The sequence below is a fragment of the Chelon labrosus genome, assembly GCF_963514085.1.
Source record: "Chelon labrosus genome assembly, chromosome: 4".
NCBI lineage: Eukaryota > Metazoa > Chordata > Actinopteri > Mugiliformes > Mugilidae > Chelon > Chelon labrosus.
In genome coordinates, this window is record NC_140340.1 from 30,146,148 (window position 1) to 30,253,787 (window position 107,640).

At 41.4% G+C, this 107,640-nt stretch overlaps 1 protein-coding gene across 2 annotated transcripts; it reads right to left on the bottom strand.

The window, feature by feature from the left end:
• Window positions 1-25,169: 25,169 nt before the first annotated feature.
• fbln2 (fibulin 2) lies at window positions 25,170-89,468 on the bottom strand. Of its 2 annotated transcripts, XM_084543787.1 has the most exons (18): window positions 89,404-89,468; window positions 88,699-88,752; window positions 85,464-87,396; window positions 58,754-58,877; window positions 57,898-58,027; window positions 56,489-56,675; window positions 51,242-51,451; window positions 49,984-50,103; window positions 49,032-49,133; window positions 40,811-40,945; window positions 39,099-39,236; window positions 34,647-34,790; window positions 33,442-33,570; window positions 32,647-32,772; window positions 31,481-31,597; window positions 29,287-29,415; window positions 28,293-28,416; window positions 25,170-26,812 (listed from the first exon to the last, which is right to left on the bottom strand). In XM_084543787.1, exons 3-18 carry the CDS (start codon window positions 87,295-87,297, stop codon window positions 26,452-26,454), a joined length of 4,110 nt encoding a protein of 1,369 aa, XP_084399913.1. In that variant the 5' UTR covers window positions 87,298-87,396; window positions 88,699-88,752; window positions 89,404-89,468; the 3' UTR covers window positions 25,170-26,451. The 2 variants fall into 2 exon arrangements, with proteins under 2 accessions (XP_084399913.1, XP_084399914.1); XM_084543788.1 differs by lacking the exons at window positions 88,699-88,752; window positions 89,404-89,468 and having other exon boundaries at window positions 85,464-87,609.
• Between the last annotated feature and the right edge of the window lie 18,172 nt (window positions 89,469-107,640).

The window sequence follows — 107,640 nt, forward strand, 5'->3', positions numbered from 1 at the left end:
AGGGAAAAACACGCTCTGACTTGTTTGTATTTATTTAAACCAAAAACAGACTTCGGTTGCCACGTTAAGTCCAAGATGTTGTCCAACAGCTGTCCCCTTCTTTCTTGGACTTTGTCAGTTTGTTTTTGTTATTAAAATTTGTATTTTTTTCTCCACATTATTATTGACTTTGCACACTTAATGGTAGCTTCATGACACATTGCTGTTATAACCAACAGGTAGCTTAAACATTTCTTTTAGTATTTTTAGAGAAGAAATTACATTTTGTGAGTCTGATTTGTCAAAATTGCAGCACTAATCTGGTCTATATCTAGGCTAAGAATGTCATCCTTCAGATTGTATCTGCAGGCCCAACTATAGGCTATAGTTTTACCCTTATGCCTGTCAAGTGGATGAAATATTAACTAAAACATCTTCTGGATAATAAATCTCGAAATCAAATCAAATTACATTTTGATAAATACTAATAACTAATAATTATACCAAACTGTTCCAACTCCTACAGTTAATATTTGCATATTAACACCAGCAAGAACAAGCAAGAGCATAAGCCTACAAAAAAACAACCTTTCATCTTTTCCGTTCTTCGATAGTGATCTACCGCATTTACTGTGTGCTTCGCATCAACGCAACAATGAGCGTGGGGAATGCCCAGACGCTTCAACGCAGCACCAGTCTTCCTATGAGAATCAATAGGAAGCAGAGTCGCTCTATGGTCTGCAGCTCAACAGCCTACCTGTTTATCGCCCATCTCACAGCAGAGTTCCTTTCATGATGGGACCCCTACCCTTGTGTCACGTAACAACTCAAGCAAACTCCTTACTTAAAAAAGTATTTCACTACCACTTAAGAAAACAGAATGATAACAAATCAGTCACTCGGACAGATCTGATTAATCACCATTTAAATAGCTTGAACTCTTATCTAAAATGAATGCTTCACTTGAAAGAAACAGCATTTCTCTGTCATTGACTTCTTAGAGGTACAATGAGCAGCTGTAGAAAAAACACCCAATAAGTCATTCCTTACATAGCAACGGCAAAGAGAATGCGTGAAATACTGCCTGGAAAGAAAACAAGTTTCGTCTAGAAGTTCTCGTGCATCTCTTACAACACTGCTAACGTCTAAGGTGGCAGATAATGTCCACACACTCATGCCTGCTACATACAGTAGATCTACTTCAGATGAAGTGAAACAGAGATGAGATAAACTCAGTCCATTGGGATATGTATGAGTGCACAACAAAAGCCAGAGGTGTAATGTCTGGTTGCACTGTGTACATTCCATGGATTTCTGAAGCATGATGAGTCAGCAATGTTAATATACTTTGAAACAGGAATGTAATGGGAAAAAAGACAAAGAAATGAATGTTGAAAGGACTTAAGCAAGTCAGAATTATCTGAATTATCTATCTTGGTCACCCACGCTTTCTATGAGCTTGATTGAGAAGGTCCTCAGTGGGCGTTACCCCCACATTCAGTGGGTATGTCAAACAACAGCAGGTTTTGCAAGAAAAATAATTTCCACTTTTGTTCTGTGGTTCTTCAGAGCTTTTCTTCCAAAACAGCTGAAAGACCAAAACAGCTGAAAGAAGTGCATATTGAACATATTCCTGGTGGACATAAGGACAGCTCTGTGTTTGCTGGAAAGCAAATATATTATCGACCCTTTGCTATTCTCTATGGTGCTGAATTAATACTGCTTTAAATGCTTTGAGGTGTGCAAACAAAAGCAAAAATGTAAATTTTGCTTCAGTTGCCATAGTGGATATTGAAGGGAAAACACGTAAAATATTCTGATAGTAATGTCTACGTTAAATTTATGGCACATGTGTAGTTGCCATTGATTGCTGTGCAAACTTTTAGGCTTCACAAGGACATCCCCAAAGCGGTGGCTTATATTCTAAGGATACCAGCAAACAGGCAAAAGTATGTTCAGGTAAATTAACATTTTAATTTAATAATTATGATTCATGTGCTTGAAATATGCGCAGAGCAATCTCAGTCAACTAAGAGATAATGGTCACTACAATATCAGAATCAGAATCAGAATCAGCTTTATTGGCCAAGTATGTGTGCACATACAGGGAATCTGACTTCGGTGACTTTTGCTCTCTTGTACAGATACACACAAGTGTAAAAAATAAATATCAAACTGTACACATAAAATAAAAATAGAATAAAAAAATAAAGTACATAGTATAGTACATTATTGGTGGGCCAATCATTATACCCAAAGCAGAAAACACATATTTGCATCCAGTCGTGCTGTCATTGCAGGGTAGATTAGAGTAAACAAGTTTCTCACAACAATATATCAAGTGATCATGCCTGATAACAGAAAAACTCAAGGTCACACGATGGTACTTTTGAGCACTTGCAAGTTGCATTTGTGTTCTCTATCCTATGACAGTCCATTATCAAATCAGCTGATTAAGCCAATTTGGAGCCACGAATGATGAAATGGAATATCTATGAAATCACCTGAGAAATGTCCTTCAAAAAACTCTACTCAGATGAAATGCTGGAACCTGGGCAGGTTGATGGTATTGAGAGGAACAAAACTGTACTAGTCATCACTCTTCATGTGTACGTCCTGTAAACGCTTTTGGAAAAAAAAGAGCCAAAAGAGCTTTTGGAAGAAGGAGCAGAGGGAATAACCACAGTGCCCCAGGGGGTAAGGTAGAGCTGATAATAGCTCCACTGCACTCACCATGGCATGCAGCAAGTAATTAAAACGCAACCTGTAGTTTCTTGCTGCCTGACAAAAAATGTGACCAGCTCTGAAGTTCACTGTTTCTTTCATAAAATTATATGATCAGTTCAGGCTATGGAATCAATGTAAACATGGGATGATTTTAGAGCTGCTAATAAATATTCTTACATTAAAGCTGCAATGTGGGACTTATAACTGAACATATACACACAAAAAAGTGAACTCTGTGAGTTGTTGAATTAAATAAATGATCCTATTTTACATTTAATTAACATTTATGTGTTTGGTTTTAAAACCAAGTCCACTTTAACAAGTGTAACTTAAAATGAAAACTTTACTTGCTAAGTAAATTCAACATAACACTGTTGAGTGAATTGCACAATCACACCGAGAATGTTCTAGATGGGTTTCTGAGCATGCTCAGAAGCTGATTCCACAAACTCCACTGTTGCTGTGTGAAAACTGACGGGTGGATGTCTTCGGTCAAGAGCCTGATTTCATCAAATTGGCATGTATCTTTGTCTAAGTATATTTTTTGATGTTGGAACATTCGTGAATGGTTAGAGAGAGGTATTGCCGGTGCTACTACTTGTCTTGAGAAGATCTAGCATATATGAACACATGTTAGCTCACGCTAGCTGTTTGTTTGTTTTGTTTGTGTTTGTGGGCCCTGCGATGGACTGGCGACCTGTCCAGGGTGTACCCGCCTCTCGCCCGATGACAGCTGGGATAGGCTCCAGCAGACCCCCGCGACCCTTAACAGGACTTAGCGGGTACAGAAGAAGAAGATGAATGAATGTTTTGTTTGTTAATAAATAATATTTTTCACAGAACTAAGGTGTTGTAATTTGAATTTACTTACCTACATTGTGTGGAAATAACTAGGTTTAGTAAGTCCAACATTAATCACCAACTTGATGATAAAGAAAACTATGTAAGTACTAATTATTCAAGTCCGTTAAGTTGGAACTACAAGGAGTTGTTCAGTTAGTGTTACTCAGTGCAGCCGAGTTACATTTACATTAGTGAGTTAGGTCAGTGTAATGAATGCTTGTTAAGTTAGCTGAACACTGCCTGATCAATTAAGGCTAACTTGACCAAATAATATTGAAATTACTTAATACAGTCTTGTTGGTTTCTCATAAGTTTATTATTTACTCTGTAATAGTAGTATTAAATTAGTTTGAACACAACACAGTTATGTGGAAATTGTTGACATAACTATATTAAGTAACTTGAACAACTTATTTTTTTGAGTGTACACCGATCAGGTATAGCATTATGACCACCTTCCTAATGTTGTGTGGGTCTCCCTTGTGCCTCCAAAACAGTTGTGACTCATCAGAGAATGTGGCTTGAGGGGAGGGGCCTCTGCGAATCAGGCTTGTTCCAGTACATCCCACTGGTCTAGGTGGGTGCTACATGTCTAAGTAACATCCACACGAATGCCAAGTCCAAAAAGTTTCCCAGTAGAGCATCGGATTGTCACAAGATGGTCAATGCTGTTTACTTCTCCTGTCAGTGGTTTTAATGTTGTGGCTTCCTGATGCTACTGCTCAAGGAAGCTCATTCAGTGAAAGTTTTACAGTGATAAAACAAGATAATCCATGGTGAGGATGAAAACAGATTGACCATGCTAGGACTTTTTCTTGCTGGAGAACAAAATGAAGATACTGAGGGACTGTAGATTGCAGGCATATTTGATATACGCATGTCAATGTGAGTCAGTAAGTTTGAGTAATTACTTTGACTGCAAGAGGAGGGTGACAAAAGTTCCTTAGTTTAGGATCCAACAGCTGTGCTATGTGAAATGTACAGCTCTGGAAAAAAATAAGAGACCACTGCAAAATGATCAGTTTTGCTGGTTTTGCTATGTATTTATTAAAATGAACATTTTTGTTTCATTCTACAAAGTGCTGACAACATTTCTCTCAAATCTGAAATTAAAATATTGCCATTTAGATCATTTATTGGCAGAAAATGACAACTGGTCAAAATAACAAAAAAGATGCAGTGTTTTCAAACCTCGAATAATGCAAAGAAAACATTTCTTAAACAACACAACACTAATATTTTAACTTAGGAAGAGTTTAGAAAGAGTCATTATTGGTGGGATAATCTCAATCTTTAATCACAGCAGTGTTTTTTTTATAATCTTCCTCATAAAATAAGATTTGGTTCAGGTGAACACCTGATCAGTGTCTCAGTAGGTAGAATGAGGAGGCTTGTGTTGGAATCGAACAAACACTGGAATGGACTGGCTGCCATAGATGTAGAGATGCTGATTTACAGTTTTTTACAGTCGCTAACAAGCGTTTGTCCAATCAGTGGTCACATTTTCAAAACTCTAAACACAATTAGCACAGCATCGGACTTTTGTGGCCATACCATTCACACATTTCATGTTGTTTTCACACAATATGCAGTCAATGAACACATTTTCACAATGCTTACATTTTCTTAACAGACCAGCTGTACCTCCCAACAAAATTGTGGATTGTTTTTGTATTATTTACGAATGTTACAGTTTTTCTCAATTGCTAAAACACAATTTCTGAAACCTTGCTCCATTTTCTCAAAACCTGAAACACAAAACCTCAGCTTCAAGCACGATTTACAAAACCTCTGACTCCTCTTGCAAAATGAAACTTTCGCCTCAAAACAGTTTTACATGCGCCCAAAATGAAACTTTCGCCTCAAAACAGTTTTACATGTGCCCAAAATGAAACTTTCGCCTCAAAACAGTTTTACCTGTGCTCAAAATCAAACACTGCTCTCAAATAATAAACAAATTGCTCAAAATGACATACACTATCAAGCAGTCAGTAAACAATGCACCAAAAAATAGAAAACACATTGTTCAAAACATATAGTTCTCAGGGAGAAGTACATTTTTAATCTCAAAACAAATTTCATATGTTTCTGTCATTATACAAAAAGCTCAAAATTGATCAGAAATTACTGTTTTGCTCTTTGCATTTTTTGTTCTTCCTCCTTCTTGTACCCCTTTACAGTGCTGTACCCTGCATCTCAAAAACTTCATCTCTGTGATACTGTAATTCTTGTTCTTTGATGATATGAACCTGTAACCAGTCGAAATCTATTGACAAACAAATGGAAAGCACAATGTTCAGGGCCATACAATTTGTTTATTGTACCATATACAGCCAACAACATGGTCTATGATTGTTGCTCGAATTTCATCGGATATTTCCACTCTTTGTCTTCCTCTTCCTCTTCCTCTTTGTCCTCCTCTTTCTCTTTCTTGCCCTCCTCCTCTTTCTCCTCGTCCCCCACCTCGCATACGCACTCGTCCTCGTCCTCTCACATAAATTCTTCTGTCCATTCTCACACTTTCTCATTCCCACCTTCAACAACCTGTTTGCTCTCTGAACTGGCTTATATTGGTTGTCACACCATTTGAAAGAAGTGAAATCAATTTTGACTGATTGTGTTCAATCAATGACATTTCTGCTCTCTTTATATGTAATTGTTGCCACTTGTGTTTACCAGTATGGATGACATGTGCATTAGAGTGCAGAATGTGTTTTAAGAATGAGAATGTGTTTAGAGTTTTGCTAAACCATGTGAAATGGTTTAAGGTATTGACAACAGACTGAACAGTTAGCTTAATGAGTTCAAGCAACTGAGAACTTTCTTCAGCCAATGGAGTTTAGTGTTTTAGCAACTGAGAAAAACTGTAACACACAACATCCAACAATAGCAAAAACAATATTCCAAACCTTAGATACAGTATAAAAACCTCTTCTTCTGCAATGATATCAGTTCAAAAACAACATATCTCAGCTGATAATAAATTTTTTTTCAATCGCTAACAACATGGTTTGAAGTCCACTGTTGAAGAAAAAAAACATCCAAGTCTAGTTTGCTGAAGTGGTGCAAGTTTATTGGAGTTCCAGGTCATGGTGAGCCTACCGACACAGAGTGGGTCTGAGACCGGAGACTGACCCTGAATGTAGGGACAGAGCACAGACATACCCTGTCCCCAGGTGTGGTTGCATATTGGTCAGTCGAGGGCAACTTTACACAGGAGGGTAAACTCAGCGGAGGGGCAGAGGTGGCTCCCAGACGTGGTCAGAACAAAAGGACAAAAGGACAAAGGAGTGACACTATAGTCACAGGTAGTATGATCAGGAAACTCTGATCAGCAGGGGAGCAGAGGCAGGAGAAATCAGCATATGGCTGGAATTGCCCCAGACGTGTCAATTTCAATGTCCCTTCAAAGTTTATTTCTTCACCACCCAAGACTGGTACGTCTCTTCCTTCCACCCTATTCACCGTTCCTCAACCCCATAGAGGAGTTGTTTTCTGCATGGAGGTGGAAGGTTTATGACCGTCAGCCACATGACCAGATGTCCCTCCTTGAAGCCATGGATGCTGGCTGCAGGGACATCACAGTTGATGATTGCCAAGGGTGGATCCGACATACCAAGCGGTTTTATCCCAGGTGCATCACCTTGGATAATATCAGATGCGATGTTGATGAAAACATGTGGCCTAACCGTGAAGATCGCAAAGATTAGATACAGTAATTTTGTGCTTTTTTTAGTCCCCCCCCCCCCCCCTTTTTTTTTTTATCTGGGCTTTTTCCTGTTGTATTTTTTGTTCAGAATGCTCTTGTGTGTTTCATGGATATTTTGTTGCTGTACTGTAAGCAATACTGTAAAACTTTTTCTGTTCTATCATACTGTAAACAGTATTTCTACTGTGCCTCCTGTAGTAAACAGTAAAGGAAAAAAAAATGATTTGCTTTTTACTGGAATGCTTCTGAATGTGAACCATACATGTGGACATACAGTTCCCAACCAAGAAATTTAGTGTAAAAAACAGTGGATTGCATGTTTTGCATGCAAATACCTGTAAAACTGAAGCATAAAAGTCTATGCAGTTTTTGTAATGTCAACAATAGCCAGTATTTTGAAACCTGGTGTACTTTGATTCACTGCATGTACCTTGTGAAGTGAAAACAAGTGTTATTCTTTGACAGAATAATTTCATTTTGAGTCATATTTCCAGTGTTTTGGTATAAAGTTGGTGTGTGCAGAGAAAGATGTGTTCTATTTTGAAATGAAGAGTTAGTATATATTTAACAAAATGTGTTTTTGACAAGAAAATTATCCATTTGGCCAATTGTGTTTTGTAGGCGTGAATTTGTGTTAAGAGTTTAGAAAAAATATCTTTAGTATGGGTAAGCGCTTGTTAGCGATTGAAAAAAACTGTAAGAAACATTTGTGGGAGTGGTCTCTTATTTTTTTCCAGAGCTGTATAGTTTCATGACAAACCCACCAATACTTTTCATACAACCCTTTCACCCCATGTCGCTTATTTATCTTTTTCAGTTCATTGCTAGGGTCGCACCACTCATCACCCCTGTTTTCGGGAAGGCCACAAAGTTGTTAGTGGTAGGGTTTAGTAAAACATTTAGTAAAAAGTTAAGTAGGGAAAGGTCTAAAAAAAATATAGCAGACGAAAGTTGAGGTCAGACCAATCTAGAAATGATAACAGAGCAGACTGGAAAATTTCTCTCTTTCCTTTATTAACCTCATTCACTGCAACAAAAAGCTCTACTTTTTAACAAAGCAAAACCCCTCCCCAGAAACGCATAAAATACAACTGTGCATTGTGCAACTGTGTACATCAAACTATCGTTTATGGTGGATCATGTTTTTAGTTTTCACTAGTAGTATTTTTCTTAGGATAATTCAGTTGTATTTTCTATTTTTAAGTTTCATTAACATGAATGCCTGATAATTTATTGCTTAATATAAAGTCAAATTTAAGCCAATTTAGCTTTTTTTTTTTTTTTTTTTTGCATGGAATTAGCAAAGAATTTCACACATAATAGAACGTTGTGTATTCTTTTTTGTCTAGGAGAGCTTTTCTCTTCAAATAAAGATGAACACTAGAATTGTGCTAAAAATCAAAAAGGACAACATATTTGGAAATGTTGATTCTTTTCTCCCTGACACTCAGACATATCATCCTGAGTGCAGCTTTGAGCTTCATAATCACAGCTCTGGGGTGACCTGCGGGTGATTCAGCTGACCCGAGGATCAAAGAAGCTCAGTACCTGTGCGAGCATCACTTGTTGAGTACAAAGGCCTACGCTGTCAGGCCGACCCTCAGTGTAGCTGACCTGCAGCACCCGAACTAACTCAGAGGTGAACCCACCCAGCCTCAACAAACACACTGCTGGACAACTTCAAACACAGCACTCAGCTCTGAATTCATTACCTCACATGAAAGACAAAGATTCATCTTTCCTTTGAGGCGGATTTTTCGTTTGATGCAATGCACTGACCTACATGGACATGGGCAGTGCAGGTTTCCTTCTTGACTTTAACGTTACATCCCCACAATGCATGTACAGTATGTCACAGTCCCAGTAAGTTCAGCATTTGGTTCTCTTTCCACTGAGAGCTCTTCGGCTCCTTAGTTTATTACAGTTTTTTTCAATCGCTAACAAGCGCTTACCCATACTTCAGATATTTTTTCTAAACACTTAACACAGACTCACGCCTACAAAACACAATTGGCCAAATGGATAATTTTCTTCTCAAAAACACATTTTGTTAAATACACACTAACTCTTCATTTCAAAATTGAACACATCTTTCTCTGCACACACTAACTTTATACCAAAACACTGGAAATATGACTCAAAATGAAATTATTCTGTCAAAGAATAAGACTAGTTTTCACTTTACAAGGTACATGCAGTAAATCAAAGTACACCAGGTTTCAAAATACTGGCTATTGTTGAGATTACAAAAACTGCATAGACTTTAATGTTTCAGTTTTACAGGTATTTGCATGAAAAACATGCAATCCACTGTTTTTACACTAAATTTCTTGGTTGGGAACTGTATGTCCACATGTATTGTTCACATTCAAAAGCATTCCAGTAAAAAGCAAATAATTTTTTTTTTCTTTTACTGTTTACTACAGGAGGTACAGTAGACATACTATGACATTCTATCATATCACAGTATGATAGAACAGAAAAAGTTTTACAGTATTGCTTACAGTGAACAAAATATCCATGATACACACAAGAGCATTCAGAACAAAAAATACAACAGCAAAAAACCCAGATAAAAAGGGGGGGAACTAAAAAAGTGACTGTATCTAATCTCTGCGATCTTCAGGGTTAGGCCACATGTTTTCATCAACATCGAAAATCTGATATTATCCAAGGCGATGCACCTGGGATAAAACCGCTTGGTATGTCGGATCCACCCTTGGCAATCATCATCTGTGATGTCCCTGCAGCCAGCATCCATGGCTTCAAGGAGGGACATCTGGTCATGTGGCTGATGGTCATAAACCTTCCACCTCCATGCAGAAAAGAACTCCTCTATGGGGTTGAGGAACGGTGAATAGGGTGGAAGGAAGAGACGTACCAGTCTTGGGTGGTGAAGAAGTAAACTTTGAAGGGACATTGAAATTGACACGTCTGGGGCAATTCCAGCCATATGTTACAGTTTTTCACAACCGCTATGACCCGTTGTTCAATACTTTTAACGCTTTTTCAAAACTCTTCACACAGTTACCACAACATCAGCCTGTGTGGGCTATACAATTAACACAATTCTTATTCTTTTGACACAAAATACACACATTTTGCACGTTTAAAATTAGTTCTTTTTCTAACTTCGCTCGGTGTTTCACTATGGGAATCGCCTTGGGCGTGACCAACTACGGAAGCTCCAATGACACCACGTCTGTCTTTGACAGACAGGTTGACCCGTGAAATGGGGCCCGCCCCCTCATACTATCACGGTCAACCTACCCCTCCTACTCATTCTCGCTTTCTTCCCGTGAGAAACTACATTAAGCTCCCTCAGCGCGTCTAAGATAGCTCGGATATCTGTTTAACAGTTCTCAGGCGTCCCGTAAAGGAGAACGTCGCCGAACGCAGTTTTCCCGGCTTCGTTGGATTGTGCTGAGTAAGTTTTTCGGAAGTAGTTACACAGTTGTTACAGGTCAGTGTCCGCGTAACGGCGAACTGTCACTCGGTTACTCGGTGTCATTACTTGGTAGCTTGGGTCTGTGTAACTTGAGCTAACGTGTAAAGACGAGCTCATTTGGTATTGGTTTGGCTAGCATTAGCTTGTTGTCTGAACCTAATCGAGTTAAACTAACGTGTCGGGGCGAGTTAACTCGGTCAAGTCCGGCTAGTGTGGCATTAACCCCGTGCTAGCTCTAGCGACAGTCAGGCTAACGTGTTGTGACGAGCCCGCTGTACTCACCTCACCTCTCCACCTCACCATGTCTACGGACACTACCCTCACCAAAGGGCCGGTGCCGAAGACAAAAGAGGCTGCATCCCGTCCGTGCCCCGCGTCGTGCGGTGCGTCAATTTCGGGCAGGGACCCTCACCCAATGTGTATAGCTTGCATGGGCCCTAAACACGCCCAGGCTTCGCTAGCTGACCCGCAAGGGTGCTCTCATTGTGCTTCGATGCCTGAGAAAATTCTGGAGAGGAGGTTGAGAGTAGCGGTAGCCAACAGTCAGGATCCCTGTCTGGCGGCTACCGCTACCAGAGACTCCGACGCACATCAGCCGCGAGCCACAACGAGCTGGGCGGACATGATGGAAGCGGAGTCCCCGGTTATGCCCCCGCTGTTCGAAGGGATCGACGAGGGCTTAGCGGGAGACGAGGACGTAGAGTGCGATGCTAACTCTGACCTCCTCGATATGGACGACATGGAGGAAGAGGAGGAAGACTCCGGCTTCCCTCCGCCGTCCAGGCCACCGAGTGGGGCCGATGCGATACCACCGGTGGATAGCGACTTGTATGAAGTCTGCAAGCGGGCTGCGGCTAAGCTAGCTATCCCATGGCCAGCGACGCAGGGCCCTGAAGGGACTGAGCGGGACCTGTATGATGGTAAGAGGCTTCCACCAGCTCTGCCCTCATCTAAACAGCTTTTACCAGCAGTCCCTGCATGTATAAAGGAAATGAGTCGTTATTGGTCTGCCCCGTTTAAGAGCAAGCTTCCCACCAAGGGCTTCTCTAAACTGGAAATCCAGGGGATGAGTGAGCTGGGGCTGACCGAACCCCCAGCAGTGGAGCCTTCAGTGGCTTATCACCTTCACCCTAACCGCAGATCAATTTCTGCTTCCTCAAGCATCTCTCTGCCCAATAAAATGGACCGCCTCACTGCGTCCATTTATCAGAGGATGTACAAATATGCTGCACAGTCAGTGTGCTCCCTTAACGCTGTCACACTGTTGTCTGCTTATCAGGCTGAGGTCCTGGAGGAGATGGGACGGCAGCTGGATTCAGGGACACCTAACCCTGCCCTCTGGGATGAAATATGTGTTGTAAATGATTTAATCCTGCGCTCCTCTAGAGGAGCAGTCCAGGGCTGTGGTCGGGTGATGGGGCTTGCAGTCTCAGGTGAGAGAGCGTTATGGCTGAACCTGTCAGGCTTAGGAGACTCTCAGAAGGCCGAGGTCATGGATGCACCCTATGACCCCACCAAGGGACTCTTTGGCCCAGCTTTGGAGAAAATGAGAGAGACAAGCACCCGTAGGAAGCAGGAGGGAGAAGCCTTTGACCTCTGCTTACCTCGAAAACCCAATCCTCACCCACCCCAGACATCTAGAACTGGCTTTGCAGCGAGAGCTGCAGCAGTGAGAGGGAAACCAGGGGGTGTCAGGACACAGAGGCACACAGCAGGACAACTCCCCAACCAAGAGGCCAAGGCTGACAACCCGAGGCCGTGGGGTAAACATTCCTTTGCAGCTGTGGCTGCCAGGAACCGTCCGTCTCGCCCCGGAGAGGGGAAGAAGAAGCGGACATCCTAGCACAGTCTTCTCCCTCACTTTCTCCTCCCCTAAAGACAAGAAAGTCAGTAAAGGAGGAGATCAGCCCCTTTGTTCAGTGTTCAGAGGCTCCTATGGTTCCCAGTTTTCCAGGAGTCCTCTCTCAGTCTCCCTCCCTACAGGTTCAGGGAAGGCAGACTCAGGGGCAGGCTTCACAGTGTCACCAAGCACTTCCACAAGTGTTCCACAAGTCACTGCCAGTGTCACCAAACACTTTTCAGTGCCACCTACCACAGTGTTCTGTTTTGGGGAAAACAAAATTAAAAATTGCATTCCTGCAGCCAGGCAATTTGCCGAGGGCAGAATGCTCCCCCACATCAAAAAACATAAAAAAGAGAAAACACTTTCATGTCGATCTGTCCGCAGACAGAGCCGGCTCTTTTCGAGTCGAGGGGGTGACGTCACTTTCGTGCGACACCATTCCACTCGGTCCACTCTCGGTTCGGAGCGAAAGGTGGCGCGCATGCGCAGTTCATCCCTGGGTATTTACAACGATTCGTCAGGGGTACAGGCTGCAGTTCGCTGTGAAGCCGCCGAAATTCAACGGTGTGTTAACTTCAGTGGCCAGCGGAGATTCAGCACGGGTCCTGGAGGGCGAGATTGCGTCTTTGTTAAACAAACAAGCAATCAGAAAAGTGCCGAACGAGGAAACTCAGCAGGGTTTTTACTCCCGTTACTTCCTCATTCCCAAGAAAGGGAGCACATCTCTTCGCCCCATATTAGACCTGCGTGTATTAAACAAGCACTTGCGAAAATACACGTTCAGAATGTTAACACACAAAGTACTTTGTCGCTCGATACGGCAAAACGACTGGTTTGTGACGATCGATCTGTCGGATGCATATTTTCACATTGCCATTTATCCCGCACACAGAAAGTTTCTCAGGTTTGCGTATCAAGACGCAATCTACGAGTTTCAGAAAATCCCATTCGGTCTATCACTAGCTCCGAGGGTATTCAGCAAGTGTGTGGAAGCAGCGCTCTCCCCATTGAGAGACAGCGGCATCAGAATATTCTCATATATAGACGACTATTTAATATGCTCCCGATCACGAGAGCAAGCGATCAAAGATTCAAATACGGTGTTAAGTCATCTGAGGGATCTCGGCTTCAATATAAACTGGGCAAAGAGTCGTCTGGAGCCTGCTCAATGCACGGAGTATTTAGGGCTCAACATAAACTCCCTCTCTTACCGCGTAACGCTATCGGCAGAGAGAATAGCGTCCTTCACGCGGTGTCTCGCACTTTTTCGACGAGGAAAAGTAGTGACTTTCAGACTGTGCCTTCGCCTTCTCGGGCTTATGGCTTCAGTGATATCGGTGGTGCAATTAGGACTTCTCATGATGAGAGATTTTCAGCGTTGGGTCGCATCCCTACGCTTATGTTCGCGCCGTCATCTTTCCCGCAGGGTGAAAGTAACGCCGTCTTGCATCACGGCTCTCCGTCAATGGAGAGATCCAGCCGTTCTCACGTCGGGAGTACCACTCGGGGCGGTGACGTCCCGGGTAACCATGACAACGGACGCATCCCTCGGGGGATGGGGCGCGACGTTGATGGGCAGAACAGTAAACGGTGTTTGGTCCAAGGAAATGGCTCAAGCTCACATAAATATGTTAGAGCTACAAGCAGTGTTCTTAGCCTTGAGATATTTCCTGCCCTATCTCACCAGGCGTCATGTTTTAGTGAAAACGGACAATTCTACTGTAGTAGCTTACATCAACCGCCAGGGCGGCACACGTTCTCTGCAACTGCACAGGTTGGCTCAGAAATTGATTGTGTGGAGCAGCTCAAGGCTCATGTCCCTACGAGCAACTCATGTGCCAGGGATTTTGAACCGGGGGGCGGATTTGCTGTCCAGAGGGAACCCACTGTACGGAGAATGGAGACTTCATCCGCAGGTGGTGGAGCAGATATGGCAAAGATTCGGCCAGGCTGCCGTAGATCTCTTCGCCTCGCAAGAAAACAGCCAGTGCCCTCTGTTCTTCTCCCTGTCAGACCCGAGTGCTCCACTGGGGATAGATGCTCTGGCCCATCCGTGGCCAAACGTCCTGCTTTACGCTTTCCCACCCCTCAGCTTGATCTCCCCCACTCTAACCAGAGTGAGAGAGCAGAGTTTGTCGCTGATTTTGATAGCTCCACGTTGGCCGTCCAAACATTGGGTGGCAGAGATAATTCAGCTGCTGGTGGACGACCCTTGGCCTCTCCCCATTCGCAGAGATCTTCTATCCCAAGCGCAAGGGGAGATCTACCACCCACATCCAGACAACATGGCTCTCTGGGCCTGGCCCGTGAAAGGTGGAATTTGAATGCTGCAGGTCTTCCGCCAGAGGTCATCGAGACCATTCAGAATGCCAGAGCCTCTTCCACCCGCTCTCTTTACAGCAGTAAATGGCGGATTTTTGAAGAGTGGTGCAATGATAGACACAATGTTCCTTTTCAGTGTTCATTGGTGGATGTGTTGTGTTTCCTGCAGGAGCTGATAGATAAAGGGAGAGCCTTTTCCACAATTAAAGTCTACTTAGCAGCAATTTCAGCTTGCCATGTGGGCTTTGGGGACAAGCCAGTTGGCCAGCACCCTCTGGTTTGTCGTTTCATGAGGGGTGCTCGCCGTAAGCTCCCAGTTTCCAGGCCCCTGGTCCCGTTGTGGGATTTGTCTTTGGTGTTGGATGCTCTTTCTCACCACCCATTTGAGCCTCTTGAGGCAGTGGGCATGAGATTTCTCTCAATTAAGACTGCATTGCTTTTGGCGTTAACCACAGCTAAGCGGGTGAGTGATTTACAGGCTCTGTCTATCCATCCTTCATGTTTACAACTGGCCCCTGGGCTCACTAAAGTGTGCCTACAACCTAATCCAGCATTTGTGCCTAAGGTGTTGGAGTCATCATACAGATGTCCCACCGTGGAGCTCTTGGCTTTTCACCCTCCCCCATTCTCCTCAGAGGAGGACAAGCGGCTTAACAGTTTGTGCCCAGTGCGGGCGCTGGGGATGTACATGGAGAGAACAGCTGAATTCAGAAGGTCTGATCAGTTGTTTGTTTCTTGGGCTGCTCCTCATAGGGGCAGGCCATTGTCACGCCAGAGACTTTCGCACTGGATTGTGGAAGCCATTTCTGTGGCTTATAGGTGTAAGGGCTCTCAACCTCCTTTGGGAGTGAGAGCCCATTCCACTAGGGGCATGGCCTCATCGTGGGCCTTGTTCAGAGGAGTGTCAATTCAGGACATTTGTACGGCAGCAAGTTGGGCTACACCGCTCACTTTTGTGCGCTTTTACAGGCTGGATGTTGCTCAGACGTCACTGTCTCATGCAGTCTTGGAGGCAAGAGCTTCCGGCTCTGTCTTATAGCTTCACTGCAGTGTGGTTCAGTTCTCAGCTGTGGGGAGCTGATGCAATACGGGAGTGGGCTATATCTCCCATAGTGAAACACCGAGCGAAGTTAGAAAAAGAACTTTGGGTTACATTACGTAATCCCTGGTTCTTTGATAACAGAGTGAGGTGTTTCACCAACACTTCCCTCCTTGCATTGCCACGGAAAGAAACCGGTCTAGAATGAGTAGGAGGGGTAGGTTGACCGTGATAGTATGAGGGGGCGGGCCCCATTTCACGGGTCAACCTGTCTGTCAAAGACAGACGTGGTGTCATTGGAGCTTCCGTAGTTGGTCACGCCCAAGGCGATTCCCATAGTGAAACACCTCACTCTGTTATCAAAGAACCAGGGATTACGTAATGTAACCCAAAGTTTTAACTCCTTTTACACACAAGCTCAATCAAGACCAAAACAGTAGATGTTAACTGGTGAATTTTCAATTGCTTTCACACGGTTTGTCAAAACAGAAAACCTCATGTTCAAAACTAATGGATTGAAGATTACATTGATCACAGCTGACGACTGCCAGGGCTGGATAAGGCATGCAAAAAGATACTTCCCAAGATGCCTGGCCAGAGAAGACATCAGGTGTGATGTCGATGAAAATATGTGGCCCAATGCTGACGACCGAGCAGATTAGCTTTTTTTCTTCCTCTTTTACAGTGATTTCTTCTGCTCCTTTTTCTTTTTGTGTATTTGACAATACAGTAATGAATGACAGCTAAATGCTGATTTTTTTCCCCTCTTTAAGTCATTTTCATTTGCAATACAGTAAAGTGTTTACCGCAAATCCTGTCATTTACTGTCTTCTTCTTTCATAAACATTCTGCAAAGCTGCTCGGACATGGGTCGTTCACTTTTTGTACTGAGTGTTGTACAAAAAAAGGAACAAAATTCATGCCCAACAAATGAAAAATGAAGAACATAATCACAAACATTAATTTACATGTATGATCAATACAATAATCTGTTGATTGTAAAATAAAAAGGAAAAAAGTAGATTTGACCCATGCAAAGTGATTCAGTTTGTGTTATTCCATCAGTTGTCAGTGTTTTTTATGACACTGTGCTGTGACTGACTAAATGTTTCTGTTGGAAGACAACGTGTGTCAATGCTTTGGTAGATTTGGTGAATTGTGTTAGTGTATTATTGTATTTTGGAAGTATGTGTCTGTGTTTAGTTACACTGCGTGATTTTGAGCATGAAATTAACTGTTTGGGGAATTGTGTGTTTCAGGTGTGATGTGCGTTAACAGTTTTGAAAAAGTGTTTAAGGTTCTGACAAACGGGTCATAGCGGTTGTAAAAAACTGTAATCTCTCCTGCCTCTGCTCCCCTGCTGATCAGAGTTTCCTGATCATACTTCTTTGTCTACCCTCCCCGTCTCCTCTCCCCTGCTGATTAGAGCCTTGATCATACTACCTGAGTGTCACTCCTTTGTCCTTTTGTCCTTTTGTCCTTTTGTTCTGACCACGTATGGGAGCCATCTCTGCCCCTCTACTGAGTTCACCCTCCTGTGTAAAGTTGCCCTCGACTGACCATTATGCAACCACACCTGGGGACAGGGTATATCTGTGCTCTGGCCCTACATTCAGGGTCAGTCTCCGGTCTCGGACCCACTCTGTGTCAGTAGGCTCACCATAATCTGGAACTCCAATAAACTTGCACCACTTCAGCAAACTTGGAACTAGACTTGGATTGTTTTTTTTTCTTCAACAGTGGACTTCAAACCATGTCGTTAGCGATTGAAAAAAACTGTATTATCAGCTGAGATATGTTGTTTTTGAACTGATATCATTGCAGAAGAAGAGGTTTTTATACTGTATCTAAGGTTTGGAATATTGCTTTTGCTATTGTGGGATGTTGTGTGTTAACATTCGTAAATAATAATACAAAAACAATCCATAATTTTGTTGGGAGGTATAGCTGGTCTGTTAAGAAAATGTAAGCATTGTGGAATTGTGTTCACTGACTGCATATTGTGTGGAAACGACATGAAATGTGTGAATGGTATGGCCACAAAAGACCGATGCTGTGCTAATTGTGTTTAGAGTTTTGAAAATGTGACCACTGATTGGACAAACGCTTGAGTCGTGTACGGTGAAGTCTTCATCACAAACCATTGTGGAAAGAAATGTGACAGCTATGTTTTTGTTGTGGTAACACTTACGAAGCAATTTCTTTTGAGTGAACCTGTGAGTGAATTCACTGTTTTGAGTGAATCATCCCACAGTAAAGGTTCTGGTGGAATATTCTGTTCTGGTATATATATATCTGGTATATATATATATATATATATACTGTGTATCTATTTTTGTATTGTTTGTATTTTATATATAGTTTCTATATTTTATTTTATTTTATTTTATTTTATGCGTACCAACACCAAAGCAAATTCCTTGTATGTACAAACAAGCAATAAAGTCTTTTCTGATTCTGATTCTGATTCTGATAGCACAGACAAAGCACCAAACATCGAGAGTGGCAAATGAGCAAAGAATACACAGTGTAGATCTGTTTGATACTTCCTGTTCTCTCCTGTCAGCTATCTGTCTAACATAAGAATACTACAGAACATATAACATATACCTCAGTAAACTTATAGGTCAAAGCAGCTTCTAAACAATGTGTATAGATTGTGTGAAAAATGTCCATTCCAGCTCCGCAAATGTCTCTCTGCTCTGCTCCACTAATTTCTGATGCAGAAAGGAAGTAAGTCCAGTTCATTTTCAAAATGAAACAACCTGCCCTCGGCAACTGGAGTAGAACAGTTGTAAATACTTACAAATGATCAAAACTGGACAGGCAAAATGATAATTGAATACTCAAATAAAAGGTTGTTGGTATAATTGCAATGCAAACACACATTTCAGATAATTGTCCTAGCTGTGTTTTTTTCTAGAGGTCCCTGGAACAATCCCGTTCATGTAAAAAGCTGAACCAAAAAATGAAAAGCTACACATCCAGAGCCAGGTTCCCTGAAGGCCAGAAACAAGTATGTTAAGGCATGATGGAGTGGGGTTCAGGTCTTTTGCCCTCTTTTTACTGTCAGTGCCGTAGGGAAAGTCAGTTGGTATGTCAGGGAGAGTCACACCCTTCCTCTGGTGAAACATCCCTGAACATGATGTATTTTTTTGTCATTCCTCTTGGTTCTAAAGATAAAAATAGCTCGTTAGTTAACATAGAGGGCTTTATATGTGCGGCTTGTGGGATGTTCATCAAGCACAAAGCCTTTAGTATTGAGTAAAAACATTTAATTGGCTGCTTGCACACGACAACCACACTTTGCCAGTGTTGCTGATAGTGATACATGCTCTGTTTCCTTGATTTCTGCCATGATTTTAATTTTAATTCCAGTAAGACATTGCTGAGAATCACTTGGCCAGGTATTGTGTTTTTACTGGGAGTGCTCCAGTCTCCTAGGATCTATTGCGCACTACATCCAACAAACAGAGTGGATGGGCACCATAATAAACCTAGGGACATCTGAAGTCCATTCCTCATAACACATCCGTTAGTTAAACGTCTAATCACGAAACTAAGAGTTGTCTTGAAGACGTTTTACCCCTCATCAAAGTGGTTTCTTTAGTTCTAAAGAACTGGTGGGGAGTTTCATTTTACTTTTACTGGGTTAAAATAAAAGTACTGATTAGAGAATGTGTTGTTCAGAATAACCTGAATGGTACTGTTTTATTTTACTATTAGTGAAACTTGGCACTTGGTGAAAGTACAGTCCAGTACAGAAGCTTGATGTTCAGATATACCATGACGTGGATAACTGAGAATCTTCACAAACATTTGTTAGGCAGATAAGCATCCTTTCAACATAATTGAATGTTATTTACCCCAAATAAGGCTATGCAAAACAGAGCAGTGCCTAAACAGTATCGACTACTATTTTGAAACAGGAAACAAAGGGTGGCCTCGGATGTCCAATGTTTTGTTGGTCCATCCATCGACCCCAACCTCCTCCCTATACTCCTCTGTGATTTTGTGTACCATTGTGTTTATCTTTTATGTTTATACATTTGGCAGTATATATGTATGTATGTATGTACATTTTCAAAATGTGTACTTTTCCACACATATTGTACGATTAAGGGAGCAATGGGAGCTCTTAACAGGCCTCTCCAAGAAAAATACAATATCACCTGATACAGCATGTCATCATGATTGCAGTAGCATGACAAATATGAATTAATCAAAATGAGGTGCAGCCTGTAACACCAAATAATATTTCAAAACACATAAAAACTTGCAAGACGCGAATAAGTATGACAAATCATGAATGTGACATCAGTTGCAATAGATGATTTATAGTTGATCTTACACAACATAAAGCTCTTTCCCGGTGGGTTTTGTCATACATGCACAGGCCTCACACATTCATACACCTGTATTGGTATGGGGGGAGGGAGTTTACCACAGACAGAGTTCTCTGCTTTGGAAGAAATGCATCACCTCCCTCCATGGAAAAGCTGGCTGATGATTTCACACATGATAACCACCCACTAATACCTTGCACTGACACATTATTATAGCGGGAATGTGACTGAACACAGCAGTGAAATGGAATCAGTGGCGTGGTTCTGCAGCGTGGAAGCCCTGTGAGAAGAATGGGAATGTGTTTGTTCTCACATGTGCTGGAATGGAAAATGTAGGCATTCATTTGATGTGCTGATGCTCAGACAAGTTACGCAAGTGTATTGTGCAAACAACATTCTTTCAGCAGTGTGCTATGGCTGGCCAACTGATGCAGTCTGCTGCCCTCTGTTGTCAACCTGCAACTTGCTGAGTATAACACGGGCAAACCATGAGACGTCCTTAGACACTCCTAAAATTCCTCTAACTGTAACTGACTTTTTTTACATATAAAAATGCAATACAATATAATTCAGTTTCAGATTTCAGTAAGACTACAATACCTGAAATACATATACAATTTTGTTTATAAATGAATATTCAGACAAAATCAAACAGAAAATGTCACAAAAATACATACTGTATATATAACTTCCTCTTTGTTTTTCCCTCTAAGCCATTTTAATCATCCGTGTCTTAAAGTGCGAATTCATTCATTCATTCATCTTCTGTAACCGCTTATTCCTGTTAAGGGTCGCGGGGTCTGCTGGAGCCTATCCCAGCTGTCATCGGGCGAGAGGCGGGGTACACCCTGGACAGGTCTCCAGTCTATCACAGGGCTAACACAGAGACAGACAACCATTCACACTCACAATCACACCTACGGCCAATTTTAGAATCACCAATGAACCTAATGAGCATGTCTTTGGACGGTGGGAGGAAGCTGGAGTACCTGGAGAGAACCCACGCAGACACAGGGAGAACATGCAAACTCCACACAGAAAGGAACCAGTCGCCATGGATTCGAACCCGGGACCTTCTCGCTGTGAGGCATCAGTGCTAACCACCTCAGAATAATATGCTTTTGGTTCTGACAATGAACTTTAAGCATCACACAAAATTAACAACATCTGGACAAAACAGTACCAGTCACCAGTCAGTGAAGTAAACTAAACCTTTTACCTGCATAATTTGTACTAGATTCTATAAAAGGTTTATGATTTCCGTTTTGTCCTAGAAGATACATTCTATTACACTCTGGTTTGCATGTTATATGATAATTTTAAGTTGCTCCAACAGCTTTAACAGCACACTTAAGATAATATACTATTTCTATACTATAACTTTTTTAGCCAGGCAGTGTGTGATGGTAAAACTTCTGCATGGTTTGCAGTTTGCAGTGTATCCTCTTGTATTTGCTCTTGTGAAGTCTTCTTTTCATGGCAAACTTGGATTGTTATATGCCTACATTTTGGAGAGTGTCCTTCATCTGGCTATATGTCGTGATGTTTTTTTGTGTCGTCATCAACCAGTGTCTTAAATCCATGTCCATGCTTTTTCATGTGGCCAAGCTCACCAGTGTGTCTTCTTTTCCTAGAGTGTACCTACATGTTGCATGATTTACCAGTGAAGGTTCATAGTCATCCAGGTCATGGTACATCCAAAAAGTGTTAAAGAAAGGCAACTTGTGTTTTTTTTTTTTTTTTTTTTGAGCACTGAGCTGCTGCACCACTTTACAAGTCCAGATGCCTTTCTTTAACACTTATTGGATACATGTTGATTTGTCCACTCCACATATATTCCTGCTATTACTCCTACGCATTTGTTTCATTTGCATTGAGAGCTCCTTTGAACACATCTTCGGGGTTCACAGCAATAGATTTCAAATGGTAATGCTGCACTAGGTTCTTGAACAGAGATTTCACCTTCTTGATCACTGAGAAAAGAATCGAGAAATACGCCAAAACTGTCCATATTAAGGCAAAGCATCCAGAGAGACATCAGAGCTTGAAGAAGGATGCAGAGGTTGGCTTGTTTTTTCGGTTTGATGGGTAGGTAACACAATTTTATTTTTTGCAAAACCGAAGATTATGATCTTGCGTGACAGTTGTGAGTAGTGTGGTCGCTGGTGTGCTGGCTCTTTGAAACCACCTCTTCCACTTTGGTGTTTCTGCTAACCACTACATAGCTAAAAACCAATTATAATGCTAGCTATGTCATTAATTCTCTATTTGTCACACTCTTTACTTCATGTACCCCATGCCTGGAACCTTTTTCCCTCTCACTGTGTCTCTATCTGTGTTGTGCTTGATTGCAGGAGTGGAGCCAGGCATGTGGGAGTCAGTCTGCCACCTCCCAAACATTTCCAATCATTTCTGCTTCAAAAGCTGGGCTTCAACTCCTGATTCTCTTATTTACCATTAAGATGGCAAAGGGGAATAGATTTCATTAACTTTTCAAAGAGAGTTCATCAGTTGGAGAAGGATAGCTGGAGCTGCAGTCGCATAGATTGCTCTACTGGCTGGTGTTTCAGATGGAACAGTGACTTAAGTGATACCTGCAATAACATCTAAGTGAATGACTTCAGTATATAGGGTTGGAAATTGTGCTTGACAGTGCAGATTTAATGACTTTGATGTTTGTGCATTAGTCCAATTTATACTGACAAACGTACGGGAAACTCTCCCTCGGGCTATCGAAAATGTCACTGCAGATGCGATCAGACTGTGGCAGCAAGAACAGACAATTACATAGAGAGGGATCTTGCAGCTGGGCTGCAAAAATCCTCATTACAAATACAAATCCACATTTGCAAAAACCACAGACACTGCACTACAGGGACGTGAATAAAATTGATGTGGTGAGATGTGCACCTTTCACTATATTCTGGACAGAACTGTACAAAAAAGTTGGAACGCTGAAAAAAGTAAAACTTGATTAGATGTGTCACTCGAGTCAGCAGTCAGTTTGTAGTTCCATATCACTTTCAAGACACTGACTTATAGCCATTTTGTTGTTGTTTTAAATTTAGGTAGTAATTTGCTGGAAGTAGTTAAAAGATACTAGCAAAAAATAGTTTAACATTGCATAAGGTCGTTTTTTTAAACAACCAATTTGCTGTTTCAAAATTATGTTGAAAGATTGTTGTAGATTCTTCTGGGAAAGTCCATTTTGTCTTATCTGACTTGCTAATAGGTACCAGCAAAAGCAAGCAAACATGAATGCCTCGTGCATTTTTAATGGTAAATAAAACACTGACACTTAACAGATCCCCTGGTATATTTAATAAATGACTTGTGACACAGGATGACTTCTTTGAAGAAATTTACCAATTTTGAAGTCACCATTTCCAGGCATCTACGCTAATTGTGATTTACAAACCATGAACTGGGGACCTGCTGAAAGTCTGGTATCTGGTGCCTGATATTACAGGACATCCTTAAAGGTCCAGACTTCAAGAGTTTTAAGCATTTATGAAACAATGTGAAGGATCAGCATATTAATGAGGGGTGATTGTAACATTTCTGTTGATTTTCTTTTCCTTTTTACAACTGTTTACCCTACTGTCTACTGTATTGTGAAAGCAGCGCAACTGCACGTGCTGAACTGAATAGTTTTCCATTTAGGCGTTAGCTGAATGACGTTACTGGAGGCCTGGTTGTTCTCATGGTGCAGTGAGAAGGTGGGTCCTTACCACATATTTTTAGTTGTCTTGATAACCCTTTGAAGCTGAGACAGATAATCAGAGGTCACACCTCATGAGTAGGATGCCACCTCAATAGCCGGAAGCTCCAGCAGACAGGAAAAAGGCCACCCAGTGGGTGAGACCACAGTGTCACTGTTATAGTGGCTGAATGGTCTCCTGAACAAACTTACCATTGAGTCACATAAAATGCTAGTGACGCACTATTGATTCTGGTGATAAAGAACCAGAACTAGGCTTTCATCCTTTAGCAACCCAAAAAATTAATTTGGTAAATTAAGTCTGTAATGTTGCAATCTGGTAGGATTTTTTTTTTTTTGGTGAAGTTGACAGGAAGTCTGGCATTTGTGGTTTACATTAAATCTGAAAAACTGGACACATCAGCAACAGAAACTCATGGTTGAAGTATCATTGTAGAGGACATCTTGACTTGAGTAAAAACCACGACAGTACTGCCGGATTAGTACCTAAGATGGAAACTAAACATTGCAGTAGCCTACATTGGATCGCAAACCAACTGATCAGATTTTGGATTGATGTGTTTGACACACCACCACCGTTTGCTCTCCACCATCACCAAATGAGAAAGATAACAGCTGAAAGAACCATCACTCCAGTGGAAGAAGTTACCAAGAATCACTATGAAGCTTTTCGGACTTTGGGTGTCATCAAATAAAATGTTGGCTGGTTTATCACAAAGTAGGTTCAACCTAAAAAAATATCAGTATTATTATCTTCTGAAACTGTGGTGTTTATTTATACGGTGGCCTGTGAGAAATCCCCACCCTCATTTCCAGTTGAAAGGCCATCTATTGGGAAGTATTAATAGCCAGAGGTAGCAAAGCACACACACTTTCCGGGTGGGAATGCCACAGGGTGTAACACACACTAAATGTTCCTGGTGGAGCAGTGGAGTAGGTGATGAAAACAGTCAAGGATAAGAAGCGCAAGTTAGTGTGAAGCACTTTATTTTCTACATAGCACTTACATTAAAGCGTGGCTACATTAGAACACTGTGTGTGAGTATTCATTGACTTTATTAGAGAAGTGTGATACGTGGTGAATCACCAGTCTGCTGACACCAGTAGATGGGGATATAGGCTTGCTGTTGACTAGTGTAGATGATGTGGAGAGACTGAGCCGGACACTGCGGACTTTTATTAAGAAAATGACAACAGTTCTATCTTCATTTATTGGTTGGTTTATACATACAAATATTATGTGGCAGCTGAAACTGTACATGCTTTGTGGGGCCAGAAAGCAGTTACACTAGCAGACCGATTCATTCCTGTGAACCACACAGGAAATTGTCTAGTGTGTACAATATTGCATGTTTTTTTCTTTTTTTTTTTTTACCCTGAGATAATTACAACACAGTAATGTAGTAGAAAGATGTGTCCGGTAATAAAGGAAAGAATATAACACTTAAGAAATTAGAAAAAAAGATCATCAGTAAGGTCCCCTTAAAATAATATTTTCAGTACATTTCATTAGAATATGTTTTTAAAAATAATATACACCAAAGGCTGAACAAAATGTACTACTTGAAAAATCTGCTGTTTTGGGGTAATCAAATTGAAAAATACACATATGATACGGAGGCCCCAAACAAATTATAAGCAAATACATCAATGTATTACAACATTCTTGGCATATTTTAAGAAACAGTAAAGATAAATATTAAGATTCAAATGTGTCTTTAAAAGAATAATTCCAGTTTATTACAGCCTGGTGTATTGTTTTTGTGTGCTGCTCAGCCTCACATGCGTAAACGAACTGCAGTATGTGGATGAATATGAAGGGTGGTTGAGGCAAGCCGCTTCAGATAGTGATCCCTTTTGCACTTAGCAACTGGCCCATACCTATTGAATTTAACTTCATTTGACTATTCCAGAATTTAGTGCATATAAACTCACACATCATTCAATCCTTGGCGGTGCCCACCTCATTATCATGTATACAGAAAAAAGTATTGACATAATGATATTAAAAAACCTTTTGTACATTTTGTTAGTTTTGGACCTCCATAGATGTCAAGTGCCCTGAACTTCCAGTGCAGCAAAGTTTTATCCTTGTCATGAAAATGATTATTTTTTTTTTTAATAGGAATCACCAGCAGAGTCTTGTACTGTGACTATTGCTGCACCTCGGCACAGTCTGTACAAAATAAGAGTGTTTTTGGACAGAACGACAGCGGTGCATAAAAGCTAAATTACGTTAGCAAGCGTCAAACTGAAATATACTTTGCTACTTACAAATACAAGGTTTCTAAGGAAATATGATTGTCAAAGAAAGCTTGCAGAATACTTATCAAAGACAAAAGTGAACTGTTCAGTCTTTGTTCAGTCAAGATTTGTAAATCATACTTGACAATTAAGAGGCCTTACAAAAGTCTGAACACAAAAACGTTTAGCACCATTTGAAATGTCTTGTCTCTGGCCGTATCAGTTTGGTGTTACATAGTGCTGGATGTGATAAATACATATATCCTGGCCAGGAAAGAGGTGAACGTCCCCTGTCTCAGCAGCTTCATCTCTACATCTATCATGAAGTCTTTGGGCTGGCGGACTTGTCTCTGCAGGTAGACGGCACCGGTATAGCTGTTGAGCTTACGCGTGCTGAAGTAGCCCTCTTCATTTCCCTTTGTGATGCTGATGACAATGTGGTCACCGGAGTATGCAGGGGAAGGTCCGATTCGGAAGATCTGTGCTGGAATGATGATGTTGGTCTGGAAGCTGAGCTGGTAGTACGTGATCCTCACGGGGGAGTTCTGACACTCCAAGGAGTTACTGGGACAGTTGGTCCGCTCACAGCGTCTGCAAACAAGCCAGGAGAGGAAGAGGTGAGATAACTGAGACCATATCAGGAGACAGGTGGTTTGTGTGTATTAAAAGTCTACACGACTAGCTTGTACAAACAAACACGACTATCCACCATCTGAGGTAGCCACCTGAGGCGGTCAGGTAACAATAATCCCGTGCAGTTTCTATTTTCAAGGAGCCAGGTCAGAAGATTGTTGTTGTAGCTGTTAACATTCACAGCAAGCAGGAATCTATAAATCTGCACATGCCTCCAACAAAATTAAAAGTGAAGTGTATCATCAATTCACCCCTGCTCTGAGTAAACATATATTATACTAAAAGATTTGTATGTGTGGCAGGAAAAATAGGTTGTTGTAGAGTTTGGTCCTGCTACCCTTCTTCACCTGATTGTGAATATGCACATAATTTTACTATCTCAATATTTGCTACTGGAGTTCTACTGGGTTGTGTCATTAGTTCAGTATCATTTCCACATGTAGAAAGGCTGTTCCCCAACAATGGAAACCCAGTTTGAGAATCATTGCTTTAGTGCTGCGAAAAGCAACGCTCTCCCAGTGTGCATTGTGATGGTTTGTGACTGCTTATTCATCACACATCAGAATTCACAGCTGGGAGTAAACCTTGATGAAGTGCACTGTAGAATTTGCACAACCCATGCCATAAGATGAGTGTCTTGGAACCTATACCAGGCAGAAGAGGAGACGTTTTGATCTTAGCTGCCTCTCGTGTGGCTGAAGAATTTACTGAATGACAAATGTTTCTCTGTGGAGCCGGTCCACGTCGCTGAGGTTAATAAGGTGTCTCTAGATAACAATGATAGGATGCCCATCTGACTGGTGTGTGTGTGTGTGTGTGTGTTCTGCTTCTGTCCAGTGAAGCACAGAGTGGGGAGTGCTGCGGAGACAGCCCCGGAAAGCACCAAGCTGATCAAAGCCATCTGACTTCATTGTAATGCTCGACGGGAGTCATGTTCAGTTACCAACCAGCCTTTACAGCTGGCACAGGCACACAGCAACCAAGGCCCTTATGTGCAGGACAATGCCCTGTATGTGCACAAATGGAAGGTATTTCATAGCCTGAGATGATCTTAGTGGGAACCTATTAGGGAACTTATATGCAAGGCCTCCTGCAGTTATCCACTCCTACCTGAATGAACAATTCTCCAACCTGCCTATGATTCCTCCTATATTCTCAAGCTTTACCATCATCAGCTATATGTTGTATTGGTATCATCATCAGATTCCACATGTACGCTTTAGGTTTGCTCTGGGGGTTTCTTGCCGCGTTTTGTAAAGCGTCTTGAGACAATTTGTACTGTTACTGACGCTATATAAATAAAACTGAATTGAATTGGATTGAATTATTTGCATTTGCATTTGCATTTGCGGTGACTGGAGAGACTCATGACACATTTGCTCATCGCTTGTTCTGGTTATCCCTGCAGTCACAGAGAGATTGTTTAAATGTGACTCACGTGTTGGACACCTTCTTGTAGTTGGAAGGACAGTCAAAGGAGAGGCACCGGAAGCCACCCTGCAGGTTATAGCAGGTCTGTCCGAAAGAGCAGTTGTGGGTGCCAGTTGTGCACTCATCAATATCTGTAAATATATATGTTACATACTCAATACTCAAAGTGACAGTCTTTGACAATAAACATTTATTGATACAATCTTGTTCAGATTTACAGCCGTACAACAATTTAGATAAATGCAGTAAACTGCTCTCTTTCTGAAAATGAGACGATGAATGTAAAGCTAGATCTACTATCTACTATTTCTCAGCAGTTAGGCCTGGATGCATTAAGAGAGCTGGGTACAAGGCATCATAAAATTGACCTTGCTCTTATAATACATCCATGTTGCAGAAATGGTGCCTTCCTTCTTGTTGTTTTAGCTGGTTGGCTGACATCCAGTGAATATGAGAATTTAAAAATAAGACATTCCATTGGTGTAGCTTTTAAGAAAATTAAACTTTCTTTTTTCAGTGAAACATAGAAGTCACTGCACATGGTCAAGGTACAGCTACATAATTCCATATCACAAAGTCACTTTTTCCAAACTTAGGACAGAGTGAGATAGCTGCTTTCCCCTGCAACTAATCGTTATGGTAAGCTAAACATCTCCTGGCTCCAGTGAGTTTGTTTAAACTTCTACTACAATGTTTGTTTTTTTTTTAAGATTACTGATCATCTGATAATCCCAAGTGCTAAACGGTATTGATAGAATCATAAAAGCTAGTCAGCTCACACGACAACGTCACAAAAACTATCTTCTAGTAAAGACTGCAATGAGACTGGAAGAAAGTCAGAAACAATAAGTTATGAGTAACATTTAGCAGTTTTTATGTCTGTACATAAGCAGTGTATCATTTCCAGATTGTGGTAAATACATTAATGTACTTTAAAGAATTCCAAAAAAGTGACAATGCAAATGTTAACCCATTTCTGAAGGTGTTCACTGAGGCCTTACCTCTGCATGTGCGTCCATTGGCCGTCATGACGTATCCATGAGAAGGACAGGCGCACTGGTAGCTGCCTGCAACATTAACACACTGGAAGGCACAGAGGTTCCCGATGCTCTGGGAGCACTCATCAATATCTGTTAAAGATAAAACAAAACAGCAACACATCTCATCAGAGACAAAGGGAGCTGGAAGGCTTTTCCTCTTGTGTGTGTGTGGGTGCGCACACGTGTGTTTTCTGTGCTTGTGTGGATGTTCTGCTTTCCTGTCTGGGGTATTAGCAACAGAAGCTGCCTTGAGGCTCTATCGCCCTACACATTGTTTTCTTGTCATTATGTGGATCATATGAGGAATGTCTCTACTGAGTTACTCACAGTGCTTCCCATGAGGCATTTCAGTGTTTGATACCCTGCTGTCAATACTACTGGTAAAAAAACATCATTAACAGTTTCTTCCAGAGAAGTTGTTGGGCACTGAGGCAAGTGAGTGCTGCAGGGTTGCAGCTAAGTTGATTGTTTCCTGGTCTCAGCTCTGGTATATAAGAAGTTCTTAGAACTTAAGGTTCAGGTGTGTCTTAACCCTCTCTTTCTATTCATCTCAGTTCTTAACCCCCACCCTCCTCATCCCTCTCTCTTCTTTGTTTCCATCTTTCATTACAGGAAACAGGGGGACAAGGAGACAAAGCTTCCTGAGATGTGGTCCAACTTTGAGTCTCACTTCCTGGGCTTCATCATCGAAGACTGTCATCATTCCACCCCTCTCATCCTTTCCCTTTGACGCCTCACATCCTTTAAACCGCTTTCATCTGTGCTTCTATTTCCCTCATGTCCTGTCAATCAATTAAGGTGTAGTAAATACATATGTTATGAATGCATCCTGATACTATTTGATGTGAGCCAGGCGACCCACCACTCATGGAGGGGATTACACTGGTGCTGGAGCCATTCCATTTGTGGTCAGGACAGCACTGAGGTTAGCCATGGCACTCTATTTAAGTGTGGGACTAATTGTGACAGGCGTGATTGTACTGGGAGGTCTATTACTTTTGATTGCAAGGCCAGAAGCTTTAGGTTTTTTGTTTTTGGAAAATAACCTTTGTTAAAGTGTCAAACAAATGGACTTTAAGTTTTACTTGTGGACAATTGTTTATTGATTTTTTATTCTTTTTTGAAGACATCAGACGATCAGTGTAACTTATCTGAGGCAAGGCAGTATTCAAATAGGCCGTAAGTACGTAACAAACCCTGGAAAAACAGTGCATCGCAACTGGTATTAACATTTCCCTCTGATTTAGCACACAATTATGGAAACACTAGTCCTGACTTTTATTTTAATATTGATTTTCTTGTCAGGTCTCATCCATCTCTCATCCCCTTTTTTCTGTTGTCGCAGTAAAGACAAGAAAAAAAAGAATGTTTACAAGAGTTAAAGTCCAATTTAAAGCTCTGTGTAGATTGTAATATCCCTTTTCACAAGTCACTGTTGGATGGACTTTTTTTAGACATTACCACTGAGGACAGATAAGTCATTTTTCAGGTTGCAACTTTTAAAACTGTACTGTTCGTCTGTTCGTCTTGGCCACAGGGCAGCAAGTTAACTTGTATTTCTATAGGACTTCTACCAATTAGTGCTCAAAGTGCTTTACAGTCACAATGACACATCTATACCCTCTCTTTCATTCAGGGATCAAACCGTTAACCTTCTTATTCATGGACAACCTGCTCTACTGAGGGACTGCCACCCCATCAAATTATAAGCACAGCTCTCTCTCTCTGTAGCAGTATTAGCTCTGCTAGAAAGGATTACAGAGGTCTCAGTAATTTAGTTTTTCTGGACTGTAGTTTGTGAAGAGGGTGAACAAAAGTCCTCAAAATCGTCAAAAGTGAAGCCAAAGCAAGTAGAGCTCCCCCTGGTGACTGGCTGTAGTATAGGTCATAAGCTCCACCTCCTCCACGTTAGTGGACGGGACTTGGGCAAAACTAAAACACTACAATATTTTTTTTTAAAAGGATAGTTTCTGTCATTTTAGGTAGTTAATATAATGCTGAAGAATGTCCATTTTTCTTTTAAGTTTTGTTTTAGTTAGTTATTTGACACTATAGAAACAGGATGCAACATCATGATGACTACCAGTGCAGCTGGTAAATCTGGCAGACACAGAGCAACATGGTACATTATACATATAATATTCATTTGACGTACCTTCACAGGTGTGGCCATCTTCTTTCAGGTAGTATCCTTGGCGACAGTAGCACTGATATGAGCCGTAGATGTTGGCGCACTCCTGGCTACAAGGGTTTTTATCGCATTCATTTACATCTGAGCACAGAAAAAAAAAAAAAAAGAAATGGTAAGAGTTCTGTGTATTTTAGATTCTCTCACTAGTTATTCTTTATTTTTAATTTCTACTGGCACAATGTCAGGTGAAATTCAAAATGAATATTTTCTGATATACCTACTTTGCTTGAGTCAAGTTCCTTTCGTCCTACAGAAGAGGTCACATTTTTCACGATTTGAATGCTTAATTTTTAAAAAGGTAAAAGCAATTTCCTTAAACTTGCACGGTTTATGTCGAATAGAATCAAACATAACTTCCATCTGTGTGTTCATACTGATAAAGGAATATTTCTCAAAGTGCAACAAGTCTCACTTTAAACTCTAATAGATTACAAAATTTGGATTACAATGGAGCGCAGTGGGACAGAAGAGTTAAGGTATGAAGGAAGGCTTTGGAGATACACACTTTGTTGATTTCTTATCATTTTAATGAACTAATAAACTCCATTTATGCGTTTTGATAGCTGAAGCGCAAAGGAATTTGTTATTAAGCCTCTTTCCAAAGAAAGCCTACCTTTGAGTGAAGTCAAATGAATCTGACAAGCACTAATTTAAACCTAATTGTGTGTTCCCTGACAAGCTTTTATAATAAACCCAGATAAATGCAAAACTTCACCTTTGGATCGTGAACAGAAACCTTCCCAGCTTGATTAAGTTCCCACAGTAATGGCTGTGACAAGCAGAATGTAATGTGAATCATGCTCATGGTCAGCTTCTTTCTTTGAGGCACAACAGCGTCTTCAACACCCTGATCACTGACTGAACCTGAATCATTACGTATGCACCGTCACATGCCTCTGCTTCCCAGAGATGTGGACTAAATTAAATTCCATCAGAAAACAGCTTTTACTGATAACACAGACTCTGTAAGGACACACAAATAGCTTTGCATCAATATATAATCTCCAAAGACTGTGTGAGGCCTGCATTTACCTCTACGTGAGTTCTCCCAGGAAAATGAGACAATCCATTTAAATTAGGTGACATTTATATTCTCAATATGTTAAAGGCAAAAGAGCTACCTCGCCTACCTTCACAGTTCTTGCCATCAAACGCTAGGGAGAAGCCAGCTGTGCATGAGCAGTGGTAGGAGCCTGGGGAGTTTTCGCAGGTCTGGGCACACAGCCTTCCAGGAAAACGCCAGCACTCATTTACATCTGTCAGTACAGGAGTAGGAGCTATTACAGAGCAGACATATACCACAGGGGCCGAGAAGGACCCAACGGCAATTCCCATTCACACACACAATATAAATTTTTTTAATAAAATGTATGTATATACTGAAAAATGAGGGACTTGTAAATTCTTATTAGATATGGTGTTGATACGCTTACAGAAAGCATGGCATACCTGGAAACTTAAACAAGGTTTAACTTGACATTGTCACATCATCAAGGCATTTTCTTGAACGTCAGTGCTACTGCTATTGAGCTTGTGTTTCATCCAAATGTTTTCTTTACTTTGTTAACTGGTCGTCATTGTCCAGCAGAGTATTTCCAATTGCGGATCTTTTTCCTTTTCTTATTTGTCTACTCGCATGCCTGTTTCAGTTCCTGCTTCTCTCCTGCTTTTTCAACCATTGCCACTGTTTATACTCCTGTTCTTGAAACATCCACCAGCCTGCCAATGCATGTATGTTGTAATCCTCTACCATAAATCAAATATTAGGATTTTTGAGGTCTCACAGGATAAATAGCTGCTGGCATTGATGAAGTGGAATCCTGTTTTATTTAGTCACATCCAAGGTTTAAACCATCTTGCCACCAGACTAACTAACTTTTCCATCTACTTGTCCTCATCAGAAGACCCGATGCAGTGATACTTACCAGTGCAGGTTTTACGGATGGCATCATACTGGTAGCCTGTCTGACAGTCACAGCGGTAGCTGCCAGCGAGGTTATGACAAATCTGGCCCACTCCACAGCGGTGCGTTCCCATCTGACACTCATCAATGTCTAGGCAGGCAGAAAGGAATATAAAGCCCCTCAGCAGTGACCCACTGTGTAACCAAGTGACTCTACCTTTCACACAGCCAACTGCCTGCTCACAACTACAGACACAGTACATATACAAAATGTATACACTGCTTTTTCTCATACTCACTTGTCATGAGATTGTTCCACTGTCAAATGTCTATTTTTCACTGTTCAGGTGCACAAAAAGCATGAAGAACAGCACAAGGTGTTGAACTAGCCTGCAAATTCCCTAGATCCCAAACTGATCAAGTATCTGTGGGATGCACTGGAACAAGCCTGATCCACAGAGGTCATAATGTTACGCCTGATTGGTGTATAATGGGCATCTATGACATGTGCCTTGTGGCGAGACTGCTTTTGCCAATGCAAGGAGTGAAATAGCTTTAAAGCGACATCATCTCTTTTTCATTATGTTCAAACAAGCAAACGTCCCCAGTGTGTCTGAGGTCCACAAATCTGAATGAGCCATTCAGGCTTTCAGCCTCTTATAATGACATAAGGGGAAAGCCTTTCCCTGTGTCTTAGTTGCACTTCCTCCTGTCTTCTCCCTCCATTGGGATTCCTCTTCCCCTCATTAGTTCCACATTTGTCTTGTTTTCCAATCAGATCTGTGTGCATATATTGTCTTGCCTCTCCCTTCGTCTCTTGCCAGTTTATGTGTTTGTGGATGTTCCTACCTTGCAAAAAAGTTATAAGAAAAGTAATCCAAATACCAAAGGAAGTCAAAAAAGTTTTCCTTAAAGTCTTCTTGCCCTTTCCTTCTCCACCTTCAGCCAAACCTCCAATATAACATATGCGTGCTAAATAATGGCTGAGCACATTCAACCACAATTTTACTAATTTGATCAACAATGAATAGGTGAATAATTTGTAGTAACCCTGTTTATTTCCTGTTATTTTTGACTCTCTACCTAACTGATCCTAAGTGGCTGATCTGGCTTCACATTCCTCTTTTCTCTTCTCTTTGTAACTCTTTGGTATTACTTCTCTTCGCAGTTCATTTCATAATACCCTCCTACTGATTCAATCCTGAATGTTCATGCAGTGCATCTCACCGATACATTTGGCTCCGTCAGGGCTGGCATGGTAACCATGGTTGCACTTTATGATCTTCTGCTGGCAGGTGTAGGAGCCCACAGTGTTGATACAGTTAAAACCTGAGCTGCACGGCTCACTCAGGCTGCTGCACTCATTTATGTCTGCAGAATCACAAAAAAACACACAATCATGTCTCAGGGCATCTAAAAAGAGCAAATGACTGATAACTCTAGTTTACATGTCTACCACTGCCATGACCAGTTAGAGTTGTGTATTCAGTTGTCCATTTGTTGGCATAATCGTGCCTTCTGGTTCTATTACTGTGGGCGGAGTGTCGTAGCTAAACGGTACTCAAAGCAATACAGAGCAACTTCACAGACACCCAGTGCCAATGAGCAAACACAGACCAGGAATTATAAACTGGCCCACCCTGCCACATAAGTAGATGTGACAATGGCTGTTGTCCTGATGTGTAGTGTATGTGTTTGCTGATGAGTGTTCTGTCACCTGTCAACTACACACTGGAATATATCAGGATGTCAGTGCTTTATCACATTAAAGAAACCACAACGTAAGGCTCATTAATTTGTGTCAGTACTGTAAGAGGAGAGCTTGGTTCCTGTACTGGATATTTTTCTAACAATTACTACAAATTGTTAAGATGCTGCTTTAAACCATAAGACTATTGAGGTATACACCGATCAGCCAAAACATTAAAACCACCTGCAGGTGAAGTAAATAACATTGACCATCTTGTGACAATTCAATGTTCTGCTGGGAAACTTTTGGACCTGGGATTCATGTGGATGTTACTAAGACATATACCCCCCACCTAGACCAGACCAGGCACCCCCACCCATAGCAATGACACTCCTTGATGGCAGCAGCCATCCCCAGCAGGATGCAGCCTGACACAGACACACACACAAAAACACTTTAGGAGCAACTAAAAAAAAAAAAACATGAAGAACAGCACAAGGTGTTGACCTGGCCTCCAAATTCACTAGATCCCAAACTGATCATGTATCTTTGGGATGATCCACAGAGGCCCCTCCCCTCAACCCATAGGACCCAACGGCCCCCACTGATAACATTCTGTTGCCAGACACCACAGGACACCCTCAGAAGGCCCATGTCCATTCTCTGATGAGTCACAACTGTTTTGGAGGCACAAGGGAGACCTACACAATATTAGGAAGGTGGTCATAATGTTATGCCTGATCGGTATATGTCCTGTGTTCTTTGGTATTCTTGTATTCTTGTTTCAAGGCCTGTACCTGGGAGCTACACACACAGCTGACAGGAGAGAACAATGTGACCTCTGGTAGAAGAAGAAGAAAGCACAGTGTAATCTTTGACTCATCTGCCACCGTCAATGCTTGGTGCTTCATACGTGCTGTGAACCCATTTGCAGATGTTAAATAAAACACACAAAAAGACCAGAGTGTTCAGATTTCTTCATTTCCAACAGAGATTTCCACCGCACTCCATCAGATATTTGGCCTCAACTTTCTTCCTTTGAAAAAGCACCAATTTCTCTTTGGAAATTCTAAGTCAAGACTTTGTTTTCCAAAAGGTTATTATAGTCTCAATTTCTAAATTTGGCCCACATAAGCATACTAAAGGTCACTTATTGATTCGAGGTAATTTGAAATGTATTCCTTCAGTATCATTACTACTATAAAAATAAACGGACCCCTGACAATCATCTGATTCATCTTTTATTTTAGGCTGGTGAATCCACACTGAAGAGCAGTGGCACTGGGGTTTAATGATGGGGAATGAATTGGAAGTAAGCTGATCAAAGTCACCTGATGAAGTACTTTTAAGGAACTAAGGAAGTCTATGGAATGACAAAAACATGATTGAGCAACACACAGAGGGGTTAAAAGAATCCCCACAGGAAACACCGGAAAAATGACTTTTGCGGCATATCTTTGGAGAGAGTGGAAGGAGGCCTTCTACCCGCAGTGACAGATGTGTAATGTATCATCACGCTGGGAGTCATTAAAACTTGATGATTACTCTGCTCTGCGTGGCAGTATATCAGCCAAGGTAAAGGAGGCAGTTTTATGACATTAGAAGCACCCAGGGTTGAACATTATGTACACCACATTATCCAATGATGTTTCCCACAACAATGCTGTGCAAACTGTGAGTAATTAAAATAAAAGTGGGATGTTAATACAGTGACTGTGTGTTAGGCACACTGAAGCAGCTAAAGCATAAAAACAACAGTTTATGGTTTTATTGGTTGCTTTATGTAGAAATGACATAATGAAAGCTACCACGTAGCTAGTAGAGACAATAGAAAGACAGTGTGGTCAAGAAACAGCAGTAACCTACTTATAAAACCACAGCGTGCTGTTTTCAGACTTTGGTTTGGGTTAAAATGACAGAACATGACATTTTAACAGAGCTGAAACAATTAATCATTTAGTCATTAAACTGGAAGATATAAGCCAGTAGATATTATTAGATTAATTATTGTTTAATTATGAATAGTTTTTGATTATTTTCTAGCAGAAAGGTTTAACACATCCTGTTTCCAGCTTCTCAAACAGCAAGACTGAGTTCTGAACATTTGGCCAGACAAAAGGTGTCATTTAAGGATGTCAGTTTGGAAATACTACAAAGTGATGATTAGCATGCAGTGTACTCATTATTTGTGATGCTTAATTCACCAAACCAATTGATTTTAACTGAACAAATTGAATAAATAACATGCAGATTCATGGATAATGAAAACTGTTGCTGCATCCGTAAGAGTGCTTAGGCGATGCTTGCCTACTGTATTTATAATCCCCTGCTAGTAGAGGCTACATACACGGATCAGCAACAACATTATGACCACCTTCCTAATATTGTGTAGGTCTCCCTTGTGCCTCCAAAACAGTTGTGACTCATCAGAGGATGGACATGGGCCTTCTGAGGGTGTCCTGTGGTGTCTGGGAACAGAATGTTGTTAGTGGGGGCCTTTGAGGGGAGGGGCCTCTGTGGATCGTCCCACAGATACTTGATCAGTTTGGGATCTAGTGAATTTGGAGAACAGGTCAACACCTTGTGCTGTTCTTCATGTTTTTGTGTGTGTGTCTGTGTCAGGCTGCATCCTGCTGGGGATGGCTGCTGCCATCAAGGAGTGTCATTGCTATGGGGTGGGGGTGCCTGGTCTGGTCTAGGTGGGTGCTACATGTCTAAGTAACATCCACACCAATGAATGCCAGGTCCACATGAATTTCCCACCAGAACACTGAACTGTCACAAGATGGACAATGTTATTTACTTCACCTGGGAGTGGTTTTAATGTTTTGGCTGATCGGTGTATTTCTCAGACATGTATGGTAAGTCTGATAACACTCAGAACAAACAGAAAGTGTGTGAACATATAGCGTCATGTCACGTTTATATTGTGGATGCCCCGATCACTTAATATTGAGTATCAGCTGATCTAAATCTTGATCTGACTATTTTGTTTGTTGTTTATTGATCTGTATTTTGCCAAATATCCACCACTAGTGATTCATAAAGGCATTTCTTATATTATCTTACTTGTATTATTCTAGATATTGCGTTCACTGTGCAGCTATATTAAGTACAATAAACCTCCGAATCTATTCAGTTTAGGCCTATGTGCTTGACAGTTTAATAGCTCTGCAATGCATTGAGGGGAAAAAATATAAAACTTCCGCCAAAGTATTCCTTAAAACGTATATTGACTTTTTATCACAAAAAAAACACTTGATGTTTTTAACAAATAAATAACAACCTAACAAGCATTAGCAATATAAAACTACACAGCAGAAATCAAATCAGCCACAAAACAAATACACAAAGATCCTGCTTGGCTTACAGTAGGCTATAATTTGCTGCAATCATAAAAATGCCTCGCTCAGCCCCAGTACCGTTCTCCCAGTGCCATTTGGGACATCCCTGTGATGTGTTTTGGGACATATTATGCATCTATTGAAACACTGTGACAGGAATTAAGAGGGGACAGGAGGGGACAGGAACAAAGGAGGAATAATAGCTTGTAAAGGTTAAGACTATCTTGTACTAGAAAAGAAGTGAGCCCACAGTGGTCGTAAAAAGTCATCTAATATAAACAGTATATGATCCAAACAGCCCCACTGGAAGGCAAAGTGAAAGTCATAAAGAAGACGGAAACACAATATCATTTAAAAACAGGGAATCTGGTGTGCGTTTTCTGCACAAAGTTGCATCCTGCTGTTCACACAAGAAAGTGAAAAGTTGAAGCTCGGAGCTTCAATCACCACCTCCACCCATAAAACAGTGTCAGAAAGTTGAGAGAAGAGGGAGTTACCAAAGCCAAGCAGCTCTCTTGGAGTGTGCTGGCCACTTTAGACCACCAGGCTGTTATTATGCTATTTGATCCAGCCATGTATTACCTATTTCCAGCTAATACATACGTTTTCTTTACCCATTAGAGAACAGCACTGTCAGTCTCTTACCGATACAGTTGCCATGAGAGTCCTCGGCGAAGCCGCTGATGCACTTGTGTTTGGGATTACACTGGAAAGAGCCCACAGTGTTCTCACACACATAGCCCACACCACAGTTATGGGTTCTCAGTATGCATTCATCGACGTCTGAAAAGAAACAACGTTTGACATAAATTCAACGAGGCATCTCAACAAAACCAAAATAATCCACGTTTGCGTCTGTTGGAAAGGATTTAAATGTGCTGTCAGCTCTCTCAGTTCCATAAGTGTCCAGCAGGTGGCACTGTGGTTCAAGCACAGAATAAATATGTGCAGCACCCCAAATTTCTTACTCTCACTCTGACAGTGTTTAACTGGAAAAATAAATCCAATAAAAACAATACTTGATCCAAGTCTGCAATTAACAAAAGTTCTCCTTAAATGACAGTTATTGAATACCGCAAGTGACAGATGGAGCTTGAATTTGTTCTTTTGTGCTCAAAACCCTTTTCTCAGGAGTTTTTCTTACACTGGGTCCACTGAGCAGAAGATGTTGCTTTGGATTTTTTTGTACCAATAATCATTGGAGGGTTATGTTTCCAACGCTACAGCAGAGATGTCGACTTGCCAATTAGTTTTTCCCCCTGTTGGATGGTCGACTAAATGTTACCTTCATTATCCGGCTACATTGATTAGTCCTCCCTTGTGCCAAGTGCTGATGACACAAGTCACAGAGCTTCAAACTGTCTGCTAGTCTGTGCAATGTCACAAATTGCTCAAGAACAAACATCACTGCTGGGTCCAAAAATACGTACATCTTAATATAGACTGGCTGACTGAGTTCAAACTTTGATCTGAAGTCATGAACACAGCAGAAATCTCCAAATGAATATGATTTGTGTGCACTATTCAGTCACTAATGTTGATTGCTTTCATCTAAACAGAGACAGGGAGGGAAAATCAGCTGTTTTAAGAAACCCTGCTCTTGTTAATGAGCCTATTTGAAAGCACTGTCTGCCATCATAATGCAAGGGCACTCCAAAAGCCCCACCGCCTTCCATATTCATGATCTCTAGCACTGCACTCTTGTATTCAGGGAGTTGTGAATGCTATAGGGGCCCTTTAAGGAGATGTTACTCTGAGTTTTCAATGATATAATTAGAAAGAGCAGTAGGGAGATGATGACAAATGGTAGGGACAGAAAACCCTGTGTGTGCATGCATGAGCATTTATTCCTAACTGCCTCAGTTTGAACCAACAGCTTTGGACTAGAGTGTTGTTGGTTGATGGACCCTGTTTGTTTAAATGTGCACCCATATTCCACTTTTATTCCAGATATGAGAATTTTCCATATTTAATGCAGGTCATTTTGTCTGTTTGCAAGAGATGAGAAGAGGTGGCCAAAGATGAGTCCTTTACAACAGTTTACTGATCATAATCATGGTCTTTCCCTACCATACTGTCTCTTCCATAAACAATAATGATGGAAGCATTGGCATAAAAAACATTGTCCCCAAACATAATCTTGAGTTTTGCAGAACAGTGGCTTCTATATCAGTGTGTGAGGTTTTGTTTTACCGTCCATTCTGTCATCTTTCTGTTTTTATAAAATGTGAATAAAAATGTCCTGCACTGCATATTGGAGAAGACACCTTCCGCATTTCCACAGACTAATTCAGAGGCTCTGGGAAGGATGCTGGGCAAATTAGCTTAATGAAATACATCAAGAAGAATGAACTCACCCTCGCAAACTCTGTTCCTCAGCCGGTAGCCTGCAGGACAACTGACCTGCAGCTCGCATACAAATGAACCCACTGTGTTCACACAGCGCTCGCTGGGCCGACAGCTGTGGGTGCTGGTCGCGCACTCATCCACATCTGGAGAAGAACACAGAGATAACTTTGTGTGAGATGACAGGGTGGGGGAACGGACAGTGGCTGCGTAATTGCGAGGTGACGACTACTGTCACAGAGTTTGTTGATAGACAGCTCCTCTGCGTAATTCTGCCCCTGCGCTGCTGCTCCCCGTCTGTCACAGCGATGGGGCTCAATTAGTCTGCAGCGTGCGGACGTCAGCTAAAACAGTATTGAGGAAACTAACAAAGGAAGTCATTCTTACACTTAAGACTTTGAGAAATACCATGAAATTGCATGTTTTGCATCTACAAGCAAAGCCGTCAGGCATAAATGATGTGAAATGAAGATTTCATATACATTGTATATTTTTTGCAGTTACTAAAAGAAAAAAAAAGGTCTCTGGGATCAAAGTGTGTGAGTGGGTTGAAGAACAGAGGAGCTGAGACAACCTACTCCAGTAACACTAGTTCACAAACAAAGGACAGTAATGGTATTGAAGATGCACAAATCCATATTTCATTTTAATATTCTAATGACTGTGTGTAAGATGAAAGGGTTTGTAAAGAAAAAGTCACAGTGAATAATCAGCTCCAGTTCTCCCTAGCTGAGCATTTCCTTGTCTTTGGGCTCATTATGCTTTTAAACAGCAGTGAAAGCACAGGTGTACTAATGATGGCTCAGTTAAGTGTCCCAATAAACCATGACAGTGGATCTGAATGAAGAAAAGCAAGACTTCCCCTAAGTGGAACGTAGACATAATTACAACAAACACTTGTGCATTCTCTGATGTGCCAAATATTTTCTGTGAAGAAGGTCTACTGTTTTAGCTTTTAATGTTTCAGTCTCAGCATCAGGCATAACATTAAAACCACTGACAGGAGAAGTAAATAACATTGACCATCTTGAGACAAGTTAATGTTCTGCAGGGAAACCTTTGGACCTGGCATTCATTGGTGTGGATGTTACTTAGACATGTAGCACCCACCTAGACCAGACCAGGCACCCCCACCCCATAGCAATGACACTCCTTGATGGCAGCAGCCATCACCAGCAGGATGCAGCCTGACACAGGCACACACACAAAAAGGCATGAAACATGAAGAACAGCACAAGGTGTTGACCTGGCCTCCAAATTCACTAGATCCCAAACTGATCAAGTATCTGTGGGATGATCCACAGAGGACCCTCCCCTCAAAGGCCCCAACCACTAACAACATTCTGTTCCCAGACACCACAGGACACCCTCAGAAGGCCCATGTCCATTATCTGATGAGTCACAACTGTTTTGGAGGCACAAGGGAGACCTACACAATATTAGGAAGGTGGTCATAATGTTATGCCTGATTGTTGTAGATCCAGAACACAACAAATAAATGTGAACTTTATTTGAGCTGTTTTTAGCCACACTGATGCCGCACACATGACCCTCACAGAGTGATGTTTGGGGGACCTTTATATCAACTGAGGAAAGCTACTGCTTTGTAAACCCAGAGTGAAATGAAAAGCCAACGAAAATATCAGATCTCTGCAAAATCTAAGTAATATTTTGCTTGCTATCCTTGTCTGTGTGAAATGAAATACACAGTTGCAAACCTTTATCTCTTTATCAGTCAAACAGCCCTACAGCTGGTAAACAGGCATTGTTGATTTATGACACTAGTGGGCTCGTGCTGAGACAGTGGATCGCCGCTTCGCTGTGGCTCGTCTTTAGCAAACTGCCACATTCCCTTATCATGCATCGCGGTGCACAGCCGATTAGCTGGATGCGCCGATAGGGTTGCACTGGGATTATTGTGTATTTGTACGTGCGTTTCACTGCGTGCAAGAGTGAGGCAGGCTTCCAGATTTGAAGATCACCTCTAAATATGCGCATTCCACAGGGAACTTGATGAAAAGGTCTCATACAAGCCTGCATAAAGGAGCCAAGGCTGAAAAACAAAAATCAGGAACAAGAGGGGAACATATTCTCCTGTGTTGCCTGTGTGTCTGTTGGCAGTCCCTTACTGAAATGCCTTTCTCAACATTAAAGGCTTGTGCTGCAGGGAATCTGAATGGACACTGTGCCTTACAACCCCTTCCCACAGGGAACAGGATGAGGGAACGGGAGGTTTCCAGCATGTACCTGGTGTTCAAGTAACATCCTTCAACCCTTTTCCTGTAAGGTTCACCTCAAAAGAAATCACCTCGCACTGCGCAGACGATAACTTTATTGTATCATATGTAGCCTCTGTGGAGCTGTAGCAACCATATTCATATTGATCAGTAAAATGATCTGTTTCCCCTTTTGATATTGTCTGTAGACATGAGCTGTGTATGCTGTGCAGCGGTGACACACTCTGTCACTCTGTTTTGGGAGATGCTTTCACAAATGATCCCATTTGTTCACTAACTGAGAGACATCTGTGATCTACGCTGTAGGGAGGACATATTGAGGAGCAAGACGCGTAGTCCACCTTGTCCTCTGGGCCTGGCTCTCCTTGAAGCCCAGAGATGGATGAGACCATTTCCAATGTTTGCATATTGCCATTAGTGCAGAATAATCACCCTTCCCTGCCACCACACATCTCTAGTGGCCAGCGTTATTTCCACTGCGTCATACAAAGAATAATAGCAAAGGAAAAAAATGCATATTGCCTTAAAGTCCCTATACCTTCCCTGACTGGTTCCTTGGGGACAACCACATTGCACAGTTGTGAGCAGTGAAGTGATCCAATACAAGGTGGAAACAAACACTGTTTTTGAGAAACACAAATACTTTGTTGAACTGTGTGAGGTAGCAGTTCTAGAGGAATCCCACCGAGACAGCAGAGGAGGCCGTGCGCAGAGAGACGTCAGAAGGGAACGGCAGAAAACACACACCCAGTTGTTCTCACACTGGACCCAGCAAATGATGAGTTTTTTTTTTTCTTTTAAAGTTGAAGGTATGGTAGATGAAGTCAGCCTTGGCTCACTTGCAGCACTGGTTTGAGACAGGGAGGTTAGGGTTACAGATGTGCAGACTGGTGGGACTCAAGCGCAAGCCGTAAGCAAGCTCCCAATCACCAGTGAGAGAGGAAATAGTCAGGAAAAAGTGCTACACAAAGGGTGTCGGTAGACTCAGGTATATACGCCTGAACAAGATTTATTCGTGAAAAGGCAGGTTCACTAGGGCTAATTCACACATATTCACACGTTTTAGTTCAAAGTTTCGTAAAATCTTACACTGATGTGCTACAATAGTACGTCCATTCTCAGATGAAATGAATAACTTTGATCTTGTAAAAAGGCTCATGTCAAGGTCTGGGTTAAATAGTATTTAGAGGTAAGTTAACAGTTATCCCTACCCAATGGATAATTCATTCATTCATCTTCTGTAACAGCTTGTCCTGTGAAGGGTCACGGGTCCTAGCTGTCAACGGGCGAGGTACACCCTGCACAGGCCGCCAGTCTATGGCAGGGCTAACACAGAGAGACAGACAACCATTCACACTCACATGCACACCTACGAAGGGCGATTATTCTGCACTAATGGCAATATGCAAACATTGGAAATGGTCTCATCCATCTCTGGGCTTCAAGGAGAGCCAGGCCCAGAGGACAGGGTGGACTACGCGTCTTGCTACTCAATATGTCCTCCCTACAGCGTAGAGGCCCATGGATTTGAACCTGGAACCTTCTTGCTGTGAGGCATCAGTGCTAACCACCACCCCATGCACCATGCAACTGGACACATAAGGCCAAATGTATGAACTTGAGTCTGACCCTGAATCAGAAGGAGAAGACCTTGAGACTTCATCACAATGTTCCAAAATGGTAAGACTGTGTCCAATTGACCTCACTGTTCAAAGGTAATTTTGTCCAACGTAGACAGATCATGCTAGCCTAGCGTTAGCACCATTAGCCCATGGCAGGAGGAAATTAATTCCAGGCACCTTGACATAAATGTTCATCCTCTGGAAGGCTATGACTTCTTAGACTTTTTAGCTTGTGAACAACCAACAGAGCTGTTCACTTCCTCCTTTGCTAACCTAGCATCTTCCAGTTTGCAAAAAGATATGCTGACACTCTGCATGGCACTCGGCGGGGGCTGGCTTATGCTAAACCTTCCCAGTGGATTTGATTTATGTTTTCCACATTACCAGCACTTTGACAACGGGCTGCGGCTGATGTGAGTCATCCATATTTGCTTCCTTTTACAGGCGTACATCCTGTTAAGCACCATGTTAGAGATACTGGAGCTTTTGGGAAAAATGTGTCTTTGGCAATCATGAGTTGCAAACTGGTAATAATTATGGTCACTGCAATATGACATGAATGTAGGATAAAGGTCATTAACCTGGGGTCACTGGAAATCTAGAGAATCTAGAGAAAACTAGTTTTAAATCGTACACAAACCACCTTCAAACAGTGAGGGGGATGTAGGTCCAACTGTTGTCACATGACAGACCATTTTAACAACTCATGATCTCATGAGAAACTTAAGAAAATGAAATGGAGCTTACAGCTCCATGAAACACCAAGTAAGCTGACCATTTTTTTCAAATTAAGTGATTCTAAAAGCAGATCTAAATAGCGAATCTAGAGTAATCCTATGTCAGCTTTTGAAGGACCTATTCAGATGTCTATGTAGGAGACAATGTCAGTTTTAGTAATGTTTGCTCTTTGAATTCCGTACTTCAACAACCTTTAGCCTGGATAGGATCCCAATCTGGTTAGCGGGGCGGGTCCATGATTCAGAAAACTTTGTGGTCGGTAAATGTTTTACACCACAACGTTTGGTGGAGCAGAATCATATCCCTCTCCAACCATCCCGGCCATGTAAATCTAAAGATTATGTCAGCAGCGTGACCACAGAGAGAATAACGCAGCAAGCCCTGATTAGCATCTACTGCAGGATCTCATCCATAGTTATCAACCATAAAATAACTGACAAAGCTCCCCATCCCCGTACAGCATTTTGAGGAATGCGAAGCGAATCCAACTATCTCTGCAATGTCTTTCTCACTCCCAGTTTATAAATGGGTGACTGCAGCAACCGCATGCATTAGAGCTGTGTGTGTGTGTGTGTGGGGAGGGAGGGGTTTGCATGGGAAATTTCAGAATATCCATTCACATCCTGGTGATGAGAAGAAATAATGTCAGAGTGTCTGACCCACACATTCGCTATTCAGGTTGTGCATAAAGCCATCTACACATCATAAGCCGGTTTCACGCACATCTCCATGGGAACAACAATGTGGTAAAATGTTAACCTTCACTCCCTTTCACATGTAGTTGATACACCACAAAGAAAAGCAAACTGATATGGGATGAATCACGTCAGGTTTTCTGATCAACTGATTCTATTTGCCACACAAAGTACAGATACCTGCAAATATGGCAGGCGTTAACGCTTTCACAGTGTGAAAGTCTTTCACAGTCTGTATGATATATCTAAATCAACATGCACTCGATAGTTTACTTCACAGTCTACCTACATCCCTGTCCAAGCCTCAAACACCCCCTTCGCACTCACATTTTGTCATGCTATTTGCTTTGTTTCATTCCAGTCTAAACCAAATGTCGCCCACCCACATGTTCACATGTGGGAACACTTTAGGAGAGAAAGTGCTCACTTTGCTCCCTGAATGAATTGATAGGAGGGGAAACACTAAGTCTTATGTAGTGTGTATGCATTTAGAGGTGTTATCCCATCTGCAAAAGGAAAGACAGATTCAATAAACTATGCAGGGATTACACCTCAGGGATATACATTCACTGGGTGACAGCTGCATTTTTTTCACTACAATTTTACTACAGTATTAGAGTGGCATGTGACCTGACTCGCCAACTATTTTCACCCCAGTATTACTCTCTTTCTACCTGCCCACCTCTGCGATGCAATCCTATACAGTTGGCAGTAATTGTGGTGCAGACAAGGATATGCATAAGCCACATACTGTAAATCAAGCTGGTGCATACTGACTTCCAAAGTCTGACTATATATATTACTTTTTTTTTCACAAAGCAGAATTGCTGCCAAGTTTCCACACTCTCTTATGTGTGAATCAATTGACTAACTACTGCAGCAAATGTATTGCTGTAAGGGCTTTCATGGACAATGTTGTTTGGCAAGGTAATAAATTCATTCTCTTCTGGGGAGAGTTTTAATGTCCATGATCTCTCCCAGTGATGACATCCTGCAACGCCCCCCTGTCTTTATTTGGTGACCCCTCATCTACCCAGTATTGTAAAAGAGCATTTTACTGTTTAAAGACATGTATTTGGTGTCCTGGATAACAGACGCGATCAGACCTACAGAAAGTTCAGGAGGAATTTTAGGACCATTTTTTCCCATATTCTTGGTATTGAAGCCCTGCACAGCTCTTCTGAGGTCAATCTTAGTTTCAACACTAAACAACACATTTCCGGGGGGCACAGCTACAATACAGAATCTTTTGTCTAACAGTAGAACAATGAATATTTAAACAATTTGAGATGACTTTGTAATATTATACAGCTTTATGCAAATCAACAATTCATGATCAGAGGAAAATGTTGTCTCTGCACTTCCTTTAACCTTGAGACAAAAGAAATAAACAGTGTGAAAGTGGCTCAATAGATGAGGAACTATCTTTTCTTCGTCTGGTCTTCATTTAGAGTCGCAGTGCTTTTGTTCTTTGGTGTAATTTAGACGTAACTTAGACATATAAACATAATCAGAGACAGACACGGATGACGTGTATGTTGTTGCCTAATTTCAGCTACAATATCTTCTTAGTTATCAAATGCAGACTTTATTTCCTGTCCATGTGTGCTACAGACACTACTTGGGGACAGCTAGACAGTATAAAACAGTGTCTTCTTTTAAGCGCATCATTAGTGGAACAGTCTGTTAATCCCAATTTTGTAAAACCAGAGCTGCAAGAGAACATGTCCAAGAATCAAGTGACTCTCAAGCTCACAGCAGTGTGGCCAAATCATCATTTTCCAGAGAAATTCCGTAGAAAAGACTGCTGCAGTGATGGGGAACAACTCAAATACAAAATAATGTTTGCGGAGATATGAAAAAAATAAAGCCTCTCAGAATTTATGAAAGCCTTAAAATCTTCCAGCACATCTTTTAAATAGATTTCAAACTTTCAAATATTTTCAGTTTGCTCACTCAGGTCAGCTATACCAAATTTACTCTCTGTCACGTGGACCCACCTTAAGTTTTAAAGTTTTTGAGACTGCGTCACCAGCATTGTGGAAACCTAGCATCATAAAGGTTTACAGATTCTGTGAATTCATCTAAAAACGGCGATATGTGTACACCAAATATGCTTTCTATGTATTATTGTGTAATTTGTATAGATTATTTATTTATTTATTTTAACTTTTGTTATGGACAGCTGGGATAGGCTCCAGCAGACCCCCGCGACCCTTAACAGGAATAAGCGGGTACAGAAGATGAATGAATGAACTTTTGTTATGTTATTGTGCTGTTTCAAAATTTGGAATTGCACTTAATTCCAGTTCTTTGACGTTCGGTAGTTGTGACGGACAGTTCACTGACATACATCAACAAGAAATAGAGCAGAAATAACAGAAGCAATATCGTTGTAATGTCTTTCTTAATTCCAGTTATTTATAGTGTAATACAGAGCAGTTGTGTTGTCTGACCTCCTGTCACTGCTGTGCCGAGTTATCCCACAGAGCCTTATGAAAGGAAGGTAACTATGCTCCCACATGCTACGAGTAGTGTTTGTTATTGCTGCTGTAGCTGCCGTAGAGTAATTGGCTACGGTTGACTCATGCCTCAGGCAACAGCCTCCATCACCAGGTAGTTGGAGCCCAATCAGTTGACGCATTGTTTAGTATCACAAGACCTGCATTTTCCTCGTTCATGAGTGACTGAATCCAATTAAAAAGTGTCCCAATCTCCGGACAAACTGCTCCATTGCACTTTTGCTTTGTCGTCATGGCTGTATGTGTTTGTTGCTGTTCATTAATGCTGCGGTGACTGGGATTGTGGATGGTCTTGGGTTGTTGGTAACTGTGTGCAAACCAGGCTTCAAGGAGACAGCTTAAGGGATACATACAAGGCTTGTGAATATGGCCAATTAGTGCCGAGGGTAACGTGGCAAAAAGGAGCAGTGGTCCTTACCTTCACACATACGTCCATCCGTCATCAGCGAGAACCCAGGGAAGCAGGAGCAGCGAGCCCGGCCTGCCACTGGTGTACACTGTTGACTGCAAGCACTGTTTTCTGAAAGAGACGAGCACCATGATCGCAGTCATCTCTGGATTCCACGCAGCCATCCCTCCAGGTCATTCATTCACTTTTATATTTCTCATCTCTGTGCCGTCTATCTGTTGTTTGTCATGATGTCTTGTGCCCCGAATGACGCTACAATCACCCCCTCACACTGATTGCCACTCCCTAAAGGAGGGAACCTCTTATGAGCCACTGCAATCACACAACAGAATCAATTGTCCGCTCAATAGTCCTGCCACAAAGAGGCATGGGCCACAAATTGTTTCCCCACAACCTACCCTAACAAACTCCCCCCTAAAATTGTCTGCTTGTGAAAAATTGATCAGGCTGTTCTTAGAACTAACAATCATAGTGTCTTTGAAGTAGCGGGGGCTTTCACTGAGTTCACACTGCTGATCTTCTCATGAGTCGATCAAGATTCAGCTCATGAGGTTGCATGAACTACAACTGAACAGTTTATCAGCGAATGTGCATGCAGCGAGGCGACCGTCCCCGTTTTCATTCTGTTCCTGAGGAAATCTTTTCACATAAGGTCTGTCATGCAGCACTCAGACACACGATGTCAATTGGCCTGCTTGCTTAGTTTCTGTAAAAACAAGGAGCTGATGCATTGAGCAGATGCATCCGGTCCAGTGGGCTTCTGAATATGAAGTTAGAGAGTGGAGCCACTGCTTGTACTCTATACCACATGACATGAAGCACACTCCAAAGTCCCTAACTCTCCCATCAATCATTCTACAGAAAGCTGCAACAGAAAATGAAAGCCCATATCTCTGATTCTAGCTTCTTATACACAGCAGTTAGTCATGTAACTTCTATCACGGTAATAAGTTAGCATTACCTGCGCAAGGATCGCGGCGGACTGCGCTGGTTGCACTGGTTGAAGTGGTCGTAGTGGTTTGTGTTGGTTCCACAGCAGTACTGTCCATCTCTTTGACTCTGTTGTCCTCATCAGGACTCACTGCACAACGTCAAGAACAGAGACCACAAAGCACATGAAGCGCTCCAGTTAACAGAGGGATTAAACCCACAAACGACTGTTATGCACATATGACTACGCAATGTTTCTGGACGGTGAAGAAAACTTTTGGGGGGAATTTTGATGAGCGTTCCTGCGCAAGTGCCATGAGAATGATGATTAGTGCTGCTAACCACAGCATAACCGTATTAACATAACTATGGATACACTATAAAATCTAAATTCTTGTGTTCAAGCTATTAGTGGAAGTAAATTATTATTTTTTTACTCTGCAATTGCCTCATCTTCTGTCAATGAGTTCCAACAACAACACAGTACACACCATTTCATTTTAGTAAAACTGAAGTAGCAAGGGATTAAATAGGAGACATGAACAGAATTTCAAACGTTCTGAGGAAGACTACATACTGTATATAATATAAAACACTTTGTCACATGGAGTTTGGTCTGACAGCTGGAATAAGCACAAACCCCTAACTTGGTTACACTGCGACGTTGAATAAGAGGTTTTCTCAAAACATTTGAAATATTTGCATGAGTTTGTCCACCCAGATGTTATTCAGTTTTTTTTTTTTCTTCAACAGTGAGGTATTATTAGACTTTTTTTTTTTTTAGATACATAGTCAACCTGGTTTAAAATGCTTGCAGGTTTAAAACGTAAGCAATATAATAACACATGTGTGAATACTCAGCTTTCTCTGTCTATACAGCATGTACTGCTTCAGTTGACTGCAGTTACCGTCAACACCGACTGGATATCCATATGTAAAGTTTGAAAAAAGTAGCGGCTTGCCAGGCAAAGGAAGCCTACTAAAGGATGCTATCAAGCTGCAGAATGCATTATGTACTGGCAATATAGGAGGGTGGCTAATAATAGAAACTAAAAATCAGAATACTACTATTGGCTGCCGTGTTTCATTCATTCATCAAAATGCATGAATGATTAGCATACTCAGGGTTCAAGCCAACGGTGAAAGCCAAAAATTTCTGGAGCAACATGTTGAGCATGTCGCACAAACACCTGTTAAACACTGGAATGAACCAGGCCACTTCACTGGGTTTTTGTTTTGACGCCATTCTTAAGTTTACACCATTCACACACACGACTGTGCTGCAGTACCTGGCGCACAGGAGTGCCCGTCCTGCTGCAGGATGTAGCCCTGGTGGCAGCCACAGCGGTAGGAGCCCCAGATGTTGATGCATGTGTGCTGGCACAGCTGGCCGTGGTAGAGCTCACACTCATTCACATCCTCTTGCTCCTCCACCGTGTTGGCAGCTTCGTCTGTGGCACCGATGGAGAAGGCCTCCTTGGGGAACTTGCTGTCTGAGACTGTGGGGGAAGGGGTGGCAGAACCAGATTGAAGTATAAGTCATCCTGCACACTTACTTCATGAAACTGAACAGACAAAACAACATCTGCTCCATTTCTACATTTATATTCAGGGTGTTTAAGTGATGCTGTTAAACAGAGCTTCCATTCCTGAATTACCATCATTACAAGAAATCACTAGCAAGAAGTGCAATGGATTTATAGAACCCGTACGAGCACAAGACACTAATGTGAGCGTGAAGTGCTGGGGAAAGCAATATATGCTTTATGGCAGTTAACTGGACTCCTGCTTGAGTACAGCTTTTACTGCAAACTGAACAAGCACTAAGCTTTATTCATGTGGTGTGAGGTATGTGGCATTACCTCACACTACAGAATCACACTTCTGTATTGCTAAAACATATGACTTCTCCCCTCATGACTAATCATGACAAAGTGTTAACAATACATGTGACCAAGGAACTCACAGCAGTTTTGTTTAACCAGTGAAGTTACACTTGTTAAAATAAGCCAGCTGCACAATAAGAGACGCAAGAAAGGCAATGCACTACTATCCAGATCTGCAGTATTGTGAAGCTGTAAAGAGAAGGAACGAGTGTTTATGGCCAGATGGCTGAGTCAGAGCATCTTGTTATAATGGCAAGACGTGCAGGTTGCTGCAACCAGGATGACGGTAGCGTTCTTGAACAGTGTCCAGGACTTAAAGGATCTGCTGCAAACATCTTGATGCCAGGCTATCAGAGGGCACCTTCGGGTCTAGTGGAGTCCTGGCCTCAGCGGGTCACAGATGTTTTGGCAGCACATAAAAGTTGTCTAGCATGTTAGGTATGATGTTTTATAAGAATTCTGGGGAACTCTAAATACCACTTCAAAGTGAGACTAGGTTAAAACTGCATTACTTTGTGTTTAGGCCACCCACCTACTGGTTTAGGAACATCCCCTTAAGTGGTCCAGTGCTGGGACAGACACAAACACAACTTTCCTTTGTACAGTTGACCTTTCCTTTAAATACTGCCCCAGATAGGGATTGGGCCAATGACAGACTAGCAACTGTAATAAAGTACAGCAAGCCTATCAACCTTTAGATTTCTCTGAAAATAGTTTGCATTGAGCTCTCTCCATTAAAAAAAATAAAAACTGTGTGTGGAGACTTTCCTGAATTTTGAACAATTATTGGAGGGGTTCTACGGTTCAAGTAAATATTTCTCACAGTCAATACCTGGGGTTTAAATTCAGAGCAGCAAAGTGATTAAGTGTTTCCTGCTTTAATTAAAAGGCAGCGAGTCATAAGACTGAAAACATATCCCCCAGGGAAATAATTACAGTGCATCTCATCCATATTTTCATCCATAAAACTCTCAAAAAGTAAACGCATCCTCCGAGCATTCCGAGATAGAAAATGAGTGTGTGTGTGTGTGTGTGAAAGAGAGAGGAAGAGTTTTTACGCACACTGACAAAGCTTCTCCAGATTTTGCCATTCTTAAACCTTTCACAGCTTTCAGCAGGTTAATTGATTCCCACTTCAGAATGACATCATTCAAATATCCTTTTTACGGCCGAAGGAAATGAGCTGCAGCCGATGGTTAGAGCAGAGCCTATTAAAGGGCGGGATTAAGAGGAATCCCTCTGATGTTGTGAGTAAAATAGCATGCTAAGGCATCACGGAGACTGACCTTACCTCACCATCATACTACTTCCCATTAAAGAACAACCACAAAAACGTAATGACGAAATGCAATTCCATGCCGCGTGTCTGCTCCCAATACATAAACTAAAACGTTGAAGAGCAGCCCGACAAACCACAAATCAGTCACTTTAGGAGGATTTGTGAGCTTTTGTTAATGCATTAATTGCACAGCTGAGTCAGACAAGTCTTATCCCACACATCACACCCCCTGACGTCATCGATGAAACACATGCAGACCCCTCCTCCTGGAGTTTACAGCTGCAAACAAGATATACAGGTCCTTTTCAGAGAAGAGCTTAACAAACAATTACATTTTATAGTTGCAATAATATACCGGGTGCTGAAAGGTTTTTGCAGTGAACCTCAGCAGCTTGAAAATTCACCAGTGTCAATGTCACTGGCATTAGTTGCTTGATGGATCAGAGACGGAGGAAAACAGCCTGAGTTGCCATCTGTTCCCGATTCATCACAGCTCACATACATCTTTTTCCATTACTCTGAGTGGTAACGTGACTCCTGACCAATCAACCCAGAGCATCTGTCTTTTGGAGCATCTCAGCCCATACTCCACCTCTGACATAAGTTTCAATGAGGATACTGATGGCTCAGGTATTTTGTTAGTATTTAGTTCATTTTGGGTTTATAGTGCACATAAAAGGACCAAACTAAGTATGTGCAAAATATCTATTTTGCCTCTTTGTAATGCAAAAAGGAAACCGGGATGCAATTCACAGCTGCAAAACATTAAAACAAATTGTTGACTGTGGTGAGGTGGCCAAGAAAGAAAACAAAGCATTCAATCTTTTCCCTTTCATGTTTTGGGTGAAATGCTACATTCATGCATACATTTCCAAAGTCATCATTTAAATTACATCTGAGCGGGGATTTTCGGTGTTTCGTGTCATTAATGTATTTATACACCAATCAGCCACAACATTAAAAGCACTGACAATAGAAGTAAATAACATTGACCATCTTGTGACAATACAATGTTCTGCTGGGAAACTTTGGACCTGGCATTCATGTGGATGTTACTTAGACATGTAGCACCCACCTAGACCAGACCAGGAAACCCCACCCCACAGCAATGACACTCCTTGATGGCAGCAGACATCCCCAGCAGGATGCAGCCTGATTGTTCTGCCTATCTGTGGAATGATCCACAGAGGCCCCTCCCCTCAACCCATAGGACCCAAAGGCCCCCATTAACAACATTCTGTTGGTATTTTTTTTACCACATTTAACTTCAGTATTTCACTGTTTCATGGAGTACTACTAGTCGGACCCCAAAGTGCAGATACTGCATTCCAATCTGAATTTCCGGGAAACGCAAGAGATTGTCATTTTGCTGATATGAATAAGTATGCTATTTAAAGAGTCAGCTATTCCATTGCATTTCTCATAAATTAGGCACAGTGGCTGAATTGTAAATGATACAATTCATTGCACATTATCAACTCCAGTGCCACTGCTCTTTAATCTGGATTTGTTTGTTGGTTGTCTGCAGAGGATTTTGTTTCTCTGTATCCATGGCTGAGGTGCCTTGAGCTGGTACCTAATCCCCAAATTGCTCCCCAGACACTACCCTAGTGCCAGCCCACTGCTCCAAATCTACACAGTACTGTGTGAATAAATGGATGGGTCAAATGCAGAGAAGGAATTTCCCCATGAGGGATCAATAGGGGAATTCTTCTAATTCTAATTCTATTAGTTGAAACACGCCCCATAATGAAATCCCTGTGGCGTGTTACCAGACTCATACTGGGATAAGAGTTACTTCATCTAAGCTTCTGACTGCTGAGTCAAACATCCAAAACCAACTGTTCAGTGCAATATGACAACATCTAGTTACCCCACTCACCATACATGTCAGCTTAGATATCATAACATAGTTTTATTTAAGTGGAAATTCTCTTTTCGTGTCTTTGTTTATGATGATGTTATATAATCGTGAATGATAGATTTCAGTAATTAGTTGCAGGAAGAATGGGGAGTGTTAGCAAACAAAAAACAAAAGAAGAATTTTTCAGTTTTTTGTTTCGGACACTGGTTTTAGATTGCAGTCAAGATTTAAACATGCATCTATGTGTAGTAGTCAGTGAGCTGCAGGTTTTAAAGGCCTGCTGACGATGTAATTGAACACTATTGTTAAGTGGGAAGTAGATCAGATGAGTGCTTGTCGAGAGAAGTGTACAGACACAGACTCCTTCCTTCACAGTTAGATGAAGCTAATAATAATAATAATAATAATAGCTTGGACTTATATAGCGCCTTTCATAGTACCCAAGGTCGCTTAACAATGGGAGGGGGGGGTTATATAATGACTATAACAGGTGTGGTATGTTAATACCAATATTTCGCAACAAATTTAAATATTTGGGATGAATCAATTTAGATGTCATATTTGAAGGTGGTCATGGCTCAGGTGGTAGAGCGGTTATCTGCTAATCACAGGGCGGAGCTGCCATTCAAGGAGAGCACCCTGCAAGACAGCTCTGTCACTACTGGCTTGTGAGTATGTGTGAATGAATCAGTGCCTGCGTTTACATGGTCTTTAGTATCCCGATTTTGAGGCTTATCCCGGCTTTGAGCATATCCGGGATACGGTGTTTACATGGAACACAGAGAAACCTGGTTATTCATATCCCCGTATACATGATAAATACCAGTAACCCGTTTTCCGATCACTGCATCCTATCTGCGCATGCGTGTTTTACGTCTTTTTCAATGTTTTCCAACGCGACCTAACTTGTTCAACGGAGCGAGGTGGAAAACCAGCGTCACGTAGCTTTTCCGCAACAGATTTGAATACATCAGCATTTCGGTGTTTTCTGCCATCTAAACACGTCGTTATGTTTAGTTCTTTCATTACTTTAAGGGAAAATTCTGTCTCTTCGTCGCTCCAAAGGTGAGAAGTTCTCGTTGCCGCCATGTTGTTTGTATATCTAGTGCGTCACTTGGCGTCACTCGCGCCTGCGCAGACAGTGGGCAGCCGTCAGAAATCGGGATAAGGTATATACATGCTCCAGTATCCCGGCTTCTATCGGAGTACTCCAGGTAGCAAAACCGGGTTTCTTGAAATCAGGAAATGGGCATATCCCGATTTCTGAATTCGGGATATGGTGTTTACATGGACAAACACAAAAACGGGATACTTCAAAAACCCGATCAAAACCGGGATACTAAAGACCATGTAAACATGGTCAGTGAGTAACTGTAAACCACTAAAGTACATTCAACGATCAACCACAACATTAAAACCACTGGTTTACGAGTGTGTTCATGACTGTGTTTATCATGTTAAAAACTCCACTGAAGTAATAAAAAGCTGGACAGTGGGTAACAAATACCTTTTCGGGGTAGGGTGGTCGGTCTGGGCTTCTGCTTTCTCTTCAGCGGGATCTGGCTCAGACCTTCCTCTTCCCCACAGCAGGTGAGGAAGACGTGACTGCATGGATAGCCCAGTAGCTGGTGTACGCCACAACCCCGTCCTTCGCTGCGGGCCCGCAAGCCAAGCGTACAGCAGCTGCAACACACCTACCCATTGACACACAACAGCAGAGCCTGTAAGAAACACTTCACCAGGCCGCCCTACATATCTGTAATCACCACTTCTCTTTGTGACCCTCTACTTTTTGCACTACTTAGTAGAAAGCCGAGGAGGCAAGAGTCATGACATCTGAACTGACAAGGGGCGGCTGTGGCTCAGTAGGTAGAGCGGCTTGTCCATGAACCAGAGACTAGGCAGTTGGATTCCCAGAATGTGCCACTTGAGCAAAACACAAGGCCATTTACCGTTTAATAGCAGGCTGGTTAATCCCTCTGCAGATGATATCAGCTGCTGCCTCAAGCCTTACAACATACCATGCAAAGAAAAGTTTCACCTTTATTTTTGTAATTTTGCTCTAAACTTGGTGAGTACAGGACCTGCCCTTATGGTTTGGCTCTGCTGCCTTAACACATAAACACTGGGCTCAGAGGCCAAACCAAAAGGTTTACTTTCAGAGAAGCAGGGAATGCTGTTTGAGCTGATGCTCTCCAAAGGCTTGAGACCCATTTCCTTGTGGAATTATTCACAGCTTTGAGGTGCAGACAATAATGGTAGATATTTGGAGCTGGTTAACCGCTACATTTTGACCAGTATATAACATAAACACATTTAGATAGAGGACCCTTAATGGAAACCCCTCTTCTGGGAAAGATATCTGGATGTTGAAACAGACACAGAAAGTAGGGGTGTCAAACTCTTGCACATGGGATGAATTCGACAATGACTGCAACAGCTATTCCTAACTTGTCCACTAGGGGTCGCACTGTTTTAGTCAGAGTTGCAGTGGTGCAACAGTAAGACCAAGTACAGTAAACGGCAGCAATGTGCTGAAACTGTTCAGAAAATGTTTTGTAAAAGGGTTATTATACTATAATTATGGTGCAGTCTGCTTTAGATCAGATTGGGCTGTATGTGGCCCCTGAACTAAACTTAGTTTGACACCCCTGGGTTAAAGTCTAAAATGCTAAAACCATATTGTTTTGGCCGAGACTTCACAGTACAAGACTGGATGATTTGAACTATTTCACCTGTCCATTAGTGTCATCTTGAACCATTTGAACCTTGCATGACCTACGTGACTCTAATACGTTCAGTGTTTGTTGTATGGAAAACTTGGCGGATAAATGTGTCCACCATCCTCCTATGATGCCATGTCTTTCCGTCAGGACTCAAAATCAACCTCTTGTGTCAGTTTTCCACTGCACGTACCTGGTAGGTGTCATCCGTGCATGAGCCTTCATCGTGCTCTTCACAGGTGCCACCTGCTCTGGCTGACGTCACGGCGGATTCACACTGTTGCTCCCTCACAGAGCTGAAGCAGCACTGCTCCTGTGCAACACTGAAACACAAGCATGCACATGCAGTCTAGAGGTGTTTGGACTGTTGCATTGTTAATTTGCTTTATATTAAATTTGAAAAGAAGAAATAATTCATTGCAGGGCTAACACAGAGAGACAGACAACCATCCACACTCACATGCACACCTACGGCAAATTTAGAATCACCAATTGACTTAACAGACGGAATCGAATCCAGAACCCTCTTGCTGTGAGGCAGCAGTGTTAACCACCAGGCCACTGTGCCGCCCATTTATAAATATTTCAGAATATATTAAAAATGTAAAATGAGCTCATTTGCAAAAGAGCTCTAACGTAGCTTGAAGCAACTACACTGGGGCATGGCCATTATAATTGCACAGTAGCACTGTGCAGCACCATGGTATTAATATGGAATGGGTTATTACCATGATTATTTTTCTATGTCATCACCATGGTGCGTTTTTGCAAAGGATATCGGGACGTCTAGATATTCTGAGAAGCCCCTCTCGCATTGTACAAGTGATGTGCCTAAACCCTAGATGCTATACTTTCTCTAATGTGCAGAATTGTACACCTCCAGAGTGTAATACAGGCGACCTGAATTTCAAGCTTGGTAGACCTCCTCATGATGGGAATAATTTAATGGTCATGGGTAAAATTAGCACCCTGTCAATAATCTCATATACGTAAAGCTGTATTTCATGTCAAAGCAGCATCCAAAAGAATATTAGGGCCATGTCATTTACTTGCAAACAGAGTGCTCGTCATTGTTCAGCAGAGGCATGTGGTTGCAGTGACGGTTTTCAGCAGCCCATCTGTGGCCAGCAGTGCAGCAGCTTTGCAGCAAGTCTTCAGCAGAAACACCTGGACCTGCAGGAAGCACAAAGACATGCAGGTATGCTTATACCAGCGGACGCCAAGATGGACGGAATAAAAACAACTGCAGTAAATCCTACATGTCTGCACAGCTACACTGTATGCAGCAGATAGAGGCCTTCAGTGCGCGGTGAATACATTAAGCTGTCTGACAGAAACATATGGTAGACTGCACCAGACCTCAAAGGCACCTTTAAGATTTCTCCAGCTGACTAAGAGGCGCAGGAATACAGTAGTTAATTTTATTATTGGGATTATTTTTTAATCACGTCGGAGGGAAACTTCTCATTTTCATCTACACTGATCAGTCATAACATTATGACCACCTTCTTAATATTGTGTAAGTCTGCCTTCTGCCTCCACGCCACGTCAACGTTTTTGTTGTTCCTAAACCGTTTTTGTGTGTGTGTGTGTGTGGGTGTGTGCGTGTGTGTGTGTGTGTGTGTGTGTGTCAGGCTACAACCAACTGGGGATGGCTGCTGCCATCAAGACGTGTCATTGCTATGGGGTGGGGGTGTCTGGTCTGGTCTAGGTGGGTGCTACATGTCTAAGTAACATCCACATGAATGCCAGGTCCCTGCAGAAATGTGCATCAAGATGATTAAAGTTATTTAGTTCTCCCCTCTGTGGGTTTTAATGTTGTGGCTGATCAGTCTATAAATCGTTTCCAGACGTTCCGTTCTTAAACAAGAAATGACAAAAACGTCTTCTACTATGTGTGCAATAGACCAGTGATGAGGGTGGAGGTATTTTCTTCAAAGACTTACACTTTGACTGAACTTTTCTGTTCAAAGTGTTCATTCACTTCATACACCTGTTTGTAAGATGTCATCCTGAACAACTATGTTTTTGTCTTCATTGTGTAGTGCAATTCCGTCACATTCCGTTATCCAGTAGATAAGCAACCTTCTGAATGGCAGACACTGTCATTCCTGCAAGCTATTTTGCTTACGTAGCTAAAAAGATAAATGCACATGTGTACTTGAATGCACAGAATATACAAAAGCTATCCCCACAATAGTGTTTCAAGCAGTCAATAAGCTTAAAAAATGCTGTAGTCAATGCTGATAAAGGCAAGAAGAAACCTCATAGAAGGTTCAATGTCATAGCCATGTTGTATTGCTACCTTGTGAACTCTATCACCCATAATATTTCTAAAAGTGTTTTCAACACCTCAACATGTTCCTTATGTCATGTCAAGGTTTATGTTACTCAGTTCAGCCATGTATGACCAGCTCTGCTGTTGGTCCTATGATGTCCTGCTGAGGCCTGGACTCCTCAAGACTTCCTTAAGTCTCCTGTACCATGACATTAGCAGCTGATGTTTTTAACCCATCATGGGTTAAAGTTTCCTCCATCTTTAGACCACTGATAGTAACAACACTTCATCAGTGAACATCCTAAAAGTCATACTGCTTGGAAGATGCTCCAACTTGATCAACCATAGCAGTTCCATAAAAATATTTCATTACAGGGTTCTTCAAACAACGGAACCTTTTACACTATACCATATAATATAACCATAATACAACCCTGTTTTTGTTTTAAGAAAAGCACTGTGTGGAGCAGAGACACATTATTATACGGAGTCACTGACAGAGTTTATCACTATTTATTACGGATGTAACAAATTACCGATATGAATCGGAAATCGGTTTTGATTTAAAAGATGTGAGTGCATCGATACACAAGCCCCTGGACCGATCTAAATGTACCACGAACCGGTCGATGGCCCGATTACAAAGTTATGAATCGGGTTATTACCGTAATTTCCAGACTACAAGGCGCACCTGAATATAGCCGCACCAGCTAAATTTTGGGGAAACTACAGATTGTTCCATATAAACCGCACCCGACTATAAGCCGCACCCAAGCCGCTGGTGTTTTAATGTTTAATTACCGTAAGGGTTTCTTCTACCACGGAGGGGATCGTCGGGACAGAAATGACTGTTTGGAAACGCAAAGCGTACATTTATTTACATTTGAGAAACACAATAAATCTTTCAATCAATCGATCGATCAAACTTTCACATCTTTGACATTACAAACAGCATTCGTGCAGTGCACAAATAATACAACGGTGCGCTCTTAGCGCACTTCCTGCAGTCATAGTACCGTAGTAGTGCAGTAACAAAGAACAAAGCTTACAACGCTTGACGAGGCAATGACTTTAAATGGCTAAATTTAATTCGTTTTTAAAAGTGCTTGCCTGTAACACGGCAGCAAAAGTGCAGTAGCCCGGCTGCAACTAAATAACCAGCATCTTTTTCGAAAACAGCCAACACAGCAGTAAAGATGCAGTAACACGGCCGTTTACTGTATCAAAATAACCAGCCTACTATACCAGAAAAGTCAGCCAGATCGATCGCCTTTAACTTAAAAGCAGCTCTCGTACTGCATTTGGACTCACTTGGTTTGTTTTGCTCTCGTTACCTGGCGCGAACTGTCTGTCTCGCTCCTGCGCTTCCATGATAGTGCGCCCCTGGTGACCGTTAGCTGTAAGAATCCATAATTCGTTGTATAAACCGCAGGGTCCAAAGCAAGTGACAAAAGTAGCAGCTTATAGTCCGGAATTTACGGTATATCAGCAATACAGCTGGAAGCCCCGCTTGCTTATTCTCTTTCTCTCTCTCTTTCCCGCAAAAATCTCGCGAGACTCTATTAAACTTATCACTATGAAGGTAAACAATATCACATTTTTAGGATTGATTTAGGATCATTCATAATGTAAAATGTCTACTTTAAACAAGGAACTATATCGGATTACTCTCTAGGCAGTTGAATCAGGTCAACTGGACTTGGTTTTTGTCTGTGTCTGCGGGCTAGTCAGACTTGCTGCTACTCTCTCGAACTGATGAAGCCACTTGGATAAGGAGCGAAACGTCTTCACAGACAAAAACCAAGTCCAGTTGACCTGATTCAATTGCCTAGAGATGCCTTTGACCTGGACAAATGAGAATTTGCACAGACTCATCGGATTACATCATATAGCACTGAATCGTACCGAATCCTACCGAATCGAATCGAATCGGTTGTTTTTAAAATGTATCCTTCCTGAATCGTTTCGTACCCCATGTATCTAGATACGTATCGAATCGTCTTATATTGGAGAGATGCACACCCCTACTATTTATCCATAAAAAAATAAAAAATCTGGCCTGGAGTTGTGTTTCCTGTGGAGCTCTATACTACATCTGTTGTCGTGGTCTCATCAGCCTGCCCAGTCTTCATGGAATCCTGCAGTTATCCACTCCTACCTGAATGAACAATTCTCCAACCTGCCTATGAGTCCTCTTACATTTTCAAACTGTCATGTAACATCATCAGTTTGTATCATAAGATTCCACATGTACGCTTTAGTCAGATATGTGTATCTATGACAGATGTATGTTTATTTTGTTTCTGCTGTTCTCTTCTCTCTTTCTTCTGTCTGTACCCGGCTGGCCTTAGGCAGATGGGTCCCTCCATATGAGCTGGGTTCTGCTTGAGGTTTCTTCCCGTTAAAAGGGAGTTTTTCCTTGCCACCGTCGCCTTCAGGCTTGCTCTGGGGGTTTCAGGCCGGGTTTTGTAAAGCGTCTTGAGATGATTTGTATCGTTATTGACGCTATATAAATAAAATTGAATTGAATACTGGAGCTTCAAGTGGAAAGGTTGAGCAGCTTTAAGTACCTGGGTGTCCACATCACTGAAGGCCTAACCTGGGCACTAAACACCACACAGCTGGTCAAGAAGACTCAACAGCAGCTGTACTTCCTGAGGAGGCTGAGGAAGTCCGGCATGTCATTTAAGATCCTCAGCAACTCTTACATCTGCATTGTTGAGAGCATCTCGACCAGCTGCCTCCCCGTGTGGTACGTCAGCACTACTGTCACGGACCGCAAACGCCGGCACAGAGTGGTGAAGACTGCTGACAAGATCACCAGGACTCCACTGCTCTCTCTGGAGAGCATCTATCAGCACAGAGTACACAGGAGAGCTGTCTCTATCATTAAGGACCCCATCCACCCCCAACATGGACCGTTTACACTTCTATCCTCAGGCTGGAGATATAGAAGTGTGAAATGCAGGACTGCAAGACTAAAGAAGCCTTTTTCCCCAATGCCATCAGACTCCTGTTTACCCCGGCTGCGCTTTATTCGTACAGCCATGTTTACATCCTCTATGGATGATTTAGAAAGGTTCAGTTTTTATGCATACTGTGTATTGTATTTTTTGTTCTTTAAAAGTGTCTTGTTTTGCATGTCATGCTGCTCATATGTGCCTTAAATTGCCCCAAATAGAATTCCAGAAATGTCTTCAAAGCCATTGCCATTTTGAGACCCGTTGAATCAAAATGGAATCATTCATCGTAATTAACCAAAAGAAATTTGCATAAAACGTTTTTTAAACTGGGAAACCATTACTGAATTCACGCAGTTCATATTTCTAAACCTCACGTCTGTTTATTGCTTTCAATTAGCTGCGTTGAAGCAACACTTCAAATTGAAAATGAGTGTGTAACAACAAGCCTGACAGCTCTGCGTGGAGCTCAGTAGCTGGATGTACACACCGTGAGACAAGCTGCTGCTGCTGCTTGGCACTACAGAGCACCAAGAGCTTGTCAGCCTCCCCATCGCCGCCGCGTCACACCCAAAGCGTCTTACCCTGCTGCTTTCATACACATATTAGCATAAACTTTCAAGCGCACACACCAAACTTCACTGTATGCCTTTGAAGAAAAGCCACTGACAAAGAGCTTTTGTTTTTCAACTCAATAAAGCTTCGCTGGCTTACATACAGTGCACAAGCATTAGCATATCCTTCATATCCACACTGCCATTAAAAGAAGCTTTGTTTTGTGACTTTGAGGACATGAACCTAATTTCATCTCATCATCATTTTCTGTAACAGCTTGTCCTGTGAAGGGTCGCAGGGAGGCTGGAGCCTATCCCAGCTGTCATCGGGCGAGAGGCGGGGTACACCCTGGACAGGTCTCCAGTCTATCACAGGGCTAACACAGAGAGACAGACAACCATTCACACTCACATTCACACCTACGGCCAATTTAGAATCACCAATGAACCTAATGAGCATGTTTTTGGACAGTGGGCTGCTGTATTTCATTGTGTACCAGTTTGTTTTTGTAATTAAAACCAGCAAGAGCAGGTTACAGTAGCACTGTGATCTGATTTAGCTTCAGACTTTCTGCATAACTTATTTTGTGAATGGAATACGTATACATTCAGATAAAAACATAAGGACACAACCAAAAGGCTTTAAATAGTTCTGCTTTGAGCTTCACTTTGAAACTCTTTTTAATTTCACTTGACGTCATTCAGCTCCATCCCAGTCCCTGATCCTTTTAAGCTGAGTAAACAATCATTTAAAGCGAATGCAGTCTGCAGCTTACTGTGCATAATTTATAGGCAGTCTTCAGAAAATAGCTTGAAGTTGAGAAGATGCTTGAAAGTAAAACCAGCTTCTCGTTCCATGCCCTTTGTGTTTTGCTCTGTAAAACATTATTATTTTAGAATCCATGTCATTTTTGAGAACCTACTTCAAAAGATCCTAATCTCAAACACAGGGATGTCTGAAGCTAGTCTGCCAGAGTTTTACTTGAGTATTAATGCAATATGCAGTGTAGTTTGTGAAATCAAGAAACAAGGACATGTTTCTGGTTGCAATACCAGAAATCAGATGCTGGGTTTACCTCCCGGGGGTGCCCTAGGGCAAGATTGTGTTGCTGAGCCCCTATTGATCTCAATATTATAGGCTAAATGACAGTTCATGATTTCCTCCAGAGGTGCTGTTTCTTCTCGGAGCACAGTTCAAATGCCAGCATATCAGGTTGCAATAGCGCATATGACATAGGTAACACATCTGTGATTTCATCACTGATATAGAAAAGCTTAATGCCATCAACAGTCTAATAAATATCAAGCGTATAGTAAATATATATACTGTACATAAATATAAGCAAAAACATTCTTCAAGTGAGCATGTAGGTAGTAACAGTTTATAATGATGTGTAATGCCCCCTGGAAGCAAAACTACAAGAAAGTGTACAACCTTGTGCAGTTTGTAAAGTTGTTGTAACTTGGTCGCAGTTGTATAAAGAATTTAGACAAAACTGACAAAGCAATATCCCACTGGTTTATTGTTCACTCCTGATCTGTTGTGTTTTAAGTGATGTTAAATATTTAAGGGAAATAAGTGAATATGAAATAATAATCTCAGTGTATTGTTTTTAGATGATTGTGTACACTTGACAACATTAAAGGCCCATTAAATTATGTGAACGTATTTCTTCACTTTAACTCCAGTAGTCAAGACAAGTTTTTGACACTGAACTCAATTTAATACATTTTCAAAAGTTAAACTTAAAGTAATCCATTGTCTTGACTGCTTGTGAGTTTTGTCTATGTGCGCAATGTTCTTTTAACTCACGTCTTGAAGTTTTGAGATGAAAAAGGCCATGGGGGATGAAGAAGGTGATTTGATTTGAATACTGCAAAATATAGATTTTAGAAGCCATTTCCCTACCAGGAATGCATTCCTAAATGGCTGTTTTTGGTGGATCAAGTTTTAATGTCCTCCTCTCCAGACGGCCTAAATAAAATAAATGTTCTGGCAAGATGTGAGTTGAATCTGTCTGAAGTTGACATAAACTTTGAAGCTTGCTATTAGCCATCAAGATAAGAAATCTAAGTAGAAACAAAAACATTAGTGTTATCTACTTAAAATGACCGCTGATATGAATATAGTTAAAATCATCTTAACTTGGAAATGTGAGTTGAAATAGTGAGGAACTGTGAGTTCACTGGATAAGATCAAATGAGTTTTCTTCAATGGATAATTTAACCTAATAAGTTGTATTAACTCATAGTATCAAGCTGAAACAAGAAATGACCATTAGTTATAACTTAGAGTTGAAACAGAGGTTTTCTTCAGGTTGAGTTTACATTTCTAAACTTTTCTTTCTAAGTTTTATTGACTTGACATGTTTTAGCTTGAAGCATTTATTTGATATCATTAAGTGAATCTGAACTGCTGAGTACAATTCAATCTGAAATTAACAGTTGATTTGAGAAGGTTGCAATTTGTGTCAAGTAGTGGACACTGAACGAAATTAAACTCAAAAAATAATGTTGTACTACATATATTCAAGTAGTAGTAATTAAGTGGTATGTAAACAAAACAAGTTAGCTCAAACTTACCATGGTACGTTTATTTTACTTAGGTGGCAGTGAGTTTGCAAGTTAATTGATTAGATTTTACAGTGTGGATTTATCTAAGTCCATGCAGTTGCCTCCTTTGCCTACAGTAGTTGGTAATCCAGCCTGCCTCATAAATAATCATAATATATATATCTTATTTTATAAAGACAAAAAGAAAATGTAAGACTTTTTGGAGTCACAGCTTCATCTTTTTCACACTGACACTAAATGGGAAAGTTGGAAGCAGTACATGTCCGGCTGCTTTGTGAAGTATGTTCCAGGAGTGCTTGCCAAAGGCCAAACATGTGGTTCAGTTGCAGGGTCAGATGCAGCTTAATATTTGGGAGTGGCCTTCTAATTACCAGAGAGTCAAGGGAAACAAGCATATTTTTAGAGCATATATCAGAAAACACACTTTTGTCAGCACCCATTGTTGAAAGGGTCGACAGAGTTTTCCGAGACGGCAGCGCTGCTGTGTCGCAAATAGACCAAAAATAAGAGACATCCGTCTACTTAAGGAGCTCCCGTGGGATTTGTCTGGACAGATTAGCCAAGTCTCACACTGCTCTCCCATCATTACTCTGTCTGGCCAAACAGAGACTTGCCTCACACCACTCTGAGGCACATGTCAACACATCTGCGCCACCTGAGAATGTATGACAACGTCCAGGCACCAACTGCAGCCCGTGACATAATGAATGCTTGTGTAGCGTGGAAGCTCTAGGAACTAATGAGGTGACGATGTGTTGATTTATCACGCTGAGGCATGGTTGTCCAGAAATATCAGCCAATTAGCGTTGACCACTGCTGGTGTGAAGAGACCCTTCCAAATGAATTCACGGGATATTAAGCATCCTTTCCAAATAATGGTTTAATACTTTCTTAATTTACAGACTGATGGATACCCACATCCAGTAGATTAGATATTCCTTAAAGCTGCATGGTCAGGGTTTTTGTAATAACAATCCATCAAGTGACCAATTCTTCAAATGTGAATGTTGGTTGGTTGTATTAGAAACATAGAGAATTATCTTAGTCATTGGTCCTTTTTGATTCTCCAAAGCACAACTTCACATTTTTTTAGCTTTAAGAAAGCTGAAATTTTCACACAAATTAAAATGAATTGCTAATATTGCTCAAGAATGTGTGAATAATTTAGGGCGAGCACTTGTGGCCAAATTCAACACAGACATCACTTTATAAAGCCGATGTTAGTTGAGCTTGTTACCAAACATTTGCCTTTTGACAAATCTGGCATTTCTCTATAGACAGGTTTCTGGCCACGTGGCAAATCAAAGTCATATGTTCACTCCTGTAAGCCTAGTGTTGGATTTCACCAACTTTGAGTAAATACACGTAGCTCTTTAGCTCCAAAATGCTCCAGTGTGTTCATTTGCGAGGTACTAGTAATGTTAGTCTGGTGTTTGGTGCCCATTAGATATGGGAAAGAGATTTGGTGTCTAGTGAGGTGGCTGATGTGGGAAGTTAGACTGAACAAATCAATAGCGTTGTTATTGACTCGATTGTTATTGACTTCATGTTTAAAGATATCGAATTCCTACTGTCCTCAGCTTGCTAATTATAAAACTTACAATACTGGCAGAAAACATTTGAATTTCATTGGCTTTTAAATTCCTATATTGATCAAAGCACATGAGACAAAGGAACAACTGAGAACTGAGGTATAAAGTGAACTGCATGTGGCAAACATACTGTATGAGCTGGACCAAGATAAAAAACACCACCACATGTTTTCAAAACTCCCTACAATCTTGCTGAACTTTCACAGATGTGAACCATGATGGATTCTATCCTTCCTGCCTCTGAGTGCTTTCAGTCTCAGTGTATTTATTTGTGCAGCCAGTATGAATGGACTGACAAGGCGCTAGGGGAGTGTAATAATAATACAAGCAGGACAGAGCAGATAATGGTTTAGAACAATGCAAGGATGCCAACTGCCTCGGCTCACACGGTTTTCTTACCCCGGAAAACATACAGTGACAACCACTCATCACTATGCTTCCTTAACAGATAAACAGGGCAGAACAGAACCGTCTTACTTCACAGTATACAGAGATTTACGAAAGGATGAACAGTTTTCAAGTATTATGACTTTGGATTTATCAGTCCAGTATGATTCATTGTATTTTGTGGGTGTGGACATATGGCATATAGAATCTCTTTACATGCAAGCGCCTCATGAACCAGAATTACGGTTTCACAAATGCTGATCTCACATTTTTTAGTAACTAGAGCATTTTAAGATGTACATATTGTTAAAGACATGCAGTAACATTAACAAGTGGATTTGAGTTGTACAATTTCTTTCATTGTTGCAGCTGGGCCAACATCAGAGGTCAGACAGTGATGGTGTGGAAGAGAAAGCTAGCACTGACAATTGTCATGTCAAATGTGGCCAAAATATTTTAAAATATATATGTCAATGAAGCTAGGGAGGGGATGATCCAGTTAGCTTAGCATGCAATGACCCAACCTGGTGATTAAAAAGTCATTTCATTAAAACTTAACGTCCAGTTAATATTTAGGCATGTGATGAAAGACTGGGGTAAAAACCCCAGAAGAAAAAAGCTTCTCCCTCTGAATGTTTATACAACGAATTTCACTCTGTAAGTTTTAATTTCTTGTTTCCTGCGAGTGGAAAACATTGCCAGCCAAAGATCACACCGCCCATTTCATTTTGGCAGACCAGCTGCTTTTCAATTTTGGTTGGAGAGACAGGTGTGCTTTTGCATAGCAGAATGTGTTTCTTCTTCTTGTGCAAATAGCCAGTCAGTCAGTGCATTGTTGAGGGATTCCTGGATTTCTTCGTGGTCATCTGGTGAACGGCCTTGGTTAACAGTCTTGTTTTTAGTCCCAGCCGTTTAAGGTCAGCTCAAGGATTGTTGAATTTCCTAAAAGTGTATTTTAACATAACCACAGTGGTCTGTGAGTATCATCTCCATTTCTTGTTAGCCTTTCTTTTCTCTAAACCCATCAGGACATCATCTGTAAAGCAGATGAGAATTTAATGTAACTGTGGGCTAGGATGGACTGTCTGCACACTGAGTCAGGGCCGTACCTGAAGAAGGCCCTGTGGTTTCATGGAAAAGAAAAAAGAAAAAAAATGCCTTGACAGTACAGCACTATATGTCTGTCTGTGCCTTTCTTTGATGTAAAGCCAGAAATACTATATTTTCCACTCACCCATTGCCCTTTTTTTCTTACACAACAGAACTATAGCTTTGTTGTTACTTTCATCATCTTCGCCTAGAAATGCTAATCTCCTGCAAAACCCAGCGTGCCCATCCGGCCCATCCCACCATCAGTTATCCCTTTTCATGTCTGCCAATCCATCAGCCCCAGATGCCTGTCAACATCAGCTCTCTAAAAAGAAGACAGTAGTTTGGCTCCAACACACAATTCATGCTCCAATTTGGCCTGAAAGGTTTATATCACCTTTGGTCAAGCATGAAATGTTTGCAGGTCAACATCAGACAAACACAAATGTCATCAAATGCAACAGTAACACACCGACAGGGTGCATTAAATCATCAACGTACTCACAGCCAATCTGAGTAATGAGTGAATTACTTTATATTCTGGGACGTTCTCTCTGTCAAGCTGCATCCCGCTCAGTGCTGTCTACATGAGGCAGGATCAATCTGGTAGGAATCCACCAGCAGCAGCAGCAGTCTGGGTGAGATCAGAGCTGCGGACCAGACACGGCCTTGACAGAATGGAGTTTGAAAGAGCTTCCCACCTGGCAACAAAATGCGTGGCTCTTTCAAATTACTCTCTTACATCTACCATGTTGTATCCCCACTGTGGAGAGTATTAGTTCCTAAGGTGAAAACGTGAAATGAATCCATTTTGAATGTTTTTCTCACTGAAAAAATAATAATTTCAGCGGGGAAGAGTATCTGGCTTCTGCTACAGTACCGCCGCAGAAGAACAGAAATATTTATCTGGGAAAAGTGGATGCTTATTATTTGAACAGAAATGGGGTGTGGTTATCTTATCTTAGCATAAAGACAGGGCTCATGTAGAAAGAAAACAACTAAACCTACATACACCTCTAAAGCTTCAAATGTATCTTACCCGTTTAGCCTGAAATGCTTTTACTTTGGAATGTGTGCTATAACTATATCTTCATTATCTCCATCACTCAGTCCTGGAGCATTTCTCTTTTCAAAATCCCAAATTAAACCTGGAATAACACATGTACTGACCAACATTTACCAGCTCAAAATCAAAAATGTAGGTCTCCTTAGCCGTTAAATGCTCCACTGCAACCACTAGCCACAATGTAGTTATGTCAAGAGGATGCTTACATGATGAAGCCATATAGATTATCATTTCCATTCCAAGATACCTCTAGAGAAGGCTGGTAACATTTCCATGTAAATATCAGTTGACCGTCTGTTTGCTTTCTACACTGACACAGACTAAAAAGAAAAGACAAATTACTACAAAGACGCAAGCTCAAACACAGTGATGGAATTAAGGAGGTGTTTATGATTTTACTGCACAGACTCTGGCTCCAAACTGGCAAGATGGCGCCACCCGTATCCCCGGGAATGTAGAGTCAGTTTAGCCAGTGCAAGGAAGTGGGGACCCATTGTCCATGTGACAAACTTAAACATTTCCATTTTGCCAAAGACTGGTAGGCAGTGACCAAAACCAAGCAACTGAAATGAACAATGGCATATATAGCAAATAAGTTCTGTGTAGACTACCTGTTTTCTAAGGAAAACAAAAAAGTTCATTAATAATGTGATCTTATCAGTCTGGCAGTCATGTGACCATGTAGTACACTGCTGCATGCTGTGTACTACTATAGTTGTAAACACAGTATGTAGCATGCAAACACACTTTCCCTGCATTCTGAATTGCATACTGTTTATGTTTACCAGATAGGAATTAGCATCTCATCTGTTCTTGGGAGAGATCACGTCCATCACTCGGCAGAATGTCAAAAAGCGTCACACTGGATACCTCGGAAAGATGTTCCGTTGGTGTGGAGAAATTTCATCCTTACGATGCAAGCCAATGAACCACAAAAACACTATTACGTCTGCTACAACAGATAATTCTTGTGCAGTTCTGAAGCAGAACTATAATATTTTGTCTTGATCATGAAGATTTAAAGACTTTGTTTGAAATTATCCTATTTTTCCTCATTTTACTTCGAATCAATGTGGCGACAATCACCATACTCCAGTAAGCCTAAACTTCCAAATGTTTCACATGTTCTCCTTGCAATGCCATTACAAGATGCCTCATTGCCTTGATTAGCTGAACACATTTCCTAATTACCTCCTCAACCGCAAATCCAAGCATTTGTTTACTCATCTCATGATTAAGTTCTACAGACATAGAAACAAATGCAGTTATTGCATGATTAGTTGCTCGAGGCTCCACTTTACTGCTCGTAGGAAGCACTGAAAGCACTGCCCAGCCATTTTCCCCCTACTTTCAGTGATAAGAATGACTTGGGTGACAGATGAGGGACCTACTCTACACCATCTCCTGCTTTTTATTTTGAGAATTTATTTCCCTCCAACGAGGGCCCCAAAAGCAAAATAGCCCTGACGCCGGCTGAGAACAAAGCGGGAGATAGCAGCATGAGAGGAAAAAGCTTTCACAGATCCACTTAAGATATGTAAAAGAAAGCCATCAAGGAACATTATATGCAAAAAAATGAAAAAATAAATAAATGTAAGGGGAGGAGATAAGAACCAGCATAATCCATTATTCACAATATCTATGCCAGTTCACTCTTAAGAGGCTCTGTCTACATTGTTGGGAATAACAATAACAATAAAACAATTGTCTTGGATTTTCCACCCACAGTCAGTAAAGTGCTAAACTTAATTCCTTTCAGAACGGAGAAAAAAGGAGCACCAGTAAGTGTCCCTTTGTGTGCCTTACATTCCTCTTAGCCAGTATGATACAATGACCTAAATTGGAGCAGTCCAAGTTAGGATGTTCTTGTGTTTTTCTGGGTCACTATGTAAATACTGAAACATCTTTTTGACTACAGCAGAAGCTTACTGCAATGTAAAAACTTCAGGGGACAATATTTGTAGGTAGTCATCTGTGAAGTGTCTGCGCTTAGCTGCAGAGAACGCGGGATTGTTCTGTGATTGAGGTCATGGAATAGGTCAGGCTCAGACCAGGATCAGGAGTGTGCAGCGTAGCAGCCCTTCATAACAGCTGTATTATCCGGGGAGAGCAGGATGCAACAACTGTTGGAGCCTGAGGGGATCGTATTCACTCCCCTCTGGTTCCAAGGCAATAACAAAACCCTCTCATTAATCACATGAAATGCCACACCCAGACTCCAAATAAGAAAAAGAAAAAAGAAAAACCTGAGGGCTCTTAAGGATCCTCGTGTTAAATCATGGGACTGGGCAGATGCAGGACACCGATGGCCGTTGATATTAGAGCACAAAATTAGGCAGAGCTTAATACAGAGAGTAAACAGCTAGGAATATAACTGTGTCACTTTGCTCTGTTTGCCTTCAGGTAACTGACACCCTGCCTTGGTGAAATCAATATTGTCCATGGCACTATTAGAGGGGCTGATGATTTGTACCTGACGCTGAGCCTGGCTGACTTCATTTAAAAGTTTCTGCTTGACCTTGTGACCTCAATAGGTTGATCTGGCAACGGTCAATAAATCAATATTAGACCCTTAGACAGGGTCCTCTAGGGGAATCCAGCCCACTACAGGTCAGAACTGGCAAGTAGGACACAAAACTAACTAAAAGAAACCAATTGGTACGTCCAAGCGTTCCATTAAATCCTTAAACTCACAAGGTGACTTGCTCAACAGTCATGGTTTGCTCCCTTTGTCGAATCAGGGATAATGCATTCACAGATAATTCATTGAATCACCTTTTCACAGTGGTGAGCTCCGACCAAAGGCTGGGGTCCATGAACAATGTCAACACTTTTTTGAGATAACAGGTAAAATGGAAAGATGGAAAGATGACATTTAAAGACAGCATTGGTGGATATTATTGATAAGTGAGAACACTATGCTCTGTCATAGACACTAATCTATACATTTTGGCCTATATTTGTTCACACTTTGGCAATATAAAATACATTAAACAGCTAGAGCACATAGTGCACGCATGGAAGGAAACTCAAAAAAACAAAGTCAAATTTCAGGGAAGTTCTGGAGGTAACAATTTCCTTGAAATGTTTAGGAAACACAAAATCTAAACATACTGTATATGCATATGCTAGGTTTTGTACAGACTAGCAGCGGTTCATCAAGTTCACTTAAGATGAAGCCCATTCTACCGTAAGGCAGTCCTGAAATACAACAAATACTGCAATGCACACTCATCTGAAAAGGCATCCGCTAACACTAGCAGAGGAACGCTCAAAATTGACAGCAGTCAATTAATGACTTAACCAAATACTCAGGTCAAGAATATAGATTTCATTGCAACCCCTAGTGGTTATGACTTCCGGTACATAGTACAGAACAAAACTGCCCCCATGAGCTTTTTGGCTTTTCCTCTGCAAAGAGAAAATAAGCTGTCCTTGTCGCTGCCATGGTTAGTTTTGATAACAAGTGTCAAAACTTGGGAATGGGAACTTCACATCATCTAGATAATGGTTTGGGAAAAACATTTGTACCAGCACACCTGTAATATATAGAAAACCTCAGAAACAGATTTACTGACATAAGAGAACCTTCCTGTAATGATAGGCTATTCTCTATTTTAATATACTTTTGAACTGTAAGTAACTGATTTGATTTCTTAAAGTCAAATCTTCAAAAATGGCAGAGCATTCGAAACACAAGAGAAAAGCACGCACAAATTTGCACTTGAAAATAATCAGCCACCTGAAACTGTGTTGATAGGATTAGGCTGAAAACAAGAAACCTGCTTTTCTAGAGAGAGCAGTGTCTGAGGTTGCTAAAAGTGCCAAACAAAATGCTGACATGAAACCATTTCAGATAATAGGAGGTGATTACACCACTATCTGGAACAAACTAATGTGTGTTTCTTTTTGATGCGTTCACCACCGTGTGTTTTGGCTGAGTTTATTTTTTAAGTCATTAAAGTGACTGTTTCTGGAATTCATCACTGTACCAGGTAGATACTTATTATTAATTTTATTTTATTCTTTACATTGGCTTCCACGCAGCACATATATTTCTATTACTTGACTTAATTCAATTAATCTCAGTCCATTAGCAGTCTTGGTTATGTTTTTACATTCTGCTAAGAATACATTTCTGTGTAAAACATTGTCTTTGATCCAAGATGTGTTGGAAAAAAGTACCGTGGAGGGATTCATAAACCTGTATTGATCAGTGACATTCACAACCTTAAGCTTATATTATTATCATCAACACATAAATCTAAGATGCTAAGAATCCAAAATACCTTCATATTTCAAAAACTTTCCTCATTTCAGAATACTTATCGTAAATGGTCTTGTATTAATAAAGCACTTTTCCACCAATTGTTACTCAAAGAGCTTCAAAGTCACAGTGACACATCTACACATACACACTGGGAGCAACTCAGCGTTCAGTACCTTGCTCAAGGACACTTCGGCATGTGGCATGTTTTGACCAGCCACCCATATCTGATCTATTTATCTTATCTTTTACTGGTGAATGGTAAAAATCTGGTAAATGAAGTCAAGAGCACCAAAAAAACACAAAATTATACAATGAGGAATAGCCAATAGAACCCACACCCTGCAGCAAACCAATCTTCTATGGGGTCCGAGTGAAGTTTGTAACTTCTGAATCAACATCAAGTTTCATACATATCACTACAAGCACCCACTGAAGGAGTCACACCTCTCAAATAACTATTGTATGAGGTGATGATGATCAAATCACAGAAGCCCAAGTTGGAAAGCAAACAAAAACAGGACAAAGACAAAGAAGGAAGAGAAACTACCCTGATGTCAACTTAAATACTACTGGTCCTGTAGGTCATTAAAATTACTTGTTGGATACAAATGAATTTGGTCTTTCTGTCTGTTGGTTCAGCTATGTCAGCCAACACTACATTTGGATTTGATTATGGGGCATGTTTCATCCATAGACTGTATAAAAAGTGGATGCCATGACAGCTCCTCCAATGTCAAGCCAGCCACACTACAGTACACACTATAGGATGTTTTTTTTTTTTTTTTATCATTTTAGAAAGTTAATATAATACTGCATACTCAAGTGTCCATTTTTCTAAGAAGTTTTGTTTTAGTTATTTGATGCTACAAAAACAGGATATGACATCATGATGATTGACACTTGTCAAGACAACCACCACCTGTTGAGTGGCCCCATGGGACTGTGAGAGTAGGAAAAAATGAATAAATAGATAAATAACTACAGTGTATAATCTAACATTTCTTTGTAACTGGTGGAGGTAGAGCAGAGCGCAGTATTAATCAAACAAATCAAATACAAATGCCGTTGAGTCTAGAGGAAGTCTGGGTGGGTCATCAATAACGTGGCTCCATTTTCAGACAATACTGCATTCGCTGGCTCCAAACTAGCAAGATGCCATCGCCCATATCCCTGGCATTCTAGCATCAGTTTGACCAATGGAAGGAATTGGAGATGTGTTGCCCATTTTTCTGCAGTCTGTGTTTGGTTTGAACCGATACAAAAGAACTCTTCTGTCCATCACCACGTAAAGCCCTCCCGAGCAATTTGACTGGTTCAGCAGATCTTTGCTGGAGCATAATGAGTCCCCAACGGAGGGATTCTAGACCACCTAAAAAGGAGAGAAGGCGTTGTCTCCAGGAATTTAACTTGTTTAGAGTGGCAAGGTGTAGGGTTGGTGTTCCCGTTAAAGAATACGGACACAGATGTCCTGTTTAAGGTTGATTTATTTGGCTGTGGTCTTCTGGCATTTACACACAGCAATAAACCAGGATATAGGTACAGGTGAATGTCTATCCGACGCTATATCCGGAGAAAAACATACACAACAAGGTATTTCACACACAGGTGTGGTGCATTCACTAGCATTGGAAAAGCTATGGTGCGTTCAAGAGCGTAGGACATATGAAAACTTACAAAGAAAAAAGCTATTACTGAATGGAACTTAGATCAATAAACAAGTTAACAATACATTAAAAGTGTGGGCTTTCTAACACCACCTTTCAGCCACAAAGAAAAGTGTGGGCAGGGAAAGATGGTCTGGCTTCCAGGTAATGTCACAGCATGTGTTAAGAAAAACCAAAAAAAGGCATCACTGCAGTTGTGAAAACCCACTGACTTTCATTTTGGCTTAATGAAAACCTTCAATTATATATTGTATCTGTCCCCAAATGATCCTCCTTCCTCTTAATCTCCAGTACTAATTCATTTTCCATTCTGAGGTAGTCTGTATAAACAATTTAAATAAATAATAATTCCCATCCTTCTAATCAATGTTGGAGGAAGTATTTGGCAAACGCAGCTTTGGTTTAAATTGCAAGCAGTAGAGCCAAGGACAAAGTGCAAATGGCTTTAGTGACTCCTCTATTGTTGATGTCTGCAATGGAAAATAGTAAGTTAAGTATTTAAAGGTGACTTCAGTATAATGAGTCTACATTTTATACCTTGAGGAGGCAGAGGCACAGTGAGACAAATCCCTGGGCTGTGCAGGGACAGACAGAGATATAAATCAGACAAGTTCTCCTGACAACATGGAGCTGTGCCAAAACAACAATCACTTTCTCTCCAAGACTGGCAGGAGTTATTGACTTTTTGTTTATGTAACGTTGAAAGATGCTCCTTTTGACCGTTCGCTATAACTGACTTGCTCACAAAGTGATACAGAATGCTGTACAGCTCATGAGGCAAGTTATGGAGCCCAGGTATCTGGCTATTAGCAGCATATTTGGACCAATGAATGTTATTTTGAATTGTGTTTGGCAGTACTAAATCAATCCAGACAAACTACACACTGTTAGAAAGAACAAAGTCTCACATCTAAAACAACAAACCACAATGACAGTAGTTCCTTACTTCATCATAATAAATGATGGTAGTTTCTTACCTTTTCTGTGATTGATAAAGAGGCATTTTAATTCTTGTGAATACCACAGGTGTGGATGTTAGAAGAGACCCTATGTCTTATTTTAACACGTGGTCAATTTCAATAGAACTTACAGAAATGATATAGCTTATATTTAACAGAACAATAGAACATACTACATTTGATTCATGTTCTCCATGTGTTTTACATTTCTTAATGTATGAGATACAGGCTTCGACATGAGATGTGTGGTGAGATAAATTTCCACTCAGCCAGTCACATCACATGTGGTACATTATTCCATCAATTCAGTCATCATACACAGCTCAGTTGGATGTGTTCCATGCTAATTTCTTTGAAGAGGGAAATCATTTCTATCAGCAATCCAGACATTTAATAGTGTCTTTTAAGCTTTGAGCACATACTCTGCTGCTTGGATACAGTCCAAATGTTCTGATCAAAGTACCATTTTTTTTTAAAATCGTACATGCTTAGAGTTTGCTTTTGTACCGCTGTAAATCCAAGAGGAAGCAGTGTGCTTACATTTGAACAGATGGAACCTTTTGTCTCGCATTTTCTGGACAGCCTACTTCAGAGCAGGTCTGAGGGAGTCTGCTAGAGGAGCTCATGAAGTTGAAAAAGATTCTGCGGAAATGAGGATGAGCAAACGCTTTTTGTCAGCAATGAGTGGTCCAGATTGTGGGAAGCATGTTCCATGACCATCCTATCTGTCAGGGCTCAGCAGTGTGACTGACATTTTGATTGCGGTTTTTCTCTGCGGACCGTCTGGGACCTTGAATCTGGATCGCAGAGGCACTCAGGTGTTCATGGGGACTCAGTAAAAAAAACACATGTTTTTTTTGCAAAGGAGAATAAAAGTAGGTTATTTACTTTGTAATGTATTTTATTTTTAAGGTGTGATAATCAGCATTTGTGCAATGTACAGCGCTACAGTAGATGGCCGTAATGAACCAAAACCAAATAGTTGTTGACTCAACAGTTACTTCTACAGCTGTGGTTATTGGAACTATAAGCTGCATAAAAATGGAGGGCAGAACAGCTCCTCAAAAGTGAAGCCAAATCAAGTAGAGCTCCCCCTGGTGACTGGCTGCAGTATAGGTCATAAGCTCCACCCCCTGAATGTTAGTGGACGGGACTTGGGCCGAACTAAAACACAAAAAAAAAACACATCAAATAATTTTTTTGCAAGGTTAGTTCCTGTCATTTTAGGTAGTTATATTACTGATGCATGTTCAAGTCTCAATTTTTCTGCTAAGTTTCATTTAAGTTCATTATTTGACGCTATAGACACAGGATGTGACATCATGATGACTACCAGTTGTGGCCCCATAGGACTGTGAGAGTAGGAAAAAAATAAATAAATCGGTACAGTGTATAATCCAAGATGTGCTTGTAACTGGTGGAGGTAGAGCAGGGTGCAGTAGTAACTAAATGAAAACGCAATCTGGTGGAAGTGTGGGTGGGTCTGCGCGGCTCCACTCTCGGCCCATACTGCGCAGACTCTGGCTCTTAACTGGCAAAATGGCGCCGCCCATATTTTTTTCAGTGTAGAATGAAATGTTCTACACCTGCACAAGGATTTTCACAGTTCCTATCTCGGACCACTTTCTTTTTTCACCCTGGCTTTTGTCACACCTCATCCATCCTTCAGATGTCCTCAGACCTCCCTCATTGTTCCCTCTTTGTTCCAGTCATTGACCACCTCAGCGGTCACTCAAAGTGTATCGATACCTGCCACCTTCCCTTAGGTAATCATAATGTTACATATAATTTTGTTTCCTGTTATAGTTTCGCCCCTTTCTGGTGACTCCTGGTTCTTCCCGTTTCTGTCTGCCTGCCTTTTACTACTTTACATGTAAAAAAGCCTCACACTATTTCTATGAAAATAACGAAACAGCAAAATAACAGCGGGGGCTGTGGCTTACTAGGTGCAGCAGGTCGTACACTAACCAGAGGACTTGATCCCTGGTACATGGATCACATGCTGCAGTGTGCTTGAGTAAGACACTGCACCCTGAGTTACCTGAGTTAAAGTACTTTGAGTGCCAATACGTAGAAAAGCACTATAGAAATACAAAACCATTTATAAGAACAAGACCATTCCTCTGTGTATGGTAAACTAACCAATATTATTGTCAACTGTATTATTAGCAGTCCTAGATTTGCATGCGTAGCAAATGTAGTCATCCATCATTTGGTGTGCCAGACCAATCAGTGTAGAGTTTATTGTTACAGTCACTGTACATGCCTGATAGGAAATTACACACAACCCACCACAGATTCTAAAGAGCTGCATCAAAAGAGTTTTTACAAGTTCCTGAAATCAAAAACCCCAGTCCAAAGTTGACATGTAACAGATGTGATCTGAGCCACTCAGACGGCTCACGTCATCATATCTGATTTATCTTGACAGTAACCTTTGAAAAACCACTTCAGGACTGAATCACCTGAGTCAGTGACTGAGAGGGTGAAGCAGCTACTGACAGATACGGTTTGATTCACCAGCCACTGCATCATGCTGACAGAATGTTTAATGTTTGTCTGACTGGCTGTCACCTATAGCGTAAAACTGAACACATGCAGGGACTGCACTGTGAAAACGATCTTCAACAAACACCCTAATTTTTTTAACTAATGGCAATAGTTACTTAGAACCTGGATCTCAAATAATAGCTCCCAGGTATAAAAACGCCAACCCTCAATAAAGAGAATACATATAAAATGTAATTAAAATCAACAGTATAATCTGGATTACTCACCTCAGCTATTATTGTCCTATTTCAGTCGTGGTGGATATACAATTTTATGTGTACTTCAGTTACAGGAAGTGTTGTGTTGTGTGTGGGATGATTATGTTGAGTTTAACTGGGTCTCAGAGGGTTCTGCGTTCATGAATTATTTTCCATTTTTCTTCATGTCAAAAACATGATTAATGTAAAATAATGCTATGGTAGAATGCACTAAGGCATGAAGGTAATTCTTTTATTTTCCTTTCATTTCATTGTAACTTGCAGAAAATGTCGTGACAATGTTGCAAATGCCAAAAACGTAAGCACGTCTTTTTCAGCAGATGAAAGGCAATCGCTGCCTCGCTCGCTATCTGCTAGAGATTACCACAAAGCGCTTCCAAATCCTGCATGCTTTACTGGTGCTGTCCTGAGACAATGTTCCATCAGCACTGATAAACTTAATTATCAGCAGCCTGGAGAGGGCCCCGCCTGGCCCTCCTATCTCCACTGTAAGATTTTAGGCAGACACCTGTTTGTACTCCAGAGCATTTCTATCTGGAGAGGGCACTTTATCTGGAGTTTTTTTGAAAAAAACGCTGCGATCAGATTGTGATCCAGCAGTCAGTCCACTACACACAAGTCCTCCCTATAGTGATGAATGACCATGCAAATGGCCTGAGAGTAAATCAAATTTGTGCACAGTGATTGTGTAATTACATTATCTCATTAAAAGATTAATGAAGTTTCCTTTACCGGGACTGTATCTGTTCTGACAACTCAACTGGCACCTTTTTAGAATGTGGCCAATAGTGCACTGAAGAGGCCTCCTCCTACTAATATGACTTCATTCAATTGCATCATATTTGGTGGAGTTGTAGTTAGAAATATGTGTCTTATTTTAGTATGGAGCTTAAATTAAAGAAAACTGTCAAGTGTCAGAGACAACCTACCAACTCCCCAGATGTTCAGCACAGCTCACAAACACTGTCTATGAATGGATAGTGTCCATCCATCCATCCATCCATTACCACTTATCCTCGGAGGGACTGGAGCCTCTCCCAGGTAACACTGGGTGAGAGGCCCAACACAGAGAGACAAACAACCATTCACACTCACATGCACAACTATGGCCAGTTTAATATCAACATATGACCTAACGTGCATGTCTTTGGCATGTGGGAGGAAACCTGAGCACCTGGAGAAAACTCATCTCACTCACAGGGAGAATAGAATGTGCGGAATAAGTCCACACAGATCCTTCCTGGCCATGAGGAGTCAGTGCTAACCACTGAACCACTTTTTTTTAATTTTATATTTCTAATTACCATGATCTGGGAGCATTAAAAAAGGGAGTGTAATGTTGTCATGGTCAGTAATGTACAGATGTGCAATGTGTGTTTGGTTGTTTGTTTCTTTGGGGCACGTGTTCCTCTTGTGAGTCCATGGTTTTTCTCTGGATGCTCTGGCTTCCATCCACAATCCATGCTTTTTAGGTGTAGATGTGAATGGTTGTTTGTCTTTCTGTGTCGGCCCCGTGATAGAATGGAGATCTGTCGAGGGTGTACCAGGTCTCGCCCAGTTACAGCTGGGATAGGCTCCAGTAACCCTTTTACCCGAGTACCTAAAATGTCCTTCTACTCCCTCCGTCCCAACGGCTGCAACTTGCATTGCAGAAGCATCGATCGTCTACATTAATTTGTTTTAATTTGATTAACGGATTATGTTTTCGGTTTATCAAAGGAATATCTTTTTTCCAAACATCCACTTGGACTCAAGGATAAACTGATAAACATGTGTATTTTATTTTAGAAATGTTAGAAAGGTTATATACTCCACTCTTGTGCTCTGTTACAAAATATGCAACAGTTGTCACAGTGATATTGGGATTATTAAATGGTTGGAATAGATGCACTGTATAGTTCATTGAGAATTCAGCTGGATGCTACCCACAACCCTCTCTCACAACCCTCATCTGGGAGTTTTCAAGAATCAGATTTAACACATTTTCAGAATTAGTTGCTTGAGCATATATATCTACATGGCAATGGTATAAATTAACAATCTATGTAAAGGAAGGAAAACGGCAGATCTTGACATTTAATATAGTAGAACAAGTACAAACAGATGTGTGGTATTTTTAGTAAAAGAATCAATAACTGTCTTTAATATTATGTCCCCAGAAAGTCCGCATGTAAAATCTTCTGAATACACTTGGTTTTTTCAGTGATGTTTATGACTCGGTCATTCGTTAGTACCGGCTACACTGTTTAATGGATACCACACACACATCCAGATGGTAAAAAAACAATGTTTAGCTTTCTTTCACATGAAAACTTGCATCCAAGCAGCTGATGGCTGAAGGCCAGAGAGGGTTTATCACCCAGTCCCCTGTGGGGGAGCTGAAGCCTTGAGAGCTGGGTGAGGGATGGCTGTGAAAAGATGTTCACCATAGGAGGAGTGGTTGACTCCTGTTCCTCTTGAACCCTTTATTTTTTTTTATGTTCCTGTTATGTGGGAAGCCGCGGGTGTCTCCACTCTATCCTCGTGCACATATAGCCTGGCTTGGTACTCAGAATGGTACAGAGAAAGGGAGCACTGTTCTATACGGGCAATTTAGTGTGAAGTTACATTTGTGGAAAAAAAGAAAAAAAATGATTAAATGAATTCTGTCTTATACAAAACATTTTTCTTTTGTCTGAAAGACACTACAATAGCTACTAACATCCCAGGAAAGCTGGCTGTGAGATGGAGGGAGCTTTGGTAAAATAGCTGTGTATGTAAATAAATAAACAGACAAAAGGTTCAGCATCATTTGCATTGTAATTCCCCTTCACTTCTGTTGCACTCCCTGTCATTTGACTGTGCATGTTTTCCTCATTTAGTCACTTCCTCGGTTAATAAAAAACAGGATGATAACTAAAAGCCGGGTCTCCAATAATGGAGATAAACAATAAAGCGGTCAACACTGCCAAATACATGCTGGGGAACAAAACAAGGTGTCAGTCTGATCATATACATTTCTATCACATTATGTTAATCAGTACAATAAATATGATCTAGACAGCTGGGATAGGCTCCAGCCCCCCCGCGACCCTTCACAGGAACAAGTGGTTACAGAAGATGAATGAATGAATGAATAAATATGATCTAAATTATAATAACAAACAATATAATCATTTCCAACATATTGTCGTTCCGAGATTGCTGATCTAAATTTCTTGCAAATACTAAGCCTGCATATGTTTCACAATAAAAGCACTGTTAAGAAATGAAGGGTTTTGGTCGACTTAAACAGGGTTTATAATTGGATATAGTTACATAAAGTGTTGAGTTTGTGCATGGAGTGTAGTGCAATGCTTTAATACGGCTTATGTGAACGAAGCTTCATGCTAAAATTGAAACTTCGTGCTAAAATCGTACCGACAGTCACTATTTGAGAGAATATAGTAGTTAATATTCCCTTGCGGTATTTAAAGTAATAACAGTTTCAGTGGATAAATAAACATTCATTCAGTCTTTACACGTCCACTGCACGAGGAAACATGGCTTTCTGCACAGGGACAGAGACCGATGGCTCACTTGTCCACAGTATTACACCAAGACCACATTCACGGTCAGATTATGTGGAAGATGGCACTCAAATGCCACAGAGGGTGCAACAAGATGACAGAAGTACAGCTAAAAGCTGAACTGGCACTCACAAATGTTTGGTCAGGTGAGCAATCAACAGACAAGTGTCAAATTATTTTAGTCCCCAGCTCAAGTACATTTCAATGTTGAGGAGAGGTAGACAAATGCTTTGGCAGTTTGCATAAACAGTTCACGTGTAGATATAATTTTGGCAAATCTGGAACTTCCAAATCCTGGAAGATAAATTTCAATAGTGGCTAAATATTGGACTTCATTACAGAAATTATTCTCAGCTAAAGCTCTTGTTGTGATTTATGAGGTGCTGCAGGAATACAAGAGGACTTATGTCAAATTAAGTTGCTAAAGTCAACGTTTTGTAACAAACCAATACCAACGCCACTATTTGTTAACAGTTCAGTACTAAAGACAGACAAAAGAAGCAGTGATACAGTGGAAACAACAGATACTAAAGCATGGGTCTGACCCAAATTCTGCATGAAATATGTCTGTTGGAAAACTTTCCAAAATAGATTCCTCAGATTCCCATACACTCATGCATCTGTGAGCGCAACCTGGCTCTTTTCTGCTCTCTTTCCATGTTCGTGAAAGTGTCTCTGAGGTAAAGGTATTGAAAAGAGCAGTCCACACAACTCACGCTCAGCCAACGGTACTCAGTTCTTCTGCTCAGCCTTATTTGCTGTTTTATCTACTGTTCATTAACAGAGTGTAAGTGAAAGTGCCAAATTCAGATAGATGGTACTGACCCAGGAACTGTAGGAGCAGTCTATCTGTGCAAGATTAATCTGACTGGAATCAAAGGCAGCCCAGTTTACCACTGACCATTCCACATTGTGCTATTTTCTCTAAACCAGTTTTTTTTGCTGGATTTCAACCACGCCTTTATAGGGCTGTCAAATTAACGTGTTAACAAACACGTTAACACAAATTCTTTTTAACCCCACTCATTTTTTTGACATGTGATTAACATTCACACATTCCCCTATTATGATCTTGGCACCTAATCATACTTTGGGAAACCGCTGTGAAAAACAAGAAGAATCTAAAGTGCTGTTACAGTAAATCATTTTACACCACAAAGGAGGGCAGTAATGTGCTCTGTAGTGTCAACACTACCAAAAATACCATATGAGGAAGAAGAAGAAGAAAGCAAGCAAAATCAAACGAGCAGAAGTAAAAAATAAAAAGTCTTTTAAACAGCAAGCTTCAAAGTCTTGTCAAATGGTTTTCTTGACATGAACTGAGTTATCTCTATTTACAGTAAATATGAACCTACTTACCACTGGATCAAACAGTTGTTTAAATTGCAATAGAGATGCCTGGTCAAGAATGTTCTGAAAGGTTTTTGTCATTGTTTTAAGATTGTTTTGCAGATTTGAGCACTCCCATGTTGATAAGAGCAAAACGGTAAAAGGGTAAATGTCCAGAAGCTGCTACTTTTTTTTGGGACTATAGTGTGTATTTTTTTATCAGTTACTCATGAATACTGAACCTGGACAGTTGATAGAAAGTAGTAAATATTTCAGGGTAAGAAATGAAAGAAAAGATCATGAAGTGACTGTAATGTTTTCTGACAGGAAACTAGTGCAACACCATACACTTCCCACGAGTAAGTAACACGTAAACCATAGCAGCCTACACATTTGTAGTACATAATACCATAAGAAATCTGTCCCTGCATTCCTGTGGAATAAAATAGGTATTTTTTTATAAATAGAAAATGTTCACAGAAAACCACGTTTGAAAATAAATTAGTTGATACTGAAGCCACAAAACTAAATTCCGTTATGCTAATAGAAAGAATGAAAAGAGAGTCGTTATCAATTTACTCCTTAATTAAATTCCAGTATGCTAAAAGAAAAAACAAAAACTGCCTGGGGCTTGAGTCCATTTTAGGTGCACAGTGGTCAAAGCAAAAAATGTTTGCACTCTGGCATAGAATCTACTGTCATGCAGATCTTTTTGACTTACCTTCATCAGGTAAAACAGGGTGATACTTCCTCTCCTCCTCTTTTTTCGTCACCTCTTCCTTCACTTCCTCTCTGTCATCACTGTGAAGAGGGAAAAGCCTCTGACCTGGCTTTCTGCTGGGCTGACTTTCATCCGGTTTGACCTTTAATGGTGGCTGGGTGGGGGTGGTGGTGGTGGTGATAAAATCAACCATGGGGGTTGTCTGGTATTCAGGCGTCCTTGGAGAGGGAGTGCTGGGTTCAGGTGTGGTCTTTTCATAGCTGCTGGTTGTACCACCGTTCTCCGACTCCTCGTGGCTTTGCTCCTGCTGGGCTGACCTGATCTTTCCCACATCCTTTCCTTTGGGCCTAGTGACACTTTGAAAAGTTACTATTTCTTCCTGCTCCTCTTCTTCTATTTCATCACTCAGACTGTCCTCATCAACCAGTGTGTCTGGGCTGTGTAATTCTTTTTGACCATTTGTACTTTCCTGGGACTGAATTGGCATCTCTGTGCTTCTCAGCCTATACAGTGGAAACTGTACTTGTTCCTGATTGGTTACCATTTCTGTATTTCTTAGTGGATGATAAACATTGAGCTGACTGTTTGAACCTCTGGGTGTCACACTGTCTGATGCATTTTGATGTGCTTTACTCTCTGTGCCTCTCCGATGATGAATGACACTGTCTGAATGCACATGTTGATCCTCTGGGTGTTCATCGCTGCCTATTCCCCCGTTCGATGGGAATGTCACTCCATCCAAACTCCTGTGGGCATGCAAAGGATTCACTAAATCTGTTTGTGGAGTCAAATCACTTAATGAGACGCTTTGTGCACCTGTTAAACCCTGTGAGGGCTGCCAAGACGTAGTTGCAAGCATATGTGGCTCGGCAGTACTCTGCTCTGCTCTCAGGGGTCTTTGTGTCACTTCCTCTCTGTCTCCAGGATGGCTGTAAACTCCATATTGCTCTCTTAGCTCCAGCTTTCCTTGTGTGTCAAAGCCCTGAATGGCAGAGGTTTTGTCAGGTCCAGCAGAGCCATGGAACAAAGATACAACCTTGTTGGAGGAGGATGAAGATGAGGACAGAGTGGGGTAGACCAAAGACTGACGAAATGTCTCTGTAAAGTCAGTAGGACCATAATCGTAGTCTTCTGGGTCCTCCTTATGCAATTTGAAGAGAGGAAGCTTCCCATTAGGAGGAAGGTCATATGGTGTCGAGAACTGATCCATGTGGCTTTGATGGTTGATGTTGTCTCGGTAATTTTCATGCCTGCTGCCTGTACCGTCGTCTGTGGGCACAGTTAACATAGGTTTATGGACTTTCTGGGGATCACAGTCAGGTAACGGGTAGCACATTAGCTTCCCCCCTTCATTAGAGCAGTGGCAGACCGAGCAACGGTCGATGTGGAAGGAGTGTCCCGCCTCATATTTTTGCCCTCCATGAACACATCCGACACGTTCACACTGCATGCAGCCGTCTGCACGCTCCGATTCCTCAATGCAGTTGGGCGGGATTTCGGGACAGCTGATGAAGTGACAGCTGATCGGGCCCCCTCCTGTGGGGCAGGAGCACTCTGTGCTGCCGTAGTCAACAAAGTAAGACTCTCCCTCTGGCACCTTGCCATTCTTGAATCCAGCATTGATGCAGTCATAATACTGGTAACCCTCACATGTGCATCCTTTGCGTAAGCATGAAGCGCAACAGGCGCCACTCTCCAGAACTTCTTCAATGCAGCTGTCCAACATGGGACAGTCCACACCGGTGCAGTCACGCTGGCACAAGCAGACACTCAGGCAGAGAAAAAACAATGCACATCTCAGCAGTGATACTCCTGTTACTTCAGCTCGAGCCATGGCATCTGGTGTATAAACGACAGTCAAAGGAGAACAGGTATCACCTCAGGGTTTTAGTTTATCTTCTGGTGCATTTTGCCCCTGATAATCACCTCGACTCTGCAAGAAGGAGGAGAGAGAGGAAGGAGGGAGAAAGAAAACAGTCTTACTTCTCAAAATGCAAGCAGACCAACATCTGGCTTTGTAGTTGAACTCATGCAAGTCCAATTTTTACTACCTCCCAGTCATTCTGACATTAAGGGTACGTTCTCCTCATTATCATCAGCTGGAGTCCAGTGTTTTGAATCATTATGCAGGCTGTCATGATGAAACCTGGAAGCTGCCCAATTTCTCCATTTCTACGACTATCTGTACAAAATAATGCTCAAATAATCTTGTGTTGCAATCACCCGTGAAGTCCAACTGCCAAACATGGATGCTTCGTAGTGATTTAGCCGTTGAACTTGTTGGAAATAGGTTACATTCTCTAAAGTAATTAGGAGGGTAGAGACCAAAGGGCATGGCCTCCTTTGGCTGATGATTCAAAATGTGCTTACTAAGAGTGGCAGTTTCAGACACAATGTCACCATAGTCACTTAACTCCCTCACTCGGTATAATTTAAAAAGTAAAATCTTGTAGTGATTTTGTAATATACCACCAACTGACACGAGCCAAGAAAAAGCCACAGACCCCTTCTGCTTCACATTCTTCCAAATTTGAGAAAATTCCAAAAACTACGCAATAAGAATGCTTTCGGACAGTCCTTGTACATCATCAACGATTCTAGGCATAGTTTCCTTAGCCTCTGTGTCATCGCTGCAAGCAAACACATCTCCATCTAAAACTCAAGCTGCTCTGTTACTGGACTGATATTTGTTAAATATGTAAGTGCTAAATCTGACACCAGCTTGCCACAAATATTGCTATCAGAAGACAGTTACCTCATCATGTCTTAATCATAGTGTAATCCATTTAAATCATGTACTGCACATTTGAAGAGGAAACAAGGGAGTGCTCCAAAACTGCCATAAAAAAAACTGACTATGGTTTGCAGCAGGACTTGTGGACAAAGATCTTAATTTTTGGAGAAATGTCCTTTGGTCTGGTGAAACAAAAGCTGACCATCGGCCATCATTATGTCTAGAGGTAAAAGGAGAGGTTTCCACCCAAAGAATCTCATCACAAACATGAAGTTTGGCGGTGTCACTATCATGTTTTTTGGGGTGCTTTGCTGCAGGAGGGACTGGTGCACTTCAGAAAACAAATGTCACATGAGGAAAGAAGCTTAAAGCTTGGTCACAAAAGGGTCTGCCAAATGGACCACGACCCCAAGCATACGTCCAAAGTTGTGACAAAATGGCTTAAGGACAATAAAGTATTGGAGCGGAAAAAAGCGTATGAGTGTAAGGAGTCCAACAAACCTGACTCAGTTTCACCAGTTCTGTCAGGGGGAAACGGCTAGAATTCCAGAAGGGCTACAGAAAAATGCAAAGAGAAGAGTCAGAGCAGCCTGGTGTTTCCCAGAGAAGTGACAGACGGGGAGATTCCTCCCTTCTTTCCATGTCTGCACCCAAACAGGAACACGCTCACACATTTCTAAACAGTCCCTGATGTCATGCAGAGCTGCCAACATTCACAAAAAGAGAACTCTTTAAAGAAAAAAAAACTTAACACATTCTCATTTTGGAGCACAGTTTAGTTCAGATTACTTTATACACGACTTCGTACACATTATTAAAACAGATCAAGCGGGCTAAAGTAACTGCTTTCAGCTGGGATGTGTGTTGCAAACAAACTGTAGGTTACTCTGCAGACTATTGCAGTAATGGTTGCAACATGAACTCATATCATAATTGCATCAAAAACAACAACAACAACCAAAAAGCAACGTGTTATCTCTCCAACTAATAACTGGAAAAAGATGTCCATCTTAACCTCTGATTACACGATTGCAGTCACGGGTAGAAGCAGAGCTGAATACTTCAACACAACAAGCAAGAGACATGCATATTAAACGACTAATGAAGTTCTTAGCGCATGTTGTAAACTTTAACTTTACGCAGGCGCACAGGTTTCTCTCGCCGGTTAAACAAACGTAGTCGAGCGGTTAAACTGCTATGCGTTACCTTGACGTGCGAGGACCGACGGTTTTAGAGAGCCGCCGGCTGCCGGTTCCTCTGAGCACCGCGACTGTGAACCTTTTGACCATCGACGCGCTGCTTGGACCAGGTAGGCGGGCGGAGGGGGAGGTACGAAAACTTTCCCCTGCTGGAGACTTACTCCATAGAGACTCCGGAGGAAATCCCATCATGATGCATAATGAAGAGCAGGCTCTGCTGGCAGGACAGCACACACACAGGTTGATTTCACTTACACTCAACTTTGGATCATGGACAGAAAAACACGCATTGCAATTCCGTTTTCATTGGGAATAAAGCTGGGTTCAAAACTTTAAAAGGCCAACTTATGAGGCAAACACAAATTGCATTCACAGTGTCAGAAGAATCAGAGTCACAATCAGGACTCACATGGACCAGGGAATTTAGATTAAAAACTAAAACTGTCAAACATTTATTCAGCTGCATGACTGTAAACGCATGCAAGACAAATGATCAATCAGAATTTCTAACTGAGAGGAGAGAAAATATGCCTACATCCACCCTTAAAGCTCACTATTGAGGCACTCAAGATACAAACTGTGCTGTATCAGCAGCTGGGCACGGTGAATTCTCAGCACGATAAAACGTATGAATCACTTGCTGATTTGAATAATGTTATTTTATGTCACGTCAGAAGATTTGTAGTTGCTTACTGTGCAGTGTGTTCACCTGTGTCTAAGGTTCAGCAGTAAGCAAATGCACCACTGTTCAAACAATGATAACGGTTAGTTCACATTGAAAATGTAATGTTAAGATCTGTTCTTTGCTTTTTGCCAAGAATAAAGTCAGTGTCATTTTGTCAGTTAGCATATTTTTTCCATTACTTCCACTGTTCATGTAAGATTAAACTACTCAAAGCTCAGACACAACAGAGCTATTGAATTTCACAACTAACTCAGCAAAAAAAAAGGCAAAACTAAAAGCACGTAAAATAACATAAGGTTCCACATAATTCTACACCATGATCAGCTACTTTGAACTCACATACGGTTACCGTTTATATCAGTCCAAACAGGAAAGTAAACTGGATTGAGTTTAATATTTCACTATATTTCTCCTTTTATATTCTGCTTTGTGCTGTATAAAGTCTCATAAGCGGGGTTACCAGGCTGCTGCGCTCACTTATGTTTCCTTTCGAGCCATGTTGTTAGCCCCCAGAGTAAACGTCAGCTGCTGTCCACTGCTGTGCTTTAAGGATCTTGCATGTACCTCTTAAATAGGAGGGGGTAACCTTGGTTAAACAAGAGCCTTGTGCTCACACCAGCATTACTCATGCTGCAGTCCGTCTTCTGCCAGTTGCAGCCCATGCACGACAAAAGACCATAGGCTATCTCAACTGCACGCAAAAGACGGAACCTCCTTCAAATACAGGCCTGTTTTCAATTACCAGTCTGATCTGGCACTGAGGTTATGCTCCCCGGAAGGATAAAATTTATGTCATTCAGCCGTGAGAGTGTCTGAATTCCCACGCAGCAAAGAAGTTATTCATCTTCTGCATTCTCAGCCATATCTAATAAGTTCTCGCCTTCTGAAGGGAGCATGACCCTAAAAAGGCAAATGGCAGAAGTCTAAGCGACTTTACAACTTGAGGCCTATCTTGTATCTCACCTTCATGTCACCTTCCTTTATTTGAAGCAGGCCTTTTGGGGAGTGTCGTAAATCCGGAACTTCCAGAGGACACGTGAGTTCAAAGGGCCCAGGGAGTGTGAGCGCTGTTTGGCATGCTGGAGGCTGGAGCGGACTCACTCATCATCTCGGAGCACAGCGACCCAGTCACCAGTCTGGACTCCTCCCAGAAGCTCCTGTAATCATTCTCATGAGGAGCTGTCAGGGCCTTGGGGTGATGTGGTGGTCGGTGCGGTGATAAACACATTGACTCTGATCGCAGATAAGACCAGGTGGAGCGGGAGAGCTTTCAAGTGGTAATAAGAAATGGGGTAAAACAGTAGATTCAAATTGTTCGGGGGGGGGGGGGGTCAGTGGGAGGACATGTCAAAGGTTGCCACTAAGCCCACTTTTTTTTATTGAGTCTGCTGTATTGCGGGGTATCTGCATTGCTTTTCACATATAAAAATAGACGTGGCTGTGACAGCACGTCTCCTCTGAGTGAACTGCAGTTTTGTCTGAAGTCATGCAGATGACACAGAGTAGGATAACGAGAACGGGGAGAGAGGTTGCCATGGTGTAGTGAACAAACTTGGATTCTGAATGCGCCTAACAGGATCAGGCTCAGCCCTGCTATAAAACACTAAGTGGGCCTCGACAACGCTCGGGTGAGATTTGTGGAATCCCGGTGTGATCTCCGGGGAAAGCCATCAGGCACAGACAAGCCTTTGAAATAACCTGGGGGGAGGAGGTGTTCAGGGAGTCAGGCTTTACATGTGGGGTCACCAGCAGGGAGCATCTGGCTCTGGACTCACGGGTGTCGTTCTGGTATGTTTTGTTGAGGATAAGCTTGGCAGGGGGCAGAAATATGTGCTGTAATCATGTCTGGGGTCAACGTCTGAGTTTCAGTTAGTAACTCACCTCAAGTAATATACAGTACGTGTTTCAGAACTGTGTGATGTGAGCATGGAATTGGTCTGCAAGGAGGTCAGTTCAGTTCATTAAAGAGAAAGGAAAAAAATCTTGAGATATCTTCATCCTTGATTACATTAGTATCAATGAACTCCTTTTACATGCAACCATTGTAGCCTAAAAGCTCTTCTTTTTTTATCGTTTTATTTTTCTTAAAAAACTTCTAAGGCTTCAAAGCATTGTGTTCTTTGGACTTTTATGGACAAAATAGTATGCACCACTTGATGATTCAACTCATATGTGCCCCTGCAGATAAAATAAAAGGTTAAGACAACAATAAGTGCAGGGAGATGAAACACAACCAAATAAAATGATTTTTCATTACAAACACTTTACATAAAAACCAGATGGAAGCAAATGTGACTAGTTTTATGATCACACGCAAAAGAAGAAAGGTAACAACCAATATTTTGTATTTTCAATGAAACGCTGTTCCAGAGCATGTCGTATTTGCACACTCTGAATGTTGAATTCAAACGGATTGAGTGTTATCATTTTGTGCTTGGCTGTATGTTGTATAAGAATGTACTGTAACTACCGGAAAACATATTTTTTTATTCGTTCACAGATTCAGATTCACCAGGGTACAGCTGCATTTAGTATTTTTAATGTGGAAATTGTCCTTTTATTGAACGTGCTTGTGAGCCTCCTGACAACTGACTCGTGTCTTCTTTTTTCTTATGAATTTTTATGCTCAAAAGACAGGATGGGGACACATTAGCTGCTTAATGAGTCAACCCTGTCGTTACACAGGACACACAGAACATACAGCATACCACGGCCACCATCTGTTTAATGGTTCACACACAGGTCACCGATGTCTGGCACATTGAAATGATCTGCACATCCTGTCTTTACATATGTATCATTGCTTTTCATGATATACCCTGATGCGATGCCAAACTCTGCTCTGTCCTGGAATGACATTCTTTTATTGTGGCTGGAAATAAACTTCAGTGAAACATTATGAAGGTATTTCATTTCTGAAATGTTTTTGATTCAGTCTGTGTGCTGATGGTTACACCCTTTGGTGAATAAATGCATTAAATTACTTCCAGGCTAATTATATTCAGATGGTAATGCGTATTCAAAGTAAATAAATACAATTTTGGGAACATTTTTTTTTTCTTCTGTGAAGACTGTAGATTTTTATTTCCTGCAAGCCACTGAGGTTGATAATGTGCATGCCTGACAGCATGTGTGCATCATCACAGAAACATTTGGCACACTGTGACAACACTGTGCACCATAGGCTTGGAGAGCACTGACCTTCACATGGGCCTGAGTCTGCTGGTTTAACCACACTGATCTGCAGGACAAACGTGAACTCTGAAGAGGGAAAGGAAGTGGGTGGTGCAGTGCTCTGGAATCTCCATTACCCCAGCACTGTAGGGGATAGAGCAGCCCTGCCCTGCTTCTCTTCACACTGAGTAAGTTAGCCGAGGGCCCGTTTAAAATCAGAAGCAAAATATGTATAAGAATAATATGAGCTGACGTCGAGACTTTAAAAGATTCAGGTGAGCCCATGGACTTGATACATTCTGTGTTTTATCAGTGTCTGGGCATGACTCTGCTGTGCATGCACCAGAATTAATGCTTGCATAGAAAAACAAAGGTCCAATGCCTTGCCCACCTTTCTGCCCACGTGGTGTTGTTTTGTACAAAATGGAATGAAACTTTCAGCTCAGATTAATTAAAACGGTGAGTCACCAAACCAAATCTGAGCCCACTGAGCTGAATAAAACTGGCCAAATTGAACAAATGAGCATCATAATGCCCAGTGTTTGCCTGTGTGTCAGCTTGTTTAAGTTACAGCTGACCTGTCCTGTGCGCCCAATATACTGAATTAATAATATTTGCACCATGTCTATGTCAAGATATTTGTTTGTATCTTTCATTTGTTGTTGGGAAAGTACATCCTGTCTGACATGTTTGACATTAATTCAAACCATTAATGAGCTGGTTTGGGTGGTTTAATAAAAAATCAATCTGGTGAATTTTTGGGTAAATTGGTCCTGAACTTCTGGAGTCCTGGAGTCCACCATCACTACGTTTAATCAGATTTTTAACCACATATCACTAAATTGTGGTTGGTGCTAATATGTACAATATGTGACATCACTTTTATTCAAGTGTCTGGCTCACTTTAAAGCAGAATACAGGTAAAACACAAAGATGTGTTTACGTGAATATCATCTCCATCAACCATAGCCTTGCCCACCTCTCTGCCCTCGTGCTGATATTTCGTCAAAAACTTGATAGAATGAAACTTTCAGCGGTGAGTCACAAACCAAATTTGAGCCCACTGGGCTGAATACAATTTACCAAACTGGACAAATTAACGCCAAAATGCACGGCCTGTGTTTGCCTGTTTTAGGTACTGGCTTATCTGTCCTGTTTGGCAGCACATTCTGTTTGGATGGAGCAGAGTAAGCAAAGAGCAAAGTATTGACAGACATGTCACGTGATTGCGCTTTAACTAAACCAATAGGTACGAGCCTCCTCTTGGATAATTACTGCATGGGTGATCATCTTTCAGCTTGAAACAAGTTATTTAACCCCAACTGATGCAATGAGTACCTTCTCATTACTTAAACAACCATCTCTAAAAACACATCCTGTGGTCATGGAAAAGATTTTAGTCAAAAAAACAACAGTAGAACTCAGGGCTATGTTTAATAGTGAAAGTAAGAACATTTCCACACGTACAATGTGAAGGGAACTCAAGGGATTGGGACTGAACAGCTGTGTAGCCTTAAGAAAACCACTAATCAGTGAGGCTAACTGGAAAAAAAGGCTTCAGTTTGCTAGGGAGCATAAAGATTGGACTCTGGAGCAATGGAAGAGGGTCATGTGGTCTGATGAGTCCAGATTTACCCTGTGATGGGGGCATCAGGGTAAGAAGAGAGGCAGATGAAGTGATGCACCCATCATGACTAATGCCTACTGTACAAGCCTGTGGGGGCAGTGCTATGATCTGGGGTTGCTGCAGTTGCTCAGGTCTAGGTTCAGCAACATTATGTGTCCAAAGAATGAGGTCAGCTGACTACCTGAATATACTGAATGACCAGGTTATTCCATCAATGGATCATATTCCAAGATGACAATGCCAGGATTCATGGGGCTCAGATTGTGAAAGAGTGGTTCAGGGAGCATGAGACATCATTTTCACACATGGATTGGCCACCACAGAGTCCAGACCTTAACCCCATTGAGAATCTTTGGGATGTGCTGGAGAAGGCTTTGTGCAGTGGTCAGACTCTCCCATCATCAATACAAGATCTTGGTGAAGAATGAATGTAACACTGGATGGAAAGAAATCTGGTGACATTGCAGAAGCTTATTGAAACAATGTCACAGCAAATGTGTGCTGTAATCAAAGCTAAAGGCGGTCCAACGTAATATTAGAGTGTGTGAGCTTTTTTTTTTTTTTTTTGGTGTCAACTTTTTTTGTTTTGGCCAGGCAGTGTATATAGTCTACACTGAAGTTTATCAGAACGATTTTTGTTAGTATATTTCACTCAGTCAGAGAAAACAAATCTAAAGTCCATGAAAGAATATCAATGAGCTAAAATAAACTTTGTTACAAAGATGTCAGTAGCTGGTAGACATCAGGTAGTAACAGTACTTAATGGTGCCCATTACTACTACAACAAAGCCTTGATAAACGCTGTACATTTCCTTTAAAATGAGCAGAGCCTGCCCTGTTTTCAAACAATAGCAAAACAGACAAATCTTTATAAACTGTCACGTCTCATCTGAAACTTTATTGCACTTATATTTTAAGGAAAATATGCGATGTTAAATTGAGCAATTGTTTTGATAAATGTGAATCTTTGCACCCTTTCAGTTAATCAGCTTCTGATTTCATGAAATATGCATGGGTTACCAGCAGGTGCTCAGCGGGGAGCTTTGGTTTCCAGGGGATGTTGCTCGATACGGACGAGGCATCCAAATTATGCACTGCTCCAAATTGGCTCCCTGCGTCTGCAGCCTTCTAAGCTGCAGGAAAAAAAAAAAAAAAAAAGTGTTGGCATTACAGCCCCGAAGTTTTAGACTGTAAAATTCACTAACTCAAATGTTTCTTTAGCCTTTTAACCCCCACGGTTAGAAAAACTGCAGACTTGCAGAGCCGATTTATTCCTCTGTACTGACAGGGAGATGCATTCCTGCAGTGAGCTGATGAATGGGCGCTGAATTAAAGTGAACGTCCACAGACCCTGTCGTCATCGCCCCTTTTCAGGATTGGAGTCGCCACTAAGCTAGCGGACAAAGCCGTTCTTTCAATGGAAAAGAAAACCAACACCTGGAGAAGAGTGTGCTGTTCCTTTGTTCAGCAAGGTAGGAAAATAACACTACCCCAAAACTGAACTGTTCATCATAATACAATGACTTACCTAGTATGAAGATGCTCAATTGCTGCTGGACAAGCTCTGCACAAGTAAATATTATCCCTTTTTTTTCTCCCCACAGTTTAGAACACCATTTACTCAGTTATTTTAATCTGGCGTGTGCTTTCTCCCGTTCAGCAACAGCATTTCAAGTGAGTAGCCCTTGAACTCTTGAATGCAAATGTCATACCAATCAAGTGTCATGTTGAATGTCAACAGTGCACATTGTTTTATGAAGCTTTGCAGGATGTTTGAAGAAACAGAAGAAGAGATTGTGGGTAAAATAGGACAAAGAATCTCTCCCCATATGGACAGCAGATACAGGTTCAAGCAGCACACCTCTGCCTGCAGGACAGAATCCAGCAGGAGCTCCTGGGAGAGAACAATAAGATGGCGTCTTAAAACTGCTGTTGAATGCGATGCATATGTAGCAGACTCATGACACTCTGTTTAGACATGGCGCTCTCCTATTTAGGAATGCATGGGACAAATTCGACATCTCACAATGAAAGGCAATGGGCCAGTCCCTTAGGCCAGTCCAGGTTTGTGTTCAGCGTAATGATTTGTGCAATTTGCAAAGCTGTCCCGGGTCAGTTCTGCAGCAGACAAACCTCCTGGAAGATGCCTGCACAAAAACATCTGTCAGATTGCCCTAATTTGGTGACTCTAACTGGCTGCTGGTGGTGAATGTGAATTCAAAACATGTTGATGTGTCTTTGTTGCTTCAGGACATTCAAACGTGGTGATAAAAAAGGTTTTCGGATGACATAATGCACACCAGGCAGCCATATTGGAGGGCCTCTGCTGTGAGGCAAGAAAACACAGACCATCTGGTTGTGTCTCTAAATGAACATCTCTGTGGAAGTGATTCATAGATTCAAGAGTTGGTGTTTTCAGGTCTCTAATGTGACATTGTTGAAACAAATGGCAGGTGTTGGTCCTGACAACACACTCTGGAGTGTCAAAATAGATGGCAAAGTAGTCTTTTTATAACTTTTATATTTATATACATTTTTGACACCACTGCTTAATACTGAGTTAGGTAATTTGCAGTATTCCCAAAGATATACAATTATCCCTTTATTACTGTAATGCTGAAGAGAAGCAAGCACATTCTGAACTTACAAGGAGCTGCTTGTTTTCATAGTTTATCTATAAGAGGATTGAACTCGTGATACAATGGTATCCAGAGGAAAGTTAAACTTAATAATTAAATATTTGCACATGTCTGTGTCAAGAAGTTATTGTCTCTCCTTTGTTATTTTGTTATTTACAAGTTATCTGGGCGGTTAAATTGGCTCGGACGTCTGGACTTCTGAATTCGTCATTATTACGTTTAATCTGATTTTCAGCCACATAATGTTAAATTTGTATATATTATGATCACCTTCCTTGTCTGGTCTGGTCTAGGTGGGTGGTACATGTCTAAGTAACATCCACATGAATGCCAGGTCCAAAAGTTTCCCAGCAGAACACTGAATTGTAACAAGTAGGTCAATGTTATTTACTTCTACTACTGTGGTGTATACCCACACACACCCCCACACACACACACACACACACACACACACACTTGAGGAAACCAGAAAGAACAGTAGAAATATGTTTAATGTTAATGTGATCATAATGTCCATCAACCATAGGAAAGGGTTGATTTGGAAAAATGTTTTCATGACCTTTTAACTATATGTAATCTCATGTGCTTTATTGAAACAATGTTCCTGATATCACTGGCACTGTTGTTCCGATTTGGGATTCAAAAGTAAAATGACTTGTGATGTTGTCTGAGCGTTCACTAAGTTGGAGGCAAGAGGCTGAGGCAGAGTGCCAAACGTGTGTTACATTAGGAGGAGCGCTTTACACATTACTCATAATGTGTCACCCCAGCATGGCAGGGCCAGCTTGGCAAAGTATCCTAGACAGTATAAACATCATGGATTGCCTGTAAAACCTACAAATCTCAGTGAACATTTGTTCAAAGAATTACCCAGTAAAATTCAACAGTAACGAGGTCTCATCTTGTTAAAAGATCTCAGAACACTTGCCTAAACGAAACCAGCAGTCTCGACTTCAATGTGTTTCAGGCCCGGATTATGTAGCAGTCTTTCCCAGAGCTTTCTTTTTCTTAACGAAACTGTTTGTTCTGATAGGAAAGGGCTCATGATAGTGGCATAACCAAATTTAATTAAATAAACATCAAGGTTTTAACTAACATCTGTAACTGCATATTTGTGTTTGCATATTTGTATGGTACAAAACAAATATGCACCAAAATGCAGAAGTAGAACAAGATGGAATGTGGATATACAGCACTAGTAAAATAAAAAAGGAAAGTAAGGAAAGGATGTAAGGTGGTTTAAAGTCAAATAGTGAACAACAAAAACAACATTAAAAGGAACTGCAGCAGCAGCAGTCATGGTCCTGTGATGCTAGCATAGCAGGTCTTTTAGCTAAATACTAGGTATAGTGTTTCCTATCTTTACCATCTTAGTATAGACTGTATAAATATATACTTCTATATATTTATTTATCTTTGGTTTATCTGTCTATGGTTTAGAACGTTAGCATGCTGCTAACGGCGAGAGGCGGGGTACACCCTGGACAGGTCACCAGTCTATCACAGGGCTAACACAGAGAGACAGACAACCATTCACACTCACATGCACACCTACGGCTAATTTAGAATCACCAATGAACCTAACCAGTATGTCTTTGGACGGTGGGAGGAAGCCGGAGTACCTGGAGAGAACCCACGCAGACACATTGAGAACATGCAAACTCCACACAGAAAGGACCCAGTCAGCCAATGGATTTGAACCAAGAACGTTCTTGCTGTGACGCATCGGTGCTAACCACCACACCACTGTGCTGCCCTAAGTAGCCTACAGCTGAGGAATTATACACTCTGCACTGCTGCTGTTTCACATTAAAACAGAAATATTTAATGCAACAAATCACATGTGTGAGGTCCATGTTAAGTCATACACATTTGCCAAGACTTTATCCAAGTGATTTGTTTCTGTGCGACACAGTGAGTTTGTCCATCCATCTTCTTGGCTCATAGCTGTTGCATGACTCAGAGTAGCTTTTATAGTCATCTGGCCAAGTGGAAATGTTTGTTGGATTATTGGACAGTTAAGGCAATTGGAACAATTCTGATGTTAAACAGGTGTGCATCTGAGGGGATTCACACACCTGTTTGATTAGTTCAGCCCAGATGTCACACTACACATGCAAAGGCCTCAGTTTTTCCTTGGTCCAAGGCCAGGCTGGTGTCATTTCAGTTGGCGCAAACTCACTGCTCTGTCATTGGGAGAGCATTTGAAATATTTTGTAACCTTTCAGAAACCACGGTCACTCGTCCACTGCAAAGGTGTGCAAAGTCAAGTAACAAGGAACAGTATGAATTTACCCCTGAAGTTTTCTTTCATTGTCCTCCACCCTACTATGCTGCAACATTGTGCCTGTACAAGTAATAATAGAGTGCATACCTGTTGATTCATCATATTCTGTTGTCTGTATGATGTCAGGTTTTTGCTAGTACCGTTGTTCTAGTCATACAGAAAAAGAACCCAGCTTTTCTGACTCTAGACATGCAATGACACTAAGTTGCTTATCCTTAACCCTTCAGAAATCATACAGCACTGACCTTGCTGCAATCACTAAATCATGGAAACACGACTGAATGTATCCTGACAATTCCTAATTGTGAGTTTCTTTCTGGTGGATGTTTTCTCAGAAGTAGGATATTGAGGCAGTCCTAATAGAGCTCCATGACCCAAACAAAAAGCATCTTTGCCTGGATGCCATCTGGTCCTGGGCCATTTGCACTGTCTGAGCCGCGAGTGAACTGTCTTCTGTGCAGGGAGGAGTGTGTGATACTTCCAGAATAGCTAGGGCTCCTAGATCTTCTTTGCCAATTTCAGATTTGTTGGTTAAGCCAAAACATATGTAGAAGTTTTCCGTCACCTCAGATGTACATTATGTGCTACATTTTAGTTGATCCAGTACTAAATCAATCAAACAAAATATGGATATGAGTATGAAATAAGATATCAAAGTTATTCTAATGTTGGGTGGACACTGCCACTGGTCCTGAAAGCCAGGTTTCGATTGCCAAAGGGAGGGAACTGTCTCGTGGCATGGGTGCAGTTCCAGAGGCCTGCCAAGACTGCAGGCAGCTGAGGTGGAGGGCAGTCTGCAGGATTTCACGTCAACGCAGGCAACTCCATATGTCTCAGCAGCTAATCAGTGTCGCACAATTTCCTGCACTCTCCACAGAGTGCTTTTCTTTCTTCAGTCGGTTGGAAGCAGAGACGTACAGGAAGTCTGCAGAGGCTTTTCTTTTCTTGAGGTGCTATTGTCCCTACAGAACAGCCCCAGCACCCCCACTCTGATCACATCTGCTTCAGCTTATGCGATGACAACATACAGGTCATCTGCAACTCTTTATTCAGCTAAAACTTCATAGATATTTAACCTCTTGTCTCCCTCTGCAGCAGGAGTTGTGATGTATTAGAGAGAACTATGGCACAAAGGGAAGTGAAAACACCCAAGATGATGTGTTTGAGAATGAAAGCCCTTGAAGCATTGATTTTCAGAACAAAAGTGTATGCTTTTCTATTTGATCTCTTCCTTGAAAGTTTTCAGGCATCAGCACTGACTTTGCCCTGGTACAGTAACAGACCCTGACTGTCTCTTCATCCCAGCCAGTAAAAGGGATTTTTTCTCCAAAGACAGCAGAAATAGCAGGGTGCATATGTTGCTTGTGGTTTCACTGCAAGGGAAGTGTGCCAGCTGAGTCAGGAGAAAACGAGTTATCATGTTTAATACTTCATTCATTCTCAAATGCAATATATACAAATGAAGATTCATGGGGATGCAAAACTACAAGAGAACTCTTAACTCGCTTAAAATGCTGAGAAAGTGTTTTCCTATTATAAATGAATCACTGAAATAAGCAGCACGGACACATCACAGCAAATTAAATAAGAAATAGTCTTTATATCTCGTTGCCCCAGTTAGCTGTATCATGCACCTTTCCTTTGGTCAGACTTTTGGTATGTAGTCAGGTGACTGAAAAGAAAATGTCTCCCAAGAAAAACAGTGTCATTTGGTTCTGCTGCTTACTTAAGAAACATGTTTCTGATCAGTGAGGATAAGGGACTTATGGGAGTGTGGGTTTGATGTGGTCATCTGCAGCACAGGAGTTCCTCAAAGAACTGTCCTAGCTCCCTTCCTTTTCTCCCTCTACACTACTGACTTCAGACACCTCTCAACCAGCTGTCATCAGAAATTCTCAGATGACTCTGCAGTCGTCAGTCTCATCACAGATGGGGATGACAGAAAATACAAAGGACTCATCTGAGACTTTGTAGTCCGGTGCCAGCTGCTTCCAGCTGAAGGCGGATAAAACCAAGGAGCTGGTGGTTGAGATTGAGACTGTGGACTCTTGGATGTATCTGCGTGTTCACCTGAACAAAAAACTGGACTGGACTGACCGTGTAGGTTCTTCAGAGTGCAGGGAGCACTCCTGAGGTAATTTAACAACTCTGCAGTTGCATCAGCTATAGAGTGGTGTGATGGAACAGCAGCATCTCAGCGGCAGACAAAAAGAGAGTGAACAGACTGGTGAAGAAGGCTGGCTCTGTCCTGGGCTGCCCAGTCTTTGACCTGGGATATCACTGTCCATTTTCTCATACATTTTGGTGTCTACTTTCATTCAAGGGAAGACAAAAATACAAAAGTTCAGGTTGAAAAAACTTTAGGTGAACCTAATGAGGGCAGGAACTCAAAGAGACAAGGAAAGACAGGTGAGAGCAATCACAAGGGAGAGACAGGAAGTACAACTAGCTACAAGGTTACCTTTTCAAAATAAAATGGGAACACCAACATTTAATTACCCTACTACACTGGGTGGTTTCTGTCAGACATTGTTGGGTAAAGGATTAAGCTTATTTCTCGTCTTCAGAAACCGAGCCAATCCTGTGGAAAACTGGAAAAACTAAATAAGTACGCAGATCGATTTGCATCTTTCACGTCCACTGTCAGATCAGAAAGTAAGGGGGTGGGGGGGTCCAAAGAAATGCAACCATCCCATGAGATTTAGCATTTCTACAAAATGTAGGGTCACGCAAAGCAGTGTATGTCGGGGTAAAAAAAAAAAAATCAATAGCCCCCTGCAGTTCATCTCCACCAGCATAGTCAATCAGATGTGGCAGTTTGTTTACGTGTGTATGCGGTTTTGTGTGAATTCAGCAGCTAAATACAAAGGCAGAAAGACTACTCACGAGGAAAGTGTTTGCTGCATAGAGGGATGTCTTTCAATATCAGACACAAAATATTTCCAGGTGTCCGTGGATGTAAATAATTCATGACTAATTCATGTGGAGGGGATTGTGTTTTAATTCCTCAAAATCAAAAAGAAATTACCAAGACCGACAGTCTGGTCTCCGTTCAGAGCTACAACAAGTAAAAAGTCATTTTATGTGCAAAATATCTAATTTGCTTCAACCTCTTCAAGAATGCACACCAAATGGAAAGCTATCGACAGCCTCACACACACAAACCAGCAGGCGTGCACAGAGGAAGATACCTGTGATTAGGTCAGGTGGCAAGAACCCTGAATGAAGATCCCTAATGCATTTAGCAAAATGACAGTTCCAGGTGGCTCATTTCTATGTTTACTCCCAGTCAGTCTTGAGAGCAATGTTCATTGCGGTTTTTGGTAAGTTACAGAGAGCCTGTATAGGCAGCTCCTCATTTCCCCAAATCTCTTAAATGGAGTTGGACAAGGTTGACAAAGTTAGACCCATAGAGTCAAAATATAGTCACAATAATGGGAGATATGTCAAGTAAACCACAATCACCCTTTAATCAATCAGCTTCTTCATTTGTCTTTGGAGGATAGTCAACAAAAATGCAAATTCTGGGTTAAAAATCACTGACTATTGTCCCTGATTTCAAATGATGCATGCACTAGACTTAAGCTAACATAGATTTTATTGATGCATACAGAAAATTGCTTGGTCACAGTAGCTCAGTGGCACATAAAATAAAATGAATAATGTAATGAATACGATGGAGTTATCGGTTACAGAAAGGTTGTTGCACAGCTGGATTGAGTTAGATATAAATGAAGTTCTATATATATATGACTTTCCTCACTCACTGAGGATGGATGCTTAGAAATGTAGATCTAAAATAATGACCAGCCTTACTCCAAATAATCTTACTTGGTCTAACTTAGTCCACCCAAGGCAATTGCAATGCATACCTGTTTCTGATTATGCATTAATCATTGTTGCAATTCCCTTTATAATCAACATGCATTCATCTGCTCAGTCAAACTACATTTGAATCCTTAGCACTGCTCTGCCTCACTTGTAAAACTTGATATTGTGTAGCTTTAATTCATCACAGTGTTTCTTTGTTCAGTATTTTTTTTTTTCTCTTTTGTCCTCCCCAAGAATTCCTGAGATGGAAGTTATGAATCAGCAGCAGCAGCAGCAGCAGCAGGAGAGTGGACGGGACCCCAGGCGACACCATCTGGATGTTTTTGGCTCATTCCTTCATGTGCCATCACTGAACTGGAAAACACTAGTTTAACTGTATGAATAACATCATGAAAGAGGCAAGGGAATGGATTTTCCTTTCAAGTAAATATATGCTAATATAGACTAAAGTGGAATGCAACAAATACAAATGTGGAATGTTTGGTTTGCAGAAAAGATTAAAACTTTTGAACAGAATCTGGCTAAATGATCAATCAAGTCTTTTTGCAGCTATAACATATTAAGTGTTTTAGTTCCGCTCACAAATCACAATGAAAGAACACTCTGGAAGATTACAGTGTATGCATGTAGAAACACTCCAGAGTAATATCTTATGTGTTCATTTATTTTGCCATATGGAACTGTATAGAATCAATACAAAACCAGTTTAGTTAAAAGGCACTGCAACTGCACAACACTGACATACAGGCTTCATTACAGATTTATACAGTCCAACAGCAACGAAGTATTTGGAGCACACAGAACATTTAAAGGAAGGATGAATCCGGCAGGAGAGAGACATAAGAAACCTTCTTGTTATGAAAGACCCAATGTTTTCGTAATTCTTTGGTCCTAATTGCGTGTGGCAGCAATGGGATAGAATGGATGGGGATAGAAGTTTCTCCTCTGTTTCATAGCAGTTTCAGAGACTTCCCTGACAGCTTTATCTGAGGTGAATGAATAAAAATGCCTGGCTTCCATCCGAAGCCCACCAGCAGGCCAATCAAATGAGGGCTAGAGCATGACTTCTTTGTTGTCTGCGCAGCAAGAGCAGTCAGTTTGCCAGAGGAACCTTTTTTAATGGGTCAGGTACTCAACCTCTGTGTCTCCAAACACCCTACCACTCTCCTTTACCTAGATTCTGTCTTTCACTATTTTTCACTACTTTTTTTTATCTCCAGATTGTCAGATGTCTGAAATAAAAACTATGACTATGACCACAGGAAATATACATTTCCTGACCTACTGTGAAGTCATATGGGCCATCATCTGTCTATGTAGCTATGCTAGCTACAAACACAAGAGCGAGGTGGAGAGAGAGACGTACAGCTGTTAACATGCCATACAGTGCTAGCACACAACTGCATGAGTAGTAATAGAAAAAAAATAGATAAGAACTTAGAGGACAGGAGCTCGGTGCCACAGAAAGGAAATTAGAGGACAGGTGCTCAGTGCATCATGCCCCAGAAGCCTAGTCCTATAGCAGCATAATTAAGGGATGAGTCAGTGTTACCCGAGCCAGCCCTAACTATAATCTTTATCAAACAGGAACGTCTTAAGGCTAACCTTAAAAGTAGAGGTGTCGTGTCTGCCTCTCGAAACCAAACTGGGAGCTTGTTCCACAGGAGAGGGGCCTTAGAGCTGAATGCTCTACCTCCCATTCTACATGTCAACATCTCAGATACAATACATATCAAGAAAACATTATGTCTCATAGTCAACATTGTTGACTCTCACAAGAGCAACCATTAGTACGGTTATTATGTTATTATGGATTGGTCAGAGCATCTCAGAAATGGCCATGCTCATGGAGTGCTTCCACTCAGCAGTGGTGAGTTGCTACCAACAAACTCTGAAGTTGCGGTATGGTTTGGGGGGCTGTGCTAAACCTTACTTGGTCCAGAGTGGTTCCAAACTGAAACTTACAGGACTTACAGGATCTGTTGTCTTGTTGCGTGACATATCACTGAGCCGAGAGTCCATGCCTCAGGGGGGTCACAGATGATTTCAATGCACACAAAAAGCCCACGTGGTAAAGTGTTCTGCCTTATTGGTACAGTGCATAGACTGTATATAAATATGGACAGCACATCCCCACTTCCTTGCACTGGTCAGACTGACACTATTTTCACGGGGATACGGGCGGCGGGCAAGTTTGGAGCAAGTCTGCACAGTACGGCCCGAGAGTGGAGCCACGCAGAGCCGCGTTATTGATAATAACAATGACTCACTCGCATTTTCGTTTGATTAATACTGCGGTCTGTTCTCTACCTCCACCAGTTACAAAGAAATGTTGAATTATACACTACTTATTTTTTTCTTTTTTTCCGAACTGTCACAGTCATACTGGAGTGATTCACGAAGTAATTGGCATGGCAACTCGTAGTCATCATGATGTCACATCCTGTTTCCACAGCGATAAATAACTAACTAAAATTAAATTTATCAGAAAAAAATGGACACTCAGTATTACTGTATATTAACTACCTAAAATGACAGAAACCATACTTTATTGACATGTATTGACAATTTATTTGACATGTATTTTAATGTTTTAGTTAGGCCCAAGCCCCACTAACAAGGAGCGGGTGGAGCTTATGACCTATACTGCAGCCAGTCACCAGGGGGAGCTCTACTTGCTTTGGCTTCACTTTTGAGGAGCAGTTCTGTCGTCCATCTTTATACAGTCTATAGTACAGTATATCAAACGTACTCCCGCATCTCCACTGGCTCCCAGTCAAATCCAGGATTGACTTCAAGATTCTTCTCCACACCTTCAAGGCCATCCATAACCTCGCCCCTCCTTATCTCTCTGATCTCCTCCACCTTGTCACCCCCTCCCGCTCCCTCAGATCCTCCTCCTCTATCCACCTCTCTGTGCCTTCAGCCCGCCTTAGTACCATGGGGAGCAGAGCCTTCAGCTGCTCTGCTCCCCAACTCTGGAACTCACTCCCACCGGACATCCGAAACATCGACTCTTTCCCTATCTTCAAATCCAGACTCAAAACCCACCTGTTCCAGAAAGCTTACTCCCCGTGACTGCACTGTTCCATTTTTTATTTATTTTTTCTGCTCTGTCTTGTTTTGTGTCCTTGTGTTTTGTAAAGTGTCCTTGTGTGTCTTGAAAGGTGCTTATAAATTAAATGTATTATTATTATTATTATTATTATCGAGTTGTGGGATTTCAAGGTTGGACACATGTGAAACACCCTCTTCAAGGAGCTCTAGACTATTACAACTCCAAACCCTTAAGCCATTTGTTTAAGCAGTTATGTTAATATTGCACTCATCAAAGTAAGTGATATCGTGGAACATGGGGAAATAGCCCTTAGCATCCACAACCAAAGTTTTTTTGGCAGTGAGGAATTCTTCATTGCTGATATAGAGCATACTGATATTTTAAGATTTTTGACTATTTCTCAAAAGTTACAAGATAACCTGACAAGAATACAACCATCACATTTGGTTTCCATTTTCACATGACCGCTGAGGTGTGGCTGACATAAATGTGATCTTCTGCCCGAGTCATTAACATATCTCATTAACAAAATTCAACAGTTCTGTTCTCAGTTGATTTTGCTTAGTATACGCTAACAGCTAAATGAATCAAGCAGTTGCCTCATTTAACCCAGAGTCCTTGAACGTCTCTTCTACTTTTGAATAAGACAGAACATCAACAAATTCCACCAAATGTTGGCACATTTCTAAGAGTCAAATACTAGGACTTTCCTGAACAGCAGTTAACGCTTGAGCCAAAGAAAGCAGCACTCATGGCTGTCTCACGATTTTTTAAATATATAAAAGGATCATATATCACATGATTTCTGGGTATTGAAGGTCAGATTTTCCAAACACTTAAATTTTCATTAACGTTTGTAGAACTGTACCTGTAAACAATCTATTCCAAATCATTTATCTATAAGAAAACCACTTCGTAGAGCTCTCTAGAACAGAAGGAGGAA

Excerpts from the sequence above, each read along its gene's own strand:
- fbln2 (XM_084543787.1), bottom strand. The coding sequence starts at position 87,297 with ATGGCTCGAGCTGAAGTAACAGGAGTATCACTGCTGAGATGTGCATTG. Across the intron at positions 33,571-34,646 it reads TGACGGAGCCAAATGTATCG|ACATTGATGAGTGTCAGATG; the intron begins GTGAGATGCACT and ends CTGCCTGCCTAG. Across the intron at positions 29,416-31,480 it reads AGATGGCCACACCTGTGAAG|ATATTGATGAGTGCTCCCAG; the intron begins GTACGTCAAATG and ends TATCTTTAACAG.